Genomic DNA, 107971 nt, shown 5'->3' on the forward strand with positions numbered 1-107971 from the left:
AGTTTAGTGGTGGTGGTGGTGGTGGTGGTGGTGGAGGAGGAGGAGGAGGAGGAGCGTAACTGAGGCTCTCTGTGAGTCATGGGTGCTCACATCACCAGGGGCTCCTCTAATGACGAAGCCACCATTGAGGCTGGGAAAGCTGTGTAGGAGTCCAGACCACAGCGTGGCTGCAGAGGATGGAGGAACAGCACCATGTGGGTGGGCGAGCTGCCTACTGGCTGTGGTCTCCAGCAAATCAAGCACACCAGCAAGGTGCTGCAGTAAATCACAGAAAGGAATGAGAATTGAAACCAGCTCATTACTTAAAGGGCAGATTAACCCAATATCCAGGAAAAAAACACACCTGGATTTTGCTCATATCGTGAGCTTAGAATTATAGGGTTCTATCTCCGTTTTGGGTAGTTCCGAGATATTGAGCATCAAAGTTCCAACTCGGCTTGTGTTTTGGTTGATAGAAGCTTTTTATTTTATGAATAACTAATTTAAAAAATGTTGAAAATTTAAAAATAACACCACACAGGCATTAACAGACCACTAATGCATGATATTATGCAAAAAACTCAATTTTGAAAAAAATGGAGATAGAACCTTATGATTCTAAGCTCACGATATATTAACAGGATCACAACAGTGATTCCTGTATTATCATTATTCAAAGTTGGTGCCTTGTGTCTTGTATTTACAGACTGTGGATTCTACAGTGGCTGTGGTTGGTTTTGGTTTGATTTCTCCAGGTCTGAAGATATTTGCCTCTGAGACACAAACAGTCTGGATGGATTTTTTTTTTCCTCTGGAGCACAAAGCACTGAACAAAGACGTTTACAAAATTAAACGTCAATATATCTTTGTCCCCAAGTTCTTCCTCTAAACTTTTTTTTATTGGAACAACTTTCGCCTGAAAGTTGTCCTTCAGACACTGTCGATTAGTAAACTGGATTGTTGAATGTTTTAACCTTTTCTTTTTTTTGAGCAAAGCTGGAGACAAAAATCCCAGAGAAGAATAGTTAAAAAAAAACTGGTCAAAACAAACTAATGTTTTAAGATAGCCACTTATGCACAACAAACATATTGTTTGTCTTTACCATCCAAAATTACCCATATGAACACTGACACCTTTTGAGCACGAGCTGATTATTTGAAGTGCCTATGGAAATTGTTCAAGTGTTACTGTTTTATGACTCATGAGTGATTTCACATGGTCAAGTTTGGGAACAAAATTGTGAGGTTAAATGAGATTTTTTGGGGGCAGCACAACAAGCTGTAAAGTGTAAATGTAACACTGACACATTATCACCTCTTACATCGGAGGGTAATCATGTAAGTAGAGTAGTACAGCTGCTTATTTAGAAATCAAACAGAGCTAACACATTATTATAAATATTATTAATATTATGGCTCTAGTTATCTGATGAATATAAGTCATTATGATGTTCACTCTTGTTGCTCTTTGACAGTGATGGGAAGGGCGTTATAAAATAACTGTGTTACTAACGGCGGTACTTTTTTAAGTAATGAGTATTCCAAAAAGTTACTGTTTCCCCCATTATAACGCTGTTACCGACAATAGGATGTGCTGTTACTCGCCATTACTTGACTCAAGAAGTCCCATCACAAAATAATACACCCGTTAAAGTGTATGTTATAGGCTATAACACATTTTTATTAGTCCATCAATTTGTTGGAAAAAAGCAGATTATCTGGAACTAACCAACTCACTGAGTATTTGTGTCCATCACAACACATTTATCTGGTTAATTCCAGATAAACGGGAGGTTAGGGTTATGGTAGGGGGTTAGAGGGGCGCGTGCAAGTAATTTGACATATTTGAACTTTTTTTTTTGGGGGGGGGGGGCTTTTTATTGCCTTTAATTGATAGCGTAGTCGAGAGAGAGAGAGACAGGAAATGGGGAGGCAGCGAAGGGGAATGACATGCAGGAAAGGGCTGCTCAATGCGGGATTCGAACCGGGGCCACCTGCAGTGAGGACTGTAGCCTCAACATGGGGCGGCAGCTCTACCAAGTGAGTTAAACGCCGCCCATATTTGAACATTTTTATTAAAAAAAATAACACAATAGTTACTTTTCCTGGTAGTTAGTTACCTTTTATAATGTAGTGATTCAGTTACTAACTTAGTTACCTTTTGAGGAAAGTAGCTATAACGAATTACTTTTTAAAGTAACATGCGCAACACTGCCCTTTATCCACCAAGTCTTAAGATATGTTCACCGCAGGAGCGTATTGGGGCACAACTCAGTCTGAACTGACTTTGCTTATTCTTTAAGTTCGACTATTAAAGTGTACTGTATGACTGTGACACTGCTCATTTATACTGGAAAGGGGGTCTGGTTCATCAGCTAGTCAATCAAAATAGCTCCGGTGTGGATGCCAAACAACCTTATGCTACCTTTGCTAATGCTAATGACAAGTAAAGTATCATAGCTCACTAAGTTTTGCAGGTCCTATCCAGTCAACTTAAAAATAATGTGTGTTTTTTGTGAAGAGGCATAACAGAGAGACAGATCTTTACAAATCTGGTGAAATCCATTAAAACTCAGCATTAGGGATAAATGAGAATTTAAGTGCGCCAGTCCTTTAATATCTTTATAGTATAGGGGGAAAATGAAATAAAAGCTGTGATTTTGCAGATACTGAAGTCTGTCTGTTTGTCTGGCACAATATAAGGAAAATAGATGTCTACACTTGTAATGATGTTGTACAGCTTGCTCCCACATGTGTAGCCTACATCCACCTGTGTGTCTGTCTGTAACTCCTCTCCCACTAGGTGCACCCCCGCGCACGCAGCCCCTCTTTGTGAGTCATGAGTCCACCACGACACGCGAGATGTCCTCAACATCCCACACCCTCCCCCTCCCACCCTGCCTCCCTCCCTCCCGCCCCCGCATCTGAGAGACAGATGAGTCAGCGACGGAGCACGCTGGCTTCTGCCAAGTGATCAGCTTCCTCTCATCTCCTGTCCAGCAGCCTCTCCTCTCCTCTCCCCCATCCATTGTCCCCCACCTCTGACCACATGGCCTTGCCACAAAAAAAAGGCTGTGATTCACGTAGTGATCACCGTCTGAGGTTTTAAAAATAAGCCCTGTCACGCTGGAGGATGCGTCCCGCTGTCCCACAAAAGACAACAAAGAGGCGCAGAAAACGTCCAACTGTGATTCTCGCATGCACCACAGGAGATCCAGAGATGCTCAGTTTGCAGCAAAGTGTTGCAGGAGGTGTCTCATGCCACCTAACTATAAGAGCTCTGGTTCTGTTATTATTGAGGTGTAACCGAGACAAACAAACAGTTTCTGCCTGAGTTTTATTTAATAGTTTGATGTTTATGTATCAATTATCTATAGCAATTGGTAGTTTGAGTGGGGAAAAAAATGAGAGCCCCTCCAACTGAATGTAATGTAAAGATCCTAATGCTACTTCAGGTTGTTTTAATAGAATAAAAAATATGCATACCAATATGATTACAGTTTGTTCTTCCCATAAATGATGGAACTAAATTTGCACATTTAAAAAATATACCACCAATAATTAAAGCAGAAGTAAGCGATATTTTTGTGTTAATATAAGTCTTAAATAATTATATCTTCCGACAGCAATCACTTACATAGAGTGTTTGGACCGAAACACAGGTCTGTCAGTCACTCTGCTCTGCTCTGAGCCGAGGAGAAAACTTTTCTCGTATCCTACAATTTTTATCCAATGAGGAGAGAGAACGGCATGAAGGGCTGTGTGTGCAGCCAAGGGATGCGCCTGAATGTGGTGACGTAGGGACGAGGACTGTTATGGTGCGTTCAAGGCAGCCCGTAACTCGTGTTTTTCCGACCTGTGAAGTCGTACCAGTTCGATCTGGTACGAGTTCACGGGTCGGAAGTTACGAGTGGCCGTTATAGTGACATTCACAGGTAAAACAGGTCGGAAAAACACGAGTGGGTCGCCTGGAACGCTACAAAGTCGTAAGTCGTGACTTGAAGCTGTAATTCACGGTTTCAAAAGCCTGCCTGGAATGCAGCATTAGCCAAAACGACCGGATCGCTTACTTCTGCTTTAAGATTTAACTATATGATGTAAATGTCTGGTGCTGGTCAGGAAAGTCTGACATGAGTAATAACATTAACATTTAACTTGATGACAAAATCAAACAAGAGTGGCGACTGTGGTTTTACCACCCATATGTCTCAGAAGAAGCTGATTGTCATGTGTGTCTGTGTTGTTTAGTGATGCACAGGTAATGATGTGGTATACAGACATTTGGTGAAAACAAACAGCTGCCTTTGTTGGTTAAAGAAGTGAAACATTAATTCAAAGATCATAAAACCAAAACAATGAGCTCAAAAATTCTGGTGATAACTAGAACCCTTGTTATATTTCATGATCATTTAACCCATTATTCAAAACTATGATGTCATAATTTTGATTATTGCAGCTTTAAGTTTCAATGATGCAAATCTAAAATGTAAATGTTCTTCAGAAACATGAAGGATGCACCTGTGAGAATTGAAGCTCCTCCTCTTACTGTCCTTATCCGGACCATCATCCTTGAAATGTTATACTTAGCCTGTTTTTTTTGTGCATGACTGTGATGAATATCAGATGGAACATCAATAGTTTCTGTATCTGCCCGTCACAAGTTCCTTCTCATAGTTGGGTTTCTTCTCTGATGTTTGTCTATTTTAGTTCCCTGCAGCAGCCGGTATTGATCTTCTATTTATTAGACAGGCACCAAAAGTGCTCTTATAAACAGGAATCAATGCTAACATGTTTGCTTTACACAACACCCTTTTGCAATGTTATTTGGCTGCATCACTGCCTGTATATTCAGAGATATAAGCACATAAGGGATGTAGATGGACATTATGTTTCATGTGATGCTCATTAGCCAGAATTTAGGGGGTTAAAAAGAAAATTGATGGATTAATAGAGCAGGAAATAATTTCCCCCTTTGGCTCAGGGAATAAATATAATATCCCCTTGGCCAGTAATTATTTTTGGAATTGGAAAGTAACGACGCTCAGTTTTTCTGCAGGGGTCTGGAGTCAGCATTTGATACCATCTTCTATCTCCTGCTTCCTGCAGAGCCGCCATTGATCTCTGTTCAAAAGACCACAACAAGCCATAAAAGCATTTCAGGACAGTCGCCAAGACGCACATATCCTAAAGTGGTTATGATGCACAAGGCTTTTAAAGGCCAGGGTTTCTCCAACTGCATGTCTACATGAAGAATAAGCAAACAAACCTGAGACAGGGATGATTACTAAGCAGAAATGCATCATGGTAGTGTCTTGTATCAGCCTCCCACTGGATTTAGAAATGTTGTAGTAGAAATGAAAAGTGCTTTGTCAAGGTAATTTTCAGCTTAGGACGCAAATCATGAGACATTTACAGCAGTGAACACACAGTTTCATTTCATATAAATATTTATTGCAGAGGAGGTATCTTTTATGTACATGCTATCACAATATAACACAATATAAATCTACCAAATATTCCCATATATTGATGCTATAAGCTTGTCATAGAGCAATAGTTATAACAAGCACATAATACAGTGGGTTAGGGACAGTATCACTCACTATACAACTTGTAACAGTCCATAAAAGATCAATTTTTTTTCTTTTTTGTTCTATCAAGGGCAGTGAAACATCGGTCCTACTAATTTCTTGAATTCATGCAGAAGCCACAAGAGCAAGATTTACGACGTTACAGCATTGAATAGTAGTAGTAGCAATAGTAGTAGTTGTATTTGCCATCGGGTGACTTGGTTTGGTCACAAGAGAAGAGAGAGGTTTAAAAATGAAAGCAGCTAGCCAACAGAACGCACCATGGTCAAGATCCGACTGAGAGAGCTACAGGACACAGTATCGTCTATGTCGAGATGGTACAAGAACAAACGGTCTCGATGTGCACACCCGAGTAGGACGGCTGCGATTCAAACTGTCACTGATTCATCGATGGTTACAACAAAAACACAATGATAATCTCCAGAGAAGCAGACAGTGAGACACTGGTTATGTTCACACAGACAGCTATGGACTGACTGAACTGAGGAATGCTACAGCAAACACATCATCTGAGGTTATGCTATTAAACAACGGAGTAGATTACTTGTTTTGCAAAATAAAATAAAAAAAGTAAGTGGCATAATCCTTCATATAACTGTGGGGTATTGCACTTGAAGTGTTTTCTGTTCTGCGGTAATAGTGTTTCCTTTGTGCTCCGTCTGTAACTGATCTGGAAATCTCATGGGCCAGGTGTGTAAAAGTTTAAAATCAACATCAATGAATAAAAACGCGTCTTGACACCTTTGCTTGAAAATGCTATAAAATATTGCTTGTACTGATGCTTTCTTTAAACAAATACATTGAATTTTTACCCAAAATCGCAGCTGCTCCGGAGCCTGTGTGAGCTCAGTCTGGGGTCATGAACATGAAGACTTTCAAAATAATCATCATAAAATAAACATGTCTCTTCCTTTTTGAAATATCTTTCTTACAAGGACAAAAAAAAGAGGCTCCATTTAAAAATACACAGCCTAGTATTCATCACCCAGGGCAGTAAAATCTAATGCGGCAGTGATTGCAAAGACTGAAGTCAAGTTTAAAAACAGAAAAGGGGGCTTTAGAAATTGTGCTGCTGTCATACCAGAGGTCAGGAAATCCCATGTAATAGGATCCCGCATCCGCTACCACAATGCATATGATGGATGACGCCTAACATCTGGTTCATAAATATCATATAGATCCACCAAAGCATTACAATCAATCCATGCACGGTGACAGTTCTTCGCAGACACTGTTCCTAAAGGAGCTCATAAAGCAGAGGTGATGACAAATCTCACGCTGAAAGGCAAACACTCCACATTTGAAATATCTCAGATGAGCCCCACCACCACCAGCCCCCCACCCGCACACACACATGCAGCGCAGCGGCAGAGGTAATTCTTCAGTCGGTGGAGGCAGATATAAGACGTCGCGTCCAAATCACGTTTATGGAGTCTAGCTGTAGAGCGCGTTAAACAAAATCGGATAAGAACAGCTACAAATATTTGTCACTGGACCTTTTTCATTGAGGCTGTGCTACAGAAATTTAGCAGTTTAAAAACAACTGTGTTTAATCAAATGAGGACTTAGGTAAAATTCTCACTGACGAGCACTGATTTTTTTTTCTTATCACAGTTAGTAAGGACTCCGACAGAGCTTGTATATTTTGTCAAGAGGAATTTGACATCAAATACAGATAATTACAATCGGTGACGACATTCAGTGATACCATGTAATTCTCACAAGATACCATAAAGTACGGTAGATGCTATATTGATACATAGTTCTCCTCACATTGCTGCAAATATTGTCAGCTGTTCAACAGGTATTATTTTGAATATAAGTGGGAAATGTCTTCTTTTTTTTCCACTGTAATCCCAGGATGGATAGTGCAGGATGAATATTTAGACATTTTGATACAAAACACTGAACAAATCAAAACCTTCCAAAGGTTTAGTCAAATTTGTAATTGATAAGCACGTTGCTAAATCTACTTCTAAAGTTATTAGCATAATCAATCAGTTTCATTTTAGCCTACTTTGCATTAAACAGGGAAGAACATGCATTATGCTACTCGAAAACTTTTCGATACAAAAGAAAGAAAATGGTGTCAGAATAATACTACTGTAGTTCTTAAATATTTGTTATTTTCACGCATGATGACATTGTACTCACCAAAGTTACTGTTCAAACGCACAAAGGTGTGTTGCTTCAACAAAGATTTAAAGGAAATGTGATTGGCCAAAAGCTAAAGCAAGAAGGCAATATTTCGTATAAACTAGTTCCCAATCTGTGGGGAACTAGTGGTTTGCAAAACATTGTAGTTTTGGGGAAAAAATGTTCTTGAATTATATAAAAAAAGTAAATGTAAATTATATTTCTTATGATATTTTAAAGTTGGCCACTACATGGCGAAGGTTGAGAAATTTTATTGGTTTTATTCAAAGGATAAAAAAATGAAAATGAGTCCAATGAAATTTTTTTCTTTGCATTTGTTGAGCAAAAGGTTCTGGTGTCATGAATGAAGAGAGTGGTGTATTTTGATTTCTCTTCTGGTGCCAGAGCCAGAAGAAAATAGCTACTTCTGTGAACAATGACATCGAGCAACAAAATGTCCTCTAAAATCACATCTTAACACTTCATTTGATGAGTACAAGTTTTCAGTTAATAATAAAAAACAAAAAACAAAACAAAAATTTGACCAAAGTCCATAGTAAACCTGAATTATTCTTGAACTGTGAACTGAAATACACGGCATGTTCACTCTCTACTTTGGTGAGACAGAGGGAATGTATAGACAAAAAGCGCTGCCAGGACTCGATGACGTATCAGGCTCCAGAGGTTCAACTCTGAGGAGACTGGATTAACTTTTTTGATTTATAGTTGAAATCCATTGTGTTGTTTCCACAGACACACATAAACACGCACACACTTGGTGCAAGCCAACACAAAGACTCATGCTGGATTCATAAACGAAGCTGGTGCAAATAATTTTCCCCGTAACCCATCAGAGTTTCTATGTCCCTACTTTTTACAGCGTACACATGAGTCATGTTGAGACACATTCACATTAATGCTGCTCTCATATGATCTTCACCACCCTGAATGAGCTTTTTGAAAACATGAAGGCAGAGAGAGTGAGTGACTCTGGTATTCAGAAAAAGTTAAACTAAAACATTATATACTTGTCAACATGTTAACTGCCTTTGTTGACAACCCTGTAGGGTCCAACTACTCTCGATACCTGGCTGTGCATGCTGTTTATATAATTCACCGTCACAAAATGCTGAAGATGAAGCCACTTGCTTTTACTTCAGACTAATACAAGACAATGCTAGTTAGTTAGGCACATACAGTACATCTCAGCAGACTTGGAAGCATTTTAATCTGCCGAGAACTACAATTAAATAGATCTAAACATAAAGGAAAAACATGTCAAATTTTGTTTGGTGTGGTGTGACATCCGGTGTGATCATCATGCCATGAAGTTGAAAATAAGAAGACGAAATGTACAAGAAGAACAGAGTCCTGTCCTCCGTTCTCAATCAATGGGGTTGGCTAAAGTGCTATAGATTGATTTCCTCATTGCCTCTGTGCCAAGGTTTGGACACAAACTAATAAATTAACTTTACCGGCCAAAATCCCTCTTTGTAAATGTTTCCTTAATCTTTGGCTTTCACTTCTGTGGTTCAGTTACTTTTTTTTCTTTTATTTTACACGAAACAAAATGTTTTCTCTACACCTCTATTGTCACTTTATGCCCTAGTCCAAAGTATGATGATGTTGATGCACGAAAAGAACTAGGTAACTGTTGTCATGAGCACAGAATATGGTAAATGCAGATTTGAACATTGCTTGTTAAGTGAAAAGGCTGAATCAAAAGTTGCATAATTAGTCTACAATTAATCTTCAGGATGTTCCTGTAATAATCTGGAATGCTCATCATGACTTTGTTTTGTTTTTTTTGCACATTTTACTTATTTTCAAAATAGGTAAAACAGGAACAAAACCTTGGAAAGGAAGGCAACTTGTGGAATTTGATCAACTTTTTTCCAAGTCACCGTACTAATAATAGTAAAAGGTAATATTTAACGATTTCCAAGTGAAAAAAAAGTATACATCAAGAACTATAATTTCAATGGTCCATTAAGGTTTAGTGTCATGCCTTCTTGTTTGATGTGCTATCCTCAAAGTCCCAGGGACAAACATCTGCCTTCTTAGGGGCGCTCACTACTCCACCTTTAGGAACTGGATTGCTCTGCTTGAGTACAGAAGCACCTTTGTCTGTACCTTTTGTATCTGACGCTTCCTGAAAGTCCCACGGACATACTTCAGCCGGTTTTGCTTTGGCTGCCCCAACATTTGCACTTTTCCTTTTTTCTACCAACGGCACCTCCTGTTGACTCTCGACATCCCATGGGCACACCTCAGCCATTTTTTGTTGGCTCCTGTGTTTCTCTGTAGATTTGCTCTTGTCCTTAGCTTTTGTTCTACCTCTCTCGTCATCAGCGTCTTTTGATTTCTCTGTCTCAAGTGTTCTTGCGGAAAGGGTGCCCTTCTTTTTTGAAGGGGACTCCTTGGTTTTGGAGCCTTGAGAGGGACTGGGCGTCCTCTCAGAATTTGGAGATACTGCAGTACTGTCGTAGTCCCAGGGACACACGTCGGCCTTTGGAGGAGGCAGCTGGAGTGAGCCTCCTACTTTAGATGATTCTGGAAAGGTACTTCTGCCTCTCCCATCCACAGGAGAGGTACCTTTTCTTTGCTTTGTCATATCTGGTGAGCGAGCTAACTCTGTCTTTTGAGGCTCTTCAAAGTCCCATGGACAAACATCTACCCGATGTGTTTTGGAGCTCTCTACTGCAGAATGAGGCTGCTGGCTGGATACTTGCTTGGACCCTTCCACTTGACCAACATTGCTCTCCCCTACATCATCCCATGGACATACATCTGCTCGAACAGCTGTCGTCCTCTGAATCTCCTTTGAATTCCTGACACTTGATGGCGACTGATCGGAAGCTTTTTGCTTCTGCTGTTGAGATTTGCTTCCCTTAGTGCTCCCTCCGTGAACCGTTGTGGTTTCCTTTGGCGCTATAGATACATGCTTTTGGACCTTGTTTTCAGACGGAGTTGGGAGATCTTCCACTTCCCAAGGGCAGACCTCTGAGAGATCGTAAAGGTCCTTCCCCTTGACTGGATCGGAACAGATTGTAGGCTCGCTGCCACTCACCGGCTGTTTCGTGACCCTACCTTTTGGCGCGCTCTGTTTGTACTCAACTGACTGGCTAATGATCATCTTGGGTTGGCATTCATTATCTGATTCAGCATTTGCCTTTGTGTCTTTGCTCTTTGGCTGACTCTTCTTATTGCTGTCCTCTGAACTCTGGGTCTTTCCCGTCAAGCCCAAAGTCTTCTCTTTGGCACTGGCAATGACACTGAGCGACTTCTGCAGCATGGAGGCTCTGGGATGGAGTGGTTTCTTGTCTGCAGTGAGGTTATGGGCGCTGGCTGACTTGCAGACCAGAGGAACTGATTCCGTGGATTCACTTGGGACATTTATGGTCTCACTAGATTTCTTCTTGACCAGCTTCTTGCCCATGAGTGTATCCAGGAGGGAGCCTTCGGCCGTGGTAACCTCCATCTTGTCTGTTGCCGAGCTGTTGGAATCTTCACTCTGGTCACGGACGTGGTCGTAGCTGCTGTGGGACTTCTTCAGGGAGAAAACCTTGTTCTTTAGAGTCTCCTCCTTTGGCGGCTTTCCTGGGTGAGGTGGATCGAAGGGGTTCTTTTTCAACATGCAAATGCTGTTACGATTGCTCCCATGTTCCCCGGCCTCCTTGTCTTCTCGGCTGCACTGCCGGTGCACAGATTCGGGAATTTCAGTGATGCGTCTCATGAGCGAGCGACCCAGCCCTTTCTTGGAGCTCCGCTTCTTCTGGAGATGAGGGTTGTTGGCCAGCATCTTCTTTCTCTTGTAAATCTCCAGCTGGGAGTAGAGTTTCTTCAACTCCTCCTACAAAGGAAAGAGAAGTGGTCAGTCTCTTGTTGAAGCACATCTGTATTTTTACAGGATCCAAAAAATAGGATATCCAAGTAAACCACTATTACGAAAAAGCACACATTCTACTGCACACAGAACATGCCGGACAAATCCATGACACGTGACTACAAACAGCGGTTAAATGATGTACTACGTAATATAACATGCGTGCTGAGAAAAAGCAGACAGGACAGTCCGGGACAGCATCAAATAAGGAAACGGAGTGTGTTGTAATGTTAGGTCTGAAACAGCCTCTAAGCTCAGGTCTTTAAATTATTGTACTTCTGCCACTATTACCATCTGACACAACGAATGCTCTTGTTGTCATCCCTCTGGTAAATAGGGGTGCCCAAATCGTTTTGAAAAGAGAGACTTCTTCAGCTCTAACAGACAAACAGAAATCTCTGCTCACGTTGGTACGTTTTTCCCAAAGACTGTCACAAGACCTTACGCCACAGCCATTAATAGAACTGAGATGGCCCATTTCGTCTGGTGTCTGCAATAAAAAACTGCCATGGCTCAGTATTTTTGGGAGGATTGAAAAAGGCAACACCAGGTTATACAGTGGAGGTGGAAAAGTGAAACAAAATTAAGTCTTACCCGGATGTCCTCAGGGTCCAGACTGTGTTCGCTCCATGCAGAGGTTATGCTGCTGTTAAGGTACGACCCAGATCGACCCATGTCCAGCTCATCCTCATAGGCCTCAGATGCGATGTCATCTCTCATGTGGGTGCCAGCAAACAGGAACTGGGGGAAGACATTGAAAAATGTTTCTGATGTGAATGTGTGCCTCAGTGACCTGTTTTTAATTGTTTCTGGACAACAATGGGGCTCTATGGCACAGAAGAAGCTGTATCAGACTGCCTACATCACAGTATACAACTGGTTGACAAAAAGAAAAGTATACAGTATAATGATAATGGCAAGGTAATGGAAAGGTACATTTTGAATAAACAAATAAGTGTGATTCATTTTCAATTAGTCGTGATTAAATATTTTATTCAATCAACGCCCTACTAAAAGATGCATTGATTTCAATGAAATACAACAAAATGAAACATTAACAAATGCATTTGAAAAGTAATAACACCACAATCTAATTTATCTAATTCAGCATTTGTTAAACTGTAGGGTTGTACTTACTGTACAAGCACAGAGCAACTTTTACTATTGTTTCATTTAGGCAAATAAGAGTTATGTGAAACACGACTTTTACCTTAGGAATGAGTAGCAGACCCATTGTGACTGTTACAGTTAAGTGGGTGTGGGTGAAGAACAGTAGCAGCATCCAGTCTGGGTGGAGCTCAGAGGCCAGAGTGAACCTGTCAGGATGCAAAGAGAGAAAAAATGAATAAAGAGGAAGCAAGAAACTGTGTTCATCAACACATCCTCAAAACCCTTATGATGGCTGACTGTCAAATTACACTTGTACACACACATATACACTAACCAGAGTGTAAAGTCGGACTGAATTATGTAGTGATGTTCTCACACATTTCTCTGTCTGCAGTAAAGCTCTGAGATACAGATGGAGCCGGGAGAGACAGACACCAGCAGATTTAATGTGTTTTCAGCCAAAGTAGATTTATACACTGTCTGTCCATTGCCTCGTATAACACTGCACTTGAGTGATCCTCTTGCCAGCGAGGACGCAACATTTCCCTCATTCTTTCAGTTGGAGTCACACTAAAGGGGAGTGACCTTGATCTGGTCACAAGATTCAGCCTATTTATGCATCAGACAGTAATACGCAGGGCCGACTGTGGCACAGCAGTTGGTGGAAAAATGAGATAATTACCGCCAGAAACAACAGTGGGGTAAGGAGCTCTAGCCTTTTATTTAAAATGAACTAACAGGCTTTCAGCTCAGCAAGACCTAGTGCGCACTAAGGATGTGAAGGCAAGTCCTGTCAGATGCTAATTCAACCACTGGAGAGCCTCTATCTAAGCAAATGTCATCTAGCAGGCTCATTACGTTGTTGAAGTTGGCAAATGGCTAATTAACGAACAGTTACTGTGGTAATAGCTTAGAGGCATGAATGAAGGCAAAGGTCCAGCATTTGAAATGTCCCAAAGCTTTGAAGTCTTCCCTCCTTCATGTTTTGTGAGGAGTTTCTGTGCAGATGAGGATTTAATAACCTTGGCATGCCGTCTCCTCGCAGGCTGCGTCGTCTCGCCATCGCTCATGCAAAGACTCCCAGCAGTTACATCCCCTGCATTTCCTCTCATCATCCGGTTCACACCTGGACCTGGCTAAAACCTGACAGCTATCGAGGCAAAGGAGGAAGCCTGAGTTTTAACTGGCCACTGTGGGATCAAATAGCGGGCTGTGCGAGTAACACAAATGGACACCGGATGCCTCTAACAAGCCCGAGCGTAGGCCGTGGTCTCTGGTGGCAGCCAGTCAGAATCAACTCACCACACCAGGCAACTGTCCAATTTATTAGGGGGTCTCGTCTGCAGAGAGAGGCCTTCCTTACAACAAGGCTGAGGAGGCCCATTAAAGGAGTTGGCAGAGTAATAGCTAAGAGCCAGATGTTCAAATACCATCAAAACTGTTTGAAACTCTGATTTATTCTAAGAAACTTGGAGGCTGTACATCGACAATACACAATTTATTGACAATGAATGTCAATTTATGCAATATGCAATATAATATGCAAACTGCAATATGGCTTCCAATAACTCTAGTAGCTGTTTATGCTGTCTTAAAAACAGCATAAATCATTCTGACATGGTTCATTAGTAAATAATGTGATGGAGCTGAGCTCACATTTAAGGGACTCCAGCTAGGAATAGCTGTGGCAGTGTCAGCTGAAACCTCTCATTTATAAACTGCATGGTGCAGCTATTTGACGTGAACACAGGAGGGAGAGGGTGGATCCCACCACACACTCCCAGATCAACAGAGGGGTTGAGAGCATCATGCTTGAGCCCATATGTGATGCAAATGAGACAATCTAGCAGAGGACATAAACGTCAAAGTGACGACAGCGAGAAGAGACGGTGATATTAAATATGAAGCCAGCGAATGTGACAGCATCTTTATATATTTTTCCGCTTTATTTGACAGGGACAATGCTCATTAATAACACTCCTGGGTTGAAGAGGATGGATTTGTTGGCAATTAAGTTTTATCTTCCTGAGAGCAGGTGGATGTGGAGGTTATACGGCACCAAGTTAAGATATCACCAGGAAGTGATGTTTAGTTTCTTAGTTTAAAGGGTCAGCTCACACATAAACACATACCCATCCAGCTTCCCTCGTGGCATATGAGTGCACAGATAAAATGGGCATTTTCTGCTGAGGATTACAAAGGTGTATTTGTGGCTCCATAACAAAATAATTGAGGGAAATGGAGATGAGTTGAAAAATGACAAAATATTGTAAGGTTGGTGAATTATCTGGAGTAACATGTTTCTGTTTATAATTCTTTATGTTCATTAGCATGGGCGCTACCAACACACAGCTGAGGGGGTGGTCACACACAGTTTTCCCTAACAAATGAATTAAACTATAGAATTAAATGGAAAGTAAATCGGAAATAACAAGAGATGGATGCGTTAACAGCTGGGGTTCTTAAAAGGAGAATGTATATCACATATTTTTATATATTATTAGGGGGGGCAGATTGGTGTTGCCCTAATATTGGGGGGGGGGGGCATGTCCCTCCCAAAGAATGCGTGGTTACGCCCATGTCCATTAGTATTGATGAGCCAAAACCATTCCAAACCAAAGTGCATTCTAAATGTTTTTAGAGTCTGAATGATTATGGCCATTGTTGCTGTGCTGCTGATTAAAAATTAGAAACTTGCAGTGTATTTTGTCTTTTTAATTTTAATGTATTTTCATTATTGTTTTAAAATTCAGTTTCAGTGTCACCTTGGTGTTCAAAGTTAAAATTGGCTTCTGTTTGAATAATCATAGCCTATATAAATTTGCCTTTCCATGTAATCGAATATGTTTAAATGTGTATGTATCTGTACGTGATTTATTATTTTCATTCAGCATTCAATTTCACCAAGAACTCATTGGGATCTAAATAGATAAATATAACTTTTAAGTGTGTGCATCACAAATTAAAATCCATTCACCTGCACTGTCAGACTGACAGCAGAGATCTCAGGCATCATGACGTCTAAGCCGGGACAAATAAATCACCGCAATGTGCAGAGCCTGACACCTGTTTGTTATTTAGAGGAACCGACTCTTTAACTTGTGTGTCATTCATTCACATACACCCACTGAGCCGATCCAGATGACAGGGGGGCAGGAGGTGTTACCTGATGACGTGAAATATCGCCGTCAGGATGAGCTCGTTGTGAACAGCGATGGCCATGTAGCGAGGCTCGTGGAACGCCGACGGCACCGTCCTCACAGCGTAGCACAGGTACACCGCCCACAGCAGGAAGAGGAACTCGGCTGTGAAGGAAGAACAGCAGAGAAGCGGTGAGCACGCGTGCCAAGAAATGATTTGGATGCGGTGCACACAGGCTGTTGGGGCGCGTGCCCCCACCGACACAGCCACTTCACAGTTCAACGCTCTCATGGAGCTGGGGCAAACGCAGGTTTACAGAAAAATACCCCCCCTGCTCGCACAAATGCTATCAAACTCATTTGTAACTGCTGTGGGTTTTGGTCTCTGGACAATAGATGAATCCCAGTGCACCGCCATGGCAACCCCATGTGATGTTTCCCAGGTAGCCGGCTCCACAGTAATAAACATGCTGCTTTTTTTTTTTTTTTTTCTTCTTCCCCATGAAAAATCTGTTGCCATTATTTTGACATTTATGGTGTCGTGTGCTTGAACTGTGGGGCCGCCAGGTCTCAGTGAATCACTCGGGTTCCTCACAGTGGGAACAACAATGAGCATTAGATGCAGTGGCCATTCACAGAAGTGTGTGTTTTTTAGAGCTGTGTGAGGCCATGTGGATACAAGAATATCTGAATGGAAGGAACACTTTTATATTTATATCTAATTTATATTTAATACAACTAATAATAACTTATTTATTGCATTCTTCTTATTCTCATCTGGACCTTTTATCAACAACCTAATATTTAACAGATGACCTTTGCTGATGATTAATGTGAAACCTTTGAACAATCAATAAGAGGAAGCATGAGTCAATACAATCTTTACAACATCGCAACCCAAACACTCTTCTTATTACAAATTTAAATAATAAAAAGCATGGGTGAACATTTTATTAAGCAAAATGAAATGATAGGTTTCAACTTATGAACTATTTATTTCACTACTTATTTTGATTAAATAAAAGACTCAATTACATCCAGAAAGAGAGAAGTTGCACAGTAGACAAACGTGATTAAATCTAATGTTATTATCTAGATTGAATTAACACATGACTGAATAGCTGGAACAGGAACTTGAGTTTTGTTGTGAATTATCAGGTCAACAATGAATCTTTGTTGGTTTCAAACTGTGCTATGTTATTTTTGGAAGACAGTAAAATGCATTACAATTGGACCTGATAGAGTGTGTGCAGGTGTGGTTTACTAAAGCTGAGAGATTTATTGCATCGTAAAAAGTGTGTGTTAAATTTATGACCTGTGCGCAAGGTGACGTCAGAGACGACCTGCACATCCCCTATTAACAACCTATTTTTACTTCCTAATGAACAGATAGGAAATCTGGCCTCAGCATACAGTATCACAGCATGGAGGCTCGGCCGGGGGTCCATCTGTTTTCCCAGAAGTCTAAAAGGGATACGCTTCTCTCTCTTGTGAAGCCTGAGTCAGCAGGCACAGAACAGCATGAAGATTTCCTCAACGCCGAGATGCGGCTCCCCTACAAGCGTCTTTGATTCCTCATCTGTCTTTATCTGCTGCCGGTTGCCCCCTCCACCACGCTCCACTCAGGAAAACGTCCAAGAGTGCAGCGCCGGCGGAGAGGACTAATGTCTTCTTTTGAGAAACATGAGAACATTGCCAAATGTAGATGGAGGCAAACTGTCTTACTCATCCAACTTCTCCTCATCACTCACTCTTCCTCTCTTGCTTTGAACTGGGAAGGCACCACGCCAGACAAATTACCTCTTGATTTTATGCCACAAATACCTCGAATAACCCTTGTCTTCTCACTGTGGTACAGACGCACACTGCAGAAGCGTATATAAATCTAATGGCAGCACCCTATGCAGGCAGAGAGAGGGTGGTTACTGGTTGCTTACCGACGGCCATCATGTAGTCCCAGCGATCCAGCAGGCACATGCTGAACTGCAGGCCGTCGGGCGTGTAGCCCACGTCGATGAGAGCCGACTTCCTGTCTGGGTTCTGACAAACGGCAGATGTCCAAGCCACCAGGAACCAGCAAACGATGAGCAGGATGATGCCCAGCAGACGCAGCACTCTCCAGCTGGTCATGTAGGGGATCCTCTGGGCTGTCCTGGACAGGAACACCTTCAGCACCCTGTGGGAGGGAGAAGACCAAATCTGTTCCTCAATATTGGAAAAAAATACACCGTCATCATATAGATTCAACTATGTATTGTGTCCACTTTTGCTGAAGTAATTGGATAGATAAGGCAACAATATCCATGAGGAGGAGGTTGGGGAGCAGGAACTAAAGGAGTGGTTCCTGTGCAATGATGGGAATAATGGTGTTAAGTAGTAATTTAACATATTTGAGCTTTTTCTAAACAAGTAACGCTATAGTTACTTTTCCTGGTAATTAGCTACTTTTATAATGTAGTAATTCAGTTACAAACCCAGTTACATTTTGGGGAAGTAAAGTAACTATAACTAATTACTTTTTTCTTCTTTAAAAGTAATGTGCCCAACACTGTTCCTGTGTGACACTCAACATTGTTTACTTTTAAAGCTTTAAGAAGTTCTTCGTTACCAATCTGCAATGACCATATTCACAGCATTGCCCTCTTTCCTTACGTCATCACTTGGGGTGGGTAAACAATTACACACAACTACATTTGAGTTAATGATTAAAATTAAGTTAGCCAGTAGCCTATTAGCTTTAACTGCTAATGGTAATGCGAACATAACGTTGATACGACACCCAATTGCTAATGTAACGTGAGATAGGAAAGCAGTACAAACTGAGATACACGTTTTTCACGTTATTCAAGCCTGGAAGATGCTAACAAGCTTGTACTTTTAGCCGATATCAGATGTTGTGGTGAACACAGAACACCAGTAGGCTACGTTAAATAGCTCAACGGTTGTTATGTGATGGCGTTGAGTCTAAGTGATGATGTAAGCAAAGATGGCGATGTTGTGAATATGGCTAATTGTTTCTTAACAACAACAGCCATCATGTAGTCCCAGCAACAACAGCTAGAGGGTCCAGTAGGAACAAGTCTTCCAATATAAAAAGCCATATAGGATTTACTGAGCCATGTCCACCCAGCCAAACGTCTAGTCAAACACTGCTCTGTTAGCAGCTTCTTGTCATCCAATCTGTTAACACCGGTGAGGACAAGTGACTACATGGTCATTTAGCTGGGAGGACTTGTCAGTCAGTCAACCCTGCTGTCACTACAGCAGACGGAAGAACAGTTACAAGAGGAACTGCAGAGAAGGGGGGAATTTATTTTAGAAGCTTTTACTAAAACGCAACAAAAACAGAAACTGCTATTTTTCTGATTTGTGACCATATCACTGTAGGACACTGGAGAAAAATGTTGAATGTGCAGGAGGATTGTTCTGTGACTGTGAGAGTGTGACACTGAAACTACTCTCATCAGAAAAACAGCAGCTTCTTCATATTTTCAGAACATTACCTTTATGTTTTACTGACAGGAGCTCTAGTGCTTGTAAAAGCGCAAATAATAACTTCTCTGTTTGAGCAGCAAAAGAGGAAGTAGTTCAACATTGTTATTGGTGCTGACGAATTTCTCTGAGAGCAGTTTGCAGCAAAAGAGCTCAAGAGTCAAAGCCTGGATTTTTTCTTTCTTTTAGTTTTTCAGTAATACAACAAATGTTTACACCAGCTGCTCTTCTGTGACACAGCTTCAGATTCACAGACAGGAATTAACAAGAGTTAAATTCTGCTTAAAGACCAGTGGTCGCTATTCTTAGGCTCTGCCCTTCACATACATTGATGAAGTGTCCACTGCGCTCCTCACTAATGAGCCCCCCATCAAAAATTGATCTGTGCAATATGTTAACTTGCACCTCTGAGGGTTTACTCGGCTCTCGCTTACATTAGCCACATCCTCTTAATCAGCATCTTCATTAGGCCTTTTTGACAGATACACCTGACAAAAAGGCCCACAGATGAACAATTTCAAGCACATTACTTTAAATACAGCAGACCCGCTGTCTCATTATCGGCTATTCAGCGCTGGATGAGCCCCCTCTTCTCTGGTCCCCGCTGTATCCTCCGGCTGTCCCTTCCCTTCCTCTGCTCTCACACATTTGTCTCCCGGTTTGTCTCTTGCCAACCATGATTACTACGTTATATATGCAGATCATTTGGGGGCAAAGCAACCCGTGTTGCGCTGGTGTCACCCTTACGAAAGAAAAATATATTGCAATATATTAGAAAATATCATGTGATATATTAGGCAATATATTCCCATATATGGGATTTAATTTTTATATTTTCCAATATATTGCAATATATGCATGGATCATATATGTGTATATATTGAGAAATATATTGAAATAAAGACCAAAAAGGCACTATATTTTTAAATATTTTATATATTTATATATATATGCATGGATCATATATGTGTATATATTGAAAAATATATTGAAATCAAGACCAAAAAGGCACTATATTTTTTTAATGTTTTATATATTTTCATATATATGCATGGATCATATATGTGTATATATTGAAAAATATATTGAGATCAAGGCCAAAAAGGCACTATATTTTTTAAATGTTTATATTTTATACAACATACACACACACACACACACACACACACATATATATATATACGTGTAAAACATTTAAAAAATATAGTATATAGTATAGTATATGTGTATATTTATAACCCCCCCTGTAACAAGTTAAGTAATTTATCTAACATCACAATTAGTCCGAAGCTGAAGGTAAAAATTCAATTAAAGTAAATATCCTGCATAGTTCTCCTCCTCTGTGTCCTCTGATCAGAGCGGTGACCCTAGCAACGGTGTGTTTTACTTAGCAATGGTCTGTGAACCGATTGCAGGTCAGGAATTATTTTTTTTATTAGATATAAAAATAAAAAATAAAATGTTACCACAATGAAACAAAATCCATTGGCTGTCTCATCGTGAGCATTTGAACATGATTGGTTGATCTGACTGACATAATGGCTCTTGGCCAATGACAGCTGTGCGCGCCTTTCCGGCGCCAAATTTGAAAATAACCGTTACTGCTGCTGTGAAACGGGAACCGCCGCGACGCACTTCAGTCGTTCAAGAATGACCAGTCATGTGGATTATTTTTACGGTACGGATAAATGGACAAACAGTCGGCTGGAACCTGGTCCTAGCGAGAGCTTGAGTGAATTTAAATCCTGCAAAAAATACCAGGTAAGATATTTCTCTGTTATTATTGTGGCGTTGTTGGTGTCAGGGATTCAAACGAGGCAGGCTCTGGTGAGAGGGAGGGGGGCTGTGTAACGTTAACGGATGTGAAGTCCTGGACATGTCTCGACATGTCACCATGGAGGGTTTTTTTTTCTTATTCTCCTTGTTCTAACCAACGGTGAGGAGGATGTTTCAGCCGGTACATGGCTTCATTAACGTGTTACAGAGAAAAGGGTTAGAAAGAAAAGAGAGAAAAGCTAATCGCCATTAGCACATGAGCTATCCGGCTTTCAACCCCGTAGTAGCATTCTAGCGAGCGGCTAACTGGTAGCGTTAGCGGCTAACTGGTAGCATTAGCCACCGGTGTAGGCACCAAATGTGGAGGCTCCGGGCTGCCAAAACCGCCCTGACTAATCTGATGTTTGTTAAATCTACAAAACGAATTACCGAACAAACACCACCACTTCTGTGTGCACGCCTCTGCAACTAGTCATGGCTATCGTAGCCGTTAGCTTAGCTGCTGCTGACAGCTAACAGCAGCAGCTAAGCTAACACCAGGACGTCAGCTGTTAAAACCCTCCCGTTGTCGGACACAACATGAAACTACTCCAGTTAGCTCAGTCATGTTGTAACAAAGATATCTGCTGGAAAAAATATTTTTTTCATGGGCTGTTTATTGAGTTATCTAAGACACTGTTTTGAACACTGTGTAAACATAAGTGAAAGTTCCTTTAGAACAGTGGTTCCCAAACGGGGGGGGGGGGCGGTAAACCGGCTTCGGAATGTGTTTTATTTTGAAAATTAACCGGATTCTTCCGCTGTTTCTTTGTGCGACTTCCTGCCCGGCTTGACAGGCTCGCTCGCGGCCATAGCTCGCGGCTCGCGCGCCGCGCCGCTGCTGCTGTGAACCGGAGCGGCGTGGCTCCGGTGTGACACAGTCGTTAACATCAAAGGGCTCCGCTTCTCGCTGCTTCGCGGCTACTCGCGGCGCGCGCGTGTGTGTGTGTGTGAGAACCACTGCTTTAGAAAACGCACTCTGCTGCAGAAGAAAACAACATGAACTCTGCTAGTAACAGAAACTACTGGAGATGAGACACTACACTGACTGTGGCCTCTTAGCATGGTTACTAATACTCACTCCTGTTAATAAAAGTAAAGTATCACTGATATTAGTGTATACTCGGTTGATGAAGTATTAGTCATCCAGCTGAAAATGATATAGCCTGCAAATAAGCCATCATTAGTGAATCCAGTTTATACACACAGGTGTAATAAGTTCAATTCACCCTTCATAGGTTGGACAAAATAATAGAAACTTTAAAGTCAAAGATATGTGGCAGTAATTTTCATTAGGATATTAGTTCTAAATATAGTGTTATTTGAGTAATAATAATCAGGATCAGCCGCAAAATAAAAAAAAAAAAATCATTCTATCCTTAATACTGTGACACAGCTAAAGATATTTTTGTCCTTGATTAATTAATGTTTTACTCTGTTTCTAATTGACTGAATACTCTTTGTTATGTCAATCTGTATTTTACACAGCTAAGGACCCACAGCAGTGCTCTACCCATGAGATCATCGTGCTGGAGAACCCGAAGTGACAATAGAGCAAAAGATGATGGGGTACAGACTTCAACATGCAAACAGGTAGGCAAACAGACCAAGAATTATGGCAAATGCATTTTGCTTCTTACATTTTTTCATTAAACCTAGTTCAGATTAATTTCAGTTCAAGTTTTTAAAGTGATAGTTCACCCAAAATTGAAATTGCACTCATTATCTACTCACCCTCATGTCGACTAAGGGCTGGGAGAAGTTTCAGAGTCCTCAGTGGCTTCTCTCTTACAGGGGGTCTCGACGTAGCAGTGCATGTCCATATGACGGTTGCAAATGGATACCAACTGTCTTCATAACAAAAAGACACACCAAAAAACATCCAAATACCTCCATGCTGCTCGTATGTAATGTTCGTCTTGTATTGAAGCCCCGAAATGCGAAATTGTCCCAAAAACAATGAAATAAGTCAATTTTTCGAGCTTCTCGAAGCTCTTCTTCCCGGTTCGTCATATTTGGACGAACCAGGGTCTGTTCTCTTCCCAGTTCGTCCAAATATGACGAACCGGGAAGAGGAGCTTTGAGAAGCTTCCGCTACAAAACAAGCTTGAAAAATTGACTTATTCAATTTTTTCCGGGACAATTTCGCATTTCGGGGCTTCAATACAAGACGGACATTACATACGAGCAGCATGGAGGTATTTGGATGTTTTTTGGTGTGTCTTTTTGTTACCAAGACAGTTGGTATCCATTTGCAACCGTCATATGGACATGCACTGCTACGCCGAGACCCCCTGTAACTCAGAGAAGCCACGGAGGACTCTGAAACTTCTCCCAGCCCTTAGTCGACATGAGGGTGAGTAGATAATGAGTGAAATTTCAATCTTGGGTGAACTATCGCTTTAAATGTATAGCACCATCCCATACAGAAGTAATTGAAATTTCCACAGGACTGATGCTGGCTAGCCTCGCATCACCAGGCTCTTCAGACAAGCGAAGAGCCTGGTGTCAGTTACCTCCCAATTAGTCTGCATTCTGGTTCCTGTCTGTAGCTGATACCGAAATCACCAAATTCACCAAAATAAAAGTATTCACCAACATAAAACTTATAAAATAACAGGGTACCCGCGGGGTCTTAAAAACTTGAAAAAGTCTTAAATTTGATAACTATAAATTAAGGCCTTGAAAAGGTCTTAAATTTAGTTTACAAGTCTTAAATTTCATTCTCAAAGGTCTAGGGGTGTAACGGTACATGTATTTGTATTGAACCGATTCGGTACGGGGCGTTCGGTTCAGCACAGCGCTGTGAACGAGTGAGTTTCGGTACAGAAGTTGTGTGTGTTTACAGTCCGCCTGCAGCTACACGTGCAGCCCGTTTACGTCGTGGCTATCGCTAATGCTACTGCTAATGCTACCGCTAGCGAGAAAACAGAGGCTTGAAGACCCTCCTGCTTTTGGGAGGAGTGGAGGTGGAGGTGGGGGGGCTGTGGCTCCTATCTCCTCTCTGTCTGTCTGCCTGTCCGTCTGTCTGTCTGTCTGTCTGTCTCTCTCTCTGTGTCTGTGTTGCGCACAAGCTCCAGTACATGTGGATCTGCTGCAGATGCGCCCAGAGCAGGCGCACGTCGCTGCTGTGTTGACACTACGCACTGTGCCTCGTGATGACCCGCGTTATTCATTCATTTATTTATTTATTTGCGGCCGAACGGTTGCATCGTCAGGCAGCCGTTGTGGCATTTGCCCACATTGCCCTATGGTCAGTCCGTCACTGGCTTAACTATTAGTGCTGCACTTTACATGTAAAAAAAAAAAAAAAAAAAATCATTGTAAGGCTGTATGTTTTGTTATTTTGAGAATAATTTATTGAACTTATTAGGCAGCACTTTACAACAGTAGCCTTTTATATTTTTTTCATATTTTGTATAATGGCTTGGTTTAGTTTAATAAGTTTATTTGTATCAGGGACAGAATGTACCTACAACATAGCATTAGTAGGTGAGTAAAATAATTACATTTGACTAAAACATGTAAATTTGGTTTAGAAAAATTCCTAATAAACAACAAGCAAATTTATGTTTTGCATTTTGTTCTCTTACCGAAAATGAACCGAACCGAGACCTCAAAACCGAGGTGCGTACCGAACCGTGATTTATGTGTATCGTTACACCCCTACAAAGGTCTTATTTTTTATCTATCTGCATGATACATCGCAACAACATAACTGTATCTACTTGCAAAAAATCATGGAATGCTGCGTTGGCAAACGTAAAATGACTGTTGCGAGGTTGGTCTTAAATTTCATTAGATGTGGTCTTAAAAAGGTCTTAAAAAGTCTTAAATTTGAGTTGCAAAATTCTGGGGGTACCCTGAATAAACATTAACTTGTAATACAATAAAAGCAAAATGTCAATTTAATGGCTCGGGGACTTTCTTGTAAATTATATTCCTTAAATTAAAGAGTTTTACCGCATTTTATTAGCTTGGTGCTTTTATTTTGAAGGAAAGGTCTGTCTCTCTCGCCCTGGATCCGTTTCCTACCAAAACAGCGGGTCAACGGCCCCAGACTAGATGCTGGCTGACTGAGTGATAGAGTTGAGGGAAATCATTGACTATACAGCTGAATACCGACTGAATACTAACATTAAACTAGTGGTCTATTATCTTGTTTTTACTGGTGTGGAGTCTGGACTCCAGTAGGGATGGGCATTTCAAGCGAAAGTATTTGATAATCGCGGAGTACTAATCGATTGACTCTTTGACACCCCCCTCCAAACCCCCTGTGAATGATCTGATGTTTGATGTTAGGTTGAACATTAGAATGAAGCAAAGGACGTCAGAGCATTTTATACAGATAATTTAAATAATATTTAAAAAATCTCTTTTTTTTTCTCTCTTTTTCCCTAGATGCACCAAGGAGCCAGCTGATTACTACCAATTGGAGGGTGGACATCTCTTCATCTGCTACATAGATACATCTGCTTTATCTGCTACATCAATTTTCTTTTGGCTATTTATTTCTTTTCCACAGTTCCAAAAGTATATGTATTGTCTGTTCAATGGCATTCTTTAAAAATGTTGCACTGTTCAGAAATGTAGAGTCAGTCACATTTCCTTTGTCTGACCATATGCCAGGCCTGTTGGCAGGGTTCTTACGGATCCTTAAAAAGTCTTAAAAGGCATTGGCATTAAAATGTCTTAAATCAATTTTTCAAAAGTCTTAAAAATGTTAACACTTGGTAAGTGGTATTTTATGGTGGCCGTCAACGCTAAATTTCTCACAGCCACCAGATTCCGAGTCAGTGGTGTTTTTTTTTTTTTTTTTCGGACTTTTTATGCATTTATTTTGAAAGGACAGCTGGACAGAGACACAATCCAATGTTCATGTAGCAGTCACTTTACCTTGGATCACATAGGAAAGTGGGTAAAATTGTCCCTAACCCTATGTAATTGATGTGAGGTGTTTCTTTTTTTTCTGCATTTGTGTTTATTATGAAGTTGGTCTTAAATTTAATTTCAAGTGGTTTTAAAAAAAGTCTTAAATTTAACTTGGCTTAAGCTGTAGGAACCCTGGTTGGGGTTTTAATAGGCCTGTATAGCTCCCTACCTCAAACTGGGTTCAGTATCTGTGCCTGATTAAAAGAAAATAAAGGTTGCTTTTGATAAATTACCCAGTCTGTGTTAATATGTGGTATAAAGGTTTGTGCACATATTGCAGTTTGCATATTTAAGTATTCATCCACAATATATTGAACACATATGTCATGTTTTTGTTTCCATATAATTTTCCATATATTAAATATATTCCACAATATATTGAACACATAGCCATACATATATTTCATGTATAATTTTACATATATTTAAAATATATTCTACCATATATTGAACATACATGTGACACTATATCTTTTCATATATTATCAATACATTTTATCATATAAATCTGAATACATTATGGTGGATATTTATAAATATAAAATTGCATATATTTTGGGATATATAAACCCATATATTATATATTCAGGTTTAATATATTTCAATATATTGAAAGGGGCAGTTTTTTGTATATTTTGCAATATATTGCAATATATTACAATATATTACATCAATATATAATATGTTGTATAATATATGTGCCATAAATATATTTTTCCATATATTGCAATATATAATATATTGTATAATATATGTGTCATCAATATATTTTTCCATATATTTACAATATATAATATATTGGAAAATGTAATGGAAGAATAATATATTACAATATATTACAATATATTGCAAGTAATATATTGGTAAATATATTTTTCTTTCGTAAGGGCAGGACAGAGCTTCAGGCGTAGGTCACCTAGGGCGCCACCAGCTGGAGATGCACTGACACAGAGGAGGAAATATTTATGGCCCAAGCGCTTCTTAGCAAAAATTAATTACCTTCTAGGGACTTTGTGGTGTTCAGAAATTCATGTGTGGCAAAATGGCTCAATAAGAAAATACCAAAGACTGTATATTCCAGGGTTTAATATACCTGTACAAAAATTTCAATTCATTTAAGTTATTTCCATTTGACTCCTCTCTGGGGCAACAGATCAAAGCAGACAACGGCCAGAATATAGCAACATATAGTTGATGTATACGACAGCTCAATCACTGAGGAGAAAATAGCCTACTTAAGATTTTCTTCAAGAGTTTAAACAAATTTAACAAAATCTTTACAATACGAGATGGCATATGCCTTTTAAATCTGTAGAAAATGTGTATTTAATCTATAAAACCTTCCGATGAGCTCTTTTCTATCTTCATTGAAAAAAGGACAAACAAGAACATAATGGTCAAAGAATGTTCAAAACAAGGAGCGCTACATGGACTCCTTTTTCAAAACTAGAGGTGTTCTTTGGAGAGGGATCCAAGATCCAAGGGATGTGGAAAAACAAAGAAAACCTCTAAGGCACTCTCTTGAGCTAATAAAAATGTCTTTTATTAATCTGGCATTGTCACAATGACATGTTTAAAATGACTACGACGCGTTTCGGTATCAAACCTTCATCAGGGGGTTAAGGTTGACTCCCTGATGAAGGCTTGATGCCAAAATGCGTCGTAGTCATTTTAAACATGTCATGCCAGATTAATTAAAGGCATTTTTATGAACTCAAGAGAGTGCCTTGGAGTTTTTCTTTGTTTTTCCACAAGAACATAATGGTATTCGTCACCTCAGTAACCAGACAAACAAAGAGTCTCACTGTTGAGGATTATTATCCCGGTCATTCATGTGTTCTGAAACCAGTAATTTATGATTTCCACAAAGAAATCTCAACAAAATGCTCAGTAGGCACATGTAACATGCCATGATGAACAAAAAGCCTCTTGTACCTATTCTGTAAACCCAACAGGAAGTCAGCCATTTTTATATTTCGGTGCATTTCTTTTTAAATAGTGTGGTGTGGTATTTTAGCTAATTCCTCTGAGAGAGTTGATAAAATCAACATCATATGTGCTCAGTGACATCTCAAGACCTTTGTGATGTTAAATCATGATACCTGAGTTTTCATTGGACGACCCACCTAAGGCCGTGCTGAAAATTCCAGTGATTCACCATGAAAAATCGACTTGCTCTAACGCCATTTATTGTTCAAACTGCTCCAGATTTGATATGTTTGATGTGAGTCCCATCCTGAACGCATCTCCACGCCAATATTCAGTTGTAATTATAACACCTCCTTGTAGTGAGAGGAAATGTCATGTTTTACACTTTGAGTTACTCTCAGAGAACTGAGTCAACAGTGGACCATTGATCCCTGAGACACTCGAGCCTTGATTATGGATAATACAGTATGTGTGCAGGTGTGAGTCATGCAGTGAGTGAGTAACACAAGAAAACCTTTAAAGATGAACCATTATTACTGTGAATTTCTCCAGTGGATGCCTCACCCAGGGCACCATGGAGACCACAGATGACGCCTCCCCTATACCCCCATGTGTGTGTGTGTGTGTGTGTGTATTACCTGTACAACTTAAGAGTCAGTGTCCCATATACGGTAGCGAAACCCAGCAGTCTGACCCATCGCAGCAGGATGCAGCGGAAAACACTGGGCTGGAAATAAAGGATCCCAACCTACAAGAGGACAGAAAGAGCAGTTAAATGACAAATGTGCAAAGAAGAAAAGAAAACATAAGTCAGAGAGAGAGAGAGAGGCACCCAGCTGAGTGTTTGTTGCTGCTGGGTGTGTGCTCAGTGTAAATGTTTCAGTGGAGCAGCATTCATCACATTGGGAATTTGTTTTGTTGAGTCAGTTCAAGCTGTGTAATTTACCGTGCAGTCTGTCCAATCACCAATCACCTTGCTCCGTCATCAATTACCTGATTCATTACTCGTCTGTTTTTATTCTTTCATTCTCCCTCAGAACCTTCAGAACTTGTTTTACACTTACTGTTCAACTTTTGTTTCTACTTTCTTTCCTGTAGTTTTGACTTTGGATGATAATTTGACTAAAATCCTGACTCACTCAATAAGTTTTATTTCGATCCCTCACTTTCTCATCAATGCTGTGTGAAAAACCACAACAATCGTTGAAACAGCAGCTCCATCAATGAAGACCATTCAATACAGTCGAGGACTCCAGACAGGGCTGCATGGTTGGAAATGAAGTAAGGTACTTTACCTAAAAGTGCTATGGAAGAAAACACTATACAGATCCACATAAATTCAATCTGAGCTTCCAAGCTCTGGAAAAAGCTTGGAAGCTGTGAAAGCTGACCTTTCGTTGGGATGTTTTCTCATTTCTGTATATTGTATTTTCAAGTGCAATTGTACATTCAATTGTCCAATTCTGTTTTACATTACAATGAAGAGTAGTACTTCTGATGCTGCCATCAATAAAATCAACGGTAACATTTTATACTGAATTCTAAATAACACATTAATACTCATTAGTATGTAGTTAAATGCAGTTAGAGCTAATCAATGACAAGTAAACATTTTTAACTGTGTTTATAAACTACATACTAATGAGTATTCAGGTGTTATAAATGATGAATTCAGTATTTGATGCTTAATAGTGTGTATTTATTATAAAGTGGTACACCCCTGTTTATTTTCTCAAGAAATTCATATCTGAAGAAATTCATGAATTCTTAAATTCCAGGATATGACAGAAGTGCAGTGACATTTCATCCCTTGGAATAATCAAACGAGAAAAAAACAAAAAACAACTCTATCTGAGGCTGCTAACATCACAGAGAGCGTGCCCTTGAGACAAGAAGGAGAGCATCAACCCATGTTTGCTACAAAGACCTAGAAACGCACTGAAATGGTGCCCGTCCAAGCCGGAAAAAAAAAAAAAAAACCCAAACAACAACAACACTGATCGCCTTCCAACGGCATAAAAAGCGCCAAATCAAACACACAAAAAAAGAGAGAGAGAAAGAAACAAACATCTGAGGCAACATAATTATCTGTCCGTTGCAGATGTGCAGCGATTTCCCCTGTGGGATTGTTAATGTTAATCGGATTAGCCGAGGCATTAATACGTTCCCTCAGGCAGCAGCGAAGACGCAGGCATGTGGATATTTTTGCTCACTAGGTTTGAGTCAGTTAAGGGACACGGAGGACCCCATGGGAGACGGGGTGGCCCACATCCTCGTCTGCTGGAAGACGCCGGCCCGACCCAACACGGAAAAACTTCTGAGTCAAACAAAGCCTGCTCCAGTTGATTCAGCTTTGCAAAGGGAATGTGGTACAGAGCAAATAATGAATAGATGAGAGCTCAGTTGTTAATATTAAATGCACGCAGAGTATTTTTTTCTCTTTGCAGAATTAAGTAGCCTCTGAAAACACATTTTAGACCATACATGAACAACAAAACTCACCTCAAGCAGTGAGGTTAAAGAAAATATCTCACTAACAATGTGTAGCTGCTCCTCGGTGTATTCACTTTTTTTTAATATAAAATAGAGAGAGGAGGCAGAGGAGCTGATAAAGAGATAGCAGACCGGGCAGGCGCTGAGCAACTTGCTGACGCACATTTGAGTCCAGAGGGACAGAAGAGGGCACAGGAAGATGAGTAAAAAGCAGCAGGGGAAAACACAGCTCATGACTCCTTTTTAGATAAACTACTAAATAGCAGCTGGATCTCTATCGCGTGCGTGTTACAGGCTGGTGTTGTTTGTAGGAGATAGAAACACAGGGAGGTGTTGTCAGCAGCACAGGCTCCCTGGAGGCCCAGCCCCAAATGATGTAAATGAGTCTCATAAAAAATAAAAGTTTTTAACGTGTTTAGCAGTTTGAGGTTGTTGTTTTTATTTATATAATGGTGGGATCTCACCTTTAGATCACTGTGACTGGGCAAAACAACAGTGGAAAAGTTTGAGATGGATCATCGTTTTTAGGGTTCTCCTCTCACTTTTCCTTCCAGCTTAGATTTTTATGAAAGAAGCTTCTTATCCCACATGTTGTGGACTTATTCCTGATTTCACCTTTCAAATATTCTTTAACTGATAGAGGTCAGTGCTAAAGTTTATTTAATTTCTTCCTTATGATCCAAAATACGAGTCAATCTGACGTCATATAACATAAAGACAGGCAGGACCATCCTGACTCAGAAGGTCTGGATTCAAAGGTGCATGTTTGTCTACAAGCACAGACAAGCAGCAGGATTTAGACCTTAAAGGGGAACTATGCAAGTCTGGTTGCCTTTTCCCTGTTTTACTCACTCTCCTCCCTTCCCACCTGGCCATGTGCATTTGTTTTCAACAAAGCTGACGAAAAGGCAATCCATGGAGTTGTGGCTAACAATATATATACATGTTACGATGTGTGTATTTGTGTAGTCGTATCTGTCATACAGTAAATATGGGTGGTTACGTGTTGTGGTGCCGCCGAGATGAGAGATGGGATGCCGGGTCGGAGGCACCGATCTTGAAAAGTTGGTTTTCGTCCGAGGGAGAGAGCCTCCATTCTCCTTGTAAAGTCATTTAACCATCACAATTACTCCAAAGCTGTTTAATAAATTAATAATTGAAGTATAATAAAGGTAAAAATCTTGCATAGTTCCTCTTTAACTCAACCACTTTCAGCTTATTGAACATGAGCGACAACCAGCACCATCCCATCTACTGTACTGTAGCTCCCTGAAAGTTTGGTGCTGTTTGGTGTTCTTTTGCTGCCAAAATAACCAACCAGCGAAGATGTTCCTTCAAAATATAATTCAGGTAAGCATTTTTGTGTCATCTACAACAACAAACACATCAACACACCCTGTCCACAAGTGAGACTTCAAAGAAATTACTCAGAAGTTCATAGAATGTCCAGCCACCTGCCTCCCACTGGTCTTTTGTCATCAAATAAAGCTGCACCATGAGCTAAAGAGCTTTCAAGGAAACTTGACACTCAATGCGATGTCAGTACGAAGCACAAGCGTTGCTGTGACCCTCAGACCACATAATGCTGAGGTCAAATTCATTAGCCACTGCACTTTCTACCAGGAGGGATTCTGGGAAAAGTTCGGCCCTGACCCTCCGACAGGTTTCTCTTAACGCCAGCGTGCATGAAGAGTAAGATCAGTTTCTATCCCCCCGCCCCAACCCCCCACTCCTCTTTTGAAACCTTCCATTAATAATCGATGCTAAGTGCTGGGAATATAGGGTTCAGCGCTGTGGGAAAGGAAAGGGATCAGGTGTTGCTCTCGTACGCGTGTGTGTTGACGCGCATCCCAGTGTGTGTCAGAGTGCACGTGAAGGGATTGAGAGGGATCAGGGTGCTGCGTATCTATCTAATGGACGTCAATATCAAGGAGACAATTATCAACACACTTACTACTCTTCAGCCGGCCTCCCCTGGTTTGTCTCGTCTCACTTACAGCCCGAGCAAAGGCTTCTGGAAATGCTGAGTGAGTGCTCATCTAACAACCGACCATTCAAATCTGCTGATGATTCAAAGTTAAAAAATATATGGGATGTACCGATATGTCACAATTTTATTGTTTTGGACATCTACAAAAAAGCAAAGATGTTTACTTGAGCTTTAATCCATGAAAGATCTAAAAATACAAAGTGGACAAATAATAGAAACATACAGATGAATCAACAACTATTCTCTGTGGAAGCTCGATGACTTGCACTATGGTTGATGTATATATGAGTTGACATTTTCTTAACAATGCACATGCACTGTTGTGGAAGAGATATTAACCTGGCAGCCGATGTTCTAACACATATTAGGGGCTTGGCCAAGACTGAATTGTAGGACAGTGACTAAGGATGTGGGTGGAGGTGAAGAGTTGTTGGACACTGACAGGACATGATGGCTGTGGATGGGAACAGCGGCAATTTGAATTTCACATGAATGCGTCACTCAATTTCAGTCAAGTCAGGACGGACACCATTAAAGGGATAGTTCACCCAAAATTGAAATTTCACTCATTATCTACTCACCCTCATGTCAACTAAGGGCTGGGAGAAGTTTCAGAGTTATCCGTGGCTTCTCTGAGTTACAGGGGGTCTCGGCATAGCAGTGCATGTCAATATAACGGTTGCAAATGGATACCAATTGTCTTAAAAAGACACACCAAAAAACATCCAAATACCTCCATGCTGCTCGTATGTAATGTCCGTCTTGTATTGAAGCCCCGAAATGTGAAATTGTCCCGAAAAAAATTAAATAAGTCTATATTTCAAGCCTGTTTGTAGCAGAAGCTCCTCTTCCCGGTTCGTCCAATTTGGGCGAAACAGGGTCCGTCCTCTTGGCTTCCGCTACAAAACAAGCTTGAAATATAGACTTATTTAATTTTTTCGTAACAATTTTGCGTTCCGGGGCTTCAGTACAAGACGGACATTACATACGAGCAGCATGGAGGTATTTGGATGTTTTTTGGTGTGTCCAAAATTTCAATTTTGGGTGAACTATCCCTTTAAACAGCTTATGAGTTGTAAATAACAATAATAAAGCAGTCATCCTGGTTGGTTTACATCATTAATCTCCCACACGGAAAGAACCTATAGGTTTTAAGATAGGTTTGATATATGACATACATAAAATTGGCTGTTTTCATATATGCTGTGCATATATGCACAGATAAACTGCATATAGGTTTCATATATGCACCATATATAATATAGCATATATGCGTATATAGAAAATGGCCAATTTTATGTATGTCACATATATTCAAACCTATATTAAAACCAATAGGTTCTTTCCGTGTGGGCTAATCTAATGATTAGGATCTTTAACAATGGCTACGTTTACATGGACAGTTTCAAACGGTTTCAGAAAGGTTTGGTTTAAATCAATCTGTTTGAAGATTTCAGCTTGAGCGTATACATGGGTTACAAAGTAAACTGGTTGGGTGTTTACATGCGCCGACGAAACAAACGCTTCGAATGTGCCCGCAGCCGTGAGTGATTGCGTTACTATGGTTACAACAGTAATGATTATGGAAGTGCTACAGCTGTGTGGCCGAAATACATCGTTTGTTGAGCGCAGTCTTTGCTGTTATAATATTTCTCTGTATTAAACAGCAGCGTGGCATGTTCCTCATTTTAGCAGGAAGAGAAGAGAGAGTCTCTCCACTTGTTGTCCGAAAATTCATGCAGAGAGAGGAGGAGGAGGAGGAGGAAGCGGTGCGCCGCCGGTGTTGTGCCGAAAGGGGACTACCTGCAGAAAAACGACTGCCCGGGCAGGTAGTCTCTTTTCGGCACAACACCGGCGGCGCACCACTTCCTCCTCCTCCTCCTCTCTTTGCATGAATTTCCGGACACCAAGTGGAAACAGAACTTCCGTATGACCCACCAGTCTGTTATAAAATTTCTTGCTCGACATTTTCCCACATTACACGGACATTTTCACGTGAGTGACAGCCAGGCAGGCACGGCTCGTACCTGCTCAAGCGTGCATACGTACATCAAGTCCTGAACGAACGCAGCCAGGGATCAACCCGTTTCAAGTGTATACATGACAGACAGATCTCTTTAGAAATCTGGTTGGAATTTCAACCGGTTTGGGGTAATTGAAACGGTTTTAAGTGTTTACATGAAGTATTTTCAATCGGTTTGGTCTCCCAAACCTTTCTGAAACCGATTGAAACTGTCCATGTAAACGTACCCAATGATCAAGATTCTAGTGAAATGGGAAGAAGAGGGAAAAGAAGAATGGACAGAGCAAGATTCACACTTACTCATTCAATCAACCCTCAGTCACTTAATTTGCAGTTATCTTATTTCTAATCATCTCTCATTTCAACACGCACACAGCTTCAGTGGGCTAGTTACCCACCAGAGAGCGTCCCTGTTGGTACGACGGTGACGGAAGCCGGCCAGCTGTGGTGTGAGCAGCAGCTTTCCTGGGAGCTGTGCTGACGTTGCCTGTCTCTGTGTTTACTGAGGATGTTTTTTTGTTTATTTGTGATCTGATTATTGTGGTCCTTACTGCTCAGGAGACCACGGGGAGGGACGACAGCCTGCTCCACCAGCTGAGCAGAAGATTGAGTGTGAAGTTACCGCTACGTCTTTTCACACTAAACTGACCAGTCTGTTTAATTGTGTACAGCTACTTCTACGACTTAAGTCACCCATCATCCAAATAAAACGTTGCCAAGAATGTTTCATTATAGTGGATTATTTTGAAGAAAGAAGCAACGCCTACATTTTTATAGAAAAAAAGAGCAATATAAGTTTTATTTAAAATCACCAAGTATTGTATTTTATAGTGTTAACTAGTTAGTGTCACTACTCTCCATAACAAATACACATAGCTGTACCACATATGAGTGTGGCCACAAATTATAAAAATACCAAAGCTTTCTGGGAAACCTGTACAGATTCTACCAAAGTCAACATCTTACATGTGACATGTGCAAATTATGATTGTTATGGAGCAATTTCTTAGCAAGATGGTTTATGCTTTTGTCTTTATGTTTTCCACTAATTAAGATACTATGGTAACATGTCAGCAAATACAGCAATACAACAACAAAGACAGGGCACAATAGGAATGCTAGCAAACAGCATGGAAGTCGACAAACATTTTCAAAAGTGTGAATTAATGAAAAACTCAATTAAAGATGCAGGGAGTGAATTGAGCTGAGGCCTGGAGGATACAGTAAATGCCTTTTACTGAGTGTCAACACTGAATTTAAACATAGTTTTCATTTGTTTACAAAAAAAATCTTCCCCGGGGCAGCTTTAAAGTTGCTCAGAGAAGCAATTCCCACATGAGGAAAGCAACACAAAAATCAAACACAAGCTCATGTCTTTCAGTCATAATGATAACTGTAAAGCTTCATTCTGACTGCACCTGACAGCTTACTGAAAAAATATTAATAACTGTTTTTCTACAAACATTGTGTGACACCTTCTTGTCATCATGTGAATAATTTTTCATCCACAGTGTTATTTTATTTTATATATTTTTTAAATGTCACACACTTGACTCACTTCAAACTTTTTCTCTCAAGCGCTCATTTTTCATTCTGCCTCCGTGCTTCATGTGTCCAGCACCATGAAGCTTTGAGGAGTGGGTTATAAAAATGTGCATCACCATCATGTCTTTCCCTCTCTGTGGCAGCAGGTGTCTCATCCTGCTTTTGATTATGAAACAGTTTCACCATTGGACTTGGCAGATAAAACATTACCCCCCCCTATTAGGCCATAAATATGTTCTTAACTGGGGTATTACTAACTGTAAACACAGACAGTGCTTGTGCCTAACTTCAAATTAACCAAAACTTTGGACTTTTAAGTTCCCAAAGGCTTCATGTGAGGAAGATAATACACCCACGACAAAGTACGACGCCCAGCTAGATGCACCGTGGAGCACAAACAAATCATTTTGTGCTAGACTGCTTTAGATAATTAGCTCTCACTCCAGGGCAAACAGGAGATATTCACACACTAACACTTTAAAAAAAAGAAAGTGGGTGGATTGTTGTAATAAGAATACGCAGTTAGCAGGATAGCAGCAAAAAGCCGTCGAGTGTAATTAAGTTGTAATGTGTAGATAATAAAAATGTAAATGTGTGGGTGCAATTTGAAGTAGGGTGGGGGGTGGGGGGTTGATGAGGAGCATGAAATCTTTAGGGATTGATCCCCTTTCCCATGAAGGTCAGGGTTATTGATCACAAAAGATGCGAGATCTGTCCCTCAATGCTGTGAGGTGAGTGGAAATGAGAACAGGAAAGTGATGGTAAAAATATCAAACTGTGAGTTGGACGTTTGATGCCAGACAGATTGGTTTTTTTTAAAAACGTTTTTGTATATTTTAAAGGTGTTCAGAAATGGCCGTTTGTCCTGTTTGTCGCGCCTCCTTCTACGAGTTTCCACGAGTTGCCGCACGAGTTTACACGAGTAAGGAAAACAAATTTGATTGGTCGTTATCGAGCGGGCGGCATATTCAATGTTTGGGGCGAGACCAAGCTTGGTGTGTGTGTGTGCGTGTCTCAGACACTTGAATGACGGATGACGGATCAATTATCAGTGGCTGATGAATCGTGAGCAACGTGACGCATAATTCGTGTGCCTGCATTATCCAGTGTGTAAAAAAACGACCCCACTTTCATCCCGGATTTACTCGAAAACAGAATTTTGCACAAAGTTTGGGCTACATCGTCTGATAGATGAGTTATTACACTAATTTTATGACCCATAGTGGAATCAAATTCATTTTTCTTTTCTGTACACCTTTAAAGCAGATATCAGTGGCACGGCCGTTTCGGCTAATGCTGTGTTCAAGGCAGGCTTTTGAAACCGTAAGTTACAGCTTCAAGTCACAACTACGACTTGGTAGCGTTCCAGGTAACCCGTAGCTCGTGTTTTTACCGTCCTGTTGTCTGTGAAAGTTCCCTATAACGGCCACTCGTAACTTCCGACCCGTGAACTCGTACCAGATCGAACTGGTATGACTTCACAGGAAGGAAAAACACAAAGTACGAGTTTCCTTGAACGCACCATGAGTTAGCAGCCCCCGCCCTTGTCAGGCATCAATTGGTCCTCGTGCTACGTCACCACATTCACGCGCATCCCTTGGCTGCACACACAGCCCTTCATGCCGTTCTCTCCCCTCATTGGATAACACTTGTATCCCACAAGGAAAATTTTCTCCTCTGGTTACAGCAGAGCAGAGTGATGGAGAGACTCGTGTTTAGGCTGAAATACTTCATGTAAGTGATTGCTGACGGAAAATAGGACTATTTAGGACTTATATTAACAAAAACATTCCACTGATATCTGCTTTAAGTAAAACACTAAAACCAAATCAGGAAGGAACAGGAAGCACAATAAGGCTGAGAGAAACCTGACACTCGTACACATATAACATTTGTCCATGTTTTAATACAGATTAATTCTATACTGCCTATTAACGAGCAAAGATATTTGTATTGTGCTGATATTTGTGTCTCGACACCAAAACCTATTTTATTGTACCTACTGTATAGTACTATATGGGCATGGCTGAGGGCAGTGACTTGTGACATCACAAAGTTACAGAAGTCCTGACGGCTCATTTTAAGGATCAATGTCTAAATGCAGGCTGTGTGCATTTCTCTGTGGACTGAGGCTCTGATGCTTTCACAGTATTAATATAGATCCCAGACCTGATTTATAATCAAAGGTGACATGGAAATCTTATCTATACATAATGGAACCTTTTATGTAAAGAGATACTGGTGTCCTCACACGCTTTGTCTGAATCCTGCCTATGGAACACATCAGTAATATGAAACCACATCTATGGGACCACTGTTGAATGTGATGGCTGAAAGAAATATGTGTAGCCTAAACAAATAATAAACATAAACATAGATGTGGTCATTTGATCCAGGTTGTTACAGTAGAACATAGCTCATACAGAGAGATGGTTTAAATGTTAGTGTTTTAATTGATGTAGACCTATGTTGTTTTGCCGTCTCATATCTGCACTGTGCTTAACATTTTTAAGAATTTACACCTGAGACTTTCTGCTTCAAAGAAAACGCCTCACTTCTCTGTCACTCTATTTTCACATGCAATTATTTTGAAAAGCTTCATCCTTTTTATGTGCACATTTCTGACCTAATCAGACCTGACATCCCCTCTCAGAAACTCATCTTTCTCATACTCATTGTATCTATAAATAGATGTGGTCGGAAGTTCATAAAGTTAAGATGGTTGTACTGTGAACCAAATGGCTTTAATGCCTCTGAATTGTGCCTCTAGTAGAAATTCAAAATTATGGTTTGAATGCTGAATTATTGTCAGGGCTGGCAGCGGTGACGGCTCCAAGAGCAACCTCATACTAATAGAGCACTTACTGGAATGAAAATGTCAAAATAAAATATCATATATTAGTCATCTGTCAATGATGCAATATAAACACCACAGTTGTTAGATTTGAAAACAACTAAAGCCGAGTGCTGGAGACGTTGGCCAGTAGCACTCAGGAGAACAGACGGTGCTGAATTTCAGCCTTTTGTTATCACAGTTTCTTTGGAAACAGCTTCCAGCTAAAAAGGGGAGAAAAATGACTTTCAGCCATTTAGTGTGTCTGTCTCCATCTGAGTGGAGAATGGGATGGTGCGGCCTCGGGAATCATTCTGTCACAACAAAGCTGCCGTGCTACTTTTAATGTTTTGACATGAAATAGTGACAGCCATACGGTTCACCCATCTTCTGCTTTTCCTGGTCATCATCTCCTGTTTTTCTTCTTCCTCTTCTTTTTTTAAACTATACAAAACACCTTCGGTATGAGAGAGCGGGAGGGAGCGCTGGTGGGATGTGGGAGCTGAGGATAGGTGGGGTGTTGTAATAGCAATGGATCCATTTTTATATGAAAGCCGACACTCGGTGCCACACGGGAAGGGCAGCTTTCTGGAGGGAGGTAATGGTTTCATCTCCCGCCGCTCCCTGAGGTGGGCCGAGTGTAAATTACATCCAGCTCGGCCCCTCTGCACAGCGAAGACCGGAGCTCGCCTCCCACAATTCCCTGCCCTCCTCAACGCTAGTTAGATCCTGCAGAGATACGCAAAGGGACGCATCAGCGAGGGAACAACCTGCCTTACGTGTGTCGATGATGCTATCTTTTTCTTTTTTTCCGATGTCTTCTCTGCTGGTGTAGACGAAAGGGAACACTCCAGTCGCATCCTCAACTTCAACTCGGTGACCGTATGTTTTGGGAGGCTCTTCAACACTTTGCAGAGGGAGAAGGAGGAAGTGGAGTATGAAGACGGGGAGGCTTGAGGGAAAGGGGAGGGGGGTTGCAAATGCGCACAGAAACCCTCCAGATCCACTTAAGTCAGATTGAAAGTGTCAGAACAGCTTGGATGGAAGGCAGAGCGGAGCACGGGGGGAGAAATGGCTGGCAGACAGTGTTTCATGGCCTGTCAGGTCAGGATACATTATCCCCTGGCCATACTGTTTCTCATTAGCCCCCTGATGTGCTGTGAAGCCCTGCCTGCCTGCCTGCCATGCACAGCAACGCCCCGAGTCGGGCTGAAGTGGCACCTTGGCCCCAGCTTGGCACCAAGGAAGTGCTGAGAGTGGACAGGTGGAGAGACACAGGGGGACGGGGGGTGGGATAGCACCCATAAGATCCCCGGGTTGAAACTGTTCTCCCCCGAGCAGCTGAAGGCGCTGAAGGATTCACAGAGAAAGACACCGCGGCAGAGACGCTCACAGCACAAAAAGGTGCCGCCACGGAAATTAAAAATAGAAACTTGCCGATTATACCGCTTCCACATATGTGTTAACTTTTATGAATGCAGCAGCAGTGCGGGAGGCGTGACATGTCTCACAAGGGAGCGCGTGAAGGGAGGGAACAGCAACTTAGCGGCGTCTCTGGGGCCGACTGCACTGGTGCACACACAGATGGGTTGGGATAGAAAGTGGAGGAAGGATATAAGTCTTGTATATTCAAATAGCCCGATTGTCGCAGGCTGGCTGCCACACCTTGATTTTTTTTTTTTTTTTTTTTTTAACACGTCAAATAAACAACAAACCTCTGAGGGAGAAATCTGTGACGAAGACCAGAGTCCTGCAGGAGAAGCCTGAATCGTCGGCCACGTCACAAAGTGAGGAAGGATTTCAGTTTGCGACAGACGCGCGACAGGATTAAGGGAATTAAATCAAGTTTGTCTAAAGCTCAGACTAAAATAAATATGTTTCCATAGACTTGTTCTGTTTACCACCAAATAACCCTTTTCTTGAATATTTTCTCAAAATAAAGAAAGACAGAGCTAGAGAGAGACAAACACGAGTAATTGGACTGTAACTGTGCCATCTATTTTGTGACACACGAGCTGCGACAGTTTGGACAATATGACTCTAAAAATATTATTATGCCAAGTAAATTCATGTTTAATTAATCCCCCTCATCCCCCCCCCCCGCCTCTTTTTGTGGAGCACCAATCAAAGCGTCTTTTGGGAAGTTGATACCAGGTGGCGGCATAATGCAACACTCCTGATTCATTACCGCTGTCTGGCTGGAGGAGCCGGTGGCATCTGAAAAACCAGGTAGCAATAACAATCCAAACTCTGTCACTTAGCTCCAATCTCAGCCTCCTCCTCCTCCAGCCGCGCCAACAAGAAGCTGCAAAGAGACAAAACGCAGGGCTGGCCAGCTAATCCAGGGATCACATTGTGAATCACAATGCGTGTCCGCTCTCCATCTCTCAGACGGAAATAGCCGGCTTTGGCACTGCCATAATTTTGCCTCTCCCTCTCCTTCTCCCATTTTATTTCAAAGCAAGGAAGCTGAGGGGAGAGAGAGTAGTGGTGGTGGTGGTGGTGGTGTGCGGAGGGTAGGGGGGGTGTGGGTTATTGCATGTGACACACTCGGTGGAGAAAAGAAGGGGAAAAAATTGCATTACTCCACAAAGCAGAATGCCATGGGAGCAGAATGAGATGTGTCTCCCGCTGCTTAATAACAGCAGAATTATTTAAAATAGAAGCAGCGGAGGCGGCGGAATATTTCTGAATCTATATTTAGATTGGGAGTGATGCGTCTCACCCTTCGCAGCCGCGGCTCGTTCGCAGGGGAGACATGGAAATGCATCAGGGTGGAGATCAATCTAGCGTGCTGCACGGAGGCACGCGGGCAGACGCTGCTTTCACATGATCAGGCCCAGATATTTTATCAAAACCAGATCAGTCGGGGCTCACGGCGACTGTTACGGCACAAGGCTGTAGAGAATAATCCAACATTCAACAGTGAGAGTGTAATCTCTAAACAAGGCAGGATTTATAGGATAGCATACAAAGTAAAGTTCCCTCACTACAACCTTTTTTTTTTTTACAAGCAGTCTATTTTTAGCACAGCAGGGGGATACAGGAATATCATCTAGCAGCCATTCATTCACTAACCAATAACCTGACTCCCCAGTTTACTCTCACTCTGCAGATTTCAAACATTATTACTTTCCAGGACCTTGTCGCAGCAAATTGCATTGATTAGCCGGCTCTAAATCAGTTGGCTTTAATTACAGTACCCTGCATTGCTTTGCTAAGCATATAGCTCCACATGATTGCAACTAAATTGCAATTAGCCAATGCCCCCAAGCACCCAAGAGGAAGACGTAATGGTGGTTTCATGTAAATCAATATGCCATTGATTTACATGAAAATGGGTGTTGGACAGTCTGGTCATCTGCAAGAATAATTAGGTGCTGCAGAGGCCGGTCTGGATTTCTTTAACTGGTGCAAGATCACACTGATTGATTCTCACTGAGGATTACATAATTATGAATTAAACACACTTGGTTATTGTCTCCACATATTTGAGGTTCATTACACTATATCATCATCCATTCTGTGTTACGTTACACAGAGCTGTTGTACTGTTGGAGCTTTATTTCTTATAGCAGAGTCGAGAAGTCAAATGACGCCAAAGGCAACAACCAGGAATCAATGGAAAAAGCGGAGAAGTTTGTTTGTCTGCTAGCTACGGACATTACTTTGACACTTTCTTTTTAATCCACTGTTCTGCCTGCAGGCCGCTATCACAGTGTAAAACTTTAAAAGACCGCTGGGATGAAAACTTGCATGCGTATGAACAGATTTGTGACTTTTGCTCATTGTTGGAAAGAATCCAGGTCCAGTGCAAAACCTTCAAAATATCACATCATCTGTCTGCCTTCAAAACAATTCAATAACATTCTAAATGTCCAAATTCCTCGCAATTAAAAATAGCAGGGCTTCAATTATCTGTTATTTTCATTGTTGATTCAGCCAATGATTATCAATTGTCTTAATTAACTTTTTTAATTTGTGTTTTTGTCAACAAAATGTCACAAAAAAGTGAAATATGCCTTTTTTTAAGGGCATAGTTTTAGAGTCCATTGGTGAACCTGTAATTATTCATTGTTTAACCTTTCGGCCGTCTTAAGAAGAACATTTTTTAATTTCAAGTTTTAAATCCTTAAGTTGTTATTATTTGTTGTCATGATTAATGATATTGATATTCAGTCTCATACTACACATCAGCAATAAAACAGTCTGTTCTGTTCCTCTCTAAATGAATGAACTTCTTGTTACTTTGGACTTTTTTTTCTTTATACTATATACTATACTTGAAGAGTTCATTTGCAAATGCAGATAAGTGCCATTTTGAAAAAAATGAGCTGAGGCTTTGTAATTATTCTTTGCATAGTGTTGTTTTCAATAAAACTATATTTGTTTTTTTGAGATATGTCTGTTTTGTTACATCTCAAAGTCACTAAACTTTGGTTTGACTGATATCACCTTATGTAAATAAAATATAAAAAATGAAGATTCTAGAATTTTTTAAAAAAACGGAGTTATCTGCTTTTGCAAATGAACTCTTCACTTCTTTTTTCTGTCAGTAATGAGGAAAAATACAGTGTTTTACAAAAGGAGGGTGGATGTTAAATAGATGAAGGCTCACATGGTAAAAGTAAATCTATACATTTTCATTATAGTGGCAAACTTCAACAGGTTTGGTCTGAAAACTGAGGACAAAGTTACTAGACAAATGTTCAAAGGTTAAGTATTTAAATGTGATTTTCTGTGAGTGCAGTCTGCATGAAGCAGCATGAGTGGCTGGTCAACAGATGGCCGTGTTGACAGGCTGCTGGGTTCATTGGCCAGCTCTGTGTACAGTTAGCAGGGGTTCACCAACAAGCCTGTGGATGTTTGTCTCTGCCAGTCCTGTTTTATCACACACACACCTTGACTGTGAAAACCCTGCTTATCACAGCTCCATGCTGCTATCAAAAAACTAAACTAAACAAAAAAACACACACACACACATACCCAAACTGTATGACTTATGAACTAAGTTTGTACTATCTGACAAGGCAAACAATCCTGTGCCGCTTCTGCAGATATGAAACTTTGTTCGGAGCTCAGATTCTGTTTTAGATTAATGAGTGACAGTGTGAACTGAAGGTCAAGTTGAATGCCAACCTTCAGTCAAGGAGAAGATTTTTGGTTTTCAGCTCAAAGGAGCGCGGCATGAACATTATCAGCAAAATGAGCACATGAAAGGCTGTGAGTCTGTGCATACTGTATGTATGAACACACAAACACACTAGAAAGTGACTTACCGGGAAGTAAAGAAGCAGAGCTCCACACAGAATGGCCTCCAGCAGCACCAGACCTGATGCTCTGATACTCTAAAGTAGAGGAAAAAAAAGAAAGAAACAACAAATATTAAACATTTTCCATCATGTAGGCTCCTTCAATACTCATTCATTCGTTTGGACAGTTGACAAGCTGCTTATTTACACATCCAGCAGATCCAGAGCAGCTCCTTAACAGAAAATAATTCATGGGGCTGGTTTGTGGTTTTATAATTTCTGAAATCAATATACATGTATCTCAAAGTGCCTGTCATATTGAAGATATGATAATATTCCTGGATGTTAAAGGGGGGAGGTGTAGGTTGAAAGAGAACAAAGTACAATGGAAGCTCCTGCCTCAAGGACATTTATAGCAGGGTTCACCACCGTCTCAGGCGCGATCTGTGCACCTCTTGTTGGAGATATTTAACAACATATCGTCCTCTAATTGACAATATGCTTGAGGGGGCTTTCAAAGGGCAGGGGACAGCTGTGGCACCCATTTAAAAATAGGCTCCACGCAAAAGATAACACAAAGCACCAGCAGATGTCTGACACTTGCAGTACCTTTTTTTTAATCTATAAAAATTACGAGCACATTTGTTTATAGAAATGAATTGTTTTTAATTTATATAAGAAGTTCTGAAGCTAAGGTTTTAAACTTAGTTTGATGAAATTAATGGGGATACAGTATATCAATGTCTTTTCATGACAAAAGCCCAAAACACCATGGGTGCAAGCCTTTGTTCCACTTTGACTGATATCATGGCGGCGTCTTTAGATGTGCAGGTAACAGAGCAGCGAGACGCTTCCCTGCCAGGAAATGTGGAGACTCTTCTGGTTAATTCTTACATGTCTAATGCTCAAGGCAGAAACCTTTAATTAAACCATTGAATTGACAGACGCAACGCAATGGGAGGGGCGGAGTCCGTTCACTTGGCTGTAAACACATCAGACACAAGCTTTAGCCAAGGAAAAATAGCCACCACTTTACTCAGAAATCCTGATTAAATAAAACCTGCATTATATCACAAATTGAGACAGGTTTGCTACCTAGTTAAAGTGCTCTGAATATCTAGCACAGAAGCTAAATTTGAATCTTCACTTATTCAGTTTCAAATAGTTTCCACTTGACCTGACGTGGTGAAAACGTCATCCCCTTTCAAGGTCATGCAGACAATAATATTAGTGATTAGAAAAACCGATGACATTTTCAGACAGGTATAGAAATTTAATTAATATTTCATCCTAAAAAAAAGTTGTACCATATACCCATGCCCTTATTGGTAAGAAATAAAATGGTCAGTGGCCTGCTGTATGAATCAGAGTAAAGTGCTCTGATAGTTGTTGTCAGGGTACTGATGTTGAGTTCATCTGTGGGGTCTGAGCCGTTTGAAATTATTTCAAAGCTTTGTTGTGACCACCCACATATGGATTGGCTGATTTATTCATCCGAAGGCCTTTGATGACCATATGGCCCAGGAATCATCAAACACATGACACAATGTTGAAACTGTGACTCGGGTCTGTGAAGGTCTCTGGTCGGCACTGATGGCTTTTCAAACTTTTGCTCTTTTTTTATGACAAAACAAACTCACAAAAAGCTGAAAATGGATCACACAGATTTTCATAATGCAGGAATTAAGAGAGAAACAGCACTAATGTGTCTGAAATAATTAGAGTCCTGCTAATTACACTCAAACAGTTAAGTTAAATTACAATAGGTGGACTTAACATTAGAAATAAGCAATCTTTGTAATGAGCATGTACTGACACCTACCTTATTCCTGCGAAAGTGGTAGATGAGCACCATGCTAATGAAGACAATCAGCATGCAGAGGCACTGGAAGGAGAGCACGGCCATGCGGAGAGCGCCGTCCTCTCGTGCCACGCAGGGCGTGTCGTCTTTACAGTAGGCACAACCCTGCTGGCACGGCAGGCAGTCGCTGGATGAGCCCTCGTCTGCATTGGGACTGTTGTCTACGGCCTTTCCCTTTTTCCCCATTCCTGTCAGAGTCAGGGCACGAGGCAAACATTCATGATGAGAAATCTAAACACCTGACACCTCTGTCACCGCTACGATAAAAAAAAAACTCTATCATCTATCTATCACTCTATCATTCTGCTATCCGTTTTGCCACTAACGCCCCTTACAATACCCACCACTGTAGTCTTTACTCCCTGGTAAACTGGCCATCACTTCACACCCGCCGTCAGATCCACTGGCTCACTCTCATTTACAAGACCCTTCTTCAACGTACACCCCCCTACCTGTCTTGCTTGCTGCACCGACTTCCTGTCACATACAACACTCGGTCCTCTCATCTCATTCTGTTAACAACTCCTAAAACCAGATCTACATCCGGCCTTGCATCTTTCCAGTCAGCTGCTGTCTCTGACTGGAATGCTTTACAAAAACACCTTAAACTGGATAACTTCATCTCCATCCCGGCCTTCAAAGACGCCATCTCACACCTTTTTACAGATTCTTGCAGCTGCTTCCCTACTATTTAACTACTCAACCATCTAACCCTTTTCTTCAGTTTCTGCTTGTTGAACGCCCATACCTACCGCCGTTGGCCTAGGCCACTTTCTGTGACACACTGCTCGCTTATGAATCCTGTAATATCTGTAACAGACATTTACTCTCTTTTATGCTTGTAATAATCTTGTCTTCTATGCTTGAATATCCTTGTTATTAACTTTTATGCCTTGTTTCTGCTAAATGTTTGTATTGTTGTGTATATTTGCTATTGTCTTTTAACCTATCTTTTCTCCCTCACAGCCCCCCCCCCCCCTCCTCCTCAAGAAGCTTATGCCTCTTGTCAGGCCATCATTGTAAATAAGAACATGTTCTTAATTGATTTCGCCTGGTTAGATAAAGGTTAAATAAAAAAATAAATAAAAAGAAAAAGGACAAATAAAGTAGAATTTTAAATAAACAGAAGGTTGTAAGTTGTGAGAAGTTTAAACCATCAACAAAAATAATTAGCTAGTTAGTTACCTTGCTAGCTTTTAGTTAGTTAGTTACCTTGCTAGCTATAATTAGTTAGTTAGTTAGTTAGGCTACCTTGCTAGTTGGTTGGTTAGTTAGTTACGGTAGTTAGCTTTGTAGAATTTTGACTCTTAACATACCACACACTACAAGAGAATCTTATAAAATAATCTTAAGAGCTTAAGGTAACAGCGATTTCTGTTCGTGTTCGGAAGGGGCAAAATCAGGGCAAAATCAGCCCGATTATCTTTATGTGTGTGGTAGGCTTTAGTTAGCTATAATGAATAACCAATTCAAAGATTTACTAGCAAGCAGAATGTAGCTCGATGTAACGTAAAGAGTAAAAGTACCGCTTCTTCTTCACAAATAGAGAGCCTAAGTGGAAGCAGGAACCTTAACTTGGAAAAAGTCTCCATGTAAGTGAACAGGAGTCAAAGTTTTATTTCGTGATCCCATTGAATTGTGCCATGAGAAAAAAAAAGACCTCTACCTGTTTAAAACATCACGTTTCATGCCGAGAAATCAGCAGTTTGTTGTAAAACTATTGTAAAATAAAATTCCGAAGAACCTGTAGACCTAACCAGAAAGACTACAAGTCGCGTAGGTGACGTCACAAACCAAATGCTGCCCTTTGCCGTGTCAGTTGGTGACGTATTTTTTGTGGGACACTAGATCTGTAGTTCGTAGAGCGGTCTTTACACAAAATACATTCTTCTGTTGCCTTTTTACGATAAATGTGATGTTTTAAACAGGTAGAGGTCATATTTTTTTCTCATGGCACAATTCAATCGGATCACGAAATAAAACTTTGACTCCCGTTCACTTACAGGGAGACTTTTTCCGAGTTGAGGACCCATGGCGACGTTACTTCTTGCTTCCGCTTAGGCTCTGTATACTCAAGTAAAAGTAAAACGTACGGTGCATTGAAACTCTTACAACTGGGCTACAGTTTATCCAAAAAGTTACTCCCTAAATGTAATGGAGTAAATGTAGCACCTCTGTTTAGCACGACATGCTAAAAGAAATAGATATAGGCTATATTGTAAATGTGATGGAGAATAGAGATCAACTAAAAGTAATAGATAACACTATAGGCATTAGCTAGTGGATAAATGACAGAAACGTTCAGTTTCTACTTTAATTCTATTAGCATATCATCCATCCATCCATCCATCCATCCATCCATCCATCCATCCATCTATCTATCTATCTATCTATCACAGTGAATAGAAGCAGGTTGTAAATTTCACTGTAACTGAATTTTCCCCTGGATGTGTTGAGATGAGTATTAAAAGATAAAGCTCTTCTATGACAGGCTGAAGCTTCCTGAGTATATACGCTTATCCCTCACTGACCTTACAAGGATTCATCGACATTGTGTCAACACACGGGAGATGGATTTATATGTGTGAACATGAAAAGTCAACACTGCTACACCTCGTTCAGTCACTGGCATATCATACAAGGCTGATGACTGCGGAAAAGGAGCGCAGAGCCGGTAGTACTTGGTTATTTTATCCTGACAAGGACGGGGACGATGTGGAGTCTGCAGAAAGAGAAGGTTGGCTCAAATCTTATGACTATGTTTTTGAAGCTTGGTGCAAGATCTGTATGTGGAAAGTAAAATTAAAGGAGTGAAAAGTGGAGGAGTTTGTTCACACTGGACAGCACCGACATGACAATACGCTAAAAATAAAAAAAAATAAAAAATCCCTTCCTCAGAAAACTAAGGTAAACTCAAGGGCCAGCAAGAAGCAAGTGGACTTGTTGTTGGTTTGTATAGAAATCCCTGTGATGCCCATATGGTTGGACAGATAACAAATGGTGGACGTATAGAGCTTTTATAGAGGCTTTATTAGAAACAGCCATTGTCTCAGAGATTTGCAGGGATTTTTGCCTTTAAAAAGAAACTGGCCTATTTTTCAAAGCTATGACTCTGCACATCATTGATCCCTTCAAAAGGACTACTTATCTCCGTAGCTGTGAGTCATATCCTTTAGCTCATTCTCACTGGTTTGGTTTGTTGCACCAACATCTGAGTGACAGTCAGAGGAAGCTTAGATGCAGTAACTTCTCTCTCATATTTTATATGCAAGATCCACAGTGGAAGATCACTGGGAGACAAAGGGAAGTGAGTTGCACTGGCTTTCTCTGCAAAGGAGTGTCAAGGATGTCCCCATGTGGATTAACAGGCTTGTTATTGGCCCCATGGTGGGCCAGACTGCAGCAGTACGCCTCACTAACAGGCTTGCCTCTCCTCTCTATTATTGTGTTCTCTAATACACACACACACGTGCACACATACACACACTCACAGCTTTCATGCAAACTTGCACACACATGAACACAAGGCAAGTTTGTGTGCACTCGCATCTTAGCGAGGACAAAATTGTTGAGGCTTTTTGCATCTCTGCAATGAAGGTGAATATTTTAGGGTAAAAAATTGGCGCAATGAAAATGATTTAAAAATTGAGCGGGGGGAGGGGGAGGGGTGGATTGAGATAGATGCAGGGGAACATGGTGTATGAGGTTGAGAATGGGATGAGACAGGAGGGAAAGTGGATTTAAATGAAAGCACGTGGCGAGAGCGATGGAGGCCAGGTGAACACCACTGGGGTTCTGTGTCTGCAAAAGCCTTTTTTAATTAACTCACAGTAGACAGAATAAACTGCGAAAAGTAACTACCATTAAAAAGATATTTCCCATCTTGAACCTGATTAGCCCCCCCAGGTACTGGGGCTACTTCAATTTCCAGACAGAGCAGTAACACGTGTCCCTTTCATTAGCGCAGTTATAGATTTAGGATGTTATATAATGTAATAAAGTGGTGAAGATATGGCTCTTCTGCTAACAGCCGAGGTCATGATAGTCACCAAACTGTATTTGCAACGTTAAAGCTGAGTCAGAAACTAATAGCAATTTGCTTGAAACACAGTATTCTATGATATTAGCTTGAATCAGTTCATCTCAAAGTAGTCCAACCAGTCAAACCAACTTAAACATGTTGTTATTTTTGCTTAAAGCAGATATCAGTGGAATGTTTTTGTTAATATAAGTCCTAAATAGTCCTATTTTCCGTCAGCAATCACTTACATGAAGTATTTCAGCCTAAACACGAGTCTCTCCGTCACTCTGCTCTGCTGTAACCCGAGGAGAAAATTTTCCTTGTGGGATACAAGTGTTATCCAATGAGGGGAGAGAACGGCATGAAGGGCTGTGTGTGCAGCCAAGGGATGCGCGTGAATGTGGTGACGTAGCACGAGGACCAATTGATGCCTGACAAGGGCGGGGGCTGCTAACTCATGGTGCGTTCAAGGAAACTCGTACTTTGTGTTTTTCCTTCCTGTGAAGTCATACCAGTTCGATCTGGTACGAGTTCACGGGTCGGAAGTTACGAGTGGCCGTTATAGGGAACTTTCACAGACAACAGGACGGTAAAAACACGAGCTACGGGTTACCTGGAACGCTACCAAGTCGTAGTTGTGACTTGAAGCTGTAACTTACGGTTTCAAAAGCCTGCCTTGAACACAGCATTAGCCGAAACGGCCGTGCCGCTGTTATCTGCTTTAATAAAAATAATTTGAAACTATTACAGGTTTTCTCATTCAGTTTGATGCACTTCCCACATCAGAAACATCATTCTCTCTCTTAATGCAGTTTTCAAAACTGATAATGCATTTTTCATAAAATTAAATTACATGTGGAATAAAACATTTAAAACAATCAAACCTGCAAAGTCAGTCAATCACTGCAACATTTTCACCAATGAACATCAGAGGTTCACGACTCAGAGGCCAAATATTTCAATACAAATGGAAAAAGAACTGCCTGCAGAAAGTAAGATAAAACATTCACACACAAAACTGTTCTAGAGTTAAATTATAATATTTTGGAAAAAACAACAATATATTTTTAGCAATGCACATTAACCTCCCTCAATGGAAACACAGTGGAAATGTATAACTAGGTTACAGAGAACAGAAGAGCTTCATATTTAGAAGGTGAGAGCAGAGAAACATGTGAGGAGGATAAGATGGGACAAGGTACAAATGAGAAATGCTAATCTAAGAGTTCTGAGAACGATGTTCCAGATGTGAGAATTGCATCAAAGTGACAGAGAAAAACTGTAATCAATTGTCAAGACTTCTGTCAAGTGTATTTTCAAGTACTCTGTAATACTACAGGACTGATGTCTGGGGAAACAATGGAACAGCCTTGTAGTGTACAGTATGGAGTCAACAGAGGTCATGGTTTAAGTTATTTGCCAATAAAAACGTTGGAAAGTTAAAAAGTTCGACAAAAAGACCCGAGTCAGTAGGTTTTCAACCACATTTCACAGACTCAGTGAGAAAAACGCTAAATGTGTTTTGTCAAACTTCTATTGTCAGAGTCAAAATGAATTTTCATGTTTCACAAGATTGGTTTCCCTGAACCAGATCAGTTTTCAAGATGTCAGCTGTGCTGTCACATTAGTGACCTATACAGTACTGTAGGTCACAGTTGGACAAATCATTATCACAATGCTTTAATAAAAGAAGATATTTTATCTCTTATCACCTAAACATGTGATTCTCTTGTTGCTGACTTACGTGTGAAGCCGTTGACAGCGACTCTGTTGGGGTGGTAGAATCCCTTCTTGCAGTGGCACTTGTATTTGTCTAAGACAAATCCATGACCGTGGATCGGCAAACACTGCAAAGAGAACAAAAAGAACAACGTAGACATGAATGATACATGACAAGAAATGCAATTCATACTTGTGTTTCCTTCATAATAAATTTGCCATTTCAATCCAACATTAGCTTTGAGAGAATTTCAACCACCCTGTGTCACAGACTGATAAGAAACCAGTGAGAAAAAGTAATTAAAATATGTCAATACTACACCAAAAGTTCAGGCTGAAGCTGAAATTCAGTGAGCAGAATGTGGGATCAAATGTTTTCTGAGAGGGACAAGGGTTCAATAATTATTTAAGTTGTGAGATTCCTCTTGCCGTCTAACGGCGCCTTCTCGCCATTCAATATTAAATTAGTGAAGTCTCCTCCATTTGATTGAAAGAGTGATAGGAAGCAGACTGAGGGCTGTGCAGAAAAACACGAGGGGTGTCAGGGGGCATCCTTGGCAGACTTTGTGAGCTGTTTGCCAAATTACAAGATATAATTAATGTCTAAATTAAGAACAGACTTCTTTGCATGATTAAAGCGGAACCATTAATTCGATTTCTTATGGGAATGAGATACCATCTTCTCTGTATGAACACATTTGGGTCATTGACACAAACCTTCAATTTATTTTTTCTCACTCTTCCTCTGTCTCTTAAACTACATAACAGTCTTTTTTCCTTTTCTTTTTTTTTCACACAGCGTGAGCAAGTTTTTCTAGGCGGAGATGATAATGACTTATGAATCCCAAGGAACGACGAGGGGCCCAGAATAGGAACGGTACTTCGGCTGACACTTGACACGCTATGAAGTGTTTGTGACCTGACTGTGAGATCTGGAGGCGAGGCCAGTGGCTGTGTCTAAATGAAGCACCAGTCACTGTGATGCTCTTCACAGCGGACTGGACTCTGCACATCTTAAGAGGCAGCTATTTCTGACTATCTCTCAAGGTCCTTGCTGAGGTCTGAATGCGTTTCTCAGTCTGAGAGAGTATACCCCCCCCCACCACACACACACACTCAGTCAAAGCCTTGGAGAGGCCGGCTGGGGCTCGAAAGCAGCAGGTAATTACCAGGTTACTATTCAACGAGCAAGTTCCTCAAACAAATCCCACGGAGGAGACCGGAGCATTTAAAGTGGCACTACAGTAATCTGTTGAAGACGCCTCCTCGATTCAGCACTGACAGCCTTGAAAAAGGCCCTTTTTGATCTTAAACTTGTAAACCGCTGCACTTCCCCATCTTGACTTAATCCATGTGTCACCCCACATGAAGTCAAGTGAAGTCAAGTGAAATTCTTGCTGATTTGAAGACAGATTTTTTTTTATTGTATGCATTTAAAATGAACATGAACAGATCAGCCATCATGTTTTCTATCCATTCACTTCTACTGATTTGAAATGGTCACTCAAAGGTCGGAGACAACATTGTTTTTTTTCTTACAGTTTTTCACACCAAGAACCAGGAATAACATGTCTAATATGCAATATTCTGTATTTTTTATTTTATTTTTTTTTTCTTAAATCTGCTCTTGTGTACAATATTAGGTCAACAATGGAGAAAAATACTTTGTGTAATAATAATGTAATAACCTCACTCAGGTCATGGATTAGACTATTTTGGTGTCTTACAGCAGTAAAAACCACACCCCCAAAAACTAAATTATTTAGAAAAATAATTAAAATGCTACCTGCCCAACACGAAACATCAAACACAGTTTGGAAGTAGCTGGTGAGCAGTGATTCCCATTTTTTAAAATAGTATCATTTTTGTAAAATAAAAAAAGATATTAAATACAGCTAGGCTAGGCGATAAAACAATCTCTAATCGGGATTTGGGAATCGGGAATTGAGATTTTCAAGTGGGCCCTGAGTTGGAAAAGTTTGGGAACCACTGGCGTAGAGGAGTGTTTAAAGGGAGAGATAATCTTCTTAAAAGATGGTGAACCAAACAGAGCTAAAAGAAGAAACGGGGCTGTAGATGAACATGAATGATGCTGCTGGTTGTTTGATTATGTTAAAAAGAAAAGCAACAACAACTCCATGATGCTGCTCTAATCAAAGCATCCTGTTCCTCTGTGGATTAAAGTGGAAATAATGAGCCACCATCCAACTAGTAAACACAATGTAGACAAACATGTGCAGGGATGCATAATTGTATAGGACGTGCACTGACTGATCTTGATCCTTTTTTTTTTCTCCCTAAGGCTCTCAGGTTCTGTAAATCCAATGTATGTTTATTGTCTATTAACATGTGTTTAGGTTTTTTGAATCAAAGAGAGCTAAGGAGGTAAACCAGACTTGGTCTTGAGTGAGGTTCTCACTGACCACAGAGGAGCCAGTGTACGACAGTCAGCTTTAATTCAACACATCCTGTGGGTGTCAAAACGTACAGGCTACATGTTATTTGTGTGAGTAGGATGAATCTGCAGAATAGATGGCCCACTGTGTTGGAGCCTCTCAGTTTGATTTGTGCATTCCTTCAGAAAAAATAACTTCCCGGTGCAGCTTTAGATGAGCTCCGTGGTGCAGTGTGAGCCAGGTAACTGATTTCATGTTTGATTTCCCAACAGCTGTCTGCTCAGGACAGGTGGAGCATGCTACAGCTCCAGCCTGCCACTGTTAATATGCCCACCACACAGACACCAGGAGAAACAGCCAAAGACAGGTGTGTGTGTGTCTGTGTGTGTGTGTCTGTGTGTGTATGAGCATGCATATTTTTCATGTGTGTGACAGGGCGGGCCAGGAATAGCCCTGGCAGTGCATCCCACTCCTGCCTGCCGCGGTGATGGATGCAGCGACTCGGACGTGGAGTATGTTGAAGCGGGGGAAGCAGCCAAGACGGCGCGGCCCTGCCTCGCAGCTACCTGCCATCAGTCACATGTGATCTCAGCAGCAGCGGTCCGGCCTGGGAACCGGACGCATTTCAACGGGCCATAAAATGAAGCCCGCAGACCAGACCTGTCTCTGAGGATGGGATGGGATGTATGGCAGTGGAGGTGTATGAATATTTGTGCAATAAATATACATTATTGTTAGCTTCCTCTATTTTTCACAGAAAGATCCAGGGATCAACAACAGGTGGGGTTGATGCAAGGAAAGGGGGAGGTAAGTGTAATATATGGAAGAATCAGGCTCCATGAACATATGGATGTAAACAATGCAGATTTTAAAGATACATTCAACTAATTTTGAAAGTCTCACATGGATTATTATGTCTATAAACTATGTGGTCTGTGAAACATCAGCCCATTTTACCCTCATTAAATGTCTTGTTTTGTCAGGCCAACAGTTCATAATGTTTGTTAAAAAAGCAGCAAATTCTCACATTTGAGAAATTGGAACCATCCAATGTTTGGATGGTTTTTGCTGATTGGCTCTTGATCAGCCAATTGATTAATCAACTAATCACTGCCTCTCTTATGCATACAGTCTGTGTTCTGGTCACAAATAAGAACCCAACAGGTCTCTGACTGACAAGATGATGTCTCAGATATCTACATATTCCATTGATTAATGCATTTAAAGTGAAAATAGAATTCACTTAAGACTACTGTGATGACTGACTGTTATTTGTTTTCAAGTACTTTCTGGTTTCAGCTTCTTACATGTACAGAAAAAGAGTTCTTAAGACAAAACAAGAAATTGTAATACTCCACCATGGGCTCTGTTTGACATGACTATGAATGTATCAATTTACAAAGAAATGAATTGAGAAGTTCAAAACTGAGACTTTTTTAGTCCTATTCTTTATTTCCTTTCCTCTTTTTCAATGTCATTATTGTGTGTTTTTAACATGTATGTTTGATTAATGATGATTAGTTTGGTATGACTGAATGTGATGATGAATGTATGATTCATTCATGGTATGTACACAAAAATGTCTTTCAATAAAAAGTATGTAAACAAAACATTTAAAAATCCCTTCTAAGCTAAACCTGGGTCATGATGAAAGAATATGAGATATATATAAATGTGATATAAATATCACTGTATATTGTGGTCAAATACATAACAACCAACTACATCTGTTCAGATTCTTATGATAACACGCTGCTCCATTAGTCTAAATCAAGGCACTGACCTACTTCTATATGCCTGACATATGCTATTAATTATGTTTGATGATGCTCTGTTGGTAACAACTCAGGCGGCCATAGTGTTCTTCTCCATAATGCGCTGAAGGCGTCAACTGTGCTGCCAGAGAGCAGAAATCACATCAAATTAACTGATAATTAATTAGGTCTATAGGATTGGGAATAATGTGTCTGAGTGCACACTGTCTCTAAATGTTGTTGATGGCATCTGGCATGGAACGGAGAGGTAAATGAACTGCAGCATGCTGGTGTCACCTCCATCACCTGTGCATGTAGAGCTAAGTAAATATAATCTACCTCATTCATTCTTTATGACGGTCCCAGAGTACTATGTGTGTCTCCAGCACCCCAGGTTTCCCCGGGTCGCTGTTGATGTTGTTGCTCATGTCCCAGCTGTGGCGGCTGTCAATCACACGCACACCCTGACATGCTAATTGCCATGGTGACGTGTGTGACCGCGAGCGAGAGCCATTTTATCAAAGTGCGTCACTGTCAGACCCGCGCGGCCGGCCTGCAACAGAGCACTTACAGCAGGCCGCAGGACTCAGAAATAGACACAACACACTTTTCTCTCCATTTCTCTCTCCCCTCTCTCTCCCTGGCTCTTGTATAAGTTTCTTACAGCAGTGCTGTTCAGGACATGAAGTCAGACTTTAATCATTAGTGCTGCCTTCTCAGGAAAATCCAGCCCTCTCTGGACCAAGTAGATTTGAATGCAATGTTGTCAAAAGTTTGTGGACACTTTGGTCCTAGGGTTTACTTATGGTCTACGGTCGTCCCATTTGAATCATTACTATGGGGCTGAATGAAAGAATGTCAAAGATATAGCAGAAGTACATGAGGTGATATTTTTTTTTACCTCTTATCTGTCCTCTGAATCATCTCACCTCTGCACAGCGCAGACATCCAACCTCAAACCAGACAGCTAAGACTAATGACTGATGTGTCTGTCGGTTTCACACTGACTTCCTCTTGCAAATTGTGCATTAATTTGAAAGTCCTATGGTTTTCTCACATACTAATGCACAGGTCACAAGAGTGGTGTTTCTGCTGATGAGTCAGTGGCATAATTTGTGCAAAAGGAAATGATCACAGGGTGCAAATTGCATCTTGTATGTTGCGGAGTTAGAGAAACCTTCGGCTTTATCACCCAACATCTGTGACTGACCAGAAATTTTAATTCATTTTAAAGTGGCAGCAGAGAAAAGACAGGAAGTGAGTGAAGAAAGTAGTCAAACCAGAGATTTCCTCAGACATTGGTATTACTCTGTAAAATCTAAATAGTAAAAGGTATAGACTCTATAATACGCATTTCAATGGGTTTTATAAATCTTTTTATGTTTGTAATTGTGTAATATTTTTTGATATATCTACTCCCTTTCATGGAATGGATTAGTTTGACCCCAGATGACACTACACATTTATAAGCCGTCTTATAGACACTGTAGTTTATTGGTGGTGCTGTGTGGAGAATGAGTGATGGCTGTGGATCAGATTCCAATTATTGGCTCCTTTTCTTCTTTGTGACTTGGGGCTATTCTGGGAGCCATACAGTTGACCCTGACCCCACAGTGGAAGACTTTCCTGACACAGAGCGTGACCTCTGAAATCCACATTGACAGTGAATGTGGATTAGCTTTGAGAGACCTAAGAGGTTTCATTTATTCTGGTGCAGCATTGCCACTTGCAGCCACCATCCTTGCAGGAAACACCAATTCATTTACATGGAAGTTATTAGAACCTAAGAGTATGGTTGATAAAGGTTTAATTTCATTAATAAACTCTGCCTTTCTTTTTGTAAAATCCATTTTCTGCATTACTTAATTAAGCCGTACTCACACGACAGATCAGATCAAGACCTGAATCTTTAAAAATAGATCCGCTCTATCTGCATATCCTCAGCACATCATTGCATTAATCTACATGAAGCTGCATACAAATGTGCACACACTCTTCATATGCGTTCTCCCAACATCAAACAGAGCAGTTCTCCTCCATCACCTCTCTGTGACATGAAGCAGGGGAATAAAAAAAAAACAACAACCCCGAGAGCAGCACTAATTGATGCAGGGGCCAGGCGTCTTCCACCTGACCAGGAAACTAGGAGCTAGCTCAATTCTTCAGGCTAATTAGGGCCTGCCGAGGACTCTCCCTCTCTCTCAAATAAGCCCACGCTCTTCCGGTCCAGCACAGGGCCTAATCAACCACTAATAGGCCTCTGTAGATATTTGTAATGATCCTACAGAGTGCAACATGAACCCTGAGGAAAGCTTATCATCCAGTAATTACAGATTGAACTATAGAATGCACAGAAAGGAGGTTAGAAGGAGAAGACTTGGCTGGAGGGCAATTTACTCTGCACGTACAGTGAGTTTGTGTCTGTGCATCTGTTTGCATGCGTGTGCAATGCACCGTAAATTGCCAGCTCAGGATCCGTAGGAAGACACCTGGGAAATCAGGCGACAAGCTGCTTTTGTTTTAAAGGGAGAATGAGGAACACGACACACTGAGGATATCGTGTTAAACACTCAAACACCTGTTACAGTTCTTTTCATGACCATTTTTATATTAAGATCAAATTACTCCTCATGGGGTGCATTATTCAGCTAGTGAAAAGATTATATAGCCTACATTATATAGATATTAAAGAAAAATTAATATACATTACATATTACTATAGAATTAGTACCAAACACTGAATGACACTGTTAAGTTGTATCTTCAATACTAAAGTACATTAACATTTTTCATCCAAGTTATATGATATCAACATTCAATATCATATGGATGTAAAATAAACATTGAACATATTATAAATCTGTACTAACACAGCGTGTTGCACTTAAATTGTATCTTTATAAAACAATTACACTAAATATTAAATAAATATTGAATATATAACAATATAAAATTGGAATTTGAAACTCTGCATGTTACTTTTATGTTATTATGCATTTCTATTTATTTATTTCATATGGCCTCAGAATATATTTTTAGAAGTGTATAATCGCTATAAAATGAAAATGTGTTTGGTTTTCGTATAGCTTTATAATTATTCCTTCATATAGCAAGGGTCTTGCTTTAAAGAGTGTCGTGATCTTCCAGCCGGCCAGATAGCAAGTTTCGTGTGCATGAATAAACCCACAAAAAAGAAGGCGGAAGGAAAGAAGAAGGGGGAGGAAAAAGCAGACGTATTGTAACATGGTTTATATCTTCACCTCATCGCTCGATGCTCCTGAAATACTCCCAGTCATGGAAGACAAGTTTTTTTGTCCTCAGAGGCCACTGTCACTTTGCCGATGGGAGGGGTGATCGCGAGCGAGCGCTGCAATCTAGATTCTGAATGATGTAGATGTCACATCTTTCCCCTCATTTTACACACTGGACCTTTAAATGTTAAAATCTCTTGAAGTACAGTATATTACAAATCATTTAGTGCCCTAAAAGTTTCAGTCAGGGGACAAATGGGCTGTTGCCAGTTCTCATTAATGGAAAACCAAACTGGTACAAATGGTGTCCCAAACAATCAAGAGTAATCCAAACCATTTTAACCAATCCAATAAGAAGCAACCTGAGAACCTCAGATTTTATAGCTAGTTCATTATTTTACCCCCAAAATCCATACATGACAAACTCCTGCAGGGCAACCACACCTCCTGCATGGCCAGATCAGAATGGTGAACATTACAAAATAAAGTATATTATAAAGTGTATAAATCGTATCTCAAGTTAATTATACAACCTAATGGTGCCTCAGACTAACTGGCTGTCACTGAGAGTCTAAAGAGTCCAGTAGGTCCAGTTGGTTCTGGTTAATGCTTCATGATAGATGTGCTCATAAGTTAGAGCAGCAAGACTGTGAAAAGAATATCATGGCCTGTGTGTGCGTAAGTGTGAGTCTGTGTGTGTGTAAGAGGGAGAGGGAGACAAAGAGAGACTAAATGTGACAGAGGGGGAATGGAGGGAGAGTTTTGACGTCAAAATATCCGCTCCAGGCTGGAATTGGACTGATTTTTTTTTCTTTCCTTTTTTTTAAGATGTCGGGCAGTGACTGGGCTAAATAAATTGGTCCTGGGTCTGGCTTAGACCAGAATTGCAGCCGTGTGCATCAGTGTCACTCAGTCATGCAGACAAAAAACACAGAGGCACAGAGACCAAAGCTCTACATCTACACAGAGCCACAGCAGAGAGCTTGGATGGCTGTGTCTGCGCTCAGAGGGACAGCTCCACAGCCAGCCAGGCCTTTAAACGAGGTCAACCAGCAGGAGTTAGCCGGAGCAGAGCCGCCCGGGCAGTTGGGCCTCGCTTTGGGTGCTGTCCAAAGACCAGAGCCTAAACACCAGTGAGATAAACACCCGGGCCTAGAGGGAGCTTAACACTGCCATCAAGCTGGGACAAGTAAACACATACAGCTCCTCAGTGCACACAACAGACGCCGCTGGGATATTGCTTTCATAATCACTTTCACAGCTTATGTTAGTGTCAAAGTGAACTGGGGCCGGACACATATTTATTCCCTGCTCGCACAGTGAAATGCACAGTAGCGCTGACTCTGGAAACTTGCAGTTAATATACACAATAGACACACACACCATGAACGCGCACACCCCCATGATGAGCGTAATCGCACACTGAGCTTTAGGACATCCTCACAGAAACCTCCAGGGCAGCAAAGTGTCGAGCGTAATGAGGGACAGTCCACTCAGCCTACACTTCCCTCCTATACACTCACTGCAACAGTTGTGCAGCTTTTCCTCACTTGAAATCCCTGTCATCCTAATCTGCAGCTTGAAATTGATTCAAATAATCCACTTTCTGTTTGTAACTCTGGTCTACTATGAGCCGAAAAACAAAGAGACACTTTGTATTGGAAACACAAGCTCATGTTTGGATACTGGAAAAAAGGAAACATTTTATCCTTAAAGCTGGGGTAGACAGGATTTGTTTTAAAAACAAAATGTAAACTTTTTTTTTAAAGAAAATTGTGTTTTCCCATTTTATAAGTAAGGAAAGGTCTGTGTGTTTCTCTGTGTCTGTATGCAGTAGCCTGAAAAGCCTACAGCTCCCAGTATCTTTGAACAATCAAATCTATTTTGGTCTGGGGGTTCCTGATTGGTTGAGGGGCTGGCCCTACTCTGCTCCCTACCAAAGGGGAACCACTGAAATTGGTTGCTTTTTCACTGTTTGGTCCATTTTTCTCGACAGAGCTCCCCCTACAGTTTCAGAGTGCATGTTTTCACTGTCATAAAAACTCACAGCTAACCCTACTCCCTCCACCACTGGCCATGTAATTTGTTTTCAACAAAGCCGGCGGTACCGTAAGGCAATCCGTGGAGCGATGTCTACAGAGATGGGTAACGTTAACAAGAGGTTGCGGATTACCGGGCATGTTTGCGCCGTAGTGCTGCAAAGCAGTTGATGTTTCTCGCAAGACAAGACCTGGGACAACGGGCTTGATGCCTGGTGGTTTATTATGATGTTAGGTGTTACGATGAGAAAAAGCTAGAGGAAAGTTAGCGATGCTGCGTGAAAGCCGCGTGGCTCACATTAGAACCACAACAATTAATCGATTAATCGAACAAAACTCCATTATTAAATGAATCGTCAACTATTTTGATAATCGAATAATCGGTTTGAGTAGTTTTTAAAGAAAAAAAGTCAAAATTATCTGATTTTAGCTTAAATATGAATATTTCTTGTTTCTTGTTCCTTTATGGCAACTGAGTATCTCGTTGGTTTGTTGACAAAACGAGACATTTGAGGACATCATCTTGTGGTTTGGGAAACACTGATTGCCATTTTTCATACATTTTATTGATCAAACAACTAATCGATTAATTGCTTATATAATCGTCAGATTAATCAATAATGAAAATATTTGTTAGTTGCAGCCCTAGCTCACATTGTGATTACATTGGGTTGTGCCGCGAGGGCGACACCTTCGCAGACTAACCCTAACCCTAACCCTATCATTGTTTGACTCTGGCAAAGGACAACAAGTAATGGTACTTGTTGTCCTTTGCCATGGACGGAAAATTGTAAGACTGAAGAACTATTTACCGCCACACAGATACGATCATGAATGATAGATATCAAACATTTGATGTTGGTGATTTCAGATCAAGCCACAAACCAATGAGAGCAAGCAGACAGGGAAGCATCAAAAGGATGTTGCATTCTCACCTTCAGCTTCGTGTAGGACTTAAGAACAAATTTGTTCTTAAGCACGGTTCGTGAATAAGGGCCCATTGATTGTAATATTGTTTTTCTTCTTAAGTCATGTCTGATGCAAGCTTCTTTGAGATTTCATGTGTGGGCCACTGCTAGCATGAAATTGTTACTGCCATTATAATGTTGTGTCTGTGGTCTTTCATGTTTTTATGTTCAGTGTGTAGCCAGCCTTACTGCCTTACTTAACACTGAAGTGGCTGAAATCATCATTTCCCTTCAGTGGGTGCGTGGACAGAGTGCAGAGTGCAGACATTTGAAGAAGCTGGGACTATTGGACTGATAACTCTTTCATCTGATCCTGCTGGATACCTCCCTGTGGAGACAGTCCTATACAAGTCCAACTGGGAGGAGACCCTGTGGCAGACCCAGAACACACTAGAGGGATTATATATCCCAACTGGCCTCAGGATCTCCCCTGAGGAGCTAGAGGATGTGACAGAGAGGAGGGTTGCCTTGGCCATCGTGCTTACAGCAGCTGGTACTGTGACCTGGATCCAAATAATGGATGGAAGCTCCAAAATGTGCTTGTTTTTAATTCCTTGGGACGACATCAGGGTGATGTCAGGTAACATTTGTGAAGTAAACACGGCACATCTTTTTGTCAGTGTCCCTTGCTCTTGCTTTGCCTATTTCTATCCCTTTTTTAAAGCACAGTGCTGTGCTCATTTTACATCCAATCTCTCGGGTCCCTAGACAAATGTTACCTCTACATTCCTCTCTTTTCCCATCCTCCCTGGACCCAGTGTTTGCTTTCTGCCTCGGTTTACGGTGTGCTGCTACGGCTGGGCAGAGCGGATGTAAGTCTTTGCCCGGGGGCGAGTGTATTCAAGTCTTCAAAGTGTTTCCATGTAAATTCCACCATTATCCACAGAGCCAATTAGCGGGACAGTGGTTAAGGAAGGGCTTGACTGCCAAGGGCCGGGGGCCAAAGTTAAAACCAGAAGTGTCCTGTGATCTCTCGTCCCTCTGCGATCTGGCCAACAGCCCTCAGCCTTGATGTTTTCATCTCTGACAGGCCTGAGGAGACAGGGCCGCGGGACATAGAGCATCTTCACTCTGTCCCAATGCCAGGATTTTGTGTATTAGTGCTTTCATTTTTTAGGAAGTGAATAGCATTTGGCTTTGGAAAACAGTTTAACACTTACAAGTGTACGTATTTATTTTGGGGGGGAGGGGCAATGATGAAAATGGCAATGCTGGAGAAATTACTCTCATGTATTCTGACCCAGACTATGTTGTTGGCACGACTTGCTATCAATTGTGTCACTATAAAAACATTTAAAGGTTCCATATAAGTGTTGATCCATATGAAGATAAATTTGAGGTTTTAGGAATCCAAACCATGTCAATATATATTTACACACTCTCTGCAGCTCTAGCAACAAGAGGTTAGTGTACCAATCAGAGGATGTTCTGAGCCTTTACTCTGATGAATTATCAAATAAAAAAGTATAGCATATTTCTGGTAAAAACTTGGAAAAACCAAATCGGAAAAACCAAATCCTGCAGGGCGTGCAGGTGATGACTGCTTTTTTGTGACATCACAAAGTTACAGAAGTCCTCGCTCAGTTTCTGAATACAGTCTTTCTCTGTGGACTGAGGCTTTGATACGTTCACAGTATTAAAAACGGAACCTAGAGCTGCTTTATAATCACAGAAGTCTCACTTTATACAATAAAGGACCTTTCAGAAAAGGTTTGTTTTTCTTTCTCCAGAAAAATGCTAACTTTGTCAAGCTGTTTCCATATGTGACATGTCCTTGACGGAAATCCGCATTTATTGCCTTTCTTCCATCAACAGGGCTTAGTAACTTCCCCAGAAGGGTTGAATTAAGGTTGTCTGCAGATAGAGAGAGGTGAAATATCTTCATGTATCTACAAGTCCAGTCTCGACTCAGTCCTTCTTGGACAAGCGTGACCTGGATGACTGAGAGTCTTCACAGACAGCTTACTCACTACAGTACAATGCTGCGTAATTCACCCAGCACAAAAGGATTTGCTAAAATTGAAGGGTGAATTTAAATCTTCTGGTGCACAGCAGTATTCTATTTCCTTCCTATCAAGCACCCTTATCAGCTCTGAAGCATAATCACAGCTTTGGTGCGATCACTGTAGATAATTAGCAATTACCCTATTTATAGGCTCCTGAACATACTCTAATAGGCAACATAGCAAGGAATGTAGTTAATTAGGATGCTTCAAGCTCTTTCTCTCCACCCGAATCGCTGCGACGAGATCAGCAGGTTGCGAGGGTCACGGGGCCTGGTGTGAAACCACTCTTGACGTGGGTTCCTCATGGGAATCCCTGCCGTGTTTTGAACAGCAGGGAGGTGGAGGGGGGGATTCCCAAGATCCTAAAAAGGATTGCTATTTTTATCGGAGAACACAGCAGCCGGAGAGCCCACAGATGAAGGGGTAAGCATTTTTTCCTCAAATGAGTGTAGAGGGAACACTTGGATGGGGAAGCTGTCAGAGAAACAAGCAGATAAACGTTACCCACCATTGCTCAGCTAATGTATCACATGCGAAGCGGGGGGCTCGGGGAGTTTTTCCGAGCGTACGGCTTGTCGAGTGAAAAATCAAGTCCTACAGTGAAGAGTGACATGTTTGGATGTGACATGAAGCTGTGTTATGTCAGGAAGTTGTGTTTATGAAAACACAGCAAAACTGTGCATTAAACAAATTAATTCCTGGTATTCATCACTTAATATTAAATACATTTCATTATCTTTTTGAAAAACAGGCAGAAATTAATTTGCTTGAGTTCAAAGCAATTAATCATAGTATGTATCTTTAATTTTAAATAACAGAAAGCTGCTTTTAGATGAGGAACTGATTAACTAAGTAATTAAATTACATAAAGTAAATATGAATATAACATTTAACGGATGTTTCATTGCTTTTAATGTTGTATCCAGACCTGTTTCACTTAGGGAATTCGAAGAGAGAGAATGATTTCTAGCACAAAAGACTCATTATGGGGCTGAATGAGGCCTAAAACCTTCGCATGCAAATGAGGCAACATTTCTGATGCTCAAATCAATCTTTTTCCCGTGACGTGGTGATGAATGAATTCCAGCATGGCAGTCAGTTTTCAAAGTGTTTCAAAAATGAATCCCATCAATTCAGCACATCATATGTCTTTCCTTGGGTTAAATGAATGAATAGCGAGAGGTGCTGGCAGTTGTACGTTACGCTCTTTTGTGTCGGTGTCCTCGAAATGTATGTTCCTCTGCAGCCACTGCTGTCTAGATAAAGACTTGTTATCATGGCTGCCAATACAATACATGGCCTTTGTCTGATCTGTCTAAATTGAAAGCAGCTGCAAAGTAAAGATTGTGGGACAAAAGACAATGGGATGTAAATCACAGAAACAATGCGTGATGGCATGAAGGGCTCAGGTTGTAGGTCACCAGTGGGGTCAATGTCAATCAGCTGTTTTTCATCCACGTCAAAACTGTGCTTATGTATGCATTTCTTGATTTTTATATGGTAAGAAACAGAATATCTTTGGGTGTTGGGTGATTTGTCAAACAGAAATAGACACCTGAAGATACTATGAAGTTTTCATTTGGGTTTACTGTTTTCTATAGACAACATTAATTCAGTTGCAGAGCTACACCGTTGAGTTAAAAGTGTAAATCTGTTCAGAAAAAAAAGTTCATAAAATCATAGAAAAGTTCAGATAGATATAACTTGAGGAAAAATGTTGATCCCCACAAGGCATATAGTTTTTTAGGTTAAGATTAACAGACATGTGAATGAAAATGTTCACACAGTCTCATGGGGACAAAAACAATCAAGATCTGATCTCGACCAGATTAATTATTTATTGTAAGGCTGCAGGACTGGAGGAGGTGTTCAGGAAAATAGAAGTGATCACGGTCTGAGCTACAGTAAGTCTCATGGGAATGAATGCAAGTTAAAAAAAAAATGCTGTCCTAACAACAAGGACAAGTGATTATTGTGAACACTTGCCTGGTTGTAGGAGAGAGGGAGAGAAAGCAAAAAAAGAGAAGAGAAAAAAGCAGAGAGAGAGGCAGAGGGTGAGAGGAGACGCAGCAGGAGGCGGCAGCAGTTGTTTAACACTGATGACGTTATTAACTCAGTAGCACAAGGTACACGGCGGAGAAATCAGCGTGTGATTGAGATGATAGTGGGCCGGGCCGGGACAACCTTGTGAACCAAGGTCAAGATGTAACAGTGATTCGACAGACAGAGCTGGAATATCCACCTCAGCTTTTCAGCAACGAAAAGGGCATCACAGGCGAGGCAAAAATTAAACCACACATGAGGCTGAGTGTACAAAACACCAACGACATCAAATGTCACGCAGTGGTTTGAGGTGTTTGTGTGGTTAGGGGTGTCAACTGTGTCTTGATCTGTGGGGACGGTCAGCTTTACTAGCCAATGCTAACATGACTGAAAAGTCAATTGTAGGCGACTGCTTGGACTCATGAGTTAGATTTTTTTTTTTTTATTCCACAGACCGAATTTGTACTCGTTTTAAATAGCTCACATGCCAATATCCCATAATCACAATGCTAACATGCTGATGTTAAGTGATTAATGATTACCAGCTTCATCATATTATAGGCTACCCCTAATCCTGCAAAATTAGCAAGTAAGATTTTTTTTTTATATAACCTGCTCATTATTACCGATTGACCCCATCTCCACTGTCAGTCAAGTTTGTCAGTAACAGGTGAAGGGATGAGAATTAGCATGTTCTCCCAGGTGTTGTGTTTACATCAATGCCAATCAGCGCTAGAGTCTATAAATACCCACGTCTACTGCAGAGACATTTGATGTGGGTGTGAATGCCATGTTGTACCCCTTCCATTGTTTGCAAAAGCCATATGTAGCAGGTTTTTCTAGCGTCTTAGTACGGTATGCTAATGTTTCTTTATTAGTTCTAATTGCAAAATAGCACCAGCGACAAGCTGAAATCTTAACCTAATGTCACAAAGTAGAATCAGTTGATTAAAGATATTACATTTAATCCTGAAAATATCATGGATGTAACCTAATCCCATAGTAATCCATCCCATAGTTAGATATTTCACATAAGCCACAATTGTCAACCTCACGATGGTGCAAGAGGAAAGGTCAGAGGGTCCAGAACACAAAATGATTTAACCTCTAAGGATCATGAATGTCTGCAGTCTGCCCCAAATGTTATGATGCTACTTATAGTATTATGTTTACTATTCAAAAAAACAAAATCTATTACCTGAATGTTTAGATTTAATGCAAATTTTCCTGTGTCCATGAGTCTGACTTTATAAAGGTTCATATCTGTACAGTGGCCCTCACTCTTCTCACTCAGGAGCCCTCAAGAAGAAACAGCACAAAGTCAGGAGTCCTTGTCGTGCCAGCTGGAGTAATCATTCAGGTTATGTGTCACTGCCTCTCACAGGCTACAGTCCCCCAGGGCCCCACCACTTGTTCTGAGCAATAAGCTAATTGAAACATTCATCATCATCCACGGCCACATTCTCGTATGAAAGGTGCCCCGAGGGCGGCAAAGTCCTACACTTTTGAAGAAAGGGTGAAACACACTAATGGAAGTGCCATTAGTGAGAGGTGAGAGGTGGGAAAAGAGGAGAGAACGTCAAATCTCAAACAGCATGTATACAGCTGGAAGTTAAACCAAGATTGTAGCTGGTAATCCTGGGGATCCATGCTTGGTTGTGTATGACTCATCTAGACTGAGCGTGATTGGTTTAAGTTGCTTAAACCAATGCTGCGGCTGGTCTGCACTCATTTGATAATAACAATGATTACTTTATATTGTCCTGCTAGCAATGTGGACTGGTTGGTTTTCTCAATGCAAGTTCCTGTAATTTGATGGTAATATAAACAGTGGCTATTGGAAAAACTGATTTACAACAATATGGAAATGGTATGTATCTCCAGTCCAACAGGCTTTTAGGTTTTACATTAACTCACACACCTGCTGCTACAGATTTGAAACACTACTGGGTTTGGGTGGAACTTTTCTTGGAAGAAAAATGAAATAAAAAGTGTATTTCAAATGATGATGAGTGGGGAGAGAGAGCGATGGGGAAACAACGGTACAGTACAATAGACGTTGGATTTTGCCACTCGTCAAGTAGCCATAGGTTTCCGGCGCTGCTTGGGTTATTGTATTTTTCTTGTCAACAGACTGGGCCTCATTTTGCCTTCCCATGCTTGCCTGGTGAATCAGCCATCCATAGCATCTGCCTCCATCTAAGTTTGGGCTGCCTGCATGCTTGGCTGGGCAAACAGCAGCTTGAAAGGCAGGATGCAAGGGGAGGCCAGGGAGCCTGACTCTGGCTGGCTGGGCTGAACGACTGCATTTTGTCAGATTCAATTGCTGCTTTGGTGGAACTTTAAAAAAAAAAAAAAAAAACAACTCTGCAAAGACGAGGAAGAACAGCAGTGGATGTGAGATGAAAGGAACTTGTAGATGCTGGATAATTCTAGACAGAGATGTGTATCCGAAACCCAACGTGGAGTCGCAGCGGAGGTGCAGTGTTGTTGTTGCAAATACCGTCCTAAAAGAGAGAGCATCCGAGGGTGGAATGGAAATGTGAATACATCAATGAAATACTTCAGTAAATAAACTGCTCCAATGCCGACCGAAACAACTGTTTTGCTTCCAATAAAGCGACGAAGGACTCTTAACACGGATCTATAGCAGCTTGAAATGATTGTCTTTTTTATTTAAATGGCCCCAAAGAAACCCATTAAGCAACAAATGTGTGCACATGCAGAGGGAATACCTGACTGGAGAAAATAAAGCAATAAAACTAAATGAATCCCTGTTTGCAAATGCAGGGCATCCCTCTCAATGCTTTTTATCACGTTACCACACACACACACACTCATACAGCCAAAGAAGACTTGATTACACTGCTGTTGGGCTTTCTATTCATAGTGAAACAACAGCCTCCCACATCACCTCTGATTTACCTGGTTGTGCACTTTATGACCAGGAAGGTAGTAGTAACAGATAGGAAGATGACACGCTGTAACTCCTATTTGTGCAAGACTGATATTATGTGTGGGGATCATGTGTTATTTATGAATTATGACACAAACACCGCCGCACACATCACAAGAGATAACGACATGGTTGAAATCAGCGCTGCTCTTATTCAGACTACTGTATCTCCATTTATCTCCATATTCCTCCCTCTGTGCCTCTCTCTATCTGTGTTGTTTCTCGAACACATATGAAGATAATGAGCACTCCCGCATGATCAGGCTGTCATGCAAGACGAGACGTATGCTGCAACATGCCATGGCCGCACCGGCTTTCATCATTCAGCTGTGAGCAAGCATCCTCCTGCACTGTAAGCACACAGAGATCATTATTTTTGCAAACCAAGCTAAAATCTATACCAGTAACAATGTGTTTGTTACACACACACACAACACACACACACTATGTCAAATGTCTCTGGCATCGACTGTCCATGGAGAGGTGGAAGTACTCAGACAAAGAGAGTGATTAATTATTCAAAGAGGCTCAGTGCAATCCATTACATCACATGCATTATGAAGCAGTCTGATCTACAGCTCCTCTTCAGAATCTATCACTCTTAACGATGGCACTGAAACAGCAGGTGTAAGAAGCCATCGACAAGCTAGCTAGCCACTAGCATAGCCACACAGCAGAAAGGTTATGGTATTAATAATTTGTGATTTAAAGGTCCAGTGTGTAATATGTGGTTTACCCATGAATGTATTTGTATAAGTGTATAATCACTATAAAATAAGATTTGTTTGGTTTTCGTTGCCTTATAATTATTCTTTTCTACCTACAGGAAGGGTCTTGCTTTAGAGAGTGTCGCCATCTTGCACCGCCATGTTTATACGGCGCCCAAACAGAAAATCCAGCCAGCCAGAGAGCACGTTTCGCAGCAGAGAGAATGAGTTGTTGAATGAGAATGAGAAGTTTTGAAACCATTAAACCATTTCCGCACAAGTTTTTTTGTCCTCAGAGGCCACCGTCACCTTGCCGATGGGAGGGGTAAGCACGAGCAAGCGAGCGCTGCAATCTCGAATCTGAACGCTAGATGTCACGGTTTCCCCTCCATTTTACACACAGAAAAACATTGTTTTCAGTGTGCTGCCAATTTGCATAATAACACAGCATTATGGTTGCTAGGCTGACTGCTGACGGAAGTGGAAAAAGATTTGTTCTCTGCACCCATATATATCAAACGTTTTCCAGAGAATAGTCTAAAAATAGGTAAAAGCAGATAATTAATCTTTTTATACTAACAATGGGTGAAAAAAACAGGTCAAATACGCAGACTATCGTCACCTGCTGCCAAGTGTTTCAGCATCTTTTAGCTAATAGTTTGGTGTGGTAGCCTACACAACTTTGCTGTTTTGGCTCAGCTTCAGAGTTTTCCCATTTGAGAATATGGGATGTGGTTATCGTCTTTAAAATAGCAGAGTGAGAGTTTTATCATCTTCTCCAGGAGCTCAGCCCACATGTTCCAGGACCTTGAGACAGGCTATTTTTCATCCATATGAAAATGGCCAGGGCTATTTTCTCCTGCCAGTGCTCAACTCTCAAACATCCCCATCACATTTCAAATGACATCTCTTTCTTGACCTTGTAGACAGACAGATTTGGAACCCCGTCTTTATACCATGTCTGTACTACAATATATTACAAATTAATTGACCAAATTGGACCCATTTGTCCACTTTTCAATAGACACATCATATTCTATAACAAAAATAACATTGAGAGTGGTAATAACTGAGACAAGGTGGTGCATTTGTGGCTGTGCGCATCACAAAGAGGGATACATGGAGTAAAAATCATCTTCTTGTTACTATCACTTTAATTTATATATCATATATTTTCTTAGAAAAGCTAATCACTAAATGTAATTATTCGTTTTGCAGGTAAATGTTGGTTTGCTTTGGAAACAAGTCCCCATACTTTAAGAGACATGTTTTAGTGTTGTCTCATGTACATAAATTTAAAAGCCCTAGTTCCATTAAGTGGTCGTAAGAGGTCGTAACATTGTCATTAAAGGAGAATCAGATCACCACCCATTCATCAAAAAACATACAGATTTAGTGCTTTTCCATTTGCTGCCCCGTGGACATGGGACTGGGTGCGTGTACGTTACAGTTCAGTTTTCCAGAACAAATCAATCCTCTGTCTAATCCGCACGTTGGGCGCACTCACCTCCATGGTGGTCAGGTTGCATCGATGGGTTCCAGCAAACCAGCCGTCAGTGGAGCACTGGTCGATATCTACATCCTGCAGATTAATGTCCACTCGCACCACACCCCTGCAAGACAGGAGGACATCATGAGGACAGCTGCTCAAGAAGTAAGAAAGTCGGTACAAAGTGTATTAAAGGGTATTTCAATTTTGCAGGTTGCACTCTCAAATGTAAAGTTTCGCTGGAGTCGCTGGAGGGACGAAAGTAACGGCCTGTTACTTTCGTCCCTCTACACATTAACAATGAGCAATTCTGTGCAAAAAAAAAAAAAAAAAATCGGTCACCGTGCTACGGGAGGGATTAAAACATATATATAGGCCTAAGTGGAGAAGTGCAGGAGGAGGGCATGACCAGTTGCTCATGGTGGTCCAGTAATAGTGGACCAGGACAACAGGCTGTCAGCAGGAGGGCAACAGAGATCTGTTCTGGCCAAGTCCCAAGGAGTAGTGTAGTAAAAAAAAAAGTTTATAAAATTTTATTTAACACCAATTCACACTGTAATTTAGAGAAAATAGCAGGAATTTAGAGAAAATCAGCACGCTAATAAGCGATCTACAAACGTAAAAAAAAAAAATCCAAATGAGCGTCATTGATCGTTCGTTCTAAAAATTAAATTTAATATATTTTTAAATAATATAAAGGTCACAGTATGTTTGTAATCACATATTAACAAGAGCATTGTCAGACGTTTTAAATAAAAACAAGAAAAATAAGAACAAGTCCAGTTTATATTGTCGTGTTACTTTTGACCCACCCCCCTGTTACTTTCGTCCCTGCCGTGAGGGACGAAAGTAACAAAGCGCAGCTTCTCTTCAAAGTCAAATTACACCGAGGTCGTTTCACATTTTTACAAAATAACACCTGGTATTGGTAGAGAACACATATGAGATGGTGATTACACCAAAAAAATGTCTCTTTCTGTAATACTATCTTTTTAAATGACATTTATTTGAAAAATGTTACTTTCGACCCTGCTCTCCCCTACATGTGTTGATGTGTAAAAAACAAACAAACAAAAAAAACCTTGTGATATGTCAGACAAGTGCAATATTTTTCAAATTACCTGCATAAAAACACCATATCAACAATAAAATTCCCCTTTCTACAACTCGTAGTAGTTGTAGTAATATAAACAAGAAAGAGCGTTTAAATGAGGTCACTTACAATGTACGGCTCAGTGTCTAGTTTCATTCAAGTATTGACAAAAATAGAAATCCACGTTTCTATTTATGCCTGAGTGTAATGGATGTAGAGAGTATCCTCTGACCACAGGTTTGTGTCAGGAGTGGGAGAGTTGACGTGGTAGATGTGAGGCAGAGATGCTGCTGAGGTGAAAGGGCAATTCAGTTTGATCTTTAATAGTGTCGCTGCTGTGGCTGAAAAACACAGGGTTAAAGTTATAGCCCACTGTTAACTAACTGACTCCATGGAAACAGGCTCCCACAGTTTCGGCTGAGGCTCAGGAGGTACTAGCGGGTCGTGTACTAATTGGAAGGTTTGGTGGTTCCATTCCAGGCCAGTTCGCATTTCAAATTCACTGGGCGAGATACTGAACATAAGCTATGTAAGTGCAACATCCCCCAAACCCACAAGAAGGAGGGAGGGGTGTCACTGCACAAAGAAAGTAGCTAAATATACAGCTATTATGCAATTTATGGATGGATAAGCATCTGTAAAAACTGTTGAACAGATGGGCTTTTTGGGAAAGAGAAAATAAATACTTCCACAACTCAATCTCTTCCCACTCAGCTGACAGTCAGAGACAGAAACCAAACTGCAGATAGATTACTTAACACAACAAAACAATAAGAAAAGGAGGCAGAGGAAGGCTGGAGTCTTTAAACTGAGCCGGGCAGGAACTTCAAACAGGGCTGCGGAGGATTTACACTTACTTAGCTGCCTAAAGGTCTATGAAGAGAAAGGTCAGGATCTGTGATTCTGAAGGTCAGTCGCTCTGATTCAGAGTCTTTTCACTGGTGCGGCACATGTCTTTTCTCCGTGACAACCAGCAGCTGAATACAGTATGTTGCATTAGTCAATGTGTGCACAAGAAAAGTAAACAAATGCACCAAATTGTTCTCTTGTGTTTAGTTAACGTAAGACAATGCATTTCAGACGTGCGCAGCTCAACAAGAACCCTTGAGTTGTCTCTCAGCGACCTCCTCAGCCCACATTCAGGCTTTCCCTCCTGGAAGACTTTAAAAATGGAGCACAGCCTGAGGCAACGTGTTGTTAGAAAATCTATACCGGCTTTTAAACTTAGTGAAAGACACGCTGTACGACTCTCCAGAGTTACAGCTCTGGAGGGTGAGTGTCATGACACCCAGATAATGTGCAGCGATGAAAAGAGACATTCCTCTGATCCAGCCAGATTTGCAAATTTCTCGCAATGATCTCATCATCTCACGCACACACAACGTTTCAGCGGCTCATGCATGCAAACTTGTGCAAACAAAGAAAACTATGTTCTTGTTTAGTTTTTAACACAGAAAATACCCACAGACAGTTCAGGGGGTCAACATTGTCTCCAAGGCGAAAGGGAATCTAGTACATCACAGGCACGCGCAAGAGTTACAGTCCCTATGGTAAATTATTCAGCTTGTTTCACTAAAGCTGTAAAATAAATGTGGTGATGGAGAAAGTACAACATTTCCTTCTAAAAAGTACAAGTCTAAAGCAGCGTAAAATGGAAATTTACTTTGTAATTGTGCTTTAACATAATCACCTTATTACTTTCAACCACCACTAATACTGTATAATTACTAAGCCAGTGCCCATGTATTTTAACCCTTTGATGCACAACATATGCACACCCCCTCTAATGCGCAACATGGGTCTAAAATGACCCGCATTCATTTTCCATGTGAATTCATACTGGGTGAGTGTTTCTTTGTGGTATCTTTTAAAATCAATATATCTTATGATTGTATCCTCCAAGTATCATTTGAATATCTTGTTTTTAATTAGTACAGGGTGTTATTTCCATTTTTACTTTCTTATTTTATGAACAAATAGACAAAAAGTCTCAGAGAGTGGACCGGTTAGCTAGCTAGCAGTTGACATTTCTACATTCTACTGTATTAGTTAACTACAGTAGAACATGTCACCAGCTAGCTAGCTAGGTAGCTGTTGACATGTTCTAGCTGGTGTCTAAAATAGAATATTATTCTATTGTTGTCACCAGCTAGAACATGTCATCATGTTAACAGTTAGCTTACTTGCTAATATTAAGGTATTTCCCTTTATGACAAGTAATGTAGCTACTTATTCAAGGTAACTAAAACCTTATCAATTATGCACAGTTATCTTTAATGAGTCATCAAATGTTTCTTTAGGTAAATTGGAATAATTGTAAAACAAGTAAATATGATTATATGTGCTTAAAAAAGAATATTTACTTTAGAAAATGATAAATACTGTGCAGTGATTTCAATGATATAACATTGAAATAGCCTACTCAGATAGAATAAACTATGGCTAGCTGTTGACCACAGTAGAATATGTCAACAGAGCTATTAATGGGGAAAAAGGACAAGTAATGACTAGTCATTATTGTAATCAAGGAAACAATGGTCTGTTGTTGGTATAGATAGTGAGGGAATGCTAAAATTAAAGTATTCTTGCTATACTTGTTTTTTCAACTGGTCCACTCACTGAGACATTTTTGTTCATTTTTGTTCACAAGTAAGAAATGAAAAATGGAAATAATGACCCCACTAATAAAAAACAAGATATTAAATAATACTTGGAACATTCAATCATAAAATAGATAGATTTCAAAAGTTACAGCAAAGAAACTATCACTCAGCATGAAATCACATTGGAAATGAATGTGGGTCATTTTAGACCCATGTTGCGCATTAGAGGGGTAGTGATACAAAATGTGTTTTTATTAAAAAAGTGAAAAAGTAAAAAATAAAATAAGGATGTATTATGATCAAAAACAAGTTAATTGAGGAATACCTAGAATTCTATACGATGAAATAAATTTTTCGCAAAGATATAGCACAAAAAAACTCACTCGGGTCTATTTAGACCCATGTTGTGCATCAAAGGGTTAATATTGTTCAGTGACCTCTTCTGGGGGGGCTCAAGTCTTGCTCAGGGTGTCAGACTCTCCCCATCTCACCCCTATAGTTCCAGCGCTAAACACAAGTGAACATTAATCTGCTGTAATTTGTTTAATTGGGCAAAACCTGCAGCCGGTTCACTGGAAATAAATCAGTGGGTTGACTTTGTAATGACCTTTAACATCTGTGATGTCAGTTTGTACATCAGAGTTGTATTTTGTTTAAGGATTAACACAGAGCAAAGAGTGAAGCAGAGTATGGTTGTGAATAGATTCCAATTTTTCAGGATTTGTTTTCCAATTAAAGAGCACTGGCAGCCTGGTCTATAGCCCTTCAAGCCTGAGGTATTGTAAAGATATACTGTATGTCAGTCTTGTTTCAAGGTTGATTTCCCCTTTAAGCTCCACAAGTTCCTACCAGCAATCATTGGCTCATAAGGCTTCAATTAGGGTGCACTGATTTGTATTATTAATGCATTTTACCCCAGCGCAGCTTTGTTAAAGAGCTCCTAGTGTTCTCACCCAGAAACTAATGGGATGCATTGTCAAACGTACAGCCCCATTCACAACCGCATTGTGATTGTCCTGCAGTTTTGAGGATTTTATACACAGACAAATTACTCTATCCATTACTAATAATACTCATTCTGTATCTGAACTTATCATTGAGTGTAGACAAACATAATTACATCACCAGACATGCCAGGGGAGGTAACTTTTCATTACCAAAAGCAAAGACAAATGCTATCAAAAGAAGAGTCATACGCAGGAATGAAACTCACTCACTTCTTGCTGCAGCTAATGGGGATCCTAATAAACCAAACCAAACCTAGTAGATTTATTTTAAGATCACATTATTTATCTACAACAAGCAGCCAAATTGGGAAAACGGTATCTTCCAACAGCCTTTATAAATCTTAATGTTAGATGACAAGAACTTCTTTCAAGACCAAATCCTCCACTTGGTGATAAGAGTTAACGTCCTTGTCAGGGTTGGGGGATAATATGACCCAGATAACCAGGATACAAGGTTCGGTGACACAAAAGGATTTATTCTACTCACTTGTAGCACGTGGAAACACAGGAACACAGGGAGCAAGAAAACAGGTGATAAAAGCAGACGATCCGACAAAGACAAAGGGAGACACTGAGGCTAAATACACAAAGGAAGACACAGGTGGTGCAATCAAGACAGGTGAAACACATTAGGTAATCAAACAGGCGGGAAACTTAACAGGAAGACAATGGACTTCAAAATAAAACAGGAACATAACAGGAAATGGAACACACAGACCATGACACATAGGAAAACAGAACTTCAAAATAAAACAGGAACTAAACTTAACAGGGGAACACACAGAGGACGTGACAGTCCTGATACGTGATACGTGTTTCCGGTAAAAACACAAGGCTAGCTGTCTACAGTAGGCAGCCAATCGCGTTGAATATACAGTACATTAAGCAGCACCTGTGGCTGTGGGATTGTCTGCTGCTATGAAGGAATTCTCTCCCTCACCTTCACCTTCACACACACACACATCTGCAGACCTCGGCGATGAGACGGGCGGAGATAAAAGCCAACAAGGAAGAAAACGATTTTTTTTAAAAAGCATTTTGGACTGACACCTCGAAATTTAAGAAACAATTTTGATTGGATGCAAAATTAGGAACGCCCTCTAATGCAGGATGAGTCATCAAATATCTGAAATCATTTTACATGAAGAGAAAATACATTGATTTTAACATAGAAAATACTAAATCTAAGTGGTTATATGAGCTATATTAAATTTACCCAGAACAATCCATGTACGAGTTGGAGCTATGACACGGAGGCATGTAGCTAAACACCTTGTCCCATCTACTGCTGGATGTTGTGAGCAGAGAGTGTGGTTTCCATAGTTACGCCTTAGTCAACCCATCTCTCGTGGTGACTAAACAACACACAAAGCAGAAAGTGGCAGCGGATGTTGTCAGTGTTGCTTAAAAGGTTTGGAAAAGAAGAAGAGGAAGGAGAGGCAGAGTTCATTCTTATTGTAATTAGAGGAGGAGATGACAGAAAACAAAAACTGGGAATGTGACTGACTGAAATGATAAAAGCCGAGGGTTAGCAGGGATAGTAGAGAACGGACTACTGATCTTTAATAGGCCTTTTAGTGGCAGACAGTTTGACAAAATGTCAATGCACAGGTGTAATTAATAACATTAATCACAGGGCCGTGAGCAGGTACACTATCATTCAGCTTGCTAATTGTCACAGCTCACAGGGACAAAATAGAACGAGAACATGGCAGGTGTTATTAGTTACACCTGTGTGTTCCCTGTGATGACAAGTCAAATGTCTGCTGCAGAAAATGTCTAGTCACAGTCTTATTTATGTATTTATTTATTACTTATATTTTTTAAATAAAGCTTGCCTTTGATTGGCTGTCAGGTGTCTGTCAAAACAAGTTAAGTTAAGAGTTAAAGCTGCTCTAAATTAATGTCAAAGGTGCATTAAAAACAGCAAAAGTGGTGTGTCATATTTATGGGTTTGAATGGAAGAAATAGATGTTTGACAATTTTGACATCCTTGAACATTTGATTTTGTGCTTTAGTGGTGCACATTGTGGGACATTTACCTTGCTTTGCCCAGCTGGTGATTTAACCTTATAATAACTTACGTAGTAGGCTATGATACAAACTTTGAGATGCAGATCACATTTGTAATCAAGGGAATACATTTGTTGTTTTGTGTGTGTGTTTTAAGGCTTATAGAAGATTCATTTATGTTGATGTACAGCAAAGCAAATGCAACAACTTTAAAGGGATAGTTCAACATTTTTTGGCAAATTGGCCCATTGACACTTTAGTCATAGCAGTAGGTTCATTACCTTTATTTGTCGGTGCAAGCTATTTTTAGAACGGCGGAGCAGAGCCGCGAGCTGCTCAGAGCTACGCTACAGAGGCTAATGGGATTTCTTGGTTTCCTTCATAAAACTCATCAAATACACAATCCAACAACTCCAAAACACTCTTGTGGACAACTTGTGACCTGCACATTCACCACGCTGTGAGATAATAACGGAACGTTATGAGACAGAGTCGTTTTCGAGGTAAATACAGAGACTGCTTGCTGGAAAACTGTCCGTGAAGGCAATGCAATTCAGCGGTTTTTCATGTATTTACCTCTAAAACAACTCTAATACCATTCCGTTATTATCTCATAGCGTGGTGAATGTGCAGGTCACAACTTGTCTACGAGAGTGTTTTGGAGTTGTTGGATTGTGTATTTGATGAGTTTCATGAAGGAAACCAAGAAATCCCATTAGCCTCCATAGCGTAACTCGGCCGTTCTAACAATAGCTTGCACCGACAAATAAAGGTAACAAACCTACTGCTATGACTATAGGGATTATGGCAATGGGCCAATTTGCCAAAATGTTGAACTAACCCATTAACACTAACAAATTATGATTTAAAAACTATTTTGAATTCTTGTAAATATACAAAATAAAATCCAAGATAAAGATTTAAATAGTTATAATTTTTGTAAACAGGACATAAAATACTCTCATTGACATTAATTGGTGGCCAATATTTATCCAGCCCTCACTTTCTTAGACATGTGCATAAACACTCACATCTACAAATAGTGTAGGCTACCGTGTTCTCTAGGTCAGCGGTCCCCAACCTTTTTATCTCCGCGGACCGGTCACCTGTGGAAAATTTTACCGCGGACCGGGGGGGCGTACGTCCTCCTGTTTACATTACATGTAGGCCTACTGTATAAACAGGACTACATGTTCACATAGCTTAGTTTTCTCTTACGTTTACGTTCTTTGTTACAACTCACCATAATATAGTATCACAATGTCAGTCATCCGGGGGTGACGTCTGTCATCTCGTTTTGCTGCTGAAGCTGCAGAAAACTCCGTTTCACAAACATAATATGTTTGCAATGGAAGCAGGTTTTCCGTGCTTTTGTGGTGATCTCAGGATATTCTGCTTAAATCCAGAGCGCAGGGAGAGAAGTTTTCTGTGAGGTGATGAAGCGGCAGAGAGCCGGGTCCCACACACACATTGCGGAGCTTGGAGCATGTGAATCACCTGTTGCAATGAACCCGTAATTTAAACAGGACTCGTGCTTTTTCTTTTAGAACAGCTTTCTTCTTGTTGGAAAGCGTCGCGGGTCTTCTGTCGTCTCATTATTGAGTTTTTCCCGGCCCGGCGACGTGTGTTTTTCACTCTTTTACGTTTGTGCCTGCCTGTCAATTGCGCAGCGCTGGAACGATGCACAAACGGAAGTGGCAACATTTTCAAAATAAAACGACCGGAAGTGTGAAATAGACGAAACAAACGATTTTTATTTTTTTTATTTTTCATTTCATCTTTCTGCGGCCCGGTACCAAATGATCCACGGACCGGTACCGGTCCGCGGCCCGGTGGTTGGGGACCACTGCTCTAGGTGTACAGGAACTGGTTTACTGTACCCGGTTCCCAGCGGACACCAGGCAAGTGCACCGCTCTCTTTGCCTGTGCTTTTGTTATTAATAACTGCTGCTCCAGTCCTGCCTTGGGGCAAACTGACCTCGCTGTTTTCCACTGCACTGCTGGTTGTTTGGCTGAGAAATTACCTCTGTTTCAATTCTGTTATGTAATAAGGATAGGAAAGAGTCCATTGCAACACACGCAACAAATCAATGTAATCATTTCGTTATGAGGGAGATTTCATGAAAATGTATGTTTCAATGGCAGCTCAAGCATTAACATTTGCTTGAGTTTATATAATAAGAAAAAATAGCAATCTTTTCCTCTTTTCGCCACAATTGCCTCCTGTTTTTTTCAGCTTCCAACTCTCCAGGCAATCTTTAGCATCCCAGCCAAAGTGGACATATGGTGTATAAAATAGCTTGTAAAAAAAAAATGAGAGGAAGAAAAATGAGCAAGTGTGCTGGGTCTCAAACAGAGATGACAACTGAATATGCAGCGCAAAGACCAGATCGTAATTTGAGAGTGGCAACGAGGAGCATGGGCAAAGGCCTCATGGTGGCCATCAAGGCCGTTGGGCATAAAGACAAGATTATCACAGGGAGCAGGAGATAGTGGTGCCCCAGGAAACAGAGTGCTCTCTCCTTTCATCCCCTATTCTTTGTGGGTCTAAAGGCCAGGCCAGGAAAAAGAGGAGCATCCCACCAGCAGGGGCTCAGGTCTTTCTGACAGGCCCGTCAGCCTGTGCTAATGTTAGCTGCAGCATTATCAAGTTGAGTAGGTAGCCTATAGATGTGTCTGGCTAATTGCTTTTAGCCAACAAAAAGATATTCATCAAAACATAGTCACGATGAAGGCCTTCGTGTGCCCTCTTTGTTACAAGTCAGTCTTTAATGTATTCAAGAATGAACGCTGAATGTCAGGTCTATACGCTGTGAGCTACATGTCTCTATTCAGGGCCAGAAAATGGACTCTGAGATTGATTAGCGCATTTAGCCTCGGCACAGCACAGGGAGCTGTGCTGAAGTCTGAATTTCAACTAAGTGCAGCACTAAAGAGACATGTAAAAAATTGTGAGGGCATATTTTTGTCATAGTTAATTTAATAGTAGGCTAAATCCATCGTTATGGCACAGTGGTGTGATAAAACACTGGATAGATTAAGATTAATACCAGTTCAAGAAGAGACTACTCAACTATTCAACTAAGAGATATTAAAAGACTACAGTGTAATAACATGACATTGATATGAGCAATGTAGCTAATCATTTTGTAGTGCTTTCCATATGCATGTCCATTTATGTTAATGTTTTTCATTACAATACCTTAATTACCTGTGTAATTCGGTTATATTTTGCTTTCTTCTTACCAAGAATTTAGATTTTCCCTTACATTCAAGAATTAACTGGGTTTGGTCAGTCATCAATCAGAGACAGTAGCCTATGGCACTGAAGCTGGTCTGTGGATATTTAGTAGCCTCGTTGCATTCTCAAGTAACCTGCCAAACACTGATAGCCTATACAGAAATGACTCAAACTGTGACTTTATAATACAACTTCAAAATACATAATCCCATGGTCTCTCTCATCATCATCTGCAATGTATTTATTTATTTATATTTGTCATTAGTATTTTTTAGAGCTATCTGTAGTTAGTTGCGATTGCTTTGTTAAATATGAATCCTACATCATTCAAATAACAAGCAGAAATAAATTAAGACTTTTCTCCAATGCAAACCGACACAATGGTCACAGCCTGCTTTGGATAATTGTGAACTGCAGATTTGGGAATGAGATAAACCCTCTAATTTGTAATGTTACATCTTGATATTTTTTTGTCCTATCTTTTTTATAGTAGTCAAACCTAAAGATGCTGTACAATATAGACAGTATATAAAGCATAAAATAAATTCTAAAATGTTCAGTGTGTATGAGTGCATCAGGCTATATGATGTATTTTATAACATGTTGTATATTACATGGCACATATTTGCCTAAGAATATAGAGGATCCAGCATCAAGTCAAAAGGAATAAGCTCTGACATCTCCAGTTACGCTGAGTGTGTGCACATAAACCAAGAATAATGTAAAGGAGCGGTGAACATGGAAGACTGGCAGAGACTTAAACATTATCCTCCAGCTTATCCTTGTAGCCAGAAGCCCTGCACGCCCAGATGAACTTGCATGCACATATCTCCTACCCCAGTGTCTCGACAGGAACACATTGCTGTCCTTTTAGAAGGGCACAGTTCGCGAATTATGTCATAGAGCAATCACAATGCAAGAACCGTGCAGCCCTTCCAAGGAAAATGTCCCTTATGTGATGGAAATGCATTAAGCTGACAGGACGAGCAGAAGCTAATGTGAGTCTAGCCGCTGGGCAGGATGCTGCTTGTCTACCAGCGTTTCAGTGCAACCTGGGTCATTTTATTGAGTTCTGTCGCTGGTCATCAAAGAAGACACAACGCCTGTAGCGAGGCAGCTGTCACAGAAAGTGAATAAAGACTTCTTTTTTTTCTTTCTTTCTATTAGCGAGTTGGCACTTTCTGTCACAGATCTGGACTCTTGACACTCTTGTCATTAAAAGCACTATTCATTGATTTGAGCTGCTGACAAAGAAAACCTGACAGTTTTGTGGCGAATGTTAGCTGATTGATTTTTTTTTTTTTTTTTTTTTTTGACTGGAGCTGGTGACAAGTAAGTTGCATAAATAGTTCTTGTTCAATTCTGAAAGCAAACTAATACAATGCTTTCATCTTTTCCAGCTTATAATGTCCTGAACATCAGAAGTAATAATTCATCTAACAATTACAGTAATACAACAGATATTCAGCTGTCAAACCTTTCTTGAAAGAGAGTTTACGCCTACTTTTAAAGTTTTTTCAGAATTAATTTTTGTCCTTAGTTTGAAAATCATCCAACATATGAATATAAAACTGGAATGATCCCTTAAATTTAACCATCATCAAACATCTGTTAGCTCTGCCTGGTTTCTATTGAAAAGAGACGAAAACAACTCACCCACTCTCCTCCAGTTATACACTATGCAGCAACTTTCCGCGTCCAGCATAGAGTCCAGGCACTGACAAAACACGTCTGAGTCTGTCTGGCAGCACAAACATTCAGTTTCAGCGGCCATTGGCAGGCAGTGACCACACATGACCACTTTCCCAGCATTAAGACTCCACCAGCATCTCTCCCTCTTTCACTTTCCCCCTCCATTTCCTTCAGCTCTTGAAGTAGAGTCCCGCAGCTCAAAGATGAAAATGTGTGATTATTACTCCAATGAATGCAGTCAAAGTTCCTATGTATCTTGCCTGTCAGTTTATAAAAGTTATTACCGAGTGTTCACAGGGAAATGAACGGAATTGGGCATTTCTAACTTTAGATATTTGCGGAAAAAAATCACGTAAACAAGCGCGAGATAGACGCGACATCACACGCGAGATCAGGATGACGTTTGTTGCCGGAAGAGACTGTCTGTAACATAGTGAAGCAGACATCACAGAAGGGACAACAGGGCTGAATTTATGGATTTTGAGAACAACGACAGGTTTCATTTTGATGGCACCTCTATCAGTTTGAGACCGAGTTTACTGAAGACGAGCTGAAGGAAATGAAGGAGAAAAGTGAGAGTGGGAGAGCTGCCAGTGGAGTCCGGTGCTGGGGGAAATCAAGTGGTCAAGTGTGCTCACTGCCTGCCAATGGCCGCTGACTCGGACGTGTTTTGTCAGTGCCTGGACGCTATGCTGGACGCGGAAAGTTGCTGCATAACGTATAACTGGAGGAGAGTGGGTGAGTTGTTTTTGTCTCTTTTCAATAGAAACCAGGCAAAGCTAACAGATGTTTGATGCCTCGTATTATGTGCTGGGACCTGGCTTTTTGATCGCGGTTTGCACGTGGAGAAAATAGACTTGCTAAAGTTGCTACAACTAGAGAAGCTAGTGATCAGCAGACTTCATCTCTCGAGGGGGGTCTAACTCGGTGTCACGGTGCGTTGGACCATAGGTTAAATTTACACCGGAATATCCCTTTAGTGGTAATTTTTAATAAAGATATGAATGAACAAAGGACAAAGTGATATCTTTATGGTACAGTATTAAGTTATAACACATTCAGGATATTCAATATCAAGGCTGCACTGTGTGCCAAATACGATACACTATGAAATACAATACAAATTACTTTAGTTGTCCCCAAATGCCCTCTGTCAAATGTTATTGAATAGCCTATCTGTTACAGTTTGAGATGACACAACAGATGATTTTGTCTACATGCAAAACATTTAAACCTGGAAAAAAGCTACAGTGCTGAGCCATCCTCTGCATAAGCACAGCTCTGTTTCTCTAGCACCAGATTACTAAAGGATAAACCTACAGTAATGATTATGCAGATTTATAATCCTTTGAGAGGCGAGTGCATTACATGAGTATAATACCGCCAGAATCACTGAGATTATTCATTGGCTCTATTATTAGGAATATGATATCACTTTAAAACTACCAGGAAGCCTGGGTAGTTTTCTGTAACGTTGACATTTACTGGCTGAGGGCTTCGTATTGACAGGTCACCTTACTGAGCAGTGGAGTCCCAGTGACGTCAGCAGTGAGCGAAGAAGCACCTCGGGGATCTTTAACCCTTACTTGCAGGTTGCAGTCAGTGAAAACCCATCCACTGCTCCTGCTCTAAAGTCAACACACTGGCTCTTTCAGCTCCGGATCTCCACAAATCTTCCTTTTAAACGCCTTATTTTCTCCTTCTGCTCTGTTTTTCATCTCAGTTTAGCATCATATATTATCGCACTTAGCCCTGGGAATTGTGGGGTTTCCTTCCTATTTATTTCTGGATGGTGTCCATCTAAGCAGATGCTGCTGGCTCCTCCTGGAGCTCCAGGCCTCCCGCTCCATTAGACGGCTGGGCGTCCCACAGCAGTCAGGCTGTCCCGACTCTAGCTGCTTGTACAGCAAAACGGGAAGCAAAGCCAAGCATAAATGAAGAGAAGTCTGCCATCTAATTAGAACCCGTTTGGCCTTTGGAGAAATATACTCAAAAATGCATGTATTCCTTTACAGTTTTAGTGTCCTTCTTTAGATAGTTTCAATTAGTTTGCTTTGTTATTCTGCCACTGCTAGAGTTTCAGCCTCAAAGCAATTAAGGTCTTTGTTGTGAAAGGTGTTTGTTCACCTAACACACACACACACACACACACACACACACACACACACACACACACACCTCCTCACATTCTTTCTCCTTTTCTTCATGTGTTTGCTCAAACTGGCTTTTGCATTTGCGAGTGCGTCTGTGTGTGTAGGCACAGGGTTTGTGTCTGAAGTTAGAGTGATCTGCCAATTAGGACGGTATAGTATCATCCTGAAGAATGTCTCAGCCTCCACAACAATGGCATGCACACACAGTCAGATACACACTGCACACTTGAAAACAGCCAGTCCTCTGTGTGTGGTCTAAGCTGCCTCCCCTGTGCCTCAAGTGCAGCTGAAGAGACAGACGGGAGGAGAAGAGATGAAGTGCGCGAGGTGCGATTTCTTACACCTTCACAGAAACAACAGGTCGATCTATCGCAAACACATGTCCACACACACTCCTGCTCTAACAAGTCACATTAGTTGTTTAACGCCTGCGTGTTCAACAAACAATAAAAGGGGGAAAAAAGAGAGAAATAGACTGGTTTTGTGTTCATTTCCATATGCACGATGCAGAAAACCTCAAAACAAGTCACCTTGCCACACACAGCGCCGCCTGTCACACCAAACAGGAAGTGGCCGAAGCGTTAAAAGGATGGAATCAAAATGGCCCATGCAGGGTTGTTGTTCTACATCTTTCATTATTAATTCATCGCCGTATTGATTGTGTATTCATCTGGAAGGGAAACGGAGGAGAGCTGATGTCTGAGGCAGCTATATTAGCCTAATGTTTCCCCTCCTCTCCAGTTTCTTATCTGGCAGGCTGCTGGGACACAGGGAGGACGCAGGATCAGCTGCCTGCTACTTTGATATGAGCGTCTGAAACGTGGCCGTTAAGGAAAGAAAAACAGTACAGGGATGGCGCAAAAAGGAGGAGGTCCAACAGATGTTTTATGTGACCTTATATGCTTTTGAGATAAGACAATGCTATTGCATAGATCACCTTAATAACAATTTAGAATTTGTAAAAGAAAATAGGTAAGTGTGGGTCAATATGAAAAAAGACTGGGTGGAACTTCAATCTTTAAAAGATAGTTTAACATATTGGGACTCTGTTTTGCCATGAGTTTGTCAATTTAAATCAATACCACTCTCATAATTGTGTTTGCTAAATAAGGAGTCACAGCCAGCTTCATGCATAGCCTACTGTAGCTGTGTCCACAAAGTCAGTCAATGTCAAAATCTACTTCTCACCATCTTTAAAGCTTGTTTGTTTAATCTGTATGAAAACCAAACCATATCAGGGACACATTTGGTGGTAGGGGATGTTATGACTGTTTCTTGGCTCAAAAGGGGTTAAGGTTGGGTTAGGCTACTGCCACTACTGGTCAGCTTAGTTTAAGATCTGAAAACAAAGGGAAACAGCTACTCTGGCCCCTTAGAAAGGTAAGAATAGCTCTTAATGGTAACAAAATCTGCCAACTAGCAACTCAAGCTCATGAACTGACCTTATATTTCTACAAAAACTGAATAACTACTTCTTATCCATTTCCATTATTTGTGCTTAGTTATGCCACATATTTGCTGGAAGTGACTTCCTTATGTGATAGTAACCTTTTGATCTAACTCTCAGCATGACAGCAAATAAGTGTATTCCTAAAATATTGGACTGTTCTGTTACAACTGATCCTCAATGAGTTATTTGCTCCATATTCCTTTAGTAATCTCCCGGATCTACAAGCAATCCATAAGGCACTGCATAATTTACAGTAAGGTGATGGTAAAGTGCAATTATGTCAAGTGTCCTTATTTGATTTGGGGAGCGGGAAACTGTCCTCTGGTGTAAGGACAGTGATTCCTGAATTCTGCTCCTTTAAGCACTGTGATGTTTCTTTTAGTGCCACTGAATAGGCCACTCTCCAGGGACGTGAAACAATACAAAACGCCCATGCATGTCACACGTTCGATCTTTTGGAGGAGGGTAAAAAAAAAAAAACGGACAGCGAAAACTGCTCCTTTGGTGTGAATGCTTCTCCAGCTTTCCATTAGAAAACTCTGCAGCTGCTCAACTACAAATTTGGCTTCACAAATAAACTCTAAACTGGAGTTGTGGTGTATAACAGATGAGTGCATGGGCTAATTTGCTATCAGATTGCTACACTGGGAGACTGAGAGTGTGTGAAGCGGCTCTGAGAGGCTTTAGTCTGTGATAACACCAGGTAGCTGATAGCCTGTTATAGTATAATCACTGCAGGTTTTGACTCATTTGCAATCCCTGCCTGCCTGTGAGCGACTTGAGTGTATCAATTAAAGATTCATCGGAGGCAGTACACACACACAACTAGCGATCTGGATTAAATATTCATTGGGAAGATGTTGGTCAGGATCCTATGGAGCATTAACTCTTGACTACTCCGGTGCATATCAGGGCTGCTGGCATAAACATGGCACATTACACCAGCAGGCTGCAGCAGGGGTGGCTTTAGGACATGTAAGGTTGTGTAAAACACCCAGACATCACACACACACACACACACATTTCAGCATTTCTTCATCTGCTGATGCTGGCTGCTTCTGCTTTATCCTTAAAATTGGCTTTCTCTCATCTCAGGGAGGTTCTGACTCATCGCAGATTTTGCAGCTTGCCATGGAAGGAAAGAAAAAAAAAAGGAAAAAGAAAGGACACACGACATTTCATGAGTAGTAAAGCACGCAGCAGAGCGAGTTTTAAAAAATGAATTAGGGCCTGTAGCCAGAGGTTTCCACCACTGCTACATCAAGTAACATCCAGGGTTATTTTTAGCATCCCCGCCGCCTTGTCAGACTGGAGGAGAGAAGAAACCCCCCTCCCCACCCCTCCTTTAACTGGAGGATGCCAGTGGGAGGCTGCGGTATGTTTGGGGAGTAGAGAGAGGCAGGTATGATCACCTTACCAAGGGTTTATGTGTGAGGGTTGAGAAGTGGTGGTGGGTAAAACCACCTGAACTCAGCTTTGGACTGTAACATGCATTTCTCACATAAATCTAAACACAAGTAATAGCATGACAGGTGTGTGTGTGTCAGGAATGTGTTATCATGACAAGAGGGCAAAATTATGTTTTGTTGCAGCTGTCTTGGACTTTGGTTCGTGTTCTCTCATGTTATCCATTCAATATCACTAAAACAACTGCTCAGATCTCAACCATGTGTGTGCCTACCTGAATTCAGGGGCCAGGTTTTGCTTCAGGCCATAGAAAGCAGCCGATAAGGTCAAAAGCCACCGGGGAACAAAATTCCCATTTTCACACTCCAGGTACGGCGCGGACCATTTGACATGTGTCTTGTCAGGGATAAAACTCTCTCCTCTTTTTAAAGAATTGTCAACTGATGTGAAGTCTTGGCTCAGCACCCTCTTATGGAAGCCGGGCTTCTTCTTGTCTTTAACTTCGTGGTACCACTCCGTGTCTGCTGTGCGGTTGTGCAGATAGTGGTGGGCCGTGCCGGAGAGGTCTTGGAGGACTATCTCCCCACCGGCCCTGGTGGCTTGGAGAAGCACCGAGGGCCCCGCCACGGACGGATCCGCGTTAAAAGTCACAACCGCCCGGTGGATCTTGGCGTCTCCCTCCAGTATGCTCCTGACTAAGGCATGGTACCACTCAATGTCTCGCCGGAGACTCTGCTCCCTGGACCTGTTGGCTTGCAGGATCATGTTGAGGAAGTTTGTGGCGTGCAGCACCGTATCCAGCACGCTGCCCATGGACTGATGCGGGGTGGCGTGTGACCTTCCCCGCAGAGAGGTGAGCTCGTACCTCCGCGAGCAGTTGGCGTGCTTTAAGGTGGTGGAGTCCCCCGTGTGTAGAAAAGCGGTGACCACCCTGGGGAGATGCTCCTCTATTTTCTGCGCCAGCTCCGCCGTCTCCCCGGGAGGATAAGGAGGAGGAGGCGCACGGAGATGCGCCAGCTGCCGACGGTGCGTCTGAGCGCCGTAAATCGCCTCCCGTGCTCTGAGATCTTCCCCATGCGCGGACCATTCCGCGTATTTATGGTTTGATCCGATCACAAATCCCACTTGCAGCAGCAACGACAGCCGGAAAACAGCCATCATCTCCCCACCAAAGAAAAGCGTCCACACAGATGTTTGCGGGGGGATTGCTGCTCGGAATTACTGTGTCGTCGGGCGGGCGTGATGTAGAGAAAAAAAAAAAAGAAAAAAGAAAAAAAAAAAGAAATCTACCAAATTGCTCCGCTAAACCATCGCTTCACCACTTGTAGGATATTCTTGCGAGCTCCACGCCTCTGTTGTGGGAAATCAAACAGCAAAGAAGGGAGGAAAAACGTAAGGAACCCCCCTGTTGTCCTCGTCAAATCCCTTCTTCTTCTTTCCAGATGCCTCACAGCTTGTTGATGTTGAGTCTCCGTTTGCAGCTGTTTCTCCCACCTCTCTCTCTCCCTCTCCCTCTCTCTGTCTCTCTCACTGTAGATAAGACTGTCTTGGCTTTGCTGTGCGGCGGACGTTCTCCTGCGTGTAGGCTACATAGACTGAATCAAACCGAGGAGGAAGGAAGGGAGGGGTAAGGGAGCAGGTTATTATTATATTTATATATCTTCTTTTTTTTCCTTTTTTTTTCAGGAGGCAGCTTCTCACTTGGATCACAAACGCACGCCGCCCTCTTCCGACCACAACAAGCATTAAGTAAGCCTAAAAGCCACGACGAGACACATCAGGAGCCGTGCGCCCTTAAAGCCCGTCTTCTCCATCGTTTCATAGGGCTCCAGAAGCGCCATTGATCCCTCATATGGCCGCTTCTTCTGTCAATCACGCGGAGCCTCGTTCGGGCGGAGCGGTGACGGAGCTGTCCGGTGCTGAAGCTGATGAAGCGGTGAAGGAGCTGAAACTGATGGAGTCAACCTCGGCTGATTTATCAGAATTAAGCGCTTAATTTAGGTCAATTGATCGAAGTCTCACTTTGGTATTCAACGGTAGTTTTCCTCTATTGATTAGGCTACTGGGAAAACAAACCTTGATCAAACATGAAGGGAAAAAAAGATAGTTTGGATTTCTCTTAAAGCAGAAGTAAGCGGAATATTTGTGTCAATATAAGTCTTAAATAGTTATATCTTCCGACAGCAATCACTTATATAAAGTGTTTGGTCTGAAACACGGGTCTGTCAGTCACTCTGCTCTGCTGTAAGCCGAGGAGAAAACTTTCCTTGTATCCTACAACCTTTATCCAATGAGGAGAGAGAATGACATAAAGGGGCGGTCCTCTCTGTGTGTGCAGCCAAGGGATGCATGTGAATGTGGTGACGTAGGGACGAGGGCGGGGACTGCTAACTCCATCGGCTGACAAGAAGTTAGCCAAAATGACCGGATCGCTTACTTCTGCTTTAAAGTCTGTAGGACCAATAATAATTTTCTTAAGTAAAGCAAAGCCTGCTCTTATACTTTTCTCAAACACCCTGCTCAACATACTTTACTTGGTCTGGAGCTGTTTTACATGAGGAAATAAATCAAAGGGTGAAAATCAAAGAAATTGGGTAGGGTTGCCTCTTCGCTGCTTATATAACAGAAAGAAATAAGGGGTTAAGGCGTAGGTTATACACTACACAGTAAAGGCTTTATCAGCACCCCCAGTCCTTTTGTTTTCTGTTTGCGGTTGTTTTTCATGTGTTAGATCTGTAGACTGAAGATCTGGCTTCAAAGCTTAAGTATCTCTCTGATTCATCAGCAGTGTGTGGGTGTCAGTTTGATTACAATTGATTGACAGTGACCAAACAACATACTAACAATAATCAGGTTCTGAATCAGCTCTTGCTAAATGGTGGTTAGTGCACAAAGATATATGATGTCACAGTTTTCTCCAACTAAGCTCAGTGGAAAAAGAAACAAAACATAATTTATGTGGGGAAGGGAAGGGGAAATAATCTTTCAGTGCCTGTTTAATACAGTAATGTGGTTCAACCTTGGGGGAACATTCTTCCCTCTTTGAATATTGCAGCATCCCTTGGCATAAAGCAGGATCTATCAACGAAATGGATTTCTGAGAGCGATGAGGAACAAACGTCTTGAATTCAACCCCGATCCAACACCTTTTTAGATGAAGTGGGATGTCAGGCCTTATCCACCATCAACATTGGCCGACCTCACTAACACTCTTGTGGCAGAATGGGGGCAAATTCCTGCAGTGTCCAAAATGTAGTTGAAAGACACCGGTGGAGTGGATTCATGTTTGGGTGACAGACGCTTTGTCTGGATGTTCAGACACTTTTAGCCATTTGGTGTTTGTACAAGGTTAAGTTCATGTTCTGTTTTGTCAAATACTGCGGTAACAAAATCCTACAAACTACAACATCTTTAATTATGAGTGATAATTAAGGATGTGTGATGTGCTATAGAAGAGCAGTTTTACGTAAAACAACCACTTCTGCAAACCAACCTGGCATAATGGAAACCTAATCTATTTCTCTTCTTTGTCGCACACCTCTCTCGTTCTTGTTAGTTCAAACTCTTGGGTTGTTCTCTTTCTTTCTCCATCCCTCCCTCTCTCTCTCTCCTGGGTGTAGGGGCATGTCACGTCACGCTTTGTGGGCTTGAGGCATCTCGTCCTGGAAGGAGGGTGAGGGAAGACAGGCGTGACGAAGGGTGACAGAGCTGGGAGTTGGCCTGCGTGCTGCACAGGCCGCCGGCGGATGCTAAGAAGTTGGAACTTGAAGACCTCCTGGATTTCTTGACCCAACCTACGCACAGTACAAACAGCTGCAACAGATGCTGCTGTCTCGCCTATTATATTAACACCTTGATATCTGCTAGCAAACAGCCTGAGTCAGGAAACCCAACACTTGCTCTACTTTGCACCACTGTGAAGAAAATAATTGGGAAAACTCTGAAATTGACACTTTCCCTTCTGTCGGTGTCTGATGGCATTCAAAAGTAATATTAGTGATATTATATTAGTACTTATGGTGGTTAAAACCTGGGCTGCATTTACACGATGTAGCCTACAGTGTTTGTGAAACAAAAAGTGTCTGCTTTTTGGTCTGCATGTACATCACTAGATATCAGAAACATTAAAGTCATGTATGTGCATGATTATTTAGAATCTGAGGTTTTGAACAATTTGTGAATTTAAATGGCTCATTCCATTGCTATTTTGCCAAATGTAGCCTATCTATACCTGTTGTCGGTGAGCATGTGTAAAGTTGTAGATGAAAGAATCCATTTATTTCCTGTTTTGTCCATATTAGTGCAAGAAAACTGATGATCATTTCAGCCAGAATGACTCAAGAGAACAAAAATGAAACCCCTGTGAAATCCTAAAAAATCAGTAAGATAGGATGATGATGATGATGATGATGATGATGATGATGATGATGATGATGATGATGATGATGATGATGATGATGATGATGATGATGATGGCGGTGGTGGTGGTGATGAAGGTAGACCTAACACCTTCTTTTGAGGTGTAAACCATCTGCAGGGACAGTGGGTTCTCATGTTAATAAGCTGCCAGTTGAAGACTGTGAATATGTGATTATGACCAGTTCCTCAAATCGAGAAATTGTGATGCAGATTAGGCTATAACAGTTTGAAAAAAATCTAAGGAACTATAGTTTATTGTCCCGTGCCACAAGTATATAAAAGTTTTTATCAGGGATTACAGTATTGTGGTTCATGTGATCTGTACTTAATTCCAACTGGTTCTCAACTGAGTCCCATGTGAGCTATTGGAGTTTGACTAGTGCAGCCACTCGCTTTGTTAGCTGTTTACCTACAAACCTTGCAGAGAGGCAATAGGTTCAGCCATATAAGAAATTATGAAAGGTCCTCTGAGCATTGCTGGACACTAACAGTGAACAAGTATTGGAGAAACAAGATAGGCTAGATGATTTGCCTACTTGGGCTGGGGAAGAGGAAGAAAAGAATGAAAGAAAAGGGGGGAAAACAAAAGAATGACAGCATGTGTTTTAGTAGGCTAATTGTGAATTTAAAGGCAAGAGGAACAACTGAATTCCATCATTTAACTGGACTTGGTTAGAGACTGGCTCTATAGGACGGTACTGTACTACATGTTTTCATGAGAGGAGCTGTTTTAAACTTCTGAACATGTCAGTTTCATAGGCCTAACAAGAGCACACAAAGAAGTCACGTAATTCAGTATAAAACAGACAACTATAGTCAACAGTTCCACTGAAGTGTAAGTTTATTGAGATATCCAACAACAAATACACACCAATATTTAAAAAAACAACTATCTACAACCCTAATCCCCATGCATTAGGCCCATCAATTAAAACAAAACGAACGAAATTCACATTATGTGATACATCTTCATATAAAAAAACAAAAAGCACAAGTATTTTTGACCAAGGGTTTCATTTGATTTGAGAAGTTATTTGGTATTATATTCAGATGTTTAATGTTGTATCTTCCTATAACTTACTTGACAATCACTTTCAAACCAAAGGCCATTTTGGAATCTAACATTTCCTACTTAAATCCCCCACGACTAAAACATGATTTTTGTTATAGTTTGCTAATTTTCAAACTGTTGTCTTCGCTTTCTTTGTCTTGCTTTTTATCTGAGCACCAGGAAGTTGATGTCAACATTACCGGGATGAAAACTAGACCGTGAATCATCCCAATAAACATGACAAGAAAGAAGAGCTTAAAGAACGTTCTGAAGGTGTGAAAATCGGACCCAGCCAGCACCGATACCCCTAAAATGGTGGACACGGCGCCTTGTAGTATGGGATAGCCTAGATTGGAGAGAGCATCCACAGCCTTGTCATCAGGACTCTGTTTGTTACTTGAGACGAAGGCGTAGGACATGTGAGCGGAGAAATCTACGGTGAAGCCGATGCAGACGGTAAAAATGATCATGGATATGGAGTCGAGACTGACATCCCATAGCGCCATAAAACCAGTTACCCCTGCAGTCACTGAACCAATTGAACCAGTCACCCATAATGAGCAGATGGGGTTGGGAATCAGCAGGAGAGAGACGACCAGCATCACAGCTGTGATCACACCAACATTTTTGATCGTGCTAGTCACTACTACATCATACTGGTCCATGAAGATGAAATCTCGGTTATAGACTGATAAAGATGCTACGCTGCATCCCTTTGCGGTGGCTCTGAGACCATTAAGCATTTTGATTTCCTTTGCAGCACTTGCAATTTTAACCGTCTGGATGAAGAACCGGGATGCATAGATGGCATCTCCTGTTTTGTTCACATCCTGCTTTAAAAAAGGAAATAAAACAAAAAAGTCAGATAGATTTCTCAGAAAAACATCTTTGTCATCAAGGTTCAAATGTTTTTCCTGTCCATATGATAAATAAGAGTCCAGCCAGGATGTGTACACATCTTCATCTACAAACTCGAGCTGTTTGAAGTCCTGTAAGCATTGCTGGAGTTGGTACCTCTTGGTCTTATCCCAGTATGGGAATTCCTCATTTACAATAACCATCACAGATGGACCAAAATCAGAAAAATGCTGTCTATCCTTCTGATTGAATCTTTCAACGTGAGACTCATCAGCTGCCAGATCATGAAGCTCAATCCCCTGCTGCACTTGGAAACATCCATAAATACTCAAAGCTAAATATACCAAATAAAGGAAGATTACAGCTCCCTTGACCAAAGGTTTGATCAAAAACGGTCCATAGTAATCCTTGAAGAAATTACTCACTGGTTGTTTTTTTTCTGCTCCAGTCTTCTTATCATAGTCACCTCCCACGCAGCAGATGTTATACATCGCTGTATGCTGATCAGAATTGTCTGATGGTATTTTCAAGCAGGTCAGCCAGTGCCTGTTGCTGGCTTCTCGCCTCCCGTTCAGAGCCAGGAAGGCTCCGAAGAAGGTGATTGTGTAGACGTAACAGAACACAATGGAGGCGCTGGTGTACTGGCAGAACGACTGGACTGATGGGAAGTCGGACTTGATACCTATGCTGAACTTGAGGAAATCGGTCAAGGCTGTGATGGTGATGGACATGACAGCTTCTTTGTAAGTGTGAGCCAACCGCTTCGGCACTGGGTCGTTTACATGGGTGTGCTGCCAGTCGGACACCAAGATGAACATGTTGTTGAGGCCAATTCCTGGAAAGATGTAGCGGTAGAAATAAAAGTTAGTAAAGTTATCTTATATACATGATCATTTGGGTATGTTTTACATTTAAAGTATGTGATAGGTGTTGCATCCAATCCACAACCTAAAACGACAGTATGAAACAAGTCGAGGCCAGGCCTGGTTTTGCTCACCAAGTATTAGGAAAGGAGAGTTTGCAACTGTGATAACAAATGGGGCTCCGATGTAAAGCAACAAGCCGAAGGAGGAGAGAACAGCCAGCCCAGCAGAGAAGACGCCAAAGACAGCCACCCACACCTTGTTCCTCACATTGTCCAATCTGTCAAGGAAGTAAAGACAGGGTGGTTTTTGAACACGCTGCTGCAGCATGCACTTAGATATACATAATAAAACTAATAATATACAGTCAGCATTATTCAACCTAATTGCCGGTATGTAGCTACTTATAAACCATAAAAAAGGTGGAAGATTAACTATTGCTTTTACAGCAGTCACTGAGGGCACACAGTAGATGTTAAAACTCACACAGAGCCAAACAATCAACATCTGAAATTTACTCTCAGTCACACCTCAGTCTCTCTGAGTTTGCCAACATTGGCATTATGTCATGTGAAACTGCAGCAACACTCCTGTGTAAACTGCTAAGAGCAAAGGTGCATTTTTCTTTGTCTGATTTTTTGTTTTTTAATTTAATCTGCCTTTTATTCTTTTAAACAGCCCATTATTAAATTTTTAATTTAACAAAACTTCTGGGAATAAAACAGTAGAAAAACCTGTAATCTAATTTAACAATGAAATAAAAACTACCCCGCTTTTGTGAAACTTAATGTTGTTTCTGTACAACCCTATGGTTTATGATACATTCACTAGCTGTTTATGAAATACATCACATAACTATAAAGATATACATGTATATATAGCTTTAATCTGTATTGAAATAATACAGAAGTCGATTTTCAATTATAACAAATAATTCCTAAATAGAAATAGGCCTACTTGTGTTGATGATCAAATTGTTAAATCACTACATGTGTAACGTGGCTTTCCTGTGTCAGTCACATTGATAAACAATGGCTTTGTGTGGCCCGGACTTGGCCTGCAGTCAAGAAATCACTCACTGTCTGACACTGATCACTTCTTACCTGAGGCAGGATAACACCGAGAAGGTGATGGCACAGGCATAAGTGATGAGGAATAAAGGGAAGCCATCTGTGGTGTGACTGTCAATCTCTTCCTGCTTGGATTTGGAGGTGTAGTAAGACACCTGCAATAAGAGCACGGCAGAGAGAGGCCAACGTGAGCACTTGAGTCAGAGGGCAGTGTTGTTTACACATGGATGTCATGATGACCGCAATAAAAGTAGCGTGACAGCACAGCTTGGATTTGAGGACAAAGCCATGTGCCCAGCGACATTATCTCAAAGGGAGGTGTAAAAATCCAGTGGGAGTAGGAAGGCGGTAACTCTTATGTTTAGAAAATGCATTTGTATCATTTTGTTACACTTCTAATTTTACAAACTATTCTACAACTATCCATTTTTTGTTTTGTATCATCAGTGTCTTACCAATGTATTCCTTACAGTATACACCTCATCTGGTGATTTACTCCAGCTCCCCTCAAGACTTTGAAATACCTGAACATATTGTGTTTGGATAGGGGAGTGTGTGTTGGCTGAACAGAAACCTCTCAGGTGGATAAAACCCACCACTCCCAGAAGATATAAACTAGGTCAATTATATGGCACCGGTTAAATCACGCAGAAATGCAGAAAGCAGTCATAGCAAACACAGGTAGATTAGAATAGAGCATGATGATCCAGTCAAAACTGCTACTGTATCCAATGGACATTTTAGGGAAGTGATATTTTTCAGTGCTGACTGCAAACAATAAAAACAAAAACCAGACTAAGCTGCCAAAGTAGCACATTAAAGCATTAAATGATCAGCTCTGTCATGTTTTGACAATAAAGAACCAAAGTCCCATCTATTTTACTTGGTCTAACCCATAACCTAATCTAAAAGAAGAACCCTAGATGTTTAACTGTATCTAAATAATCATTGTTAGTTCAAATAAAGAGCTGTTCAAATCTACAGTAGTAGATGTACTTTTAGCTTAGACAGAAATCTCTCAGCTTTGAAGAAAACCAGATAAAGAAATCTATGAGGATAAATGGTATATTAGTTGCAGTGTGATACATACATTGATGTATTTGTTCTGTTCCATCTGATCCGACATGAGTGCTTTAAATGCTTTCAGCCATGATTTGGAGTCTTCATTGTCCTGATTCTTCAAGTAGTAGAAGAGTTTTAAAGCCCGAGCACTTATGACTGAGCTGTTAGCGCCTGTGATGACGCCACCAAGCACAGATGCCAAACAGACCGTACGGGATCTGTGTTTATATACAGGGTAGGTGAGGCTGGCTTGATAGGTTTCATTGAAACCAGAGATTTCCTGGATGATGTTTGGGACACATTCTCCATTGGTTTTTGCACACAAGTTATTGAATCCCTGTCTCCCGTCATCCACAGTGATATTAAGGATCTTATTGTTGAGGTTGACGATGTCTTCAAAGGCAGGGTAGGATAGTACACTGGACTTGCTGGTTGTGGCAATTACGGATGCAAAGCATCCCTTGTCTGACAGCCTCTCTTCAGAAAACATGGAATCATCATATGGGAAATTTTCCCTGACAAAAGCTCTTGCTGCCTTCGCGGGTCCTTTGCTGGGTGTGAACTGCCGTTCAAGATCATTGTCCTCCCTGTCTTTGAGAAAAAAGAAGCCACCACTGAGTGCTGCTGAGAGGAGAACGGGAATTACGAAAAAATAAAAAGGGCAAGAGCCAACAAGTGATCCCAGTTTTTCAAATAGGCCTGACAGAGGCCTCGCGATGCAGTCAGTCCGTCTACAACCCATCCTGAGGCATGTGGGATAGACAGTACAGGAGCGGAGGAGTGGATGCATCCTTTTAAAGGCTATGCAGATTACCTCACTCGCTACTTACATTTTTTTCAGAAAGGTAGGAGGGTGCAATTACAAGTCTTCTGGGTAATGAGGGCTCCTTAATTACCCCTATAAGAAAAACAATATGCAGAAGCCGCCCTATTTGGTGTTAGAGCTGGTCTCGTGCTTATCAGTGGCTGTAAAATGATAAGACACTTGAGATAAGTCAAATTGTATACGGTAATTCAAACTCCAGATTTCCAGAGAAGAAAAAACGTGTCTTTGCTATAGTTTACGGGAAATCACTGACATGCCACTGTCACATTTTATGACTTTACGATACGAGCATTCACAGGTGTGTCCTAACTAAGTAACTATGTAACTACACAAGTTTGTTGTTTGGTCAAGTTTATTCATTGATGTTTTAAAAACACACTTGCAAGCAAGATTACAGTGTTTATCACTTCAAGGTGTAGCTAGATGCTGTCCAGGTGACTAATATGTCCAACAACACATAACTTATTTGAGTTGTAGCTCTAGTATAAAGCATTAGCATAATCTTCATAGCATCGCATGTTGTATTAAAATAACTTATCTCAAATTAGCCAGCAGCATGAGCAAACACAACCACAATTTAATTTTTAACCTGTCCACTCCATTTAGCTAGCCACAGCTGATCAAATCTGGTGGCAGCAGTTATGTTTCTGTCCAGTTTCCAGATAATAATGAGTGTTGTGGTACTATGAGACCGGTCTTGAGACCACATTTTCAAGGTCTTGGTCTTGGGAGCCATCTCTGGTGTGCGGACTTCCCTTTCTTTTCATTGAATTTACCTTCTAGTCCAGCACCCAGGCCTACTTTTTGGGATGTGCGTGTTTTTCTACTTTTTGCAAGGTCTTGGTCTTGGAATCGACTACATTTTCACTCGATCTTGTCTCAGTCTCTTGGTCGAGCCGGACTTGGAATTTTTACTCAAGTCAAGACCACAGGCAGTGACATCTTTTTTTCCCCGCAAATATCTCTCTGTCACTCGCTCACTTTGGTTTATGTAATGTAATTCAATATCTTTAAGATAATTACAATTGTTCTACAAAAATGTATGCTCTCCAAATAGAAAGTAGACTCCCACTAAAATCCAAGATGGCGCAGTTCAAATGCCCATAGTAGGAGCACAAAACAGACTCCCCCAAACCAATGGGTGACGTCACAGGTGCTACGTCTATTCTTCTTACAGTCTATGGTAACCACATGAAAAACCTTGTTGCGGCAATGTCAAAAGCGGGAGACTTTGCAGGTTCTGTGCTGTGTAATTCTGTTCAATTCAAACTTTGTTTCAATTAAATATGGTATTTTTATATTGTGGTGGAAATTTGCTGACATTAGTATTCACCTTGTAATAAGTAGTAACGTAGTCTTTGTAGAGGTTGTAGTCAAACCTTGTAGCAATCCTATTAACTCCATTAGTGGAGTCATTTGTGTACTGACTACAATAAACCTGGGGGCCGAGGAAGGACACCATGACCCACGTACAACCTTGTTTACTGTACTAACTGATCTAGGTTGTAAATTCCTAATAAACAACAACTGAGGTGGACATTTGTTGAGTAACACATCTGTTGTTTTATTGTCTAGGAAAACTACTGTGTAAGTGCTTGTAGTAAGTACCCAGAGTCATAAAGTGGGGTATAAGAAGGGACTGTAATCTCTGTTCTGGGGGCACTACTGTACTATGAACTGCTGTCTGCTGTGTAGTTCTGTGTTCTGTTCCCTTCTCTATAGAGCATAAACTTGGGTGCATGCTACCTCTCCAGTCTTGTTCTTTGACTCTCCACCGGCAGAACCAAAATTTCCGTGACAATATGAAATAATCTAATTTTAGGAGGAATAATGTAAACATAAAGCCATATGATTATTAATTATTATTGAGTACTGATACTGAATATAGCAATGATCTTGAAAATCGTCTCACCTTGGTTTGGTCTCGGTCTTGGTCTCACCCCCGTTGGTCTTGGTCTCGTCCCACCTTGGTCTTGGTCTTGACTCAATCTTGGGTGAGGTGGTCTTGACTAAAACACAAATAATGAGTACAGGATTGCTGACTTTTCACTGAAATAAAAATCCAGTGTTACATCTACAATCATGGCCACTGTAAAATCTATAAGTAGGATGTAGGACAGAAAGCTTGTCAGGTGTGGGGGCAGCAAGGGGTCTGAGTGAACAGTCAATTATAAGGACATCTTGGGAAATCAGCGACAGTCAGCCTCAGTGCATCAACCCTGCCCTCAACTTGTAGCACTGTAACCTTGAGTTCCACCATATATTTGGTGCAAGAGAAAGAGGGTGAATTTTTACACCTCCAAGGCAGTCGGCCTTCCACGTCAGTTAACCCCTGTCACTCAGCTGTCAATCTGGGCCCGGGCGAGTCCTCCAAGACAAAGCTCATATCTCATTTCACACAGATCCATCTTGTGGTCATTGATTTCTCATTCTCCTAGAAAGAAATGGATTCTCTTTCCTTCATCACAGAGAGGAGAAGATCCTGGCAGACAGTCGCCAGGAGTCTGATGGAGGCATCAGTTAAATGTAATCTGTTTCAGGACCCTTGGGTTATTTTGTTCTCCTTGAATTGAATCATTGCTTTTTGTCTGTGTGTCTGTCAACAGCAGATAGGTACAGATATTGTTCTTCTCTGAGTTTGCATCAAAATGTAAATGAGCTCAATCTCTCCTCCAATAACTATCATCTCGAGGTGGCGAGCTCTGGTTGACACCTTCATTAGCTCTCCTTTTGTCTCCTTCTCCTCCTCACACTTCACAGAGTTACGTTTGGGTGCAAATCAATGTCTTAGGTAATTAGCTTGGAAGCCTCCAGTGAACATGGTGTTGGGATGTGTTGGCTGATTGTTCTGCACTTGCTTCCAGAAAGAAACCATTGATCATGGAGAAAAAACACTTCACTATGCAATAATACTCTTGATAAGACAGCAGTCTAAAAAAAGCTACACGCAAACCTGCGCATACAGACATATACAGTACACACACTCACACAGGCAGGCACAGTCTTTTCACTGTGGTGTCAGATTGGATTGAATTACTTGTTTCATTGTGGAGGAGCTAACTTCCGCAGTCACGTGCATTTCATAATGAAAGGTCAGAAACTCATAAACCCTTTGATGAGGATGTTATACAATTTACAGTCAAGTGTGTTTATATTGTTTTTTTTTACTACCACTATGGTATTTTTAGAATACTTTAATCTGATTTTATTAAAAATAGTCTATCGAGAACACTGGGAGGAAATTAAGACAGACAAGAGACAGACAATTTTTCTTTTTCTTTTTCTTTTTTTTTTAACAGACATGAATCTCCTTTGATTTCTGGCCAAAAAAAACCTGACAAAAGCCCCAGAATTTAATGTGCTGGTATAGTTATGGCCTTGTTTGTGGAATTTGTACCTTTCCTCTGAGAATATTTAATTTATATTGTGGCAACAGATAAATTCAATAAAAATATATCTCAGTAAAATTTGCCAGGAAGTTTCTCTTAAATCTAATCATCTAATGCTATTCAAATGAATTGTAAAGCATATAAATCCAATAGAATATTAGAATGCCTTTAATGATAAAAAAAGAAAGAAAGAAAGTTAAAAGAAAACTCAATTGCTCTTCATGGTTTAATTAGTGTCTGGCTCATGGGCTCTTCTGGCATTCCCACTGTCCTGTTTTCCACTTAACAGATTATATCTCTTTGCCACAGTGATTGGAAAAATGGCCAGAAGCTTTATGTTCTTTATGTTTAACACTTACTCATTTATAGATGTAACATGAGACATATTTAGTGTTTCATTCATACTTTGCCACTTCCCCAATGTACCACAGTCCCTGACCTGGCTAACTCCTCTGGGAACTTGTGAGGGTGCATCCATGTGAGCTGAACCACAAAATGATCCCTCACTGGCTTCCCACCTGAACACGGCAATTGTGTTCGTCAGAGCAAGTGGCCAAGACAGAAGCACCGCTGCCAAGTACCAACAATTTAACTCAGGTCTTTGCAGTGGTGGGGGAGTGTTTTACTTCTACTTCAGAACCAATATTTAGTGCCAATTCTCCATGCCAACATTTTTAACATTTCTAAATGCCACGGTTTTCTGTGCCAAAATGGACAAGGGTTCTGTGTTCCCCCTGTGGGCTTCATTCTTGGCAGGATGGAAGAGCTTCAGAAATAGCATTTGCTTAAACCATAAAAGAACAGCAAAATTACACTGAAACCAATGCAAATGACTTTCTTTAAGGACAAATGAAGCTGGCTGGCCCAATTCACTTAGTCACTGGAACCATTTATCACTTATTACTGTCTAATGGAGGAATACAACAATAAATACAATAAATCTTTCAATTCACTTTAATCTTTACACATTGTGATAAAGTAAGGACTTTGGGCATGTAGATAAAGAATAACCTACATTCTGGATGTAATCGAAGCGGGCAGATCTTTTTTTCTTTGTAGATTTTATTGTGTCTTAAAATTATAGTACTGTATCTGACCTTTTTGGCCTCTTAGGCTACGTGCACACTTCTGTGTTTCACACATCCAGCAATTACAAATCAACATCATTCATTATAGGTTATGTTTCAGCCATCTGATGTAAACACGATCTTCTTTTAGCTCTGTTTTGGGTCACTACCAACTCCTCAGGGAAATACCTGTCCCTCTAGCAGCTAAATACTTAACCAGTTCACTAGTTGTCGACTGTGTTTGTCTGCTGTTCACTGCTCAGCTGTAAGATTCAGTGAAAATGAACCAAAGCAGAACAGATGTGGGTCAGACAGTGAAAACGTCTTTCATATAGTCACATTGTTTTCACTTGTCATTTGAAACTCACTCACCCATAAAGGATGTGCAAACCCAACTCGCTGATCTCTTGGCAGAACGGTTTTTGCATCGTCGCCCGCCGTGTGGGAGACCAGGGTTCGAACCCCACCTGGGGCAGTCCGTACCGAAACACAACGCAGAGGGCCAGATAACATCGGCTACACGCGCACTGTCCGCAGACGTTTGAGGTTTCATAGTTGGGCGTACGGTGTCACATTAAAAACAGGTCGATGGATGGACGGCCCCCACATACTCGGGTGTACATGACTCCGCATACACAGTATCACGCAATAGACTGCTCAGTGTGAAACCTTCACATCGACCTGTTTTTAATATGACACCGTAGGCTCGACTATGGAACCTCAAACTTCCACGGACAGTGCGTGTGGAGTCCACGCGACATTACGCCTTACTCTGTGATACTGAAGAAGTTTATTTGGTTCACAAGAGTCGTCAATACAACACTGTGTGATGCCACCTCAATTCTGAGGGCCTCACAGCAAAGTTCAGATTCTTATACTAGGTGGGCAACGCCTGCAGGAGAAATGTGTTATCCAGTGACGGTGACTGTTATCATCTAGCTCTACAGCTGTGTCAAAGTGAGATTTAAGACGCCAAAGTGGGACCATGGCCTTGGCATTCCTCAGAGAAAAGGTAGGGCAGATAACTGTCGCCGGTAGTAATCTAACAGAAAGTCCTCTAATTCATAGCTCTCCACCATAAACACAGGGATTGACCATTAACTACACAAACTGTATCGAGAAGTGAAATTCTTTTCTAACAAACCCAAAGTTAAAAGTTGTAGTTCAAGTTTTCTTTTTTATTCTGTTACCCTGAAAAGGCTACATTTGTATACTAAAGTTATGCTCTTGCCAAATGCGGCAAAGTCTCGACAGACAGAAAACAAAATGGAGAAGAATATAGAGTCAGTGTTCTTGGGAGCAGAACCTCAAATCAATCCAGTTCACCGGATCTTCTTTCCAAGCTCCTCTGATGCGTTAATTTCCTACTCTCTCCTTTCTATTTCCCTCCTCTGTGAAAGAGCAGTTTCCATTATGCCACAGGTTCACATTAAAGAGATGGGAACAGGCTGGTACCTGCAATTATCCTTGCTCACCCAGCCGTGGGCCGCGAGGCGCTGAGCAACAGCTGGCTCTCTCTCTTCTCTTCAACACACACACGCACACACACATACATGCACCTGCACACTACCCCTCCTCCCCCTTCAGACACTTACCCACCCATTCCTCACATTCACCTGCCAGGCAGCTTGATTAATAAGGCCAACGCTCACAGCAAAGCAAGACCGCAGACACAGAGGGGAGGGAAGGAGAGAACAGGCACAGAGTTTGTACAAAGAAGTCAACATACTGTATGTGCACTATGTAATATATTCATACACTGCAAAAAAAAAAAGAGAGAAAGTGATCAGTTATCCTGTCAGCATGTAAACGCACACAAATAAATTTAAAGTACAGTAGGAGGCATGACTGTGAAATATTACAGCAATTCAAATGAATGAATAAATAAATAAATAAATAAAACTCCAAGTCATAATTTATCTTGATGTCCCGCAAACCCCTTTCCCTTTCTCTCTATCTGTGTGCCACAAACCCAATGACAGCAGAGCTCAGGACTTTGATTTAGTTATAGGAGCAATCACTGGATCACTTCCAACCCCCATGGTGGCTGACCTTTTACACAGACACACAGACAGGTGAGGCAGCCAGACGTGGACTTTGTGCTGCACCCACGTGGCTATGAAAAAGTTCCAACCTTTGACACTTTGATTGTTTAATATAGTGCTTTGGAAAAACAGATGAAATTTGTGGTCTGTAGGGGAGAGTGGGGTAAGTTGTCACACTTTTTACTCTAAGCTGAATTTCTTACTAAGCATGAGCCCAACAGATTTCCTTTCAACATGTGATGGTAGCCTACAATGTTAGGTAGAAATGAAATTACTTTGTTCTCCCACAGCTTATTCTTATGAAAAGATGTGAACTGTCAAATACATCATGCACACTTGTGACAATTTACCCCGACCCTGGGGTAAGTTGTCACATACTATGGGGTAAGTTGTCTCAATGTTATTTCAATGGGATTTTTAAAAAAAATGGAGATCAACCAAAAAAATGAAAAATCACAAAGTAAGCACCACTGTGACAGCTCATACTACATCAAAACAAGTCTTTCTAGTTCACTACTATTCAACTGACTCAATTTAGTACAAAAGAACCTCACTGTCGCCTTAGCATGACCCTGCATTTCATTTTGCATGCTTAACACACAATGGGGTAAGTTGTCACATGTGTCTTTTTTATATATATTTTATGTGACAACTTACCCCAAGGAGAGGTGTGACAACTTACCCCAACTGGACTTTTTTGCTAACAACAAAGATAACTACCATTTAGCAAGTAGCTAGCTAGCTAAAATAAATGTAAAATATAGCTCTCCCTTGATACTTTTTACTGGTAATACTTCTTTTTATATAAACCCATTGGATAAAAGATCACAAGAAAAACACTGAGAAAAAAAATAGTTCGAAATTGACATGAAAAACACAAAAAGTTATTCTACCTTAACCTTGAGTGTTTCCCACCAAAATGCAGTATGTGGGTCATGTCAGAGTACAAGTCTAAAAATGTCAGTACCAACGTTTTTGTGGCAGCGCCCCCTAGTGGCTGAGATATAATGAATGTGACAACTTACCCACGAGACAACTTACCCCACTCTCCCCTACAGTAGATGAGCCTGACATTTTTCTTTTCCTTTAGAATTCAGTTTCTTTTGTTTGTTGTTCTTTTGGTAGTGGTTATGATAGGGAGCAGAGTCTTCAACAGGGGGTCCGTGGCGGTACTGAAGGGGGGACACACATTTTTGGCTGATTAGACATTTGTTTTAGATTTTTTCAATTTCCACATTTATGTTACATAAAATAGTACAGTGGTTTTCAAAGTGGGGGCCGGGGCCGCCTGGGGGTGCTATAAGCCGGGCCGGGGGTCCTCAGCAAATTGGAGTGAAGATGAGGAAAAAATGCAAATAACAAAATAAAATAAAATGATTATAATTGGAGAATTATTATGAAATATAATTTATGGTAACGTAACATCTTATTTGCCACCATGCTCATCTTTCTAATTGCTTGCCAGTCAAAATATCATTCATGACATCATAAACCAGTGGTTTCCAACCTTTTTTGGCTCGTTACCCCATTTTGACATCACAAACTTCTGGCGACCCGAGCGAGCCGTCAATCAAGATGCGCCAGCTCAGATATTTATATGTTGCTTTTTATTTGAACTAGTTCAAAGAGAAAGTGAAAGTATAGAATACAGTTTTTTAAGATTGTGTGTGGTGTTTTTAATCAAAATATTAAAAAGAATAATAAGTAGTTAAAAAAAATCATTTTTTAATCATTACTACACATTTCAGGTGACCTCATTCAAATTCCAGACGACCCCATGTGGGGTCCCGACCCCAAGGTTGAAAAACTAATCTGAAACTGGATCATCTTATTTCCTTAGAAAGTTTTAAAAACTTATTATCGAATGTTTTACAACCTGTATGTAATTGTGAATCATGACCTTGTATATTGTATAATTGTGTTTTTGTAATCAGGGTGTCATTGAAAAAGAGAGCTCGCTCTCAATTGACCTTCCCTGAATAAATAGAGGAGAAATGAAATGAAAAAACACTGTCATAAACTGTGTTGACCTGGCAGTTTGTGCCTGACATCAAGCCTCAATCTCGGTGGGTTTGTAAAAGGGTTCCCCGGCCAGAAGCTGATGCTATTTGGGGGGCCTTGACATGGAAAAGTTTGGGAACTCCTAGTACACAATCCAACAATGCCAAAACACTCTCGAGGACAAGTTGTGACTTGCCCATTCGCCACAATAAAATAATCACGTATAATTAACATTACGACACATCAAGAAATTACTTGGAACAACTTGTGCTTTTGAAATCACTCCACCCACCAGCTCCGGCTTTGCATTTGGCTCGAAAACAATTCTGTCACGTAATGTTCCATTATTATCTCATAGCGTGGTGAACGTGCAGGTCACAACTTGTCCACGAGAGCGTTTTGGAGTTGTTGGATTGTGTATCTGATATGATGAGTTTGATGAGGGACAGGGGTCCTGTAGCTTACTGTTCATCTCCATTGTGTGTGTGTGTGTGTGTGTGTGTGTGTGTGTGTGTGTGTGTGTGTGTGTACGTGCAGACTGGGCTGTTCCCTGCTTATCCCCCACCAGCTCGTCTGACACACCTGCAGCTCATCATCCCTGATTACCACTCCCACCACCTGCAGCTCTCTCCTCCAACGTCTCCACCACTTTATTGTTCATCAGCTCGTGGTAACTGCTCGGCTCCCTTTCCTTGTGTGCATCCTCTTGGTTGTGCTTGTTCCTGACTTTTTTCACATGACTTTTTTTTTCTCTCTGCTCAAAGCCCTGCCATCTTCTCCAGTCTCGTCTTTCCTCACCCAGCCTGCTTCCCCATTGCTGCCCCTGGTTTATCCCCTGGTTCCTGCCTGTAGCCCCATGTTTCACCTCCCCCAGCCTTGCCCAACCCCGCCCCACCTTTTTTCTCTTTTAAACTGCCTCGATATCTGCCTTTGGGGTCTGACCTATTGTTGGCTTCACCTTAACACAGTGGTTCCCAACCTTTTTTTGGCTTGTGACCCCATTTTGACATCCCAAATTTCTGGCGACCATGCGATCATGTGACTGCACGTGATTGCAGCCGTCAATCAAGATGCGCCAGCTCAGATATTTTTATATGCTGCATTTTATTTGAACTCGATTTATATTTGAGAAAGTGAACGTTTAGAATACAGTTAAGATTGTGTGCTGTGTTTTTAATCATAATTTTAAAAAGAATAATAATTAGTTAAAAAAACATTATCAATTACTAGACATTTCAGGTGACCCCATTTGAAATCCAGGCGACCCCACATGGGGTCCCGACCCCAAGGTTGAAAAACACTGCC

General features: G+C 41.0%; 2 protein-coding genes across 3 annotated transcripts; both read right to left on the bottom strand.

Moving 5' to 3' along the window:
- Positions 1–5436: 5436 nt before the first annotated feature.
- gpr158a (G protein-coupled receptor 158a) lies at positions 5437–89602 on the bottom strand. 2 transcript variants are annotated; one of them, XM_085763896.1, is made up of 12 exons: positions 88290–89602; positions 71375–71480; positions 51773–51875; positions 45969–46195; positions 44174–44242; positions 28649–28758; positions 17780–18018; positions 15869–16007; positions 12803–12908; positions 12187–12333; positions 11999–12082; positions 5437–11559 (listed from the first exon to the last, which is right to left on the bottom strand). In XM_085763896.1, the coding sequence occupies exons 1-12, from the start codon at positions 89174–89176 to the stop codon at positions 9709–9711; spliced, it is 4068 nt and encodes a 1355-aa protein (XP_085620022.1). In that variant the 5' UTR covers positions 89177–89602; the 3' UTR covers positions 5437–9708. The 2 variants fall into 2 exon arrangements, with proteins under 2 accessions (XP_085620022.1, XP_085620024.1); XM_085763898.1 differs by lacking the exon at positions 11999–12082.
- A 3651-nt stretch (positions 89603–93253) lies between these two features.
- On the bottom strand, positions 93254–98080 carry LOC146966859 (patched domain-containing protein 3-like). Its single transcript, XM_085763928.1, has 4 exons — positions 97367–98080; positions 96310–96431; positions 95341–95486; positions 93254–95178 (listed from the first exon to the last, which is right to left on the bottom strand). The coding sequence occupies exons 1-4, from the start codon at positions 98078–98080 to the stop codon at positions 93599–93601; spliced, it is 2562 nt and encodes an 853-aa protein (XP_085620054.1). The 3' UTR covers positions 93254–93598.
- Positions 98081–107971: the final 9891 nt, after the last annotated feature.

This window comes from Trachurus japonicus, chromosome 20, assembly GCF_045865225.1.
Source record: "Trachurus japonicus isolate A0001 chromosome 20, Traja_1.0".
NCBI classification, from domain to species: domain Eukaryota; kingdom Metazoa; phylum Chordata; class Actinopteri; order Carangiformes; family Carangidae; genus Trachurus; species Trachurus japonicus.

Bases quoted from the DNA above. Each gene is read 5' to 3' on its own strand.
- gpr158a (XM_085763896.1), bottom strand. From the start codon at position 89,176: ATGATGGCTGTTTTCCGGCTGTCGTTGCTGCTGCAAGTGGGATTTGTG. The intron at 16,008-17,779 runs GTAAGCAACCAG...CTTCCTTCACAG, and splicing joins GGACTACATGATGGCCGTCG to CCGAGTTCCTCTTCCTGCTG. The intron at 12,334-12,802 runs GTAAAAGTCGTG...GTCTTCCCCCAG, and splicing joins GTCTGCTACTCATTCCTAAG to TTCCTGTTTGCTGGCACCCA.
- LOC146966859 (XM_085763928.1), bottom strand. From the start codon at position 98,080: ATGGGTTGTAGACGGACTGACTGCATCGCGAGGCCTCTGTCAGGCCTA. The intron at 96,432-97,366 runs GTATGTATCACA...CTCTTATTGCAG, and splicing joins AACAGAACAAATACATCAAT to GTGTCTTACTACACCTCCAA. The intron at 95,487-96,309 runs GTAAGAAGTGAT...CTTCCTTGACAG, and splicing joins TCGGTGTTATCCTGCCTCAG to ATTGGACAATGTGAGGAACA.